Source organism: Aythya marila (assembly GCF_965140915.1).
Source record: "Aythya marila genome assembly, chromosome: 2".
Lineage (NCBI taxonomy): Eukaryota > Metazoa > Chordata > Aves > Anseriformes > Anatidae > Aythya > Aythya marila.
The window spans coordinates 118637057-118759838 of NC_139043.1; the positions used below are offsets into that span (position 1 = coordinate 118637057).

General features: G+C 38.9%; 1 protein-coding gene and 1 long non-coding RNA gene across 3 annotated transcripts; one reads left to right on the top strand and one right to left on the bottom strand.

Moving 5' to 3' along the window:
- Positions 1-52869: 52869 nt before the first annotated feature.
- Positions 52870-102429, bottom strand: CA8 (carbonic anhydrase 8). Of its 2 annotated transcripts, XR_014316809.1 has the most exons (10): positions 102018-102429; positions 101664-101855; positions 97568-97692; positions 77244-77339; positions 74747-74809; positions 73317-73365; positions 70414-70526; positions 65084-65256; positions 55058-55296; positions 52870-52908 (listed from the first exon to the last, which is right to left on the bottom strand). XR_014316809.1 is itself a non-coding variant. In XM_082752277.1 (9 exons), the coding sequence occupies exons 1-8, from the start codon at positions 102097-102099 to the stop codon at positions 65122-65124; spliced, it is 855 nt and encodes a 284-aa protein (XP_082608403.1). In that variant the 5' UTR covers positions 102100-102429; the 3' UTR covers positions 53961-55296; positions 65084-65121. The 2 variants fall into 2 exon arrangements, 1 of the variants encoding a protein (XP_082608403.1); XM_082752277.1 differs by lacking the exon at positions 52870-52908 and having other exon boundaries at positions 53961-55296.
- Positions 102430-111190: 8761 nt separating this feature from the next.
- LOC309874295 lies at positions 111191-119752 on the top strand. The gene is made up of 3 exons (XR_014316814.1): positions 111191-111248; positions 117579-118730; positions 119514-119752. It is a non-coding gene; the product is annotated as an uncharacterized lncRNA (long non-coding RNA).
- The last annotated feature ends 3030 nt before the right edge of the window (positions 119753-122782 follow it).

The window sequence follows — 122782 nt, forward strand, 5'->3', positions numbered from 1 at the left end:
CCCTGCTGTTTCCTAGGAGCTGAGCTCTCTCCTGCTGGAACAGGATGTAACAATGTGATAATCTTTTCGTAGGACTTCTTCACAGTCTTCTTTTCCATACTTTTTAAAATAAAGTTTCTTCCATCTTTTCCCACACCTTAAGTATTTAAAAAAAAAAAAAGTAGCTTACTGTAATTTTCACTTTACCATGCGTGTATTGTTTCCAACAGGCAACAGTGTGTTCTACATTGTAACTTTTATAGTTTCTAACTCTTTAATTTTCTATTATATTAATTACAATTATAATGTTTTGATTATAAATATTTATTACATACAGAGTAGTGCTGCTTCATTAGGAAGAGGAATGAATGAGGTTTCTTATAACTATCTACCTAGTTGTTAACACACTTTCATAGAAACTGTACTTAATTTTCAGCTGGGCAAATGAGTCACATGAGGAATTTGAGGGACATATATTGGGCATTTCTTCCTTCTGCAAGTTCCTCAAAGGTAAAGACGCCTTCCCTGTCATCACCATGGTAAGTATACCTCTAAGTGACAGAAATGTAGTGGAATTTAAAACCAGGTATATTGGTGTCTTGAGGCAGCTCCTCAAGACTTTTGATCATGTATGTTTAGACTTACTGGTAGTTAGGTGTTTAAGCATCAGGATGGATTTAGCCCTTAATCATCAAGGTAACATTTACCTGGAACAATGCACTGTCTTACAAGGATATTAACTCCAAAGAAAGTTTAGAACCAGAATCAAAACTGCACCCTTAATAATGCATTTATGTTGTATCTCCCCCAGGTTAAACTCTACAAATAGCAGTGTTAGTCTAGCAACTCTAGTAAGCTGTCCAACAAGATTCTATTTAGGATCTTACTTATTTTGATTGTGTGAAATTTGTGTGATACCAAAAAAGTATGACTGGTTCAGAATCAATTCTGAACTGCGGTCAAATGGACCTCTGGAAGAAGGATGTGGAAAGTGCCTTTAAGTAACATGAAGGAAAAAAAAAAAAAAAAAAAAAAAAGTTATTGCAATTTTATTGTTATAAATTGCAGATGTTTATTTTATGGGTTGCATTGTTGGAAATAATTAAGGGTGTTTAGATGTCTTCAAAATTCACATCCACACTAACTATGGAATTAAAGTAAATACATTTGAATACATAGCCCTGACTTATAAAAATTTGATGCCTATAAATGGAAGCTACCTCCACATCTTGTAAAGACCCCCCACAACTATATGCTAGGGGTCTTCCAGGAAGACATGGGCATAAATAGTGAAACTTTCCAGCACAGCCTTTCTTGCACCACATGGCCTTTCTCAGGGAATATTATATCTTGGTTTGTTGATGTTCTTCTATGTCATAATGAGCTCAGTGGTGTTTTTGCAAATTAGAAATTAGTGTATTTCTTCCTTTAATTCAGGAATATACGTTTCTGCAGCTTTGGTTCATTATTGAGTCTATGTTGCAAGGTTTTGCTAGTAGGGGTGCTGCAAGGCTGGCTTCTGTGAGCAGAGCCCAGCAGCTGCCCCATGTCAGATCAGAGCCAGCTCCAGCCCCTCCAAAAGGGACCTGGCACTATCCAGAGCCAAGCCAGTGAGAGATGGTGGTTGGGCCTCTGGGAAAGCAGATTGAAGAAAGGGGGAAACAACTGCTGGGCAACAGCAGCTGGAAGAGGGGAGTGAGAAAATGTGAAAGAAGCAGCCCTGCAGGCCCCAAGGTCAGTGCAGAAGGAGGACAGGAGGTGCTCCAGCCATGCAGCAGCAGTTCCCCTGCGGCCTGTGGAGAGGCCCATGGTGGAGCAGGCTGTCCCCCTGCAGCCCATGGGTCCCACATGGGGCAGATCTCCACGCTGCAGCCCGTGGAGGATCCCCCGCAGGAGCAAGTGGATGTGGCCTGGAGGAGGCTGCGGCCCGTGGAGAGCCCCCGCAGGAGCAGGTGGTCTGGGGGGAGCTGCCGCCCACCCGTGGGGAGCCTGTGCTGGAGCAGTTTGCTCCTGGGGGATGGACCCCGTGGTACAGAGCCATGTGGGTGCAGTTCTTGAAGAGCTGCTGCCTGTGGGCAGCCCCCACAGGCTCAGTTCAGGAAGGATGGCATCCCGTGGGAGGGACCCCATGTGGAGCAGGGGCAGGGAGGAACCGTGAGGAAGCAGGGGAGATGAAGCATCAGGGACTGACCACATGCCCCATTCCCCATTCCCCTGAGCTGCTTGCAGGGAGGAGGTGGAAGATGGCAAACTGGGGGGAAGGTGTTTTGAGTTTGCTTTGAGTTTCTCACTGTTATAGTCTACTTGTGATAGGCAATAAATTACAGTAACCTCCCTATGCTGAGTCTGTTTTTCCCATGATGATAACTGGTGGGAGATCTCCCTGTCCTTATCTCAACCCTTGAGCCCTTTCCATAGTATTTTCTATAGTATTTTCCAGTAGTATTATTTATAGTATTTATATTATAGTATTTCCATAGTATTTTCTTTCCCTTTTCCTTTGAGGAGGGGGAGTGAGAGAGCACTTGTGGAGTTCAGCTGCATAGCAAGGTAAAACCGCCACAGGTTCCATTGTCCAATATGTGATTTACATGGTCTATTTAACCACAAGTTTTCCAGGTAAAAACTAGATAAAGGTGGACTTCCTGTAAGTTTTAGTTATAATGCAGTTCTTTCCTATGTTCTCTAATTTTTCATATTCTGATAATAGTCTGAATCTAGTGCTAAAGAAATTAATAACTTGCACTGCTATGATGCTGCCTCTGAGGCTATCTTAGGACACTTCAGAATCAATATCAAATCAACCCACACAACTTAATTGTGATGGTGTGCTCCAACCCTCTCAACATCCCCTGTCTTCCTCTGCCACTTCCTGCTTTTGTTCTGTACGTTGATTTGCTCAAACAGTGGCCATTGTCTTGCTCAGACAGATAACAACCATGATATCGGCTCAACCTGGGTGCTGGAGAAACTGACAAGACAAACATCTTGCTCAGCAACTGAGGGCCAGTGGAGCATGCACCAAAAATACAGTATGACTATTAGTCCATCATCTTACCCCATAAATAGTGAGCAGGCCATGAGCCCCTGGAGCTCTTCTGCACAGCCCCTGGATGAACAACCGGCTCTCTCCTTGAGTCAGGCTTCCTCTCAAGGTCACACCTGCTGCAGAAGTCCCATACTCATCAAAAGAGATTCCTCAGCAGATCCTCAGTAAGTGATTAATAGCTTGCTAAACTCTGTGAGCTTCACTAAGATTATATCTTAGATTGATTGTGCATGTACAATCCTTAAACATAAACCAATGACCAAGTCTGGGACTAGGAGTGGATTTAGCTGCACCTAAGCTCCTTTCTTCTTCTATCTGAGGAGTTCAGAAAGCAAGAGAGTCCACTCTGAATCTTGGGACTCAGCTGGAGGGTCTCCCTGACACATCTAACTTACTTTGTCCTCTATGCAGTTAATAATCAAGTGTACCTTGCCATCTCAAATCTTGTTAAGTCATAGTCTTATTTACAGTTAAACTTTGTTAGATCAGTACATTATATCAATGGATATATTATTGCTTCTCTCTTATGAATGAAGTATATAATTTCATCCGTGACATTAACAGAAGTGAAATACTGCTTTTCTATGAGTTTGGAAGCTCAGAAGTGAAAAGAGAGGTAGGCACAGAGTTTAATCCTAATTTAGGTCTTACAAATACATAAAACAGGTTACTTAATCTTTTTTATGTACCTCAAAAGTAATGTTGAAATTGTTATGTAGAAAATAATCAAGTAACTTGTTGAAGAACCATGTCAGGACATGGAATAAATCCTAGTCCACCCAAGTGCTAGTTCTGTAACTTAAATTAGAGCACATATTTCCCTCAGATATAGGCCAGCAGGGAACACAAATAGAAGAGTATTTTGATGTTCAGAGTTATAGTTTTACTCGGATTTGAATTTCCAGTAAATGTATCAGGTCAAGAGATTTCACATCCAGCACTACATTTGACCTGTCTTTGATGGCGGCCAAAAGTGATGGTTGTAAAAGGACTTGCATGACAGAAATTCACAGTGCTATTCAAATTTCCCATGGACAAATATCTTTTTCACAGTTACAACAGGTGGTGTCGGTAGTTTTGACAGATGCATCAAAGATTTAATGATATGGAAGTTACACCATTGTGGTGTTCTGATGTGCTAGCTAATGAGAAATCTCTGTTGGAGCTTGAAACTAAGTGAGTCTTTAACAGGCAAAGCAACAAACAGAGAGCTTGAAAGAGAGAGTGAAAGAAACATGTCTACTCTCTTTTTTTGCTAATAAAAGCTCGGACTCACTAGCAAAACTGTTCTAATAAAATACTGTACAGGGGTGACACATCTCCACAGAAAGCTCTAAGAACTGAATCTCCTTACAGTTAATCTTTTCTCTAGAGTGGTAGCATGGCAACTTTTGGGTAGTCCTTGGATATTCTGTACTAGGGAAAAGCTTTGTCCATACATGTTTAACACCAGTTTAGATCATCTTCATGGAGCTGGTCTGTTACAAATTGCCTAATGATGTAACCCTGAAAATTAAGTTTTCTTAGACACATGAAAATGGAAAAACAAAAGCTTAGGGCACCAAAAACATTAGTGCTTTGTAAAAACATTTATATTTATCTTTATAAGCAAATTGGAACAAAATATTAATTTAGTAATTTTCAAAAATACTTAATATTTTACTTTTTTTTTTTTTGTGAAATTAGCTGCAGGATAGTATTAAATAAATTATATGGATTAATGATCAAGCTAGTAACAAGCTGAGTGTACAATCCTGAATTTCTTGTCTCTGTGTGTGTGTGTGAGTGTGTGTGTATTTGACTTATAAATTTTCTGTTTTGGAATAAAACCTGAAAAAGTAGTTCCCTGAAAAGAAGCTGAAACACTCCATCCCATAAACACAGAAATATGAACTGATTGCCTAAAGCCTCTGGTTTCTGTTCATTTCATGAATGAACTCTTACATGTAGGAGGTGCAAATACATCTGACTAAAATTATCTAAATAATTTCTCCAAAACTTACACTCATTATCAAACAAAATTTTAAAGACAAAACAAAAGTATCAAAGCTTAATATCCATGATGGCAAAGTTTGTTCTTTGTTTCAGATACTTTTTTCCTTATTTATTAAGTAGAAGTGTTTTATGGAAATATATATATATATATTCTCAACAGTTGGTAAACTTTTTATGCCTTCTTTGTGCCTGTAAAATACTACTACTTACAGTCCTCCATCCAGTCCATTGGCGCTTACCAGCATACAAGAACTGCGCCAAAGCAGAGCTCAGCATATGCGCTGGTGTATTAAACATTGATGCGGTATATCAGGCTGTTTGTAGCTTATTACATAGCCATTTACAGTCATTAGTAAGGATTTCTAGTGTGGACCTTTGTCCACAGTCATCTTGATCCCATATAACAACTCCTGTAGCAGACCTGACACTGGTACTGCAAGACATGAACGGTCTATGGTGACTGGCAAGTCAAGGGGTGTGATGGACTCACTAAAGTATGTACTTAGGAGTAGTCTCTGTTGCATACTGGATGGTAGTCTGTTTCATCTACAACATGCTCTGGGTCCTGGGCACTGCAGGATTGTCCTGAAGCATTGGGTAGTGAGCATTTAAAGGCTGAGTAGCCCAACTACAAAATTACAGATCTCTGAGATGACTATGGCAGAAGTTGACTTGCCAATTTTAAACTAATGTGTCACAGGTCTGTAAGCATTTGCACACTTACCAAAGGGTGAATTACCACCTAGTTCAAGAAGAGAGTGGATGGCTGGACATTGAGCTGCACTCATATATAGTTCATTGGCTACCAAGAACTTAGTCATAACCTTAATGGCTGTGTTAATTATCTCTCCTGCGCTACCTTGTCTTCTGCAACAAAAAGACCAAGTCATATATCCAGGTCACCTTATACTGTCTGTCATGAAAATAGATTAGATAGATAGATAGATAGATAGATAGATAAAGGCTAAGGACAGCCAAAACCAAATGCTGGACTTAAACAAAAATAAATAAATAAATAAATAGAAAACCAGAAGAAAAAGCTAACAAACCTTTGGAGATGTTTTGATTAAGAATATCAGAGCATTTTAAAGGTAGAGATTTTAAAGCTTAAGGCTTGATATTGAGGAAAGAAAATACATGTAGTTATAGGAAAGGGCAAAAGTTGAAAGAACATTTCAGCCCTGCTAGTTAAAACTGACCACAATTTTAGTGTAAAGTTAAGGTTAAAAAAATAAGCTAAATATTAGAAATCATTGGCACAGAGGCTGACTGACAAATCAATTTCATATAGCAGGCAACTTTATATTAAAAGCACTTCATACTGAGAATTAGATGATGAAGGAAGGATTCTGCATTGAAGATGTATTTGTCTAGCATTGAATTCTGTATCTTCAGGTGTACTGAGACTTCTTTGCAACTTTGCATCTGAGGCTTGGGCAAGAGTTATCCCTAGCAAGTTAATGTAAATTAAAAAGAAAAAAATATATATATATCTGTATTGTGATTATATTTCTGGTCATTTTACATGAATTTGGCTTTCCTGTTTAATTCAATAACAATAAAAATGCAAGATTTCCACTCTCTCACACAAATGTTGTCTTTTTCCCACAGGTCTGCCTGTGTCCTGACCTCAAGTTCCACTTTTGTGAAGAAAACATTGCAAATCTTTATTCTGGCTGGAGTTAACAGAATGTTTTTGCCACGATGACTCAACAGAAACTGCCTTATTCATACATATTTTATGCTTTGGATAGGAAGATAGCTCAAAAAAAGCAGCTCAGCTTCTATAAAAAGAGTTTGAGGACATAATTTTCCTGGTTTATGTCAATAGAATTTCAGTTGCATGCAACACAAATAACACCATGGTGAATCAGTCTTTTAGATAACTATCTAGATAGAACAGCTAGAAGCTCTTCAATTTTCAAAACTTTTTATTATCAGCAGACCTAAGACTGTAAGACAGAAGATTTGTATTGTTTCCAATGCCTTACACACACACAAATTAAAAAAGAGAGAGGAAAAAATAAAAAAATAGTAATAAAAAAGCTGCAAAACACAGATGCACTAGTGCACTGCCTTAACGTTTTGAATATGTGATTTGTTTCACGGTGATGTCTTCCACAGGCTTATATACTATATAAGCAAAGTAAGCAGCCAGTCAAAACAAATGACTAGCTCTCCAAGTAATGGGAATTATCTGTAAGAGGCAAAGTAGATATTTTTCCTCTTTTTTTTAGCTGAAGGATAGCCTAAGTTTTTAGGGTAAAAAATAATAGGCTATCTTTCATTCTAATCAGTAATTCTAAATAGTAATGGAACAGAAGAGGGTAAATAACATGTTTAGCTTTTTAAGTAGAAGTAACGTTCCCCTTTCTTTCAAGACATTAATTCCACTCTTTCATTTAAAAATATTTCATAGTAAAAATACTGATAATTATGCAAGCATTAGGAGTATTACTGTACACTGTAATAAAGAATTAATTAGTAAGGTAGGCATCTCTGCCTGCAGGCAGACACTGATAGGAATATGTGTCTGGCTCCCACCTATACCTTTCTGCAGGCACTAATAAGGTAAGAACTAGATTAAATGTTGAATGTTTTTCTCTTGTTTGTTTGCCTTTATGTGGCTCTCTTAGTTTCTTTATTGCATGGTAGTAAATGGGTGTATAAGTGGGATTTTCTTTTTATTTTCAAATGTTTTTACTTTTTGAGTGTCTTTCAGGCACAAGTGACTGAACAAAGCAAAGACTGAGGAACGGTGAACTAAAGAACACTGAGAATCTAAGGGGAATGAGGTTCTGTTTTCTTTCGAAATGCATAAGGAGCACTGAAATTCTGATATCTATCTCATTCTTAATAAAAATTGCAATAGTCACCAGAAATGGTATGTATATGGTAGAGCGATCATGTGAAGCCAAAAAGTGACAGCCTTCTTCCCTGGAGTGAATCAAGGATAACAACTAGAAATTATAACAAGTTTTTGATGCCAGTTGTGGAATTTCCAGACATCACCTGGAAAGAAAACCTGACACAGAAAAGCAGGCAAGAGGACAGAGGAAGGCAAGCATAGTCTAAGCCCTTGTTAAACTGAATTGGCTTGTAGAGGGTTGCAGTCTATCCATCAGCCAAACACTCAATCGTGAATTTGAATGAGGCAAAATTCTGTAGCCAAACATTTCACTGAAATGCCAAAAACAGCACTTCGCTGAAATGTATATGAAGAGATTTTTGTTTTTCTAGTTGCATTCCATCATTACAGTCCAGCTGTTCTGATGTATACAGGGTGTATTGCCACAGAGAAGTGGTTATAAGGTAACATTTTTGAGGCAGTCAGAAGAATGGTACCTCTATGAATTTTCAAATGTGAAATTTAAGATATAGCAGTTTTTGGCTAGCCTGGAAATGACAAGAAATAGAAATACTTTCATCAATCAGGTTTAAATGCATGTAAAAATTATTTATGATATGCTTACCAACAGATAAATTACCCAGTGGTGAAATGCAGAATTTGTTTAACAGGTAAACCTTGCCTTATCATCAGAGTCAAAATACATTTAGGACTGCATCTGGACCTTGAATTGGTTCAATCATGGAAAAAAAAAATGCTTTTGGAAAAGCAATCAGTTATCTGTTCTGTGACAGATAAAATATTGCCACAATATTCAAAATGATCTTGCATTAAGAAGCTTTTAATTGTAACACAGTGAAATAATTGCCATTAAACACAAGAGTTTATGTCACTATCTAAGCAATTCTACCAAAACTTGTAAAAACATGCATTTGGGAAACACAGGGTCAAAAAAAACCTCTCTGTCTGAATTCTCATTACAGCCCATTGCTCCCCCTTACTGCTATTAGCCTTTCATAATGTAAAACATTTCTTCATTTCCAACAGATAATACTTTCAGTCGAAAGGTAATTTTTGAAGTCTATTACTTGCATTCTTAGTGAAGAGTACAATGTAGCATTTTGTTCTAATATGCCATTGAAATTGTTTGAGTAGACACACCATGGAATCAAATACGAAATGTCAAAATGGTTTCCATTAACTATGCACATTTGCACTGCTTCAGTTAATGGGCATGTTTTTGTTCTTCTCCTTCATCTTTGCATCTATAAGATGAAATGATTCAGTTAATGTAACTGAAAAGTACATTGAAAAGGTAGAGCAAATTACAAAAGCATCAAACCACAATTCCACCCACGTACTTTATTTTATAATGAAGTTTAATAATGACTAAAATTGTCTTTAGATTTAAACATCAGTCATTTCTGCAATTGTGGTTAATGTGAAAATCTCACCCACAGTAATGTTTTAGGAAAACACGGTAGAAATTGTACATTATATTTTATTCTGAGATGTCATAATGAAATCTTAACTAGATATCATTGAAATATATAGTATGTTAAAAGTAATTTGCCACTACAGGCAGGACTGAAACAGGGACTATGTCCCCGTCAGCATGATAACAGGTAGGGAAAGTTCTTTTTATATTATAAAACCTCTATTGTGCTTCACTACCATTATGGTGAGAGAGTCTTTGATATTAGGTATCATATAAAATACTGTTATAATATCTAAATGACTTGTTTTGTACTGATAGTGCCATAAAACACAGAGTGTTTTATGAGAGTGAACATCAATGAGAATATTATTTTCTCTGAAGGACACAAAATGGATTCATCTTCATTTTGAACACAGAAGTCTCTTAAAGTAATAAGATATTTTTGAATGGTTGCCTTTCCTCCCCATGCCTTGCAAGGCTGTGATGTGCACCAAAGCATCTGCCATGAGTTGGCCATGCTGAGGAGCAAAATCCTTGCAGCAAGGAAGGTCACTAGTCTGCCTCAACTCCCAAGATGTGAGCAGAAGCAGAAATTGGCTTCATGATTCCATACGCTCCTGCTGCAAAGAGCAGAATGGGGAGGCGAATCACAGAATTTCTAGGTTGGAAGAGACCTCAAGACCATCGAGTCCAACCTCTGACCTAACAAATGTCCTCAAAGCTGTGTGCCTGCTTTAGAGGGGACTCAATGTTGTCCTGCTCTGCCTGAATGAATTTTTTGATGTTGAAATTCAATTTAGGTTAAAGTTGGATTAACTGCCATGGAAACTGTAGTTAAGCCATTCTTAAAAGAAAAAGGGGAAAAAAAAAAAAAAAAAAAGTCGTATATTCTGCATATTGAGGTTCCCTTAGTGTCTGAATGAATGAACTCTCCCCATAATTAAGGAAGCCCCAACGCTTCTTGGGGCTCACCTGCGCTGCCAGGTCCTGCGGCTCTCACATCTTGGTTTTCTCTCCAGGGCGACATTTTGAGGATGCTGCTGGCAGTGATCAGCAGATGACAGTACCATTTCAACCTCCACTTTCCCCCCACAGCTGCCGCAGATTAAAAAATTGGGTTGAGTTGTCCCATGGTGGAGCATGTGACAGAGGGCTTGAGAAGAGCATCCTGGTGTGTCCTGCTGTCCTCCTACCAGGAAAGTCTCAAAAGTGATGTTATGTGGCCTAGCTTGCAATACATAACTCAGGACTTTCAACAGCAGATGCCTTTTACACACAGGGAAGGCTCTTTCTTTAGAAAAGGAAAAAAAAATATATTTATTTTTTTTAAAAAGTTTGTATTTTTCTAGATATAAATTCAGATACAGTTAGTCTCACAGCTAAGCTAGAGAATAGTCATTTTTTTCCAAGGCTGAGCAATTGCTGCTTCCACTGAATTTGATGGGCAATGTGCTGCTAAATATCAGAAAGAGACTAAATAATTTATTCGAGCTTGATTTATTTACAGTATATATTACTCCTGCAGAACATAACTTTCTGTAGACCCCTGTACACCTGAATTGTGGATGACCTAAGGAACCACACGCTTGATTATCTTGCCAGCTGTCTGCTCAGACTCAGTCTCAAAGCTCTTCAGGTCCAAGCTTCTTATAATGAGCTTTTTCTCTTTTCCAGTAGTCTGTATGGTTAACTTCCTCAATAAATTACAATGTACATGGTTTAGATATCCATAAACACCAGGTGAGTCACACAGTGTCTGGGATGATGCTGAAGTATCCTCTGGGGCCACTTGGCAGCACAAAATATGTGCTCTCCTCTGCTAGATATGGGGCCACAACCTGCAGTTAGTTTGTAACCCCTTCCTTTCTGCTGCTGCTTCAGTGCAGTTGCGGAAGTCTGCAAGCAGAAATAACACTGAGGTTCTTTCTGTATGTGCCAAATTCACATCAGCTTTAAAATCCTCTGTTCATTCACTCACATGTCAGATTTAATGTCTAGGCTGTAAAAGCAAAGTAAAAAGACAAGCAATCAGATGGCTTGTAATCCTCTGTATATGATTACTACAATGCCATCACTATGCAGATACAAGATCACCTGCTGTCAGTGATACTGTGCCATAGCATGGTACTGTCAATACTGACATGGATGCTTCTATTTTGCAGGTTTGCGTCTACACACAATGATCAAAAAATGGCAGGGCTATAATTCCCCACAAAACATACAACACATGCTTCCTAAACATGATGGGCATAAGCTGCAAAGGTGGACAGACATTACCTAAACCACCTACAATACTCTAGCATGAGAATCCTGTTCTCACAGGTAATCCATTAAAATATCATTTTTCCCGCTGCACAGTGGAATGCGATGTGGCAGAAAGTTCCATGCTCTCTAGTTATCTGGATTTGTTCACCAAGCTGGCCTAGTTCTGATAACAGCTATACCTGCAAGGTTTTGTGTGTGCCCACAGGTACAGCAAATAAGACGCTACTAGTTACTGTTTTCACTGTATCCTGGAAAAATATGTTGCCACTGCAATCTATGGGTCACAGCTATTATACTCAGGTCATTGATTTTGTATACTACTCTAATGACTAAAAACACCCTATTCAGAGCTCAACACCACATGACGAAAACTGGCCTGGGTTGCTATCAGCTCCTCCTGCTCCCCAGGGAGTTCAGGTCTGTTAGGAGGGTATCAATCCATAAAATGAAAGGAAGCAATTTGCTTTTCTAAGAAGTCCAAAGGTCAGGATGAAAAGATCAAATGCAAAACCCTTGTCACTGGATGCAAACTACTGCTAGGTAGTGAGAGAAGAAACAGGGAATGAAGATAGGCCTCTTTTGGGGGGGTTGATAAATCAGGTGCCAGTTACGTAACTACAGGGCAGTCAAAGATTCAGATATGCCATAGTGTCTTCTACATTAAATAAATAAAAACAAAAAAAAAGGTCTCCTTTCTCACAGATATGTTTTGAGCAAAACCTAATGTATCAGATGTTACTAATAAGAGAGGCTCTGCCACTTGCCCATATCTAACTCAGTATCACAGCATAGCAGATACCAACTCATTAAATTGAGGGTAGCATTGATTGCCATTAATGCCCTTGGGTTGAACCATCTATTATTTACTTATTGAGCAGATCTATACAGAACAAGAAACTTGTCTTTGCCCCAAGGAGTTTGGTGTATGTTCTGATGGAAAAGCAAGTAGTAGATCTAGGTATTATTAAAACCTATTCCCTGCTACAACATGAAACAATTAAGAGCTGCATTCAGGTTATAGGTAAGGCTGGCTTACTTTTTCAATGTAGTGATGCTAGGAATAAGGCAGGGCTTTTTTGTTGTATTTGTTTGTTTGGGGAGGGGAGGGTTGTTTGTTTTTCCTGGTATTATTTTTGGAATTTTGCCTTCCTGTCTTCAAAATGGAATAAGATAAAGAGAGACACAAGAGTAATGGGATTTCCTTCTTTAATGATGGACAACAGCTGAATCTTAGACAGAGTTAAGCTGGTGCAAGCTTTCATTGAAATTGATTGATTTGTTTTAATGGATGAATAATAGTACTGCCAAATAGTGTAGAAAATGAGTATTTTAAGAGGGATATGAGAAAGGAAAAGGTAATATTTTCATGCATAAGGCTGAGAAGGAACCCCTTTATTAGTGATCATCATTATTAAAAACTCTCACACACACGAAAGAGGGAAGAATAGAAATGTGTAGATAGAGCTAAGTGTGAAGATGGAGACTAAGAAGCAGATTGACTGGTGGCTCAAGGACACAGCAGTAGAAAAGATATTTACACTTTCTGGAAAAATTGAATGGAAGCCAATGGGAAGACTTGAAGAGGAGAGGAGCTTTATGATGGAGGATGGATGAATCTGAAGAAAAAAAAAAAAAAAATCTTGTCTTTTATTAAATCTATTTGGTTAAGTAAGATTTTTGTGCCTCTAGGAGTTGTGCTATCAGACAGTCTGTGGAAAACCTCTGCAACCCACAGTCTTACAGAAAACCCACAGAGAATTTTTATTTTATTGAAGCTTTTCACCAATGTAAAATTTTGCAGTGGTTTGTAAATGTAAATACAGCTCAACGTAAGTAGCAAGGATCCCTTCTGTATCTAGAAGTACTTTGCAAAGGTGAGTATGAAGTTCTCATCTAGCACACCATGAATGCAAACACAATCCTCCCTTTGGAGCCCAGAGGGCCTTTCCACTTGTAGGTGCTTCTTAGGCTTCAAAGGCTGGACATGGAAATCAGTTACAGCACAGAATGGGATCTATTTTAAAGATATGTCAATCAATCCCATTTGCTATTTGGAGTCAGTACGTGGATTTTCACATTAATTCTTGGCTGTTAAAGTTAGTGCCAGGGTGAAGGTATTTGTTTTTCTAACAAAACATTCTATAAGCATGAAAAAGGACTTCAAAAGTGGAACAAAACTCCTGTTGTCAGAACGAAATCATAACTTCACTGAGAACATAGCTGAGGATGACAGACATCTGCTGGTACAAGGTACCTTTGTTACTCCTCTATATCAAATGCAAATCAAATTTGAAGAGTTGAAAGCCTTCAGACCATCCATTAAGCTATTTTTAAATGGAAATTAGATGACATCTGAACTAGTAATGGGTATATTCTGGGTTTTTTATCTGTTCCATTGACTAAAAATGAAAAAAAAAGTCAAAAAAAAAAAAAAAAAAAAAAACCTACAATTGAGGCATATGACTCTTCATTTTAATTTAGGTGGATAGGTGACATACCCAACACCTGTTGTCATCCAACATGCTAAGCAAACACCTTTTTCTACAGGGTTATGGTGCTGGGTATTGTCAAATTAAGAATAGTGAAAAACGTGGCAGTATGTGTAATGTGCCAAATGAATGTTAAAGATTAATCAGCCAGGAAATGGTGCTCCAGCCTTTTTCATGAAACCAAATTTCATTGCCAAAATATACCATTTGGAAGAACTGTAAATCTAGAGGATACTGATACTTTGTTTTTCTTTTTTTTTTTTTTTTTATTTTTTTCCCCAGCCTGGACTCTGAAACATGTATAATGTTCGCTACAGTGTGCCTTTGCCTCTCATGTTTGTGGAGCAATCCAGCTATTAGACTAGTTTTCTTAGTTTTCTTAGTGATTGGCAAGATTTTTTTTTTCTTAAGAGACTTAATATTGCCACTAATTATATGCTAGAGAAAGGTTCTTTCCAGGTGAGAAATACTACTGGAGATGTCACTGTCAAATGGCTGCAGCTGCATTCATATCCATTCCTGTGCAGTCTTAGTAGATGCTTAATGACAGAGAACAGAACAATCTACACAGAACACATCTACATCAACTTTTAAAGACCACAGAAGATACGTATACATATACACAGAGCAGTACAGATAACTCAGTTTGTAAGCCTCTGTTTAGAGATTTATGGATTATTTTTATACTGTAAATGACTATTGAAATAGTCAAGTTCCTTAGCCATCCAACTGACTGAATATAATCAAAAAGTGCAGAATAGAGAAAGCCTTGAAGTAAGGGGCAGGGGGAAGGGACACACAAAATAAATAAATAAAAAATCACCGATGTAGTGTATGTAGTCAGAAGGAAACACAAATGGGCATCCTTACAATACAGATTTTGTGAAATGGTGGAAACACTCCTATCATTTATGATTTCCTGGAGAATGGACACCTATTTATAAATGAATGGCTCTGTAATAACTTGGTGACACCTTCATAAATCTCACCAATGTAGAACAATGTGTGACACATCTGATGAGAAATGTGTTTACTCCTTTTGGATTAAAAATAGAAAAATACAATAGAACAAGTTCATTGGCAGGTTCAGGTGGCCACTTAGTATATAATAGAATCAGGAAATGAAAGTGCCCTGTGGCACAGAGAAAAATACCACTAGCACCCCTATCTAGAAGACACGAGTAAGTATGTTACTGCGGGTTGTGTGGTGGTTCATTGTTTGTTTTTTGTTCTTTTTTCATTTTCATCATGTAAATACCAGCAACTGTACCTCTTTACAATCAACTAAATATTTATTCAATTCTTCAGCTTGTTATTTCTTCATTAACAAGGTTTTTCCTGCTGCGCAGTGGAATATGTGAGTAACTTTGCAAATGTCAGAAGCACTCAATTTGGATCAACTGGGGGAAGTGATAACAAGACTTATAATCAAGTGGAAGTACAATAGTGGCACATTTCAAGCTGCGAAATAATAGATCAATTCAGAAGAGTTTCTCACGGGATAATACTTCCATTTGTTCTTATTCTGAGATTTGTTTTTACTCGCTATCTCAATGGGATGTTGTATTTTTATTTTAGCATTCTATTTGTAGGCAGTAATGTAAATTATATTAGACCACTAAATGTTGTTTTATAAAAGAAATGTTGTATATTTAATAAAGTTAAACCCAGTCTAATGAAAGGAAGGCTTAAAAAGCCTTGCAATAGGTTCTGAGGGTCTCACACTTCTTACATTCCCGTGTTCTAGTGGCATGGAGTTTTAACAGCCTAGTGAAAAGTATTGAGCATCCTGTTTGAAAGGAGCAATACTGATTTTTATCCTGACAGCAACGAAGGATCACACGACCAAGCTAAAAAGGGCTTTTATGAAAATTGGGCTTTTAAATTTGAAATGACACAATTTTTACATTACATATTTGAGAACTATAAAAGTGTTGCAATTGCATAATTTAGTAAGAAAATCTAGAATAGTTTCCTTTTGTCTGCTGAATCTCTGAATTTATATTGTCTGTGGCAACAATAAAATGTCATTAGATTAATTTCAATGATAGTACTTACTGTTCTCTCTAGATCTTTTACAGTGCAATGACAGGTTAATATTAAAGTCTGGTTCCATTATTTTTCAAGGAGATTAACTGTAGAATATTGTCTCAAAATTACAACTCAGAGGTCTTTCTCCATTTCCTGTGTGTTAATCAGTTTGTGGCTTCTGAGTCATTCTTTCATTTCCAAACTGAAATGAATTAGACGTGTTCTATTGTTCTTTCTCAATGGTAAAAAATGTATATCAAATTTATTAAACATGATGGTCTTTATCCAGCAGGGCATTTCACAGGACTCTGTAGGTTTCAGTGTGATTATTCATGTGATTGGGGACCATAAGATTGGGTCTCTCTTTGGCTGCTGTTTATTTTATCCATTTTGAACAATGAGATGTTCTAATATAATTTCTAGTTGAAAACCTTTCATGTTAGTTAACTCAACCCCTTCAGCTGTATCCCAGATGGATGACCAGCCTCCCTGAGAACCATCAAAGGGATGGGAACATGTTCCTTTGGGCATCAGTTTGGCACAGCAGGATCAGCTTCAGATTCTGAATACCCCTTTGAGAGGGAAGCTTTCCTTTCTCCCAGTTTGATGGGTAATTCAGACACCTAAGACTGATGAGGAGGGGAAAAAAAAATCTCATTATATCACTAGATGTATACCTTCAGCTAATGTAAATTGACATTGCTTCCTTGAAAGCATTGATGGTGTGTTAATTTAAACTACTGAAGATCTGGTCTTATAAGTTTCATTGTGCAACTGCATCTCCACCTAGCTGGGCTTTCGAGTCTTCATTTCCTTTTTAGAGTAACAAATACTCGTGGATGTCCTGTCACACAGGGATACCAAGATATAGGAAAATTGATTTACTTGTCTGGAACTGTGCCACCTAGGACAAAATATCTGTCTATCAACATCTTGACAGAGAAGTCGTAGACATCTAACTATGTTTAAATCTCTTCCCCATGCCATGCTGGAATTGAAACATTCCTAAAACAAATAGAGAGAGAAGCTAGATTTTCTAGCACACTCTAGTCTCAGTTGCCTGCTCCCTGAAATCATTCTTTCACTGTCAGGACTCCCTATCTGCACTGAGCTTCCCCTAGCTCTTCCCATGCCAGGGAAATCACTGAAACCAGTGATTTAGTAGGATTTGAAAAGGATCATGCATATATACAGACAGTAAGAATACTTTAAACTTAGTTAAACAGGATTTGTTTTAACTTAGAAAGGGATATAAACATCACAGTTTTTGAGATCAGCAAATTTGTATCTGTTGGTGTTGGGAAGAGGTGTTTTCCTGTGGACAGGGTCACTGTGCTGCTGCCATGTGGGGAGCTCTCTGCCTTCTGCTGGTGCTGGTACCTGCTGAAGACAATACCAGCAGCTCAGTGAGGACTTCATTCAGATTTTGCCTAAAAGGAGGACAGCTATATGGCAAACAGCACATCACATTAGATTTGGGCAGTAATCAGTGTTTTTTGGAAGATGAAAGATTCCTGAGACCAAATCTCTGTGCCCATTCTGCACAGCTAAAGCGTTTCACCGTACTAAAATTTCAAGGAAAATTGCACCTATCATTTTCTGACCTGAAAGTACTTCCTTCTGATTGTTTTCTTGAATACACCTACAGATTATTTTGTTAACATTAACCTTGATATATGATCTGCTACATGGATAGGGGATGGAGGTAATATTTCATGCTCTGAACATTTATCTTCTGGATGCTTGTGATACAAAATAGCTAGTGACCACATAAAACGTGGCTAGAGAAAGAAAGGATAAATTACAGTTGTTAATTTAATTTAAAGGGGAAAAAATATCTACCCCCAATACATAAAAATTCATGTTCACTGCCCCTCCATCAAGTTCATTACTAGTCTCCTACAGAGATAAGCCAATTTTTTCCAAGACTGTAGTCTGAAGGACAAAAAAACATGGATTTTTTACTAGGCTGCCTCAGGAATGTTAAAGGTGTTAAGAACTGAGGCTCCTTTAGAGCAACGTGAAATGAAAGCAGTAAAGGCAGCAAATGAACACTCACTGCATCATGGAGCTGAATAAATTTTGAAATCTTTCTGTCCTGATCTCTTCCTCTTGAAACTTTGGACTAGAGTCTTCAAGGATAGGAAGCCAATTTCTTGTTAAGAACTGTGAATTATAAGCAGACTATAACCAGACTTTGTGGTTTCTGCTCTGGGCTATCATATTATTTTATTGTTTAGTACCTGTTATTAAAAAAAAAAAAAAAAAAGAAAAAAAAAAAAAAAGATACAAATAATACTATTCAAACTATACCTGTTGAAACAGAGTATATATTCTTGCTGCACAAGAGACTACAAATGGAAGTATAGTCTACAAATATTAAAAATCCCCAGACAATATTATTCTCACCATTTTAGTATAATAGAAACTGAATTATTTTTTAAGATAAGTGGCCTGGATGTACAGCCTTGCTTTTATCATTTTTCCTGAATGGTGCAATGGCATGGTCACACTCTACTAAATATAGGCCTTATATGAAGGGGAAAACCAATCTTTCGGTTTTCACTGATCTGCAATAGCCCATCCACCATCAAGCTCTCTATTTCCTTTGAATGTGATGACATTATTATGCGGAAATCTAGCACTACTCTGGACTGGCTAAACCATAAAATGTGAATGTTTTTAAAATTGCCTTAGAATACGTTTATTTTCAATTTGTATAAAAATGTTACAGTAAAAGTGTGGGAAGGGTATATATCTATAAAAAATTTCTAACAATCAATGCCAATATAAACTTTGTGGTTTATATTACACACAGAGAAAATGTGTTTGAAAAAACAGGCTTTCTAAACAAGCCCTGGGTAGTTATGAAATGTCAGAAGTAAGGTTGTCATTGTGAGGTTATGTGCACATTTTTCTATTATTGTCTTTATACAATTACAAAATAATTCCTCACATACCATCTACCTCATTCAGTTTGCAAAATGGTCTTAACGATCATCTAATCCATATACTGTTTTTTCCTTATTGTTCAGCCTGCAACCTCAGGCCATACTTGTTGCTAAAATGTAGACTTAAAGACAGAAAAAAAAAAATGAATTATTCTTTTCACTCATCACTTTCACAACTGAGTGACACATAAATATTAACTATTTTCTTTTTCACAACATCTTTGTGAGATGAAGAGTAACATGAATATTATTTTATAGCCAGAGAACCTGAACACATACATGAAAACAAATATTTCCAGCAATTAGCAGGCAGAATTTGAGACACAGGAAGATCAGACTCCTCAGAGCATTTAACATCATATAAGAGTTGATACAATCTATTGACTTTCACAGAAATTACAAGTTCCCGGTATTTTTGTAAATTGAATCTCACGGTACTGCAGTAAAAATTAGTGGTGAGCTGTGAAAACTCCAATTTGTTGTGACTTTCTGTCATTTTCTGGCTATATGTCCTCTAACTTGGGAGCCTAAACCTGTCTGTAAGATCTGGATTTAAGTCTCTCTTTGAGAAAAGGGGTTGAGCATGCAAACAGGGTATGGAAACAGGGTATGGTATGGAAAGTTTGAAACCATGCTGTCATCTAACAACCATAAGTTGGTTGCGGTTATGACACTGATGCCATGCAGTTCAGAGGCAGGCAGAGGTTTGTGGACATCTGCCCACCTAAAGCACAAACATACCAGTCAAGCAACTGTGGGTAAGTGTTCTCCAGGATGTATTCAAAGGATTTTGTCTTATTTGATTCAGTTCTTGCAGTTCCCTGGGTCACTCCACATAACTGCATCTGGTGAAAATGAGTTGTTCTACTGGATCCACCTTTGTATACAGCTTTGTTACCTTCCTAAACTGTTTCTGAACTTGTACTGAAAATGGTAGAGAGATGAAAAGGGCATCACAGTATGTAATAGAGGTCACAATACTTCAACATAAGTTTTTTGTTTGTTTGTTTGTTTGTTTGTTTTGTTTGTTGTGTTTTTTGTTGTGTTTTTTGTTTGTTTGTTTGTTTGTTTTGTTTGTTGTGTTTCTTTTTTGTTGTTGTTGTTTTTTGTTTGTTTGTTTTAAGTTTTCACAGCAATCCTTTATTTTCTGGTTTCCTCATTTCTGAATGTTGAATATAAATGTTACCAGAAGAGGTGACACCAAAGGTAAGCCTAGCCTCATTGGGCAGTGTGTGCAAAGAGCAGTCCAACCTCCAGTAATCACTAACTTACTCCTTATTCCAGAGGTCACAGCCTGTCATGTGTATTGGCCACCAGCGGATCTGGCCTTCATGAATTTCTCTGATCCCTTTCTAAACTCATTTGGAAAAGTATACCTCTTGTGTAGGAAAAGTATACCTTTTGTGTCTTTCAGAGTCTACTCTGACAATATCATTTGGTGACATTACTTCTTATACTGCAAGAAGAGTCACTTTCTATTGACCTTTTCCACTCTACAAATTCTCTCATACTCTTTGTCAACTTTTTTTTTTTTCAAAAATCATATTTATTTATTTATCTATTTTACTTTGTTCTGTAGATGTATGAGAGACAACCCATGTCTCTACTCGTTTTTGTTATCTTTGTCTGAGTCCTTTGTAATTCTATTATATCTTTTTCTTTCATAATTACAAGGTCATAACAATAAGTTACATTTCTTAAATTTAGAATAATGAAATCTTGAAATATTAATAGATGATTAAAATGTACTGGGACATGATTATACATTCTGTAAGGCTCCTAATTATTTTCCCAATTATTCTTCAGATTCTGGTTGTATTTACAGACACTGCTGAACAGTTTGTAGTGGCTTCAAGATCTCTTCCTGAATGGTGGTTACTAACCTCAAGCCCATCATATGTTAATATGCATAAGTTATTTCTTTTCCTAGGCTTTACATTCCACTTTAAAACATTTAATTTCATCTACCTTTTTATCATCTACTTATAAGTTTGAGTTCCTTGACACCTTCTCACAATCAGCTTTAGATTATTGCAAATAACTATATCATTTTCAGATGTTCTCTCCTTATCATTTGATACCCATTTATGAATATGTTTAATGGCACATTTTTCATATGTAGAATATATTTGAGTTCCTTTCTTTCTGAAAATGAACTACCCACTCCTACCATCTGTTTCTTATCTGTAAACCAGTTCTTAAAGCACCATGGGACATTCTCTTGTATCCCATGACAGCTTAGTGTCTTTCAGAGAGTTTCCAATGAGACCTTCTCAAAAGTTTTTTTTGTTTGTTTGTTTGTTTTTTGAAAATATATGTGTGCTATATCACCTGAACCATATGCTCAGTGGTTTCTCTAAAGATTCCTAAATGATATGTGAGCCATGACTTTCTTATGTAAAGGCCACATTGGGTCTTCCCTAGTATACCATATTTTGCTGTATTATTACTCTGTATTTACAGAGCAGAATATTCCTAAAAATTTGCTCTTATATAAATATAATTTTTGGTTTGCAATTGCATGAGTTAATCTATAAAATATTATAAAATATTGGTGTCATTATTGCCACTTTCCATTCTTCACGTGACACAACTCATTTAAAAGACATTATTGTTCGCAGTTAAGAGTTCAGCAGTTACTTGTTTTGTTGCTTTAGAATTCCTGAGGGAAATATTACTGTGGGCTTATCCTCTGGAAATGAATAGCTCTGGGGTAGGAAGCTCTCAAGACTCTCCTGGAATGAATATAAAGAATTAATTTTGACTTTTTTTTTTTTTTTTCAGAGTAACATCACCTTAGTGTATGCTCCTTTTAAAACTTGATTGACTATTGGATCCACAGATTTTCTTGAAAGATTTTTATTCCCATTGGAATTTCTGTCTTGTGACAATAAATGACACCACTGGAGAAAAACTTCAGAGTTTTTAGCAGAAAACTGTTAGCAGCAACACAGTTCTTGCAGGCCAGCTATGGAGCCTTGTGCCACAGAGTTTGCCATTGCATTCTCGTACTTACCAGCAGCAGAATGCTAGCAAGATTCCACATACATATGCTCACACAACAGTGTGCATACTGGGCAAAAATTGTTTTTCCCATTCCTGTCTTCTTTGACCTTGACATTTAATTCCCTTGCCATCTCATTTGAACAATTTTGGTTGTCATTTTCCAATAATTTCAACCTGAAGCTAACAATCAGCATTTAAAATATCAAACCAAACCTGTTAGAAAATTTAGAAGTCACTGAAAATAGGGTCTTTATATGGAAACTGTGAAACTGGCATGGTAAGAAAAAATGTTACTAGGTCTGACTAAAATCTCTGCCATTAAAGAAACCCATCTCTAATTATGCTATTTCAGGAAGACTGGTAGAGGCACTGGATCTGTAGGACCACAGGATGTCAGTGGTGTCATGGGGTAGAGAGGCAGCCATCCCAAGCAGTTTCCAACATTAAGCTGAATCTAAGTTATTTCATCCGAATAAAAACATGTCAAAATTAAATATCTTTCTACCATCACTCCCCAGTCTTTTCCTGAAATAGTTACTCTATTACTAAGGGCTCATACAACTTCCTTTGAGGAACTCAGAGGAATAGGATACTAGATATATCCACATCTACTTCTCTCTTTCTCCCTGAACTTTAACTGGAAATCATTCCCAATTACTTATTCATTCCTAGCATTATGCTGTGTGCGATGAACCTTCAGTAGAGACCTCTGTGTAAGGATTGGTGCTTTCAGAGTCCTAACTTTCAGGGAGGTCTTCTGCAAAACCATGAAACTAATCTGAACCTTACACTTAGTTCAGGTTTCATTCTCTGACCTTGTGCTGCAGATCCTATGAATAGAACATTGTCCTCTCCGTGCAGTCTCAATAACTGGACATTTTCTGGGTCCATGGATTTGTACAATGAGATATCTACTCCAATCTGTGTGCATAATGCTCCAATGCCTTCCAGGAATGGCTGCAATATTGACGCCTTTCAATGTAGATCACATCATTCATAGAGCAGAGTTCAATAAAATGATACTGTAGTTAACAAGTTTTATAATACGAAGTTACTTTAAAACATGGAACTAATCAGGAAGCCTGCTTATGCATGTCACAGTTACATTGAATTGTCAATAAATAAACGAAGATTTGCTTCATCTATTGTCATGTATATCAAGTAAGTCATTAATCTACACTAATGAAGCTTAAGATATATGACAGGCAGTTTTTAAGGAGCTCTTTCTTAATGATATGTTTGCTTTTCATTATAACACCAAGAGAGCCCATTATCTAGAAAGCAGCACATTATAGCCAAAAAGCCTTGAATTCACTGCTTCTCTCTTTGTTCCTAGCTCACAATAAGTAGTGCTTACACTTACATTTTCATAGTGCTCTCCTGAATGAATAGTGTTACTCAGAAATGGATAAAAATATCCAGATAAACATTGCAACAGGAAAATAATGTGTCTGTTACTTGATCTTTAGTCAGCTGGTTAGCTAGTTAGGTACAGATTTTTGATCAGACCTGGAAGATAAAGATCAAGGCTAGATTCAAACAGATTCAAATGTATATCCATTTCAAATTTATATGAGTATTGATTCTACAAAGCTTTATGTGATTACTTACTGTTGACATAAGCATACTTTCTCTATGAGGCAGCACAAAATAAACCCATTAAAATATTTTAGAGGCAGCAAACGCAATCATATGTTTTCCTACAAATTTCCAAGAAGAATATTACTGGCTTCTCAGTATGAATTTCTGAATTTGATATTACAGAATATAAAAACAAAATGGCAATCTGCTTTTTCATTTCATTCTGAAAGTAGTCAGAAGTAATACAGGAAGACCAACTATTAACAGATCTGCTTCATCTCCTGTTGTACTAGGTGCTCTCCATGAGCCCTGAGTGCCATTTTGGATGCCCAGGAGAGGTAGCTGTGAAACCAGTGGGAAAAGAGACCTGTACATCATCTGGAGACCTGACCACATATTTTAGAGCATCTCAGATGGCATTAGACCCCTCAGCTTTGTCTTCTTATAGAGGGTATTTTGAGCAAGTTTGCTGATGACACCAAACTTGGAGGAGTTGTGGACTCAAATGAGGGCGTAAAGGCCTTACAGAGGGATCTGGACAGGTTGGAGAGCTGGGCGATCACCAACCGCATGAAGTTCAATAAGAGCAAGTGCCGGGTCCTGCACCTGGGACGGGGAAACCCTGGCTGCATGTACAGACTGGGCAATGAGACGCTGGAGAGCAGCCTAGAAGAGAGGGATCTGGGGGTCGTGGTAGACAGCAAGTTGAATATGAGCCAGCAGTGTGCCCTGGCAGCCAGGAGGGCCAATCGTGTCCTGGGGTGCATCAAGCACGGCATCGCTAGTAGGTCAAGGGAGGTGATTGTCCCGCTCTACTCTGCGCTGGTGCGGCCTCACCTCGAGTACTGTGTGCAGTTCTGGGCACCACAGTATAAAAAGGACATGAAACTGTTGGAAAGTGTCCAGAGGAGGGCTACGAAGATGGTGAAAGGCCTGGAGGGGAAGACGTACGAGGAACGGCTGAGGTCACTGGGCCTGTTCAGCCTGGAGAAGAGGAGGCTGAGGGGAGACCTCATCACAGTCTACAACTTCCTCGTAAGGGGGTGTCAAGAGGCAGGAGACCTTTTCTCCATTAACACTAGTGACAGGACCTGCGGGAACGGGGTTAAGCTGAGGCAGGGGAAATTTAGGCTGGACGTCAGGAGGGGGTTCTTCACAGAGAGGGTGGTTGCACACTGGAACAGGCTCCCCAGGGAAGTGGTCACTGCACCGAGCCTGTCTGAATTTAAGAAGAGATTGGACTGTGCACTTAGTCACATGGTCTGAACTTTTGGGTAGACCTGTGCGGTGTCAAGAGTTGGACTTGATGATCCTTAAGGGTCCCTTCCAACTCAGGATATTCTATGATTCTATGATTCTATGATTCTGAATCAAACATAGGATGCTTTCAACTTCCTTGTGTTTCAATGAAAATGTTTCCAAAGGTTGATGTCACAAGTTGATTTGAAGAGAGCAAAAGATATAGATGCCATGTTTCTCTTGGTGGTCTGCATCAGAAATTAATTACCTCACTATTAAAAATTATTGTCTTGTTTCTAATTTCATTTCAACTCTTTCAACTCCTAGCCATTATATTTTGCAGTGCTTTGCAAGAATAAAGACCATGACACTCTTTCTGTCCCCCTGAAAGTACTAAAATACTTGAGTATCTAGTAGTCAAACCACACAGGGATAAATTAATGACATTTTCCACAAAAGAAAATTGTCAAGTGTTGGAGAATGAAATATAACTTTACATTGATGTTACAACTCCCATTGATCCAGGTTGCACAAAGGTAGTGTGTTGGTGTGACCATTTGGGGAACATATACATGTCAGTGTATATATCCAGTGTATATATCCCATTTTGAGTTCATTCCTAGCCGTAACTTTTCATTCTGAATTTGAGTCTTGATTTTACAGTAAAAACGTGACAACTTCTGGAGTCACTGTTCCTGCTGAGCTCTGAAATAGCAATGCTTAGACGCTTAGTTGATGGTTGTTGACTTTGAAGAGGTCTGTACTCAGATGATAACAGAAAATTGAAATGTGAAATTCTTTGATGGAACCAGGTCATAAAAGAAAAGAAAAGAAAAGAAAAGAAAAGAAAAGAAAAGAAAAGAAAAGAAAAGAAAAGAAAAGAAAAGAAAAGAAAAGAAAAGAAAAGAAAAGAAAAGAAAAGAAAAGAAAAGAAAAGAAAAGAAAAGAAAAGAAAAGAAAAGAAAAGAAAGGAAAAGAAAAGAAAGGAAAAGAAAGGAAAGGAAAAGAAAAGAAAAGAAAAGAAAAGAAAAGAAAAGAAAAGAAAAGAAAAGAAAAGAAAAGAAAAGAAAAGAAAAGAAAAGAAAAGAAAAGAAAAGAAAAGAAAAGAAAAGAAAAGAAAAGAAAAGAAAAGAAAAGAAAAGAAAAGAAAAGAAAAAAAGGCCTTAAAGGAATTCTTTCCATGTCAGTGGAAACCAGTTAATTGCCATATGTAAACTGATCAGACCAAAAAGAGGTAGGGGTTAATTGGCCCATATAACTCAGATCAAAACTAAGTCTTAAGTGGGTGTCAAAATTTTGCATTTGTGAATGTGTTTAGGAGTTTGATGTTTTTCTGTATGTATAACAATGTAGTGATGTCTATGTTGCTATTCTTGCATGGTCAAAGCCAGGAAGGAAATAAGTTATATATTCACAGTCAAATTGCAGTACCCAAAGTAAAGTTTCAAACAGACCTGCACTTTTTTTAATATTTTTTTCTTTCCTTTTTTTTTTTTTTTTTTAATCAGAAGAGTTTTCTGATGAAACATGCAGTTTTTGCAAATGAATATGTTCCACAGGGAAATTTCAATTAGATTTTATGTCTTCCAATCCCAATGAGAATTGTTGCAGATTGCTTTGCCTAGATTGAAATATTTCATTAAATTGAGGAACCCAAAACATTTTTTTTTTTTAATTGGCCTTTAAGATTCCTTGGAACATTGCTTATCAGAGTTCTCTGAAACACTCTTCTTCCTAAGGACTGATATCTCCTAAATAACTAATTTTTCCATGTATCCAGCTGCCAGAGATGGGCAATATCCTTGTGACATAATGTTGAGCACATCATGCAAAATCCAGTCCCTATAGAAAACCTGGGGATTTCTGGCAAGCTTGAAATTTTGACCATTGATGACTTTTATGGGCTTAGGCCACTATGTGGCAAAGACTGAAGTATGTGGTTAACACCAGGTGTGGATGCATTTCATTAGATCCTGCTGCATATAGGTAACACTGATGCAGCAGAATGGGTCTGTATGTTGGGGCTTTAGTGTTTTGAGAAATAGCACTCTTTTAGCAACCTATTTCAGTCTAGCGTAAATATGATGGCAATCAAACACTGAGAATATCATAGTTTTTCAGGCCTGAAGCATGAATTTGAAAGAAGCTATCTTACACACTGAAAATATGTTATTATATGAATTAGATGAAATCCAAGGATCATTGTTCAGTACTTATTTTTCAAGAAATATCACTTTCCAGGTACTATGCCCACATAGTCAGTCACCATTGTCAGTAAACTTTCTGTTATAAAATCTCCCTGCCCTTCAAACTGTCCTCCAAAATACTTCATGCTATTCTTTATCTATTTTTGACCATAGAGAATTCTTTGCACTGGATTCTTAACTCCTGTGAACAAAAATAAAATTTTATTTATCAGAATTCTTTCACTAAGCAGAGCATCCAGTCTTCAGAACTGATGTAGGACTAATTCAAAGTAACTGAGATTTTCTTTTAGTATAAGCCATCTGAACACCACATCCTAACATAAAATGTTTCTGTGAATCACTATGGCCAATCTGTCTGAGGTTTGTTCTCATTCGTAAGTACTTTGCCACTGATGTAATGTATGCAGTCATCAAATTCCTTTATATGTAAAATATAGATCTTTGTCGTTGTTACATCGAGTATGAATGGATACCTAATAGATATTACAGAAAGTATGCTTTGGAAAGAAAATGTTTTTTCAGAGCTCTGCTATAACTTTGCAATATGAGATTTTTTTACTTTTCTTTATTCTCTGGGATTACAAAAGAATCTGTTCTGTTTACTACATAGCCATTTACATTCTGGCTTTGGATTTTCAAGAAGACGAAAAGTCTGTTTCCATTAGCACTAAAACCAAAGAGAGGCTTTCACCCTAGAAATGTCAGGCACCATTACTTTCTATAGAGTCTGAAAGCACTGCATCTGTTGATGTCAGACATGGGCAATATGTCTATCCGTAGAAGAGCAATGAGGCCTGTGAAAAGAATTTGTAAAAAGCCAGGCAAAATGGTTTTCATAGATGGCAAGTATTTTTCTGGTAAGAAAAATACCAAATTTCCCTTTCGTAAGGAAGAAATTACATGACTAAAAGAATCCATTTGAGCTGAGTTCTTTATTTTGGGAGAAGTAAAAATGAATGATTTGTATGGTTGAGGTGATGTTATTTCCAAAGTTTGGAACACACTTCGGAGGCAATAGATGAACACAATATTGGTTATGTGATATTCCATTTCAAGCAGCTCTTCAAAAGACCAATATTGGCTTGAACTAAATATTTTTGTTGTTGTTTTTGTATACTCCAAAATCCATTTTTGCAGAAAGATATTAAGCTTAAGAGATAGGTCTTAAGTTAAAAGTTTATTAGAAAGTACTAACTGAATAAAATACCAGAATTGGTACAGTAAATTTTATACTGTGTAAACAATTCTTATTCACATAACATACTTTCCATAGCTTGGATAGAAGCTCTACAAAAACATTCTATATGCATTATCAACCTGTATTCAACCAAAAATCTGTACATATATCCTTTTGTTCTATTTCATCTGGCCTGGATACTCAGGTAGATCTGTTACATAGTTCATTTTTTCACTCAGTAGCCAGATGCTTTTACATGCCCAAGTTTTTACAGTTTCTGTGTCCATAAAATAGAACAATTTGGATAAATCAGATTAAAAAAAAAAAAAAAAAAAAAAAAGTGTTCCAGTGACATATACTTTCAGGTCTATCCTGCTATTTAAACATAGTTTTTAAATATAGTCGATATCAACATAACATTTTCTTCTCTGTGGATTGAAAACATAAAAAAACTGCAGATGCACATGGGAAGGCTGTGATTTTTCACAGCTATTAATTGTTATTATAAGTTCCTTCTATTCAGCAAGCTAAACTGGCAGTGATTTTAGATATATACCCATATCTGTTGCAAGTACATCTGATGACTGTAATTGCCATCATGACCATGAGTCATATCAAAAAAGCATTTTTTCAAAGCAGTGAAATTCATTCTCTTCAACTGAATTATAGATACTTCATTTTAAATATAGGCTTTGCTTGGAAAATTCTTGTAACACAGCTCTGACCACCCACTCAACGGATATTATTAGTTTTCAGTTTAAAATAAACATAGTGAAGTGGAATTCAGAAATTAGCAAAATGAAAGGGTAATACTGAAGGACAAAGATGCCAATGAGAGTTCAAACAAAGACTTAACCTCATCTTTTTTTGCAGTCATTCAAGATAGTATGATATGGGACACAAGGCCACAGCCCTGTTGATTAGATTCTTGAGATGAAGAACTAAAATGCCATTGTTGAGGGTGGGAAGGACTGTCTGGATTGTGCCAGGAACATTCCTCAATTATCCCATAGGCCCTTAACATCTCTCTCTATGCTCTATTGAAGAGACAGAATCAGAATATGTAAATTGGACCCACTACCTGTATAGTAAAAGTTGCGTTTACTTCACAAGGCCCAAGGCCTGTGTTTCATTTGCAGTGTCTTAAACCACCAGTAGAAGCTCTTCAGGACCTTGGGTAAACATTGCTTAGAGTTATGGAACTTCTCAGTAGGGTCATTTAAAAAAAAAAAAGTCAAAAATTCACAAGTGCACTCTGTGTTGAATGTATTATGGTAATTGAAATGTCATCATAGTGTTGTCAGTGTGCATCTGTGTCTAACTGAAAATACATTTCATTGCAGTTTTCACCATAAACAGCATGTGAAAAGCCTTTCTTGGAGAGATGGGGGATGGGTTCTTCAGCTCTTGGTACTTTCTTTTTCTTTCTCTCTCCCTTTCTCTTTTTTTTTTTTTTTTTTTTTTTTTTTTTTTTTGGTGTGAGCTGCAGACCAGGAGCACCAGAAATGAGAAAGCAGAATTAAATGAATAAAATTAGCCATATACTTATGAATTTCAAGAAAATTTTGGTCTATTTAAATTGATTTTCCTCTCACTAATACTAGCATTGATCTGAGCAGGAAAAATTTATTAACAATTTTCCATTGTAAATCATTTTAAAAAGAGTTATGTACTTTAGTCCTGAATACCACATGCAATAATTCATAGCAGAGCAATCCATATGCTACACATCTCTGTTAATCTGTCAAGTGAAAATGTTAAACCAGGAGCAGATGAGAATAATAGATTTATTGTGACAACATATTTTGAATTCCTTCTTTGCCTTTCTCACCTAAAACTTCTACTTGTTTGATATTATCCTTAGGTAAATACTTATTCATGACTTTATGTCCTTCCTAGCGAGAATTCATTTTCTCTCAACAAGAGTCAGCAGAGACTGCCCAAATCACCAGTTCAATATTCATTATAGGTCATCTTTTAAGTAACCTAATATTTATAGCTGGCTCTAAAGAAACAGAAATTAAATGAGTGGATATTAAATATAAATATAAGTCTGCAGGGGAATAAATTGAAAGATACCATGAATATAGCTTTAAATGTTTGTTTTGAATTAGTTACAGAAAGCTGATGCACAACAATAAGAAATTTTTGGCTCACTCAGTCAAAATTACTTAACTTTTCAATTTGAATAAAATAATTACTCTTTAATCAATGGAATCATAAATATTAATGGTTTGGCATCAGTGGCTGTATCCAGAGCCAGAAGGGCACACATACAGGTGAGTATCAGTTCCCCAATCTTCTAACATGGGACCAAGTCAGAGCATGTCATGAGCACTCACAGTGTGTGTGCCTTTGTCTCCATCTTTGCTGACTTAGCTGAACTAAGGACACAGCCTAGGTTCACACACCTGCCCAGGAGCTGCAAACAGTACTGGTATCCCCCACTTGGCACAATGTGAATTTCTGAATTTCAGGCATGATAATAAGACATAGACAGTGTAATCAGATTTTATTTTATGCAGTCTATTTCTGGTTACAATACATTGGGGAAAACAAAACAAAACAAAAAACAAACAAATGCTATTATTTTATCATCAGACATCTTCCTCTTCTCATGTAAAGTTCATCTTGCTAAAGCTGATGTGAAACAAAAAACTCCTTGCAGCAGTTAGTCAGGAAGACTTCTCTTGACTATCAGAAACCAGTGCAGTCCTGTGCTCCTTTCTGTCATGTTGCCAATGCTTGGCTCATTCATTTCTGTTTAAAAAAAAAAAAAAAAAAAAAAAAAAAAAAAAAAGTAATAATAAATCATTATTTTTGCTTATTATTTTCAGGATATAAGAATATCCTAACTGAAGAGACAGACAGGGTCATCAGTCTTGGTCTTAATCAATTGCACTTAACTAAACAAAGAAATGCATCAGAAACTTGTTGACCGTTTTGATTAATAACTCAGCTTTTTACTAAACCACCCACTTATCGTGTGCTAATATGCCTGTTTAAGACCACTTGCAATTTCTGACTTTTAGACATACATACCTTAACTCTTCCACCCATCCAGAGGGTGAAACTACATTTTTGTAACGACCACTTGGTTCAGACAGTTATGACTGTGGGCTTTATTAAAGCAGAATAATGGTCTCATGCCCTTGTCTCCTGAGATAACTTTCCCCTCTGGTTTAATGGTGGAAGGCAATGAAGGAATAGTGTAGATGTAAAGTGTGCATCAGATCATCATGGGAGCTACCAAACAGCCAGATCATCAAACCCTTCACAGAAAGAAATAGAATTACTAGTATGATAAAGTATTAGAAGATGCTTTGTCTGGTAGAATAAAAATGAGCTTTTACAGGTTAAGAAGAAAGGTAGCTGATGAAAATACACACAAGAGAGTATTCATAAGCCTGTTGAGGAGTATAAATAAACAACAAACAAACAAACAAATAATAATAATATATATATATATATAAAGATTCATAAATAAATTGCAAATGGTTCTATGGAGGCCAAAATATGTAATTATACTGGAATATTGCTGTATTTCCATCCCATCATCTATTTCCTTGACATTTTTTTCAGATAGGTAAAAGATATTTTCTAACTCTTAGCACCAAACACATACTTAAAATTGACTGTTACTAGAGAGTGACATTTCTGGATAAAACATGACAACTGAATACTAGATTCCACACTTAAGCACTCAGAAAACAGAAAATTCTAAAATAAAGACTGCTAGTTAGGTAAAGGTCCTAATGCCTACAAATTACAATTAACCACTTAAGTACATATTTGATTTAAAAGGAATATTTTTATATATATGTATATATATATGTATGTACATATGCGTATGTATGACACATATGTCATACATATGTATAACATACATATGTATGACACACATGCACAATATAACCAAAATATCTGTTTTGCTATCCAACCAAAATTTCAGATTGCCGGTGAGTTTGGTGTATAGATCAACCATATTTTTATGAATACTACAACTTGGATATTTTCACAGATACTGCAGAAATATGAATCTTTGATGAGAATGTTATAATTTGTACTACTTTATTTATCCTCCACTTTTATGACATGCAGCTTTAAGGACTATAATGGTACGAAGCACGAGGTGCAAAATGGTTCAAAACTATTCTGGTGCAGCCAGGATTTTTACTTAGCATAAAAAATGTAATAGGGTCTACCAGGCAGTTTGTTTTTGTTTGTTTGGTTGGTTGGTTGTTGTTGTTTTTTCTCCATACGTTCTTTGGAAATTGTTATTGAGGAGATTAAAAAAATAATGTAATAGTTGTTAAAGTTACCGAAGAAAAAAGTTGGTGTCTCCATACTTCTGCAGAAAAGAGCATATAAACAACAACTGTAGAGTCAATACAGGTGAACTGCACACACACTTAAGCTTTATTTATGGTAAAGACTCAGGATTGCCAAGGTAGCTAGCCTATTCCAAAAAGTCAGATCTATCCTTGTTTCAACTCTCTCTGACATTCATAGCAAAAATGCAATTCAGCAGTTCTTCTGCATGAGGGATTCATGGAAGGACTGCTACTTTGGTAACTTAGCTATGGGATATATCCTCCAAGGGGGCTGCAAAGCAGTAGCTCTGGAAAAAGCAGTGAGCATTTCTGGAGGAGCCTACAGAAACATGAGGAGATAAACAAGGACAGTGTCACTGGTAGACAATTACTGATTATACAGATATCTAAACCAATGTTAAAACACATAGAAAATGGCAAGCGAAAGATTTCAGACTGTCTAATCCAGTTCAGAAGCAACACTGAAAACTTAAGAGTAGATGAAATTGAAACTTAAAGAGCAGATGAATAAGACATTGCTAATTGATATTTAGATTCTTAATTCAATGTGAAGCAGCAGTAAAGAAAGATGATGAGTTGCCATCTTGTTCTGAAAAGTGTTAGATGTTTACAAAACATTAATTAGCCCTCACTCTGAGAAGCTGTTTTTGGTGACAGTCTTCAGAGAAATAAGTAGATGAATTGAGAGAAAGGGGATACTAAAACCATAGCTCAGTTTCTTCTGTCTAAGTAGAATGGCAGGAGTCTTCAGAAGAAAATGTGGCATTAGGGAGGTATTTTTCCCACTAGATGTTACTACAAAATAAAACTTGATGAGCTGCTTCACTAAACTAGGGGACTACTATTTAAGTGAAAAGTGAGCATGTAAGAATATATAAACTTACTGTGTAACCTTACAGGTCTGGTAATTAACAAATCATCTGTTGTGACACCAGTAATTTTTAGTATTGCTATTAATTAAGATACAAGTGGAACTATATTTTGACATCTATTCACTTAAAGGATGGTTATTAATTAGTTTGTGCTTGGGAATGTTATGTTTTGTTTTGTTTTTTAGTTTCTTTGGAAGAAATTTTATTCAAACTTTTATACTTACTTTTTGCAATAAACTTTCCTGACAAAAAAAATCAACAAAGTGCACAAGTGTCTCCTTATTTTCTTTTTCACATTGATTGTAACATATATAAGAAGACAATAAATAGGTAAATAAATAGTCTTGTTACACACCTGAGCACAAATCGGTGACTGTGAAAGAATGACACATTGTCTAGAAATGATCTTGGCGGAAGTAACAAATCTGAAATCTTCTGTAAAGATTGTACAAATGACAGAGAGAAGCTTCAGTAAGTAAAAAACTTACCTTCTGCATTCAGGTTGGATCTGTTTTTCCTTCTGAAGAGGTCAACAAACATCCACTGCTTTCAGAGCCTGAGGGAAACTATTTCCTCTAGTGAAGAAGTAGAACCTTCTTTCCTCAAATGTGTGTACAAGCAGGCATCCAAACGTTTCAATAAGCCAAAGATTTGAGAAAACAGCTTCCTGGCATCCAAGTTACACACAGCCAAACTGTAGACAGTGATGCTCATCCTCACATGTCACTGCTATGAAGGCAGACTCATAAATAAGGTTGGTCTGTTCTCCCACATGCCTGGTGACAGGACGAGGGGGAATGAGCTTAAGTTGCGCCAGGGGAGTTTTAGGTTGGATCTTAGGAAGAACTTCTTTACCGAAAGGGTTGTGAGGCATTGGAACAGGCTGCCCAGGGAAGTGGTGGAGTCACCATCCGTGGAGGTCTTTAAAAGACGTTTAGATGTAGAGCTTAGGGATATGGTTTAGTGGGGACTGTTAGTGTTAGGTCGGAGGTTGGACTTGATGATCTTGAGGTCTCTTCCAACCTAGAAATTCTGTGATTCTGTGATAAATAAGGCTTTTAGTTGGTGCAGTGTAGCAGGCCAAAAATACCAGGCTGATATTCCTGATTCCAGCTTTTTTGCCTTATTTGTCACCTGACAAGTAGCAAAAACATCAAATGCAGGTCAGTGGACACAGCCTACACTGCGTCTCTTAGGTGTGGTGAGCGCTCTGGGCTCCTGCAGGGATCACCTGCAAGCACTCATGGTGTCCATCAAGGGTACAGAACCAGAGCCATCAGCTGCACAGACCCCTTGGCCATACAGGAACATGTACCAGTCTCTCAGGGAGTCACAAACAGAGGAATCAGTAGATTGCTGCCCAAAATGAAAGAGCAAGGTTGTCAGTAGAAGATAAACAGGTTGACAGATCTGACTAACACGTCATCAATCTTCCTTCTAATTTGGTACATTTCAATAACAGATTTCCTTTATATTTGCCTTTTTCTTTATCACAAAAAGAAATGCAGTTATATTTGTGTGCTCAGAAGAATGAGATCACCTAAGAGATCCCCTCCACCTCCTGCTTGGAGGAAGAGATCTGAATCAGCTCACAGGGTCTGGGGCTGTAATATCAGATAATGTAATGACAGAAGGCTTGATAAACATCTCTTAGCAAATACCTGGTCCTGTGGAGGAGGTGGACAGATGAACTCTAGGGGTTATTTTCAACACAGTTTTCTAAGATTTTGGGAAAGCTAGTGATAATATCCATTTCTTGGTAACAATGGATATCTGGTCTTTATAACAGCAGCGAACAGTGAAGATATTATCACCAGTGATGGATATTCCAACTGAAAATCCAATCTGCAGTCAGCCTATATCTCCCTAACTCTTCTTAGTGAACATTTTTATTTAATTTTAGCTATGCTTTATTTTAAAAAAACACAATTCACTCATGGTTAAGTAGCTCACATTCTAGGTTTGTAAATAGCTTATCTGGTAAATGGAGAAGAGATGCTGGCAGCAAGCACCCACTTTCAATATTTTGATTAGTTCTGCTTGGCTTGTATCATCAGTTGATTGAATGTAAGATTGTGCATGTTAAATAGAGTAATGTATTTATGGTGACTTGGCAATTATTTAACCACTGCATTGTACCCCAAACTCCATCTTTCCCAGATGAATAAAAAAAATCCATCATTATCCATCCAAAGTGAGAAAGGATTATTAGGACATACATGTACATATTAAGTCATAGAAAGAGGTAATAATACACTTTTAGTATGCTTTACACTGAATTTGAAAATGAACATCCTGCTGTGGAAAGAACTCCATATAGACAGCTTGTGCTGGTGTTCAGGAGGTGTCATTGTTCAAAATCTTTCATAGTCTGATGGATCTGTAGACATGCTGCGTCTCTGAGAATCAGGCCCAAATTACTGTGATATCAGTGGAGGAAAAGAGGATGCAAAGGGTGCAAAGCCACCCAGTAATTTACAAAATGCTGGATGGAGGGTGTTCAAGGGGTGGTCAGACTAATTCCTCAAGATTACATGGGGAAGGGAGGTCTTGTATGTCACCAAAACCAGAACATGACTTTTAGTAATACTTTGTGATGAAATAGTGCACACACATACACACACACACACACACACACACACACACACACAAAATAAAGGTAACCTAGATAATTATGTGATTCTGTGATTTTTATGATGTGTCTATCTCTGAAGTATCTTTACAACTTTTCTGAACTTGTTCATGTGTAAGGCCTCAGCTTGAGCCTTATAGGCATGCCAGTCTTATGAAAACAGATGCACAGGGACAGTGACACTGTGTTACTGGAGGCACCTAATTTGTTCCTGGGCTGCAGTGCTCAACTCTGAGTTTTCTGCTTGCTAAGTGAAGAGGGGAAGAAAACTTCTCCAAAAACAGATAAGGTGTAAGGGGACACAGTCATCTTAAATTTGATGAAAAAAAGTAAGGTTGTGTGTTTGGTCCAATCTGTCTCTTGATTTCCTTCAAGTTTGCTTGCATTCTCAGGCCATAATTAAAGCATTAGTTGAAGTAACTTGAGGCTTCATAAAGCAAATGGTCCTAATGCAGAAACTTTTCCGTGAGATGTGTTGACTGCTACTCAAAAGAACTGAACACTGAAAGGGCTATTCATTCACCATGTACTGTTAGATGTATCAGGTCCATCTTTCATTTGCCTATTGAGTGTATTAGGATTTCATAAAAACTGGGAGTTTATTAAATTAATTTGATTAGAATTGGCAATAAAAGTGTTAAATAAAACTTTCTTCACCCTCCTTTCTAACCAGTAAGTAAAAAAAAATATATATAAAAATAAAAATATCAGCAATACAAATATGTATCTGTAAATTTAATAATAATCTTTTAAAATACCATTCTTCAAAAAATCTTTGAAGCAGCTGCAGCAGACATTGCTACCCAGTAACTTTGTGTAGGTGGACTCCCAAACTATACACAGGCCTGTTGAGGACAGCAGACAGTATCTGTGCTTTGCAACTCTTCTTGTGTGTATTGGTCCGCAGGACTGGGGCTGCGTCTCACATCTTGGAGAAATGCAACTGTTCCTGGAAAAAAAAAATAAATGTATTTTTCCACTTTATCGCTATTGCTTTAAAACTTCAGAATCTGGCAGCAATATCAAATATATATATACATTTCACTTTTTGTCACAGTTCGTTTTAATGCTTTTCTGGTAATGTGGCAGCTATTTGCAAGAAACAGCTCAGTGCAGTTGGAAATATTTAATTTCCAGAAAGTAGAAGTTTGGGGCTCCTGTCGAGTCCTAAAGACTGAAGTTAATATATAGGCCCCAACCTTGCTTTCATGTATGTCATTGGCAAAATTCCCATTGACTTCAAGTAAAGCAGGATTGGCCCCATTTCAAAGAAAACGTATTATTAAGTTTAACATTTTAAACCCACAAACATAAGGAGTAGACTTAACATTATCGTGATTGAGCATTTTATTTTCAAATACATTTGACAGTGTGTTCAAACAAAGAAATGTGGCTTATCTTTTAAACTTTCATATTGCTGGGTTGAGCAAAATGGAAGCTGCTTTCAATTAAATAATGCAATGAAATGTATTGGGACAGAATTGCATTTGGCAGGAGAAAATACTGTATTTATCTCATTGTAATCCATTCATTGGTTTATGACTCCAGAGTCCTCAAGCAAATATCATAAATCCACATGATGTCTTTGCATGTTCTAGCAGATTTCTCATTTAGGATTCAGAGTTAGCTGAAAGATGTGTTAAAACTCATGTAACTGGGCAGCTTCCTGTCAACCACCCTTTCTGAGAAGCCTCAGAAGTGGCAGTGATTACAGTGAGGTTTTGGATGAAGTTGCATACTAGAAATTGGCTCCAGATATGTCCACTGCAGAGGAGAATACCATCTGAAGGAAGTATAACTGAAATCTCCTGCAGCAAGCCAGCCAAAATGCTTTGGGTGTTTCTGACATCACAGCTGTAAAAGAATGTCAGTTTTAGGGGCAGATGTATAAAACCCCTATACTAAAAGTGTTGCCAGGATGTAAGGCTATCCTAACCAGTGATGGATGCCACTGTTTACCTGGATGGAGTTTCTCATGCATTGCCCTATTTTACTCCATGGGGGTTTGCCTACCTCTTAGTTGCACAAGTGACAATACCTTGTTGTAGATACTCTGCTAATGAAAGTGCAAAAGAGATGTGCTCCAGGTGCTCCTGAGTACAGTGAGTTGTATTCTGGTTTGGGTGTAGGTACAGGGAGCAGGACAGAGGAGGGGACTGAAGGCTTCCTCAGCCCTGCTCAAAGGCTGCACTGGAGATTGTGCCGCTCTGGGTGCAGGAATCTGTCTCAGGCAGTTAATAGAGGAAACCTCCCACATCCACTTGTGTGATGAGACCTCTGTGAACAGGGTTCTGGGAGGACAGATGGTCAGGTTTGAACACACACACACACAAACAAAACAAAACAAAACAAAACTAGTATTTGAACAGTATTCTTCCTCCATGTCTTAGATGTTGATTGGACCTTGCTTGCTCAGTTGTGTATAAATATGTATGTGTTCTATGATGTGTTTGATTTCTTTTTGTATTATTCAAATAGAGGACATAGAGATGATTCAAAGGCAGTCAAGAGTAGGGTTGTTACATCCTAACTTCTCAGAGCTAAGAGATTTTCTAGAATGTCTCATGAGAAGCTTCTGATACCAGCTTTGAATTGCATGAGCTAAGGTAGGGCTAGTTCTCTCTAATGTTTTTATAAATTATCTGGATGCAGGACTTGAATGCATACTAAGTAACTATGTTTGCAAACCACACTAAATTAGGAGCCACTCCTGATTCCCTCAAGGGTGGGAGGTCTTGCAGAGAGATCTTGACAAACTGGAGGGCTGCTTCATGAAGTTTAGCAAGAGCAAGTGCCGGATTCTACACCTGAGATTGGGCAACGCCAGCTTTATGTACAGAAAGGGGGACAAGGGGCTGGAGAGCAGCCCCCCAGAAAAGGACCAGGGGGTTCTGGTCAATACCAAGTTTAACATGAGCCAGCAGTATGCCCTGGCAGCCAAAGGGGCCAACCATACCTTGGGGTGCATCAGGCACAGCATTGCTAGCCTGTCGAGGGAAGGGATTGTCCCACTCTGCTCTCTGGTGCGGCCTCACCTTGAGTACTGTGTGCAGTTTGGGGCACCACAGCATAAGAAAGGACATAAAACTATTGGAGAATGTCTAAAGGAGAGCTACAAAGATGGTGAAGGGTCCAGAGGGGAAGATGTATGAGGAGCAGGCTGAGGGGAGGCCTCATGGCAGCCTGCAGCTCCCTCATGAGGGGAGCTGAGGGGCAGGCACTGAGCTCTGCTTTCTGGGGACAGTGACAGGACCCGAGGGAACGGCATGGAGCTGGGACGGGGAGGGCCAGGCTGGGTGTTAGGGAAAGGCTCTGCACCCAGAGGGTGGTCGGGCACTGGGACAGGCTCCTCAGGGCAGTGGTCACAGCATCAAGCCTACTGGAGTTCAAGAAGAATTTGGACAACGCTCTCAGACACATGATCTGATTTTTGGGTGGAGCCAGGAGCTGGACTCTGTGATTAATGTCCCTTCCAACTTGGGATATTCTGTGTTTCCCGAGTATATGCAGGGACTTGAGCTGCCAAGGCCTCCAGATTCCCTCTGTCTGCTCTTGCAGTGGCAGGGGGTGAAACATGACTTCTCACTTTCAGGGAAAGTGATGAAGGTGCCTGGTGTGTTAAAGGTCTGCTAGGGCTCCAACAGTCATGGAGAAAACATAAAAAGCTGACCATGAGAAAACAAGAGTATGATAAAGTACTCAGATAGGATTTTATTTGCCATTTGAAAGAAGTAACAAAAATACTTTTATCATTGTCTGTTTAGTAAACAAATTTACTGCAACATTCAACCTTCCTAACACTTGCATACTGAGTTAAAAGTAACAGGATTAGGCCACTAATGATATTACCAGTAACTGGAAAAATGCATGCTTGTTTACAAAAATGAACCTTAGTATGCTGTCAGTTGAAAGAACCTGACTGTATTTACAATATGGAAGATGAATCTTTTCATCCACTGCTTTTTACTACAGCAATTACAGATGCTGTGAGCACTGTAATTGGGGGAAAATGATTCTGATAATTTTTATACTGACAAACCCATTCAAATAAATGATAACCGCAATTTCCCCTATATCCAGAATAACTCCTCTGCAGACTTCAACATAGACCAATGAGTATTTCATTAATCCATCTAATTTCATGTTTATCATAATACAGAGAGAACATGTACTGAGTAAACAGGTTGTTTCAGAAAGTTAATAACTCCTTCTAGATGAGACTTTGTGACTAAACAAACACTGAGACATAAACATGAGCTAACTAGTCACAGTCAGCTCTAGGAAGCAAGCACAACCACATAACTCAGTTTAGGCACAGAAGATAAAATGACTCAAAAGAGTCATTTTCATTTCAGTATGCTAAGACAAATAATTCATTTAAAAATACATTTTTAAATATTTGATCCTGTTCCACTGAAGGGAGTGGTTTGCCACTGAACAAGACACCGAATTGTCAGAGCCAGTCCATTGATGAAGTCTGAAAACAGAATTAATGCAGAACGCTTATTTCAGAGTATTTCACTGTATTATACACTTTAGAATGTATATTTTGAAATATACTTGTGGCTTCCTAGAAATATTCAGTTTCTGTAATAAGGAGAAAAATAGCTGTGAGAAAATCTGTTCCTTTTTTTTTTTTTCTGTAAAAAATGTATACTTTCTTGTTGATACAGGATGTAACCATTAAGTAGTCTTTGACATTTCTCTTTGAGAAGATTACAGATCCTTCTCTAAAACACCAATTTTAAATGCTGTCTTGTTATCTACAGTTGATGCTCTTACCATTCCTTTTTATAGCAACCATTTTTCAAATGCCTTTTGAGTCAGTCCTTCAGTCTAGTAACCATTGCCTCTTTAAACACTTTTTATTCTGCCCCATGACTAAACTGCTGACTATCCCAGATCTAAAAGATGAATTACTGCAACAAAAAAATATTCAGCCATCAAAATGGCTGCTGTCTTTGCAAGAGAATGCATTATATACTGGAAGTGGCCTAGCATAGATATTCCCAGTATTAATGATGTATTAACAAAATCAGAAATGCATTTACCATTTAATGTGTTAATGAGTCAAGAGCTAGTGGGATAAGCATATCAGAAAAAAACAGTGCATAACTTCCTTGTCTCTCTCTGTGTATTATCTTTTTTCATGAATTGTTGTTTACACTGAAATTTCCTGTGTCTCTACAGAAGTTATGCTACCTCTGCTGGTAAATCTGGCTGTTTGGATCTGTTTATATGTTGATCCAGCAAAAAATGTGCTTGGTACATCCTCTGCTGGCAACATTTGGAAACATCAGTTTGGTTTGTAGAGAACTGATTCTTTGTTTTCTACCTTGGTGTATCAGAGCTGCCTCTCTACCATTTAGGCACCTCTGACTTTGTTGGAGGGGCTCCCAGGAACCAGACAAGAGGGACAGGGTCGCCCCCACCATTTGGCTGCTGGGGCAGGGGACGCCAGCCCGGGGCTGTTTGCTATATGGCTTCAGAACAGCTGATGGCACTGTCACACCACGGCTCTGAGGCTTGCATGTTGCTGGGCTGTCCAGCTGTCTGAAATCGAGGAGTGCAACTCTCATCGTTTTTATGGAAAAGAAGTAAAGTTGCGTAAGTCTCTCTGCTGGTTCCTTTTACCTTTTTCTCTTGGGGAAACTGTTGTAGTGCTCTGTGAAGAGCTGTCACTCATGGAGGTGCAGTAGGCAAAACCCCACTCCAGAGTGGGAGTTAATGTAGACAAGAACATACTCCTGACTCTCCATATTTAATGCAAACAGGGCAATGTAAAGATTATTGAAGTCGTTTTCTGCTAGAATGTACAAGTTTGATTTAGCAGAAAGTGACAGCCTGGCTGTTTAGAAGCAGCAAGGTTAGATCCCTTCACCTCTCCCTGCTTTTCTGTGCACACCAGCCCAGTAGTGCTAGCAGCAGGGCTGGGAGCTGGAGAAGGACAATGTCAGTTACAGATTAATTATGTGTATGAGGAATGAAGAAAGAGCTATGAAATCAGTGTGAAATTATATTAATTTAAAATTGGCTAGAGCGGGATCATCTGAAGAGCATGTTGAAATTGTTCTTTTTCTAATCAGAAGGTTTCCTATTCTACCCAAAAAATAGTTTGCCTTTTTTTTTTTTTTTTCCCCTTCTTCATTCTCTAACTTTGGGAGATAGACAGGTAATGTACAAAATGTTCCACTGTATTACATTTCACTCTAATAGCAGAGGGAGATTAGTTACTACTTAATCAGATGCTGTCTTCCCAAGGCACGTTGATGAGGCCATGAAATTAAGCTGTGCAAATTTCTCAGTCCCAGAGCCTTGATTGTGCTGGGGATGAATTTGTCCTCCAGGGTGAGCTGCATGATGGAAGCAGGGAGGCAGGGAAAGAAGAGCATCAGAGATCAATGGGATGTTGGCTGAACCACCAGAGGTGCCCAATGCCTGGGGCTGGGGCTGCCCTGGTGCCCCTGACTGCCCAGTTCCTGGCTGGGCAGTGGGATGGGATGTGCTTCCAGGTCCTGCCCTGCTGTCCCAGGGAGCCACCAGTCTTCATGATGCAACTGTCATACTATGTCCACATGCAAGAGGACCCAAGAGGGACTGGGGGGATGACAGGAGGAGACAGTGAGCACATTTAGTCCAGAGGAAAGGCTTTCTAAGAAGACGGGGAAGGCTCACACATGAATCTCTCTAAAGCAGTTTGGACCAATATCCATCAGTCACCCTTACTTCAGTGCTGGTATAGGAACAGAGAGTGCAGTTCACCATCCCCATAACTTTATAGCAACAACAGGTAGAAGAAGCTCATGCATGGCAAGGGGAAACCTCTTCTGGAAACAAATGCTCCAGACAAGCCTGCTTGAAGGTATTCCCATTGGATTCTCCCAGGCAGAGAGAATAAATCATTATTTTGCCTAGCCTTTTATGACCTTCCTCAGTGATCCAGGAAGGATCAAACTTTTTCATTAAGTCCTTCCAGCTCAAGAGCTGAGTGCCATGGATTCAACAGTGAGACTTCAGACCTCCACGAGGCCTGTTACGTCTACTGGGGTGGCTCTGCCTTTTTCTCCCAAAATAGAGGTGATCTTACTGCAAGTACCATGAAGTCCATCCATTTCCAGCCATACGAACAATCCCTCTTTCAAAGGACTGACTACAAGGTTGGGCTGAACTGATGTAATTTCATCATATCTTGCTGTGAACAATCAACATGTACAGCCTGCAACCCTAATGTTACATTAGTATTTGAACATTGAAGTATTTGGACAAATATTTATTCAAATTGCATTATTAGGAAAGGCAATGTATGAGACATAGCTTCCTGGGTACTAGAATGGCTTACTATGGCTCTGGCAAGAGGAAAATATGTGCAAGTATAACATAAACCTGATAAGCAGAAAATAAATAGCTTCCAGGCCATCTCCTATTGCTCATAGAAGGTTTGCCTGAGGTGCTATGTAAGAAACAGGTCCTGAGCAGGACTAGTCTCAGAAGGTGACAATCAGTTTTGGAGAAAAGTGCTATGCTTTGGCCAAATCCAATCCACATACCATCAGATCAAGAGCTTTAAAAGTGGATAGAATGGGAAAAACATTTATCCCAAGAAGTGCACGAACATTTACATGACTTTCATGCATAATTAAACTCTGATTTGATCGCTTTGTTAAAAAATAAAAAATAAAAAGTAAAAATACATTTGTGACACCTGGCACATCCACAGAAAGAAAACTGTGTCCCTATCTAAAGCAGTCAACAACCTTTTTTGACTCTTCACCTAACATCCATCACCTGATTTCACAGACAGGGAAGATTTAAAACGGATCATAAAGTTCAGAGTTCAGCGTAACTTGTGCTTTTCTCTAGTAAGGCTTGAGAGGGTTTTCCACAGCTAGCTTCATTTTACAGTCTCTCATGTGAGCAGTGCTCTCTTACACTGCATCTCATAGAATCATTGAGACTTGAAAAGACCTTCAATATCATCAAGTACAAACATCAAATAACCTACCGAGTCTCAAAACTAAAGCATGTCTCTTAGTGCCACATCCACACATCTCTTAAAGCCCTCCAGGAATGGGGACTCCACCCCTTCCCTGGGCAGCCCTTTCCAATGCTTGGCCACCTTCTACATGAATAAATTCTTCCTGATGTCTAATCAAAACCTCCTCTGGTGCAACCTGAGACCATACCCCGGCACAACTTCAGATCTCCACACTGTACCTGACTGAGACTTCAGCCTGTACATGCTGAGCCTGCTAACTCCCTGCAAGAGTGGTCTACATCCCATGGCCAAATGCAGATCTCAGCTGGGAGGCAGCAGGCAATGGAGTAACCCAGTGTGGTAATCACTGGCCACAGCTGTCTCCTCTCCGCAACTGATGCCATACCTTGAGCTACAAACACCAGCCAAATACAGGATGCCTGCCTCTCCCTGATAAGACTAGTGCTTGTCTAAACTCCTCTTTCTATTCTGCTGGTGGCTATTTGGCTGCTGGCATCAAGGGCTACTGAGACGAGCCAAGCAGTGAGCTCTCTCTCTGCCTGGTCTCTGCTGGCAGAAGGAAACCACTGTGTTGGGCTATATAACCTCCAAAAAGAGGGAGCTCAGGGAGTGATGGGACTCAGGTTGAGGAGTCCTGTGTCTAACCTAAGAGGTTTCCTAGGGCCCAGAGTGAAAGAGTGACTCAAGGTGCAAATCCCAGACACTTGCAGCCTAAATGATGTGTTGATCAAACATAGTATTGCTGGATGCTTCGCTTATTTTATATCTCAGGTCCTTGGTATTCGAGATTGATGGGAGGTTGTTGAACACAATGTGGATCACTGAAGGAAACTCTACGGACCAGGTGGTTCACAACTAGAGGTGAAATTACCCAAAGGATTCTTTCTGGTCTTAACATCAGGAAGGTTATTACTTTGCTAAAACTGAGGTTATACTTAGACAAGATGGTAAACCTGTTTTAAGATGCTTATTACAAGATCAAAAGCCCCACGGCCATATGACACAAAACACTAAAACAACTTCAGTCTGTCAGTTCAAATTTGTTCCAAATATTTTGAATTCTTAGTACAACTTCAATCTGTCTTGACAGATCAGTTTTTAGCTCATCCTGCCCACTCTAATTTTGTGCTGAGTACACATCATCTGTTTATCCATAGTTGGGATAAAGTCTGGCATATATCCATACCCAGTACTCTGGCTAATTCATCAGAAATATGCCCATGTCTCACTCAGATCAGATTGGTAGCATGGCATGATCCAGGAGAAGAGAGATCTAATGCTGTTGAAGCAGAGCTTGCATGCACCCTGTTTTCAGAAACAGTATATGACAGGAAAAAAAAATCAAGGAAGAAAGCAAAAAGTATGGAATTCTCAAGAAAGCTGATGAGGAAAAAGTAATAATATTGGATTTAAAAGGAAAAAAGGAAAAAAAAAAAAGAAAGAAAAAAAAAAAAAAAAAAAAAAAAAAAGCATGTGAAACAGAAGAGAAACAGAAGATATGAAAACCATGCAAAAAATTGCATGCAATGCACATATGGCTACACATACTACTACAAGTAAAGCATTGAGAATACAGATTAAACATAATTCAAGACTAGGCATTAGGTCAATGAAAGCTTCTTCAACTGATGAAGGAATTACTGGATGAAGTTCTGTGGACTGTGCTATGAAGATAAGGCTAAGTAGACAGAGTTAACCTTTGTGATTTAATGTTGGTTGACTTGTTGGTTGTAAGTAATTGAAAATCACTTTGGTAAAATAGTCTGGATTTCACATATTTTTACTATAGCTCGGAATGTAAGGCTGTACAACTGGAACCAAACGGGATGAATGTACCAGTAAATGGGATGACTCTATATGGCGGAGAAGAAGAAATATCATTAAAATCTAATGAAAGGCAATTTAAGAGAGCAAGAACATTAAAAAAAAAAAAAAAAAAAAAAAGCCACACGATCACATTAATAGTAACTGAAGAACTCTTGAGAGCAGGTTTAGACTTGACAGATTTCTAACTCCTTTCCCTCTTTTTCCAAATGTCCTCCACTTACAGGTGTGACTGCTCCATTTTTAGGTGACATGGGTCTGCAACGGGATATAGATGTAGATGTCCATCACAGATAAACTGTCATCTGGAATTCTTTGGTGCAATGGAGACCATATTCTGATGGACTCATGCTTTCCAAGCTACAGCAGAGCAAGGTATCTGAACAAATTCAGTTTCCTCTCCCTCAGAGCACACTTGGTGCCTGCTCATCAAGAAGTGGACAGGGAACTTGGCTGATTTTAATGTGTAAATACATCATAACACTTTTTAATATTTTTTCTTGAAATAGTTTATTTTCAGTTACTTGATGTATTCTAAATAAATATATATATATATTCTGCTGCAACACTCTTGAATTATGTTACCTGTGAAGTCAGTGGGAAAATAATGATTTTATCAGCAACTTTCAAAACCAAGTCAGGTATGTAGTATCAATCTTGGTATGAGCTTTAAACATTTAGAAACATAACTTCTTGTCAGGTATAAACATAGACCAATTCTGGTGAAACATCTTTAGATTTGAGCTGCTTGCTTTTTTTCTAAAAGGTGCTAGGTTTAACTATAAAAATTATTTTTCTTGTAAAACTTCTAGAAGAAGTACATTCGATTATTTATTTTATTTATTTATTTTTATATGAGCTGTAGGCTGACTTTGAATGCTTCTTTTACCAAAACAAAAATCAAAAGCTATAGAATTGCCTCTCCTAAGAAAACACATATTGCTTATGCTCATGAAAAGAACACATATGAAAGTCAAAGAGGTCTATAAAACATCCTGAACCTGACACTGCATGCACATTTCCAAATTCATCTCTACATCTTGGGTATTTGTTTTGGCTGTTTGCTTACAAATGCCATTTATGCATAAATATTACCTTTCCCCACTCTGAACAGAGGAGGGGGATACATTTTCTTGCGTTACCTACAAGTGATTTAAGCAAACATTATGGAGTCTGACTTCCCAAGCTCTGTCATTAGTAGCAAGAATTTTACATTCCATGAGGTAACAGATTTCATATTTTAATGACTGAATGCTTTCTTACACAAAACAAAAAGAGAGAAGGAAAAGCAAGGTTTCCATCCCACCCTGCCCCAAAGCTCTTAAGCTTACTTTTGTGAAACTAAGTTTAGCCACTCTGTAGGCTTTTCTCTCAAGGCAACTAATTTGCTGAAAATAATTTCAGGATTTTTGCAAACGAAGGGGAGGTGTTACGGAGCAAAAGTGCAATGAAACACATAGTTCAGCATTCACATAAATGACAACAGGATTCTGCTGTAATTCAAAAAGAAGCAGCAACAGCAACCTGTCAGTTGCACTTTCACTTCTTTAAAAAAAAGAAAAGAAGATAAATATCCTCAGTGCTCTACCCCTCAGCTTCATGTAGGCTACAAAGACAGAACTTGACACTGACTTAAGGACAGTGGAAGAAAATTTCTGCACCTGATATCCACAGGACATCAAAAGGATCTTCCTTCTCTGCATTTACCAAATAAAATCAGTGTGAAATGAGCTTTAGAGTGCTTGTTAGCCTTTTAGTGATTAAAAACACAGTTAATTGTGATGGAACACTAACCACAATTACGATAATCAACTCTAAAATGAGAATGAATACTTAATATTAGATTCAATTTTGTTAATGAGAAATGGATTTAGGAACTGTTACTTGATTAACTAACCAAGAGCTGTAAAGAAACAAGGAAAGCCTGAACACAATACAGAGCTCAAATCCTTCTGAGAAATGATAAATATTATAAAATCAGGTAGCACACAAAAAGCAGCTGTGCTCTGCAGCTGCCTACTACTAAATGCATTTGGAAAAGAGACTACACCAGCAAGGGAAGGTATCAGACGAGGAGCAAGAGGAGGTTGTATCTTGGAGCATGGGCATAAAACCAACATGAACAAGTGGCAACAGGCTGTGGAGGGAGGAGACAGAGCTCAAATGTAAGCATTATAGGACACTGCAAATGACCCCTCAACATCCCACTGTACAGAGGCAAGGGTCCTGAAAGTTGCGAGGTGTTTTTTCCATCCACATCTTGTATCCTCAACACAGTAAGCCCCCAGGAAGGGGTAGAAGATCCTTGCGCCCTGGGGAAATCCTGTGAGAAATGTGTTCATATGTACTGGGTTTACATAACAAGGTTTTGGTAGCAGGGGGCAGTATGAGCATCCTCTGTGAGCAGAGGCCAGCAGCTGCCCCATTTCAGATCAGAGCCATTTCCAGCCCCTCCAAAAGGAACCCACTGCTGGCCAGAGCCGAGCCAGTGAGCGATGCTGGTTGGTCCTCTGGGAGAGCAGACTGAAGAAAAGAAGAAAAAAAATACTGCTGCTTAGCAAAAGCTGGGAGAGAGGTGTGAGAAATGAGAGAGAATCAGCTCTGCCACCCCCCAGGTCAATGCAGCAGTAGGGGAGGAGTTGCTTCAGGCAGGCAGCAGCAGTTTCCCTGTGACCTGTGGAGCGGCCCCTGGTGAAGCAGGCTGTCCCCCTGCAGCCCATGGGTCCCACATGGAGCAGATCTCCACGCTGCAGCCTGTGGAGGAGCCCCTGGTGGAGTAGGTGGAGGTGGCCTGGAGGAGGCTGCGACCCATGGAGAGCCCCCGCAGGAGCAGGCCCTGGGCCAGAGCTGCAGCCAATGTGTAGACTGGGGTTTCCTGATGTTCAGGAGTGGGACTCCCCAAAATATGTGTAGATAACCTTGAAGTAATAAATGGTTACGTTATTTTTAGTATTACGAAGACCCTGGGGATTCTGCCGGGGGGGGGCAGGGGGTGGGATGGTGAGCTTGCCCCATTCCCATGCTGGGTGTCATGCTTTCCACCATGGACCCTCATGTTAACACTGAGGTGGCACCCACCCTCACATAACTGCCAGAGCCAGACTTAACGCTGTCTCTGCTACAGGTTGCTGCTGCTCCTGGAGCCAAGCAACCTGCTTAACTGGAATTTGTGCCAACTCAGGTACATTAATTTTTATTTGATTTCCAGAGTTTATTTGTGAATTTTATCCTAGTAGATGTGATCTCAACAAATGGCTTAATCTACAGTTTCCTTTCAAATAGAAACGAGCCTCACTATATATATATATATTTTTTTTTATTATTATTATTTTTTCTTGTAGAGTATCTCTTTGCCTACAGATCTCTCCTTGAATAAGGGGCATAGGTAAAGGGAAAAAAAATGCCTGTCTGATACTAAGAGAGATATCCACAGATGCTGAATTATTTTCTTTGTCTGCCTTTTATGGTGGGAACCAAACTCTGCCTGAAGCTCTATAGTATGCAGACATCTAGTGGCTGTATAACATAGTGCAATTAAACATATTTACTGGACACCTGTAAAAATTTTGCAGTCACATCATCTGAAGGCCAGATACCATAACTTCTGTTGAAAACAAGTTATTTGGATCTACAAGTCCATTTGCCGTTCATTATGACCCTAATCACAGGTATTGACATGCTCTGGCCTTGTGTTTTTCTAGGATTTTGTACTAGGAGTGGTCAATACATACAATGCCAAGAAATCAGAAAGGTTCAAACTGCTGTGGTACATCTGCTAAAGTGCAGCCTACAATTTCACACTGAGAATCATGCACTTGATAATCATTACCAGCTTCCCTGCCAAGAGCACAAAGATCTCAGGGTTTGTTTTTGTTTGTTTTTGATTTCTCGTGAGTAAACATCTCCTTATCTCTGTGAATTACTGCATGTTTCTAAGCCATGAATAAATCTTTCTGCTACTTTTGGTTTGCATTTTTTCTTTTTACTCAATCACACATATATGATAATATAACTAAAAAGATCAAGTGTTTTTCTAATTATGACTCAAGATAATGACATTCAATTCCAGCTGACCTGTAGTGCATTAAAAAAAAAAAAAAAAAAAAAAAAAAAAAGGTATCTTCACAATATGAAGTAAAAAAAAAAAAATGTTTTCCAGAATTGCTTTATACCTGCTATTTAAAATACCACTGACATGGTGTATCATATACAGTTGTATATTTCACTGCTTTATCATAGCTTTCATCTGTTTCAAGCTCACCACTGTCAGATGTTTACATAGGGGGCACTTCAGAAAGCACTGTTTGTAGCGTATATTTATATTAAAGCCTAAGGGATGCAAGGAGTTTATGTCTATATAAGATCAAGATGTTTTCATCTCCATCTCAGACACTAACATTGTCTTAAATAATGTGCAGAAGAGTTGCTCACGTGCTTGAAACTCCAGCCTTCTCGAGTGCTTCACTTTTCAGAATAATGGAGCATGTGTATGTCTTTCTTGTCTTCCTGGGAGAACAAAAAGAAAACCACAGGGAATGTGGTGAACAGTTGGGGTTTGTGACAAGGACTGTGCTGTGTGCTGCCCAAGGAGGAGCAGCCACTTCCCTGGGGCTGGTGTGAGAGGGACAGAACAGCAGGCTCAGGGAACAAGGCTTCCTAGATGTGTTTTCTAACCACTGGTTTGGGGGCTGGCTGTGACTTCATCAGAATGGGCCATTTTCAACCCAGAATGGGCCACTTCCAACACAGTCGAGTTGAAATGGAATTAGAGAAGGAATATTTCCAGCCACATCTCTGCTAGAGGAAAGGACACTTACAGAAATTTCTCTATGCTGTCTTTGCTCTCTTCTATCTTTGCACTTTCTTTTCTTCTTTGTTGTTCAAGGCTTAAATAACTCATTGTGTACTTTATTGGGCAAATTCTTTTCAAGTTTACCTAATATTTCCCATTCTCAGAACCCATCTTCTGTTGTTTGCCTGATATTTGGGGAGGAGAAGGGTCTCTTTGAATCAAGATGGGGTCAGGCTCTGGGGAAGACAAGCAGAAATGAAAAGCTGATATTGCCTCTGTACACAGCATGGCAAGAACATTGGTGAGAAGGATGTAAAGGTACTGGACAGAAGGGCCACAAAAATGACCCAGCATTGAAAAACAAACCTTGCAGTTGAAGTCATCAGCTCAGCGAATTTATCAGGGAGAAAGCTGAAGAGGTAACCTAACTACTGAGTCAATGCTGAGCATTTAACTTTGCAGATAAAGTCATAATACATTCTTCTGGACAAGGACCACTTGTTACAGGGCAATATGAAGAGTCTCTCTCTCTAAACTAGCTGACTGCCCTGCTTCTTATGCCTGGTACTGCATGGATAGTAGCTCTGTGATCAAAGAAATGTCCCTCAGGTGATACAGGGGAGAAGGCATTTTCAAAGTGCATGTAAAGATAAGTTCATTAATACATATGAAGCATTAAAACAAATGCTATAAGAAAGGATGCCCCATGAGAAAATTAATGATTATTTCTTTAGAGCAAGTCTTGAACACCATCCAGTACAAAGGACCTGGGACTGAATAATGAATATTGGGGAAAATAGAAGGAAACAGGACTTAGATATTAGGCAAAGGGAAAAATAAGCAAATCATACAAACACCAACTGAATATGTACGGTGGCAGTGAATTGATGTCAGGTGCACAGTCTTCATACTGGAATTTCTTAGCTTTAAGTAGCAATTTTAAACTTCTTTTTAAACTGTTCTTGGTTTAAAAACAGTATTTCTATGTATAGCATTCTAAGGATATGAATACACACAGTGATGTGTGCTTATGATGACAGATATGGTTTCATAAATAAATGTGCATATAAACACTTCCAAACACATTCTGCGTGGTCCAATCTCAGGAGATGTGGTGAATGGTTCTCCAGCCACCTCGCATTGCAGCAGACAGTGCTGGTGTATGAAGGAAGAACACATTGCAAAGCTAGTTCAAAATTATTTTTACATGCCCAGGACCACAGCCCAGAGTGCAAAGCATTCTGAAAACGAGTCTGAACACAGGTGGAGATCTTTATGCCTCCGAGTTTTCCTTGGGAGCTCCAGAAAACTACAGGGAAACCCCAAGAGCACATCACCTGAAGTTGGAAATCAGCCACAGCAGACATCCTGCCCTAGCTCACCTGACTTCTCCCAAAAGTTGAATTTCTTCTTATTCCCTGTACTATCCTAAAATTGTCATGAAGGCTGCAAAGCCAGCCTTTGCTTCATGAGGCATATAGCTGCTTGTATAATGTCATAAATTTCAAGATCTACAAGTGTGTAACTGCTACCTGTGAATTTCTTCTGGCCTCAACACGTACAGGAAACCTCTAATTCACATTTGTAATAAGTCCTTAAAATTATATGGTGCATCATAGACATATATAATTATCTTTAAAAATACTTCCAATGCAGATAGCAATCTAATTCAGAAGAACTTTTGTGGCTACAGGCTTGAAGAGGAAATTATTAACCTTACACTACCCTTATAACACCTTTATCAATTCTTATGATTTCTTAAAAACATTAATACAAAGGCAGGCATGTGGAACTCTAATTGAAGAGTAGCAGAGCCTTGCCACACTCAATAAAACCTCTCATGGGTGCAGTGTAACCGGAGTAATACACAGAGAGCCTTTCTGCAAATTCCTCCCTGTGGATTCCTACTGAAACCAGAAAGACTAATTTAACTTTTCCCAGCACACCACGAATGTGGGTTGACCAATCTGTAATTAGAATGGGTGTGTTTGGGGAGTGAATTTGTTGTTATAATTAGATCTGGGTCTAAAGACAAAACACAGTACTAAGTATTTTTACTAGTGTTTTGTTTTGTGTTTTTTTTTCAAAGCCAAGCCTTCAAAAAAAATTTCACAAATGTTGAGACAAGTTTTCTAACCTCAGTTTCTCAGCAGTAGGATTTATACAGCTCAGACTTCACTGTCCAAGGCAATGCAGGAAAGAACTGCAAACACAGGAAGGGAGCACAGGAAAAGGAAGCAATGGACATCAATTTTTCAGTGGAGACATTACATCATTTGCTTTGCAATGTATCTGTATTTCAAAGCCAGAATAATATCAACCAGCTCCAAGATAAGGAACGTGTTTATTCAGAGAATAAACTACTTCAAATTTCATCAGAATGTCAATATTTGCTGTATTAATATTACAGTTTCCTTCAGTTAATACCCAGTAGTTATTAATATGTTTTGTACAAAGGGAGAAGATCTTATGAATGAGTTGTTCACAGAACCTGTGAATTGCCAGGTTCAGAATCTTTTGGACGGTTCTTTCATTACTGCATGCAAGGAGATAGCAAGAGGTCTTCAACTAGCAGAAACCCGTTGACTTCCACCTCCTAGGATTTTTATTTATTTTAATTTAATTTTATTTTAGAGCCAAGCCTGACAACTGCAATAAATTACTGGGCTACTGTCAAAAACCGCAGACAATCCAGCCAAGCTATTGCAGAGCAGACACTTTGTACAGCAGACCTTATGCAGACTCCTCCCTGTGCTGTGGCAAGATATAGACCCAGAGGAAGCCAGGCTCTGCTGTTGGGGTTGAGTTACAGCTGCAGCTGCTTGAGGAGTCATTGCTGAAGGAAGAGGAGCAGCAGCCAGTGAGTGAAGCTGCTCCTTTGACATTTTGAAGTGCTGGGACATTGCAGATGGAAAACCTATTTTTGGCCAGTACTGAAATCTCAAGCCCCTTGACTAGAGAATGTGCTTATATTTCATTAAATTTGGGCAGAAGGTAGAGGAACGTTCTTAAGCAAAACCCTAAGAAATGTGATTTTCCATAGGCCCAAGAAGCAATCTGCCAATTACAACTCTGCTAAGCTTCTTAAACAGATGACTTCACGATGGGCTGCTTGCTGCATATTTTATGTGCATTTATTGCAATACTTACTACAAGGGCAGCTGTGTCTCTCCAAAGGTTGCAAATGTTTCTCCAGTACACACAGTCACGAGAACATGAAGTAGTGAGCAGTATTCACTCCCTCTCACCCAGCTCAAGTGCAGTGTGTGAGTTTGTTGTACTTTTTTCTGTTGACCCTAACATACACACAAATGACTGAGAATTCATAATTCATTATTCAGCAGCAGCCCTCCCTATTGCCCTTGAAGAGGTGGATTAAGCACGCCTTGTGACACTGCATTTGCCACTGCATAGTGATGACTTTGTGATTGATGACTCACCAATCTGCTCTGAGGGAGTAAACTCTGCTTTGTGAACCTCTGTTTGCATCCCCATTGTGCCCTGCCTGCAGCTTGCCATCTGTGCTCAGGCGTTCTTCTACTCACATAAGCCTGCCCTCATCGTGCTAGCGAAACGGACCATGCTGATAGCCACGGCGATCAAAGCTACCTTCCACCACTTTCTTACCTCTGTCCTTCGGCTACCTGTTCTGCAGGAATCAGAAGCTATGAGCTTGATTAACCAGCTTAGGCTGAGTTTACCTCTTGAGCTCTGTCAGAGCTCTGTCTGTACCATGTGTGGCCCAGCGTGGTGACCCCCATGCTGTGCAGCAAGCTCAGGACATGCAGAGCAGGTCCCCAGACCACCATCCTCAGCAATGTGCAGAAACAAATGGAACTGTCATAACTCATGGGAGAACAAAGGCTGATAATTTTCTGCCCAAATTGAACATTTCTTTGTAAAATTCCATGACTCACCAAACAGAAAATAATCCAGACGATTCTGTTTTGTTACATCGGTTATTTTCCTTATTTCAAATTTGTTCTTTATTTGAATAAGGTTCCTAGTATTGCAAATGTCATTCAGCTTTATTCAGATAAACCATGTTAAGTGCATAGGTTTGGCAGAGAATTGTTCATTTCTGCCCCAAAATTAATTCAGAATTTGTATAACACTCTCTGTGAACAACCAATGTTTTTTTAACTTTACAGAATGCACCTCCCCTCTACAGAAAAGATGGTTACTGACAGCACAAGAAATGCTACAAAATAAAATTAAATGTAACATTCAAAACAATAATGAGCATTTCTACATATATTAACATTCATACCAAGCTTAAAATTAGTTCTATTTGGATCACAGACCACTATTGAATGCTATGGCAAAGAAACTATATAAGCAATGATAATTACCATTTTAAAATCGTTAACAGTGTGAATTGGAAGATTTAATGTGTTTTCTTCTTTTAATGTACTGCTCCATTCCCAGAATTTCACTGGACCATGTGGACAGACCAACTGTCACAGCTGTCTATCAAGGCTGAATTAGATGAAGACAAACAATACAGGCTTTGTGGTTCAACTCAAGCAGCAGCCTCAAAAGTTTCCATTTCTCATCCAAGGGCACTGTGGGAGCATTGTCTTCCCCCTCTCTGAAAAGAGAATGGAACAATTATGTTACTGAAATTCCTCCGCAGCGGGTCTGAAAGACTGTTTATGTCCAGCCAGGGAGACACGGAAAACTAAAAGCAGGGGTTTCATGACAGCAGGTGGGGACAGTTTCAGAGTATATACTTCATGGACATAATGGTCCTGATTTTTCTCTTTCAGGGTAAAGCCAGTGGTGGAAGATTTAATAGCAATGGAGGAAATGGCAATAAAAATGCAAAGTGAAATGCTGCAGTAAACTTGAAACAAAGCTTTACAATTGGCTTTCTGAATCAATCAGGTAATTGATTCTAATGTGGAGAGCACAGCTGTAAAGTAGAAAGGAAAACATACTATCACCCAGAATTTGTTACCATCTATGGGGACCTACCAAGTAAAGTGCTGAGTACACAGCCCTCATGGGAGTCAGATGGGCTCAAGAAATAGAAAGCAAACGTCCAATTTAACCCTCCTAATAGCAGTAATATTCTGACGTGTTAGCAGTAGAGATAAATTAAGACTTTGTTTCATGCAAACACATATTCATGTGCTGCAGCATAACCTTAGGAAATCAGCTACTCAGGTAGCCCCCATTCAGAAGTGGTAGGTATGAGAGCAACAAATCATTTCATTCCGTTGTACTAACAATCTCATTTTTCCTGAGGTTATTTTAGGGCTCAGTACACATGAAATCCACAAATGTTTGGATACAATCACCTGGGGCTACAACCGCTTGCAGGAACATTCAATACTTCTCTAGAGAGTTCCCACTCCTTTCCTTAAGGAGAAAGGGAGTGTAGAGGTCGTTAGTCTCCTATGGTACTGTCAAGGATTCGGTGCCTACACACAGGACAAACTGTGCAATGATGTCTGTATGCTCCGTAGTTACACAACACACCCCAAAATCATGCAGTTTGACAGCCAGATCATTTGATGGTCAACCTGAAGAACTTTCTGATGGCTGCTTTCTAAGGGAGTCTGTAAGCCCTTCTCAGAGCAGCTGGTTTTAGACATAGTTATATACTTCATGCAGTAGCACAGAGTATTCCCACTTCTTCCTGAGGCTTGGTATAAAAGTACAACACAGGAAAAAAATATGTATACTACTATAGCAAGTTATTTGCAGTCTCTGGAAAAACTCTTGGCATATTTTCCAGTGGGCTACTGATATGATGGTGCAGGGACCAACCCCCTTCCTGAAAAGAAAGGTTTCTCTTGTGGGGACAGAAGATGCTGGATCAAGGCATTCGACTGAAAAACCCAAGTAAGCTCATAAGTTCAATGAGCTCAGAAGAAACCAAAAACTTTTCAGCTTCCGTGTAGGCAAACTAATGCTTTGACAAAGTGATGTTTTCTCAATCTCAATTAGTGCTAAACTAATTAACAAAACTGTTTTATACACTGCACTGAGTAGTATATCTCTTCTTTCTTGGAGAATCCCTAGTGTGATGTAAGGGTGATTGAGTATCTAATTACTCCTTAATTGAATGCACACTTCGTACATTTTTCACTAGTTCAAGCTTAATGCTTTTGGTCCAAAAATCAAAGTCAGTGAAATTAAGTTGAACTGGGATTTGGGCAGCTATTGTATTAACGGATTACTTTTGGAAAGGAGCCTAATTATGAGCCAGCTTGAAGATTTCAGTTGTGGTTGTACAGAAATACTTTGTATTGTCTCACAAAAGACTAATTGTATATATTGGTGGTGGTGTTATTCATGTTTACCCATTATTCGCATTTAAGACTAATTTTTCTACCATGCTAAATTAATAGCACTGTTCTACAATACATATAGTCAAGTAACATACTGTTCAGGCTAATATTTTATGCATATATTAAGGTACTTGTTTCTCTTACTCTTCTGAAGAGTTTTTGGTAATGTAATAATTAAGCTAAAATTGTACCAATGTACTTGCATATTATAATAAAAAAAAATGCCTAGATGACCTGTTTGTTTATATTTATATTTCTGTCTCTTAAATCTCCTTTGCTTGGGTTGAGTCCTACATATAGGGTCCCGCTGCTTCTGGAGGAGTCCTTTACAGGTCAGATAACCATCTTCCAAGAAAAACTTTTTTAAGGATCAGTGCCATCAAGTGTAAATTTCTGAGAAATTAAATAGGATGGCCACAATCCTTTCCATCAGATACGGAGGAAGCAAGACACCCCACTACAGCCATCTTAGGCTTATAGTTAATCAATATGCAAGATCAAAACCATCTTTCTGCTACTTAAAATTAGTCAATCTCCTTTCTAGAGAACTTTTCTACCTCTTTTGTCTTAGCATATTCTTTACCATTACTGTTGCACACAGTGTCTCTCTTTATTATTATTTTTTTCTTGTATTGTAGAAGCATCTTGCCTCCTCAATACCAAGTTAAACTAAAAAGTTTGTTGAGTTAAAAAAGATTCAGAGTGTCCCACTACCTTATGAATCCTCATTTCTTGCAACTCTTCATAACTCTTTCCATGAAAAGGTCACAGTTTATAGAATGCACCATCTAGTTCTGTGGGCATTTAACAGTATCAAGCTAACTAAAGTGTACCTTTGTTTCTCTTGAGCTCTGAGTCTGCATAAAAAGGTATTAAAATTACAAAAAGCTCTGCTTTGTAGGATTGCTGCCACAAAATCTGGTCTTAGTCATAAAATACAGCTAACAAAAATCACTTCTGGTATTCTCTTCCTTGAATGAGAATTATCAGTTGCAGAAATATTGTCAGTAACCCAAATAACTGGATCACTTTTCTTTGATATTTATTTTCAAAACATTGTTGTCTGCTTAGCAAGAGTTTGTATGCATACTCATTGTTTTCATCCATATGAAAGAATTAGAATTACAATTTCCAATAAGAATAAAGATCTGTCAATCCCTGGATTCTCGGTTCCAATGGAGTAATAATTTTCTTGCTAAAACTCCCTGTGTTATTTCATTGAGGCAAAACAGAACATGCTGCCATTTCCTAACATGCTGTACAACCATGTAGAAGAAGGAATACATCTTGTGGGCTTTCTTCTCTGTTTCTGTAGCCAGATGCATGTACTTATATGTCCTTCTAATACCCTTAACATTTGAGAGCTGTTACATTACTATATATTACACATACTAATCTATAGTCTATATACTTTAAAAATCAGGTGTAGTTCAATTAGAGATGATTAAGCTTCAGACCATTTTGCCTCGACGCTGATCTGCAGCATTTTCCCCATAAGTGAATAAAACATGTCACAGTTCCACCTAGCTTTCATGCTGAAATTGCCAACAAACATGCTGTGAGAAAGTTTTTTTATGACAGGTGCTCCTCAGTAAGTTTTCAGTTTCCAAGCAGTAGTGTACAAACCATACACGAGTTATGGTAAGCAGCTGGGAATTGTACTTTTTTTTTTTTTTTTTCTTCATAAAAAGGCTGATGAAGGCAGTGCATTGGGGAACGTGTGGTGTTGAATGTGTGGTGTTGATAGAGAGGCACAGGCCAAGAAATTTGGGAGCTTTTGTCAACATGAAGTATCTTATCTGAAGCACATAGCAGGGGGTTGATTCCTATGCTACCCTATGATTTTGTTTAGCTTTAGATGGACCTTACAGGGTTAATCTGCACACCCCTTTTCCTTCTGTTGCAATGAAGTAGTGGGAAGCAACCTGAAAAGATTGCTTTCAGCCATTCCTGAAGCTCTCTGTCCCCTAAACTCTCCAAAGTTTTTGGCAGTATGCTTCCAGTAGCTCTTCAATTATGGTGTGTGGCTCACAAGCCAAAGGTATTTGGCTCTCTGTCCCATAGTCATTCAAACGTAAGCTCACTCTCAAGTACTCTGAAGTGGCAGCAGTGTGCTGGGCACCATACATAAGCTCTCAAAAACAGAAGAACAGTAGTTGGTTGTGTGGATAGCGTGATGCTGTGTGTCTCAAAGATTGAAACTTAACAATTAAACAGCTCTCTTTCAAGAGAAAAACTTGACCTCATGGAGACAAATAATGACTGATGAAAAATCACTTGATGAAAAGCAGCATAATTATTCACATTTCATCGTATCTAGGAAATCATTGTATTTCTAAAGAGCTAGTGTTGATAACCTCTGTTTTTTGTTTTTGTTTTATTTTTAATACCAGGAAAGAGAGAAGAATGGCCATAGTAGCATAATGATGCATGGCTGCTGAAAGCTCACTCCAGATCTGGATCAACACAACAGGAAACCATAAAACTCCTCAGTGTTGGAACTTTCTCAGAGTAATTTGTTTGTGAACTTTAGGAACCACAAAAGCTATTAGTAACTGAGAGCAATGACATAGTCATTGGTAATGTGAACCCCCTTTCAAATGTGAAGTTCACTGAGATCTACTTAGGCAAAGAAATACAGACTATAGCATCACTCCACTCAACCCTGTTTCTCAAAGGCAAGGCACTGCTTCACAGCTCACTCTGTAAATACTCTAAATATCCTTTCATATACTGTATTCTACTGCTACCATACAATGCACAATGCCACAAAGAGGGGAATGTACCACTACCTATTTAGTGATAGCTCATTCCCACCAGCACTGCTGATTCCTTGTTCAGTTTCATGTGGAAAGGGCAGCATAGTTTTGCTGCCACAAGAACAGCTCAGTAGCTTCAAAAGTGAGTAGTTTGCACTATGCACTCACAAAATGCACCAGATACGGTCACCATGTTGTCCTCCCTCCTTAGCTTATACTGTGAACCTAATGCTGTGCCAATTTCTGCTTGTTTGGTTGTACCTCACAACATCATCCAGACAGTCTCTGCGGTATGAGGCATGCAGTCTCTTTTATTCCTTCATGAAATCATGCAATCCCTGCAGTAACAAGCATGCAGCCACTGTTCCTCCCACCCTAAATTACCCCTTCCTGTTCTACAGGCCTAGCACAAACTTGGTGTTTTAATGACAACATTTATGTCTTTTTTCTCTACTATTCCTCCTCTCTTTCCTTTCAGAAAAGGATATAGGGGTCCTGCTAGACAAGAAGTTGAACATGAGCCAACAATGCACCCATGCAACAGCCTCCTGGGCTGCACTAGAAAGTACATTGCCAGCAGGTCAAGGGAGATGATCCTTCATGACTACTCCTCGTTGGTGAGATGTCTGGAGTGCTGGATTTAGTTCTGGGTTCCCCAGTTCAAGAGAAACATGGACATACTGGAAAGAGTCCAGCAACAGACCCCAAAAAAATAATTAAAAGAAATACAGAAAATCTCATGTAAGCTTCTCTTACTCTAAGGGCACTCAGACAAAGAAATAGCTTGCCCAAAGATGTTGTGGAGTCTTCAGCTTTAGAATTATTCAAAACCCAATTGGATATTACCCTGAACAACCCACTATAGTTGACACTGCTTTGAGCCAGAGATTGGACTAACACATATCCAGAGGCCCTTTCCAACCACAACTATTCTGTGATTCTACTGTTCTTCAATCTAAAATTAAATTCAATTTTTTTTACCTTCTATATCTGAAAGCAAATCTGCACTGAGCTTTCCATACAAACTCCCTGTCACCTGACTAGCTCTATCACTATTCTATTGGATATGACTAAAATAGGTTATAAACAAGGAAAAAAAAAAAAAAAGTTTTATTTCTATGGAAACGTGAAAACTTCAGCAATTGCAGAAAAGAAAGGATGTAAAGTTTGTTCTGTAAACAATATATTTCAAAAAATCCAATGAACAGATCCAAGAGGTTTGCTAACCCCAGGCTATAGGATAGAGATGCATTTTTAGTGGAAAAGCAGAGCCAAAAGAGGTCAACTAAGCAGCAAAAACCTATCCTAAAACCGAACAGGTTAAAAAGAGCAGTGGAGCTACAAAGTTCTACCTGCTGTGTCCTCCTTAATATCTCTATTTCATCTTAGACGAACTTTGCTCCAGAATTGGAGGCGGCTATTTTGAGATCTGTTCTCTCTTACAATAAAGGAACAGTTGAAAAAATAACAATATTTTCTTTACCTGAGATTACACAATATATGTTTGTATCATCTGTACCTTCAATTCAACAAGCTACTGCAAATTGCATCAAAGATCAACATATACCATTTGATCATAAGCCACAAAAGGCTCAATTCTGTCAAGGTTTCAATCAAGGCTGAAAAGCAGATGCTCAAAAGATTTATGAGCGTGGCATGCAGAAAGCCTGCATTCTGATTCAGTCAAAAGTAATTAGACCTTTTACACAACCTCTCCCTATGCCTGTGTATACACCACTTATAAAGGAACATTTGTCTCCTTTTCTTGACAGAGTGTTGTGGCCACAGGAAAATAATGTTTCTCAAGGTTCTTTGAGTGCTTGCACTACACTGGCTTGAAATGAAAGAGAAAATATTGAAAGCTCTACAGACAGGAGTTCCAGCAGTCTTGGCAGAGGAGCATCATGTCAGAAAAGAAGTGTTTGTAACTGTAATACTCAAGACATACCAGACCTGGAGAGCAGCCTAGAAGAGAGGGATCTGGGGGTCGTGGTAGACAGCAAGTTGAATATGAGCCAGCAGTGTGCCCTGGCAGCCAGGAGGGCCAACCGTGTCCTGGGGTGCATCAAGCACGGCATCGCTAGTAGGTCAAGGGAGGTGATTGTCCCGCTCTACTCTGCGCTGGTGCGGCCTCACCTCGAGTACTGTGTGCAGTTCTGGGCACCACAGTATAAAAAGGACATGAAACTGTTGGAAAGTGTCCAGAGGAGGGCTACGAAGATGGTGAAAGGCCTGGAGGGGAAGATGTACGAAGAACGGCTGAGGTCACTGGGCCTGTTCAGCCTGGAGAAGAGGAGGCTGAGGGGAGACCTCATCACAGTCTACAACTTCCTCGTAAGGGGGTGTCGAGAGGCAGGAGACCTTTTCTCCATTAACACCAGTGACAGGACCCGCGGGAACGGGGTTAAGCTGAGGCAGGGGAAATTTAGGCTTGACATCAGGAGGGGATTCTTCACAGAGAGGGTGGTTGCACACTGGAACAGGCTCCCCAGGGAAGTGGTCACTGCACCGAGCCTGTCTGAATTTAAGAAGAGATTGGACTGTGCACTTAGTCACATGGTCTGAACTTTTGGGTAGACCTGTGTGGTGTCAAGAGTTGGACTTGATGATCCTTAAGGGTCCCTTCCAACTCAGGATATTCTATGATTCTATGATTCTATGATTCTATGACCTTTAAAATAAAAGGTAGTGTCCTTTTTGAAAGCAAGCAATACTTTCTCTTGGAAGTAATCATTATGTAGATCCAACTCTGCAAACTATTACTTCCCCGTCCACTACTGGGTCTTCATAACCCATGTTAGAAGCCCCAGCTGAAGGACCGTTACTCATTCCTAGGAAGGAGGGGAGTTATCTTTTCTGAGGATGTCTGAGGTACGTGTGGGGAGCTACTGTTCCTCAACACCTCCCACCTGGAGAGAGCAGTCTGAGAAAACCACAACAAAATAGGTAAGACTGTTTATTTTCTTTTCTGAGGAGAAAGTGCAGAAGAGAGGCAATCAAGAGATTTTTCTGTGGGCTACACAATGCTCAGAGTCACAGTCCTTTCTCAGTGTTTAAGAGTCTATAATTAACACAACCCAACAGTGAACACTGGCATTTCACATTAAAAATTCCATCATTTGGGAATTAAAACTGCAGATTATTTTGTGAAGCATAGCCAAGATAAATCTTGTTATTTATAACAATTCATCAAAAGTATCGACAAATGTAATAAAATTTCAAACATGAAAGCAAAAGGAAAATTTTCACATTTCAGTTCCAGCATTGTAAAGGGAAGCTCTTTCATGCTTAAAATTCAAAGTCAGAGTGTCAAGTAATTTCACTGTTAGAGACCTGAATTACCTGCACTGGCCTGAGGGCATTATTCATTCTCTGGGAAAAATTGTACTTTAATATTGCTATGATTTTCCCACGTAATTTTAATGCAGAAGCCTGGATGAATTTGAATCATCTATTTCAAGATTAAAGTGACGACATTCTGTGACTGCAGAGAACTATGTAATTGAGAATTGGGCTTCAGGATGTGCCCAAATTTAAATATGGGAATGAGAAAGCAATATTAATAAAAGGACTAGTATTTTGCTTTCTTTACTTAACTTCTGGGATGCTAATATTAAATAGAGTTATAAAATACAAATAAACACATTAAAATATTTAGATGCATATGTTATATTGAATGCTTACACTATATCAAAAGAACATTAAAATTGTTGGCCACTGTCCCAGACCACTAAATAATTTGTCAAGTGCAGAGGGAAAGACAATCTTCCCACTAGTTTTTAACAGATCCGTTTTCGGAAGCACTTAATTATTAATCTCTTTTAGGTGCTATCTACTGCTTGATCATTTGTTAACTTTATATGAAGTTGGGTATGGGATCCAGAGCATATTCTGAAGTTTAACCCCACAACAGAGCCTGAAGTGAAACAGGCAGTTCCATCACTGACCTAGATAGTGCGTGAGTTTAATGTACAAATAAATGTCTGTACCCTACAGTGTGTATCAAAAACCTTTCAGCAGCATGCTTCCAGGTGAAACTCTGGAAGAATTGCTTCTATTATAAGCATATGGCTTTGAAGAAATGTGCAGATAGAAAAACTGATGCCTTTATATAATAGATTCTACCAGAGTACCCTATGGTTTTTATTATTTTTTTTTAAGTTTATTTTAGAGTAGGAGATGAACATTTCTATTATGCTAAAATGTAGCAGGACTTACTAAAGAAAGTAAGTGAACAGATTCATTCTTTTTAAAAATATTTTCTAGGTTAGCTTTCATACTATTGGTATCAAGATGGGACCACTGTATTACAAAAACAACCGTAAATGTCGGTGTCTGACTGATCAAGGTAACTAGCTGTCTTGATAGCAAATTTTCTTTAACTCTAAGAATCTCATTACCAGGGTTTTCATTATAGTAAAGCATTGATTACCTAAGTGTAATGAGCTTTAGGAGTAACAGTTGAGTACTAAGGGAATTTATGTTGTAATTGATAGAAGCTAAGGGAATACTACAGGGGCGGTTTTAATAACTCATGTGTGGATAATACAAGTTCACGTGTGTATTAGCTCTTCTGTACTGAATCCAAAGTCATCCTTGCTCTGAGAGCCAATGAAAGAAAAAAGCATCACTGAGGATAAGAAGCAGCAACTACTTTGGGGAATGATGTAACATGAAAAATCAGCCATGACTGAAGTTGTTTAACTATCTCCTCTTGTATCTGCACTGGTTTTGCCCAAGATTCATTGTTTGGTTGGGAAAGTACAGCATTCTAAAACAGGAAAAAGGGATTTAAAAAAAAAAAAAAAAAAAAAAAAAAAGGACCTCCAAAGGGCCTCCAGAACTAGTAACCAGTACTTTGTTTAACAGAACACTAGATCACAAGATTCACCAGTGACTGGTCTTAAAACAGGAAGAAATCAGTGTCCTTTAGACCTTTAGAAGTAGGCAAATCTATCACACAACCCTAGGCATAATGTGCTCTTGCTCATTGCAGTAGGAGAAACTTAAAGCTACAAGAAGTAACTGCGAACTAACTTTGCCTACAACTGCCTACTGAAGTCAATAGAAAGATTTTAATTCACTAAATCACATACTAGATTCCAGCCAGTAAAGAACCCAATTATTCCAATTATTGGCATTTCAGAAAGGAAAACCAATGTGTTATGCCACAGGATAAAATAAAACAGTAGTGTCAAACGTTATAGTTGTGAAAATATATCATAATATTAGCTGAAATTGACTCATTTTTTCCTTTGGCAATATCTCCCCTATGAAAATTATTTCAAAGTTTTGATATTTCTGCTAAGCTTTTACTTACCTAAATAAAAATTGATTTTTGCTGTTTTTCCTCTTCTGCTACTGAAATGCAGCCCTGATGACTCTGTCGCTAAGTGGCTGAGTTGGTCTGAAGTTATCTCCTAGGATTCCATCACAGCCCTCTAAAAGTTCTGCACCTTTAACATGTGTCCTCAGTCTACGAAATTCCTCTATCTGAAAGGCAGAAAAACAGACATGAAGAAGCTGAGATACATTCTTTGTTATGGGACTAATGATTGAAATCAACTTTTCCTGTCACTTCTGCAGCTTTGAAACCTGGAGCGCTCAGATACCATATGCTAACATCATTATATCTATATATCAGCACTGTCAAAATAGAGAAAAATAAGAACTTCTATGCATGTGGTTTAGCAAACATATCCTTTGTGCTTTCATAATTTCTTTTGGGATCCATCATCTTTTACCCACTGTAGATTACATCCCCATGAAATCAACCTCACAGTTGTGACATTAAAGTAATCATTATGGTCTTCCTCAAAGAAGTACAGGAATAGCTCAGTCAACAGGAAACTTTTGTATTTCTTCCAGTGATTTATTTATTGTGTGAAACTGTTGCTTCATTTAAATTAAAATTATTTGCTAAACCAGGAGAATTTTAAACAGGCTTTGAACTGTAGAGGAAGTCTGTGACATATTATACATAACAATATGTTATTTCTTGAAATCAAAAGGAAATATCACTTCAAAAGTTATGTAGGTATAGGTGCTAAATATATATATATAAATCAAATATAATCAAAAATCAATATAAAACTTTTCAAATGGTCCAAAATAATGTATTTTTGGTGGACTCTTTTTAGATTTCACCCTAACCTGATGTAGTGGACAGTGTCAGAGCTTCCATCTTCATCCCTCGTATAAGCATCAAGCTCTATGTGACATAAGGCTAAGAAAACCAATGCATCTCTCAGCAACATTATACCTTACTGTTCAACAGTGCTGTGTCTAGTCTTTTGCATATGTAATTAAAATTACTCCAAAAATTGTGTTTGTTTTTGCTTTGGCATTTTGTCAAGCTACCTTAGCTGGATACAGCAAATGTAGTTGAAGGCTCTGTATCAGCACCGACCCTGTCGTGTCTCACTATTAGCTCAGCTGGAACTTGAAACTGAAACTATACAGAAAGCAAAATGGACCCTGAAGTATTTAATCATTTTATCATCTAAGAGGTTGCAGAGAATGAATTTCTCCATGAAAAACACCCTATGAAGGGTTAAAGGGAGAATGCAAGTGTGATTCCAAAATTAAAGGAAATGAGGTACTAATCTAAGTAATGACATTTTTATTCTTATATTGCTTGCAGAGAATACTTTCTTTCTGCAATGGATGACAATCACCTTCATTGTTGTTTTCCACTCTAAAGCAGAAATGATACAGACTTATTTTGATTTATATTTTATATATTTTATATTTGATTTAGAGGCTAGTTTTGCTCTGCTGCTTTTTCCTCAAAAGCCAACGTGCTTAGAAATGAATGTTGCTCTGTTTCTTGCAGCTGAGATATAAAGCAATAGTTTAGACTGAAAAGATGAAAAACAGAAAGAACCATAGAAGGTCCTTGAAAATGTTTTCAGAAGCAGATTCCTATTTTGGAAGTTTTGTGTTTGTTTTTTGTGTTTTTGTTTGTTTGTTTGTTTTTGTGTTTGTTTGTTTGTTTGTTTTTGTTTTTGTTTGTTTGTTTGTTTGTGTTTTTTGTTTGTTTGTTTGTTTGTTTTAATGTTTATCAAAAGCAAACTGAAAACAAACCCACTACAGGCTTCAGAACTGAAAAAGTCTTCAGGAGTCAAATGCTGTTAAATCACTAAATTAGTATTGTACCATCTTTCACCATCACTAAACTGAATCAACTATGGGAAGTCTGAAATAATTGTAGTTTTGGAAGAGGCAGGGGCATTTTACAGGAATGTGTCTTTTGTTTGATCTTTTGAAAATGAAATACTTAAACACAGATGAAGGATAGGGAAGAGCAGACTCTGCAAACCTGGCATTTGTGAATTATCTACTACTACAACTACAAATGCTCTGCCCCAGTCCCTGTAGTGAAATCTTTCTCCAGGAGGTATTCTTCACAAAGCAGCTTCCAGTTTCCTCAGTCAGAAAAGACTGATTGGATCCCCACATCCATTCTTCAGGGAAGTCAGGAATTGCAGCCCCACTCTGGAGGGGTAATTGCTTCTGAGCCCACCAGTCTCCTTGCTCAATCTTTCATATCATGGTTCAGACCCCACTGTCAGAGACTTGGTGACATACTTGGTGGCATGCTTCAGTTTTGAGAAGTGGTTTTGTCAGAAAAGGACACTAGCTGTGCTGATGGTACTTTTCATATTAAATTTCCATGTGAAAAGAAAATATGTATGCCCTATTCATACTGCTTCATCTAATACGGAACCATTTACTATTTCCTCTTCACCATCTTATGCCAACGCCTCACGTGACAATGCTGTAAAGTACACCCTGTAGAGGATATAGATACTCTAGAGGCACACAGATAAACATTCTTGAATATTCACACATTTTTTAACAGGAATAACCATCTACACCCAGTAGTCCCTAAGTATGACTCTACTTTTCACGCTGAAATTCAGAAGCAAAGTGAAAGAGTGATTCCACAATGTTAACAATCAGGTTTCTACTGAGTGAAAATAAAGTTAGCTTATATTTTGGAGAACTTTGCAAGAATGTTTTTGCCACTTCCCAATAGTCAGATTCTGAACATTGCTTTATTCTGTTTTACTTAAATATTAGCTGAAGAGTAGAACGCACAAAACAAAGAATATCTGCAAGTTTTCTGTATGAACATTTATTTTACGTGAGAAACAGAAGTATTACCTTCTACTTGAGAATTTCACATGCCTTCATCACACCTTCCAAGAAAACAGACCTGTCTCTCAGTGAATAAAATACCATGAACTTCACAGATTGTTTTATTTCACAGACTACACAAATTTTGCACAACTCCCACTCCAGTTTCAAATGCTAGTTACTATTTCTGCCCTTTAGGACTCAACTTCGAATGAAGTAGACAAAAGAACTAGAGATCTCGCCATTCAATACAAAAACAGTTAACTCCAACAATGAGTACAGCAGAACAACAGCTCCTCACTTCACCATTGTGTAAAACTCCTATTCTGACTGGCTTAGACAACGTATTTGTTCTGGGCTTCAGTGAATAAAAAGCACATTATTCACAAATGTCCTATTAAAAGTATATATATATATAGTGGAGAGAAGAACAAGCAAGTTTTTTTCAATTTTCCTCCTGCTCTTTGCTGGCCTAATGGGAGAGATTTTTCTATTTTCTTGCATTGTATTCCAGCAGTGTACCTCATGGGTAAGGGGTCTTACAAAAGTAGTCAAAGCAGTTCTTTCTGTGCTGTATATTTTAATGTAAGATAAGTGAGGATGATAAAAACACAAAAGCAGGGCAAGAATGTGCAAAAAGAATACTTCAGGATGCGACTTTTCAGACAAGGTTTGATCTCCTTCCCACACAAGTCAGTAATAAAACTCCAGGAATCAGGTTTGCCAAATCTCTTCATGTATTGTGAATCATCTTGGCATGTCTACTCCAATCTCTCTCTGTTCCAGAGACACATCTTTGCTGCACACTATGTCAGTGGCAGGGTGGTCTTGTTACCTAAGCCCTTCCATGACTTGTGAGCCCTTCATCACTGCAATGCTCTTGTTGGACTGAGTTTATACCAACCAAGGTAATGCAACAGTAAAGACCATTTACCCTTCAGCCACAGCAGGTCATAGTAATGCATCCCTCTCTTTTCCCCAGACACTTTATGTAACAGAGGCTCTCTGTTAAAGAAAGGTAAGCAAGATGTGCTCAGTAATCAAAGCAAGAAGGCAGTACTGAATCACAGGTTGTTACACCACTGCGCAGTATTTCTTTTCTGAAGATTTATCCCCTTCATACCACATTCCAACATTTTGTTTTCTTGCGGTGAAAGAACATAAACATTAATTAAAGTTTCATTTTTCTGCATAATTCCTCCCTCATTCACCTCCCACATCATCTCCCAGAAAATGCATGGCTTGAACTATACCCTCCTCTGTCCACTGACTGGATTATAAAAGAATAAAGAATACAAAAGATGTAACTAACATGAACTAAAATGTTATACAATGTGTTGGTCTAATGGCTATGATTGTTACACCTTTGATTAAGTCCTCTTATTTATCCATATCATATCTGACCAATTAGCTGACACGTTACAAAATGCACTGTTTTTAAAAGTTATTCTGAATTTAATAGTGCCAACAGAGTTCTGTTTCCATTTACTCAGTAGTAAGCAGCCATAAGACTTATCCTTTCATAAATAAATAAATAACAGATTAGTGATTGATAAAATACATTTAATTGGCAGGTAACATACAATTAAGCTTATTGGGAACTATCACTTTTATCCTATGATTAGAACCAGAACCCACTCTTCAAGTGGGAAAAAAAAAATAAAAATTGCTGATTTAAAATGGTATGTTGTTAAAATATTCTGCTGGGGTTACTAGCAAAATTTTAGATTATTAAAGCTGAAATAATACAAATTTATCACCTTTATGCTTTTTTCCCTTCTGTTTGCACATCCTTCAGTGGAGAAAATTAGTGCATTCAGCTTCAAGGATTTTAGATAATTTCACTTAAATATACCCACATTTCTCCAGGTGGGTCTCATAGGCTGCAGGAGAATAATCATTGGAAGTTTTTGTTGTTTTATTGGGATTATTTGTTGACAAGCTTGAAATTTCTTATATAGAAATACTTATGTGACTGTTAGATATTACAAAAAATATACTTAAAAATACATATATGTGAAATCAACTTTAAACAGGTAGTTTCCACTTGACATTTATTATAAAATAGAACTAAAAAACAGCAAGGTAAGATAAATATAGTTGAACACAATATAGCTAGCTTGTACAATGTTAACATTTTTCATTCTCTGGGACACAGTACACAGTATCTCCCTGAGCTTTTTTGTTCCTTTAACATCAAAAAGCAATGATATTTGGAAGCTTACAATTACAAAGAACTGAATTTCTTTTGCCCGTTGACTTCTTTCTTTTTCTTTCACTTAAATACAGAATTATTTTAAATGCATATTATAAATGATAACGTTTTTCATCTCTGACCTTTGCGTTGCCTTCAGTGACTCAAAAGGCTTAACCTTTACTTGAAAAGCCATGTACTGATCTAATGGGATCTTCATGGAGAACAAATATAATGCCCTGATATATATATTTGCACGCTATAACCTTTAGCTCATAACCATATTCCAAGGTCACTTTAAGCACAGCTGTTACCTGCACTTGGGACACAGTCAAAGGGTAGCGAAATAATATCCAGGTGACACCTTCACTGCAGGGTGGAATGGTGAGGGAGCCCTCATATACCCAGTAGTCACGCAGGAGAGGATCTGAAATTAAAAGAAACATGGAATTTTAATGACACTAAGGAAAAGGATTGTGTCTTTTAATTATGACGACTTATGATAGCCATGGGCTTGCTCCTATGATGAAGTTAGTATGCAGTAAGGTAAGGTGTGAATTTATGACCTGCCAAGCACTGTCCAATGCTTTCTCATATGACTGCACATGAGCACACAGCTATTACATAACAGTAACTTCTCCCTGTAGATGAATGTTTTAAAGATGAAAATGCCACTTTATAGACATGGCAAATAACATGAGCACAACTCCTTAAACTAACAGAGCAAATAAACCATATCTTGGGAAAGAGCCTCCAGCTTTCCCAACTCCACATTCTCTACTGCAATAACTGTTGTTTGACCTGCTCTCCTTTGGGCCTAGCTCCATGTTTGAAAAACAAATGAAGGAATTGGATTTCTTCTCAACACTCTGGTCATGCAGAATTTCAAACCCACTATTGCATGGAGCTTGAAGTTCACTGCTGGATTAAAATATCAATCCCTTATCCCTAGAACAAGCAGAAAACATTAGAGTTAAGAGGCATCCCATTTTGAAGGTAGAGGGGATGTGTAAAATTGTAACTTAATTCTACATTTAGGGTATGTCTCAAAGATGAATTTACTTCACTTTTTAGAAAAACAAAAGCAGTGAAAACAGCCCAAACCAAACTTTTCAGTTCATAATTCTGGTGACATATTTTTTGAGATGCACTAGTGCCTGCTAGCTTTGGAAAGTGAGCTGGACTCCACAGGAAAAAAATCAATATTTATTTAAGAGATTACTCTGTTGTCTCTCATGAAAACATACAACAGTTTATCTCAGCAGAGTTTTAATTTTACATACAACATATTTTAATCGTTTCAGTTTTTATTGCCCAGACATTCCAGTCACACCGCACTTAACTGAAACTACACAAGGTTGTCCTTTGCTGCTATAGGCCATAATCATAAATGACTTCCTGACTCAGCTAAAGAAGTAGAATAAACTGCTTGGTTGTAAAAGAGGGGAAAAGAAACAAACCTAGAGAGCAATTGGAGACAAAGAGTAGTTAATTGTGACATGGAGACCCAGGGGAAGGTTGTGACTAGCTTGACAAGGACAGGATGGGGGGATGGGAACTGGAATAAACTTGCTTGGTTGACCTAACCTGTTACTGCCGTTTCACTACTAGCTAAGAGGAATGTCCTTAGAATTAAAACTTGCTAAAGAGGCCTGTGATTGTCAGTGAATGGATTTTGGTTTGCCGATATCATTTTCATTCTCAGTTATGGAATTACATAGCAAATCCATTGCAAGAAAGTTGCATTGTCAAGCACTCAAAGTTAAGAACTGCAAGAATTAATTCAGCCCATCCTGTGCATGCATTATGACACTGTCTCATTACATGATCACATATGAAATTTCTAGAGAAGCTTTCATCATTTTTTTGCAAAGATGGATGATTCTATCTTGAAAAGCAGCAGCTAATATTTGGCTTTCTCAGCATAATATATGGTCATAGGTCTTCTTTTTCCCATGCTATTCAACCCCTGCTTCCTAGAAAGACTAATTTTCTTGATTTTTCATTTCTAGTGCACTCATTTCTTCAGTGTCTGAGTGCTTCATGTATGTAAGTTTATCCTTTCAGCACCCCAGTGTGGTGAGAAAGGACAGACTACTCCCAATTTTTAAAGCTGGGGAACTGAGGCAAGTTTAAGATCAAATGCATCTATTCATTTGAAGTGTTTAATATGAGATGCTTAGAACCTGATTTCTCAGAGTAGTTAACTTTCTAGCACTTAATGCAGTCAGAGCACTGCTCCCATTCACTTCAGTTGCAGGTGTAAGCACTCAGCACTTCTGCAAATCAGACCCCATGATCTCAAGTCGGCCACCTAGAAAATGAGGAACACATAATTAGAGATCACTTATGAAAATTTTGGCTTATGTGACTTGATCAGCATCAGGAACTGTGAGGCAGGGGTCCTGTAAAAATAAATTCTGGTAAAATATGTATTATCATGCATGTATATGAATGGACACAGGCAGCCAGCCTTAATTCCTGCAATTCCTAAATGCTGAGCACTTGACTTTGCAACATAAACCACATTATTTTTATATAATTAAAAGTTTAATATAGACCACGGTTATTTGGAAAATTAGTTTAAATATCTTGCTACTATGGCATGAAATTTAGCTCAAAAGATTCCTTGCAGAAATATTTGTTTTGTAGAAATGCATTTTTTTGAAGTCACTTTTTTTCAAGACAAGGTGGAGTGTTTTTTCTTATTGTTACCCTTGGCTATATGAATTGGAATTTGCCTCCCACTGACACTACCCCCCCCGTATCCTATACAACTGCCATTGCATTAAGGCATTGTCTTTTGTTGCTTACAAAACACTAACTTGATAATGGGCAACCTTACATTTTCTGAAGTTATAACAAGCCTCTCTTTAAGGAAATCATCTTCATATTTCATGCAGAAGTAGAGAAAGGATTACACATCACTCTCCCTCTAGGAGGGATAACAAATCATCAAGAAATCTAGCCACAATGTTGCCAGCAGGGCACTGTCTAGAATATCACATTCCACTCGCATGACAGAAGTGTGAATTTATCCCAAGTTCAAAAGGGACTTCTTCCCTACTCCTATTAGCACCATTAGGTGGAAAATGCATTATCACCTGATGGGATTCACTCTCAGGTTTGCAGTTAGACTGTTCTTTAGATTGAGATTGTTTCAGCCTCTGCAATTAGCTAGTAATCCACCCATACAGAAATAAATAAAGGCACCTACCTGGCAATAAAGAGTTGGGATTAAAACAGGGTATAGTTTTGGACTTTCCCTGAAAAAATGAATACAAATCAATCTCATCTCTAGTTTCTTATTAAAATGATGATGAATGGTAATGCAAAACACTGTGTGTTTGCTAACGTTAAACCTTGAATTCCTGTGCAAAGCAATCTCATTAACATTCCCCATTTAATCATCACTGTGTTTGTCCTTGCAAGTACACAAACAGTTGTGGATTTCATTGTTTGTTTGTTTGTTTTAATACATGTTTTACTTCTAAGATTATCTCAGCAATTAGTTAACTTTCTGCCTCTAGTACTTGTGCTCCCTCCAGGCCCCAGCCTTAAAATTCTTTCTCTACATGAATTCAGGGTTCCATACAAAATGAGTTGAAAAAAAAAAAAAACAAGGGAGAAAGTGAGCTTTTCCTTGACTGATCTAGAAAACACTAAATTCTGGATTCACCTATTTAAGGCAAGAAAATTTTATGTGTGCAGAAAGTCAGTTTGATGCTGGCCCTGCAAAAGCCACTAGTAGAAAAAAATGCTCATAATGATGAAGCTTCCCACCACCTTCATCTATTTGGCTGTCTTCAGTAATGAAACTGCACAGTTCTGTACACTAATGTTTTCAAAGTCACCTTCATAAACAATGAGTCTGTAATATTAAACATCATGACTGAAGCTTACCATATATTATTTGCCTAAGAAAAGATTTTAAATTCTCATAACAGCTTCTCATTTTTCTATATTTCAGCACCCACTGAAGTGAATGGCTAGTCTCTCCAGAACAATATAGAACTTTTCATTAATATATCTCAAATTGCTTTAAAATCAAGGTAAGTATGATTATTCCCATTTTGCAGAGAGAGATGGAAGTAGCTTGCCCAAGATAGTATAAGATAGTGTTAGATAGCATCCTGGAGAGCACTCAGATCTCCTCAATCTAGATATGTCTTTAATCTGTTCTTCAGCATCCCAACACATAATCCACCTGACAAGGTAGCACTGTGTTTTTGCTGATTTCCCACTGCAACTTAATACAGGTGTTTATCTATTTTTTCCTCTATGAATTAAAACCAGAAAAGTTTGGAGATGCTGTTACTAGTGTTCACTAAGCATGTTGCAGTGCTTACAGTCACACTGACTCCATAATCACTAGAAAGGCAGTACTTGAAATCAGTTGCTAGTGTAGGAGATCAAACATTCTGGACATCAGACAAAGGAGGTTAACTACACAGATTGTACATTATCTGAAAATACTGTAAAATACTGAGCTTTTGATACAGGCCACTGAACTATGGCTTTCACATGTGGTTTTACTACAAATAAGTCTGAAAACATTCTCTTGGCCTCGGGGTTTCATATCCATCCTTCACTCACTTACTTCATCTCTGGCCTGTGAAGGAAACATTTCTTCAGCTGATGCCTTACCTTGTACTGGATGTCCTGAAGAATTTCCGTTACAGCCTTTAGGCCTACATGTTCTTTTCCTATCTGAAATACAACAGCAAAGATGAATTTCAGTGTTTTGCTATTTCTGAAATTGTGAAACACAGAAGTCAAACAGAACAGTAAGTTCTGTACTTGTTTTTACTTAAGCTACCCAACCTTGTATTAACCAAATACACTGATACATGACAACTCCAAACAATGAAATTACTATAAAGGCATCAGCCAAAATTTAACAAGGTCTGAATAACTTTAAAGCAGAGACAAAAACTGACAGAGCAAGAAAAAGAGTCACAGTTAAGATTGGTAAATTTTGACTAGGCCTGTTTTGCAGCATATACTGCATGTAAATTCAAAATCATGCAGCTCTATGACATATAAATGCCAAGGATACAGTTTGTCCTTACCAGTTTTTGTCAGAAAAGTACACAGAAAGGAACAGAGTGAACAAACACGACAGACACTTTTTGAATTTGTTCCCACAGTGCTGCAAATCTGGCTCAACATGTCTCTAAGGCTCAGGGGAGTTTTTTTCCTGCCTGCAGAGTGCAGAATGGCAGAGCCCCTCCCTCATGGCATCCCTGGGATTTTGCAGGCAAAAGCATGGCTCTCTGCAGCACTGTCTTTACAGAATGTTTTTTAAAACTTTCAAAAGAAACCAGTTTCCATGAACACTGTTCACTCTGCACACTGATTTCATCTGCTTCTGATCTAAATCACCCACCTAAAGACCCTAGCTTTTACTTTCTATGTAGCATTGGCAAAGTAGAAAGACTGAGCATGGCCTTCCACTTGATTTCTTTGCCAACATGTGCATATATGACATGAAGAATTAAGTGCGAATGAGAGAGAGCAGAACAGCTGGATGCTGAAAAAATTGTTGGCCTTTGGATTTTTATTTTTTTTAAATAAAATGGAAAAGTAGATACTAGAAGAAAATAATTAAACATCAACAAAAGGTAGGTTTTATTTCTAGTAATTTAAAAGGGTTTTCTTTTGTTTCAGAATGGGATTTTATTTTAAAACCTTCGAAGTGTGTAGAAGATATCAAAATCACTTCAAAAATGTAGGTTCTAAATTGCACCAAGGTCTGTCACTTAAGATGGTGAAAATATTCTCATTAACCTTTAAATGATGCATTTGAGAACTGTGGTACAAAAGTCTTATATTTCCATGCCATCAGTGGGAAATGGTCACTGAATTTCCTCTCCTCATTCCTTTAATAAACAGCATAACTACTCTTCTTCCTTAGTCAATTTTAATTATATGAAGCCTTTCCTGGCTGATGAAAATGCACTTTGGAATGCTTCAGACTACGGAGACAGAGAGAGACCAGAAAGGGAAAATGTATCATTTAAGTTTCATATTTGTTTAAGAACTTATATATAACTTTCTAACTAACTCAAAGGTTACCTCTGCTAGAATTAAAGGTGAGTTACATAAGCAATTATGACACAGCCCTCCAGGATACAAAACTGAGGGAATGAAAACCGCCTAGCTTCCATTTTTAGTAGTTCTATCTCCGTGTTGGAGCTGTAACCAATGTACCTTTAAATTCAAACAGAGGTAAAGCTCAAAGGCATTCATAAACTTGTTATGAAATACGACATATTAATATCACTGTGGAAGAAAAACCATTTGATCCAGGCATGAATTCTAAGTTTTTTCCTATAAACCTATTTAAACAAAACAGTTTGCCACTTTTCATGAGGAGGATGAGCAACTGGTGCTCGAGGAGTAAAACTGATGGTCTTCTTTATACGATGCAGTCCTTGAAAAACCTTCAGCAGCAATTAGATTATAGGCCTAGCTTCCCAGCTTGCATTATGCCTTCTCCCAGCAAGCTTTAAGCCTCCATGTCATAGGCTTCTCTGAAGATCTGCAGAAAGACTCAGTACAGTCGCGGTCTGATGTCTCTGAGGAAGTAATGGGATCCTGTCTCACAATTCTGCTGTGTGTAAAAACACACTTGCACCTGTGTTTAAAAAAGCACAATTCTGCTACTGGGTTTTGGGTCAGTGGGTTCTTAGCCTTCTTTTTTTTTTTCCCTCTTTCCTCCTCTCCTCTATTTCCCCAATCCCTGCACTGCAGGCCAGGAAAGGAGAAGAACATATCAGAGACAGTGAAGCACCTCCACCTCCTGACAGTCCTCATTCTGTCTTCACAGGCATGGTGAGTGGATGTCTACTTACAGCCAGGCGCAGAGAGAAAAGATGGTTTGACTACATATCACTCCTTCTTGAACTAATATACATTAAATATGGTATTTAAACAAGAGGTACTTATCAGCATGTGCACAGGAGGCATGACAGAGACATGTCTTTCAAGTAGAATACCAGCAGAATAAAATAAATTTTCATAAAATAAAACACATTGTTTTATTTTACGAAATCATTAAAAATGAAAGAAAATGTAAAGGAACTATTTTTCCTCACACAAATGACAGTGCATGGTAAAGACTGCAGCACAGAAAACCTACCTGTACAAACAAAGCAATAATAGCTATGCCGTGCTTCTTCCCCACTGCCTCATCGATGCTGCTGTACAGTGTGGAGTTCCAGTGCATTAGATGAAGCTAAAACAAAGCAGTGGAAATAGACCAATAGAAAAAAAAAAAATATGTTTTGTAATTGAAATTAAAACAAACAGACAAAAACACCAGAAATTAACTTCAGTTAACAAAGCCTCCACGTTTGAGTGCATGTATGCATGTGCATGTCTGTGGTTATGCACATCTATCTAAATAGATTCCCATTATAAACATCAGGAATCCCAAGGAAAAAAAAAAGAAAAAAAAAAAAATGTCAGCTGCAGAAAAAGCAATCTATAGCCAGTTACCAAATATCTGCTACAAAGGTGTGAATAACCACGCTAATGATGAGTTACATACTCCCTCACTTTGAACACTGAAGTAACACCAGCTAATACAACCTGCCAGCATTGCTCCTCATCCTGCCAGCTCTCTCCCGAGGTATGATTATGGACACAGGCTGTCCAGACATACATTGGACTGGACGACTGTATTATCTTAATGTCACTTGTCTCACATGTCACCTTCCAAGATGAGTCACTCAAATCTCAGCAGTAAGAGCAGGTGAAGTGATTTCAGGAAAGGTTAAACAGAGAGAAAGCTGAGCAGAGAAGAATGGCTGGAGGATCAGCTTTGGGGCAGCAGTGAAAGGGATGCTAAAGAGCAAAATGAGAGCCCTCAACTGCCTTCCACAGGGGAGCAGGCCCTATAGGATTTGATCCATGAACAAGTCAGGCAGCAGATACTGGATGGAAAACATCAAGTCTGTCCTGGTGAAGTGTCACAGCTGTCCATCTTGATTTGAGAAAAGCCCTGGAAAAAGAAGGGAAGGGAAAGGAAGGGGAGGCAAGGTGAGGAGAGGCGAGGTGAGGCGAGGCAAGGCAGGGGACACCACCATCTGCTGAGATGTAATATACATTTCAAACATGAGTTTCTCCACCACTGATGTAATCTAAATTACAGATTACTAAAATGTAATCTCTGTGGCTGAGTCTGATAACATTGCAGAGCTTCAACACAGTGATGCTTTCAAGTTTACTTGAAAATCTGCCAACAACTTTTGTACATTCCAAATAGATAAAACAGCTAAAAAAAAAAAAAAAATCCTACAAACTCTTAAATTTAATTTCTTTTGTAAAATCAAGTGATTGAAATTTTGCTCAGATACGTCTAAAGTTAAAATATCACTTCCTTAACTTGTTTCCACCTTCAGACAAATTGGTCTGTAAAACAGATAACATTTTCTGGTTTTGTGCTTCAATTTGTCCCAGTAACAAGCCCTATGAAATGCTTCTGACAAGCAGGAGTTTACGAAGCGACCTCAGCACTTGAGAAAATCCACTCCACTCCCCTTATTTCATCTCTGAGGATAATTTTAGGTGCTGCTCCTGATGACTGAGATTTTATAAGCCTTTGTCAATGTAAAATTTTAAATGAACATGCTGTAAATCAAATTACATTTCAAGTTATCATTGCAAATAATTCTGGTCATGTTGATCACAGGCATTTGCTGTACTAAAAAAAAAAAAAAAAAAAAAAAAAAAAAAAAAAAACTTTAAAGAATTCATTCACACATGAAAACAGGGAAAACAGGGATAAATGTACTAGACCACTGCTATAAAACTTATAGATTTAAAAATGTTCCCTGTTAGAACTATTCCATCTCATCATTTCCCATGAATGTACTTGGTGTCATGTACTTTAGCAGACATAAAAAGCTGGTCTATACATCCGATTTACCTTTGGCCTTTAAAAGAATAAAAACAAAGGATCAGCTACTGACAGTCCATTCCCTGACACTCCCTTTAGGAAACAGACCACCACCCTGAGTCCAGAGCTTGGAGCCTGCATTAGGTATCCACTAGAGGGGGCTCAGGGAGTCCCACGATGCTAACCAAAACCCTGACCTGCAGAAGGAAAGGGGAGCCGGCTGCAGGCAGGTAGGAGCGCACAGGCTCAGGAAAAAGGTTGCAGTGACTGCAGTCCCGACGGCGATGTCCTTGGTGCTGCGGAGAACAATGCCACATGGCACGGCCATTCGTTTTGTTTGAAATGTCACAGCAAGCTTTTCCTTCGGCGGCTGGAACAATAGCGCTGAGGGTGATAGCCAAATGGAACAAGCCCATTACTTCAGCTGTGTCAACAGGCGGGGCTTGGCTAAGGCTGCCACGACATTCAGCAGCTCTGGAGGTGAAGTCTGTAATCTGATGTTTCTCCGTGTTCTGACAACAGCGGGTTTTTTTGTTTTGTTTTGTTTTGTGAGGATTTGAAAGGAAAACACTTAGCCTCAGAGAGGGAAAAATGAGAAAGCACTGCAGACCATACGAGCAATGACCCCAGGGTATCTAGCAAGAGGTTGCGGTTCTGTCTTAGGCAGCAACCTCTTCAGGGCAGAGACTGTTTCCTATGCTAATGTTATATATTGGCCAGGAAAATGATATCCAAACCTTTGTGTAAAATATTAAGACATCTAGAATTCGTCTGTGAGGCAGCATAAACAGCCTGCCAGGAGGATGTGCTGTAAAATACACAGAGCTGCTGCGTGAAAGGGGGAGAACGGTGCCAAACACCCCACAGATGGAACTGCTTTCCAAAGCACATACCCACTGGCCAGCACCTCTTTCCACATCTCCCAGCGACATGGGAAGAGTAAGTTAAATATTAGCTACCCATTTCAAGCATATCTCTAGGCCTTGCTATTTACTCGGGGAAAGAAGATTCTCTGCATACTCTTAGAGCTTCCTTCCTTTCCACCAACTTAATGGAGGTCAGGATGGTCTATGACAAAAAGAAGATAACACAAAGACAAAAGATGTTTTCGCATAATATTGATGTACCCTTGACAAGGTTCAGGTTTAGGAATCAACATTACTAAAGGTACTGAAATGGACACTCATCACCTTCTGGCCCAAAGGTTCCTGTAATGTGGAGGTTCCACTCAAGAAGGTGAAATATTAAATGCTCGATATTTAAATAAATATTTGACTCCATGGAACAAGAATCAATATTTTGTACCATGTTTCTGTAGCCCAATGTAGAGCAAACTTCTGGTCTGTGTTAAAAATGCAACTGTGTTATTGCCTTTGAGGTAGTGATTATTACAGTAAATTAGTCATCTATTTTTTACACAGTAGGTTGTAAACTTGTTGCCATAAACACTTGTGGAGCCATATTGTACCAGCAGGTTCATACATGGGTTAGACAAGTTACAGCCAAGACTTCTAAAAACAGATACTAAAGAGAACAGCTAGAGATGTAGCCTCTAGCACTCCTAGCCCAACCACCATGGATGACTGAGGAGTACAACACAAAAAGAGGTCAGGCTCATGCGCTCTCCTCAGGCAGCGTCTCTTATTGCCACTGCTAGAGACAGAATACGGGATGGATCATTTGTTTGACCCAGCAGGGTTTCCATTAGGTTCCCATCTTCAGAATCTAGGTGATATCTAGAACTTCATGACAAATGACAGAAAAGGTTCTGTCATTAGGGATTTACAGGCTGAAATTAGGTAGGTGATCTAATGAAAGATAATAATACTATAACATCTCCCAACAACAGGTCACAAGGGCTCACATCTTTTCTCCTCTGATAAGTACCTTGCATGCACATTTAAATAAATAGATGTCAACATTTGTCTAAATACTTGGAAGCCAAGTCAAATGAATTCTTCTGCAGAAGAGGAAAAATGTAGCTCATATGGGGTCTGGATAAGTGAACGAACAAAGGATTCAGAAAGGGAAATATTACCAAGGAATCAGTAAGACCTAAGTGTGCTTAGCAAAGTGTTCCTTTCAAATTGTGGTTTATCCTATGCATTCATGAGGTTTTCTGAACTCTTCAGCCTTCTGTTCACTTTTTTTTTTTTTTTAATTTGCCATTAGATGAAAATCTCAGATAACAGAAAAAAATGGCTAAAAATGTATGAACATTACAAAAATTTGAACTCTAAAAGGGACAGTCCACAGCCAGCATGGCCTGTAACTCCTGTTATTAATGGAAATCAGATGTGCACATGGGAAATACCTCAGTGCTTTTACAAGTCTTGAAACTACCAGTGTAACACCTGTGTACACTGACAACTTCACAGCTGTGCACATGTATCTTACCAGTAGCTAACAGCCAGGCAGACTTACTAGATCAATGGTCTGTACTTTGGTAACCTTCAGTTTTACATTGATTTGAGAAGGCCATATTGATTTGGGACATTGGTTTGAGAGTGCATACTCACAAGGGGTGCCAGCCTCTGATGAAAACACAACCATAAGTTTTTTTAAATTGGCAGCTCACTTTAGTGTGGTTCATTCCGAGTGCGCACAAGCTGCAGCAGGAAAGATGCTGTTCAAGTTGTTAGCTAATGTGTTGATGCTCAGCAGTTATGATGTTTCTGTACAACCAGAATGAGTCATCTATGCTGCTGATTGTCAGGGCTGGCTTGGAGTGCCAGACAGTGCATATTTTTACAGAAATATTATAAGATTGTGAGAAACTCTTTAGCATAATAATAATAATAATAGGAAGGAAGGAAAAAAAGTACTTTGGAGCCTTTTAACCTTCCAGCTGTATATCAAAGAATTGTAGTGGCGACTTAGTCAGAATAGGATGAACTGAAAACTCACAAAGGCAAATGATAAACTACTGATAAAGTTGATTTATTCTGTCAACAAATGGAGAGACTGTCCTTCATGGGAAGAATTAAGAAATTATTCCAGGCAGCAGAGTGAACCCCACAGAATGGTTATTCTGTATGGAACGAATCCTGAGAATCCTCTCAATTTTTACCCATTCTTCACTCAACTAAAAGATTTTTGATCCTAGTCCTGATGTCCTTGCTCAAGAAAAACATACGCTGACATTAACTAGGGGCCTGTCTCAAATCAAGACTGCTTCAAAAATTAATAAGGACCTGAGATTCTGGCTTTAAAATCAATAAACAAATGAAAACCCTACCCTTTAATTGGTTCCTTTCTGTACCACATAAACGTCTTTTATACCTAGCTGAAAAGAAAAGGCCTGAGATGGTAGAGTTTTACACAGCATCAGTCACTAGGATGACAGATTCTGGCAAGAATTAGGGTCACTCTGTATGACCTAGCATTAGTTCTGGAAGCTAGTTTCTCTCAATAAAAAAGGTGTTACAAGAACATGTACATTCTTCCTCCATCTATGGTATTGGCTGCTCTGCAGATCTTTGCAGGGTGCTACACTCACTGGGAACAAAAATGATCTTCTAAGCTCTGTTGCTGGTCTTACTCTATTTCTAATTAAGAAACTTAAAACCATAGAATCACAAGATAATTTAGACAGGAAGGGGCCTCTGAAGGCCAGCTGATGCAACCCTCCTTTCCCCATGCAAAGCAGCTCCAACTTCAAAGTCATCCACTAATTCAAAGTTGGATCAGATTGCCTGTCCAAGCTTTGCATATCTCCAGGGATGGAGATCCCCCAGCCTCCCTGGGTAGCCTGCTCTATACTTCATCTCCCTCATGATGAAGAACTTTTTCTCCGTACTTAATCAGCATCTCTCTTGTTGCAACCTAACCCCTCTTGCCCTTTCACACTTCTCAGAAGAGCCTGGCCCATCTTCTCTCTGGTCAGGAAGCCAGGCATGAAGTGCCCACAACTGCCAGAACAATGACTCTTGATTAACTCTCAAATGATGACTCTTTCTCAGACCCTGTCAGTGAACATCACCTAGTAAATGTCTAAGTTTCACCTAAGTTTACTTTCACCTGAGCTTACTTAACTCTTGCAATGTCAGAAAGTCACTATTGTGACTATCCCCCACTGCAACATGCTAGTGGGTCTCTGTTATACAAGTGGCAGACCAGGGCTATGTGAGACAAGCTAGTGCATTATAGGAAAACACTTTCTGAAATACACCACAGCTAATCTTTCGTTATGACATATCTGATTAACAGTCGAGGAAGAAGAAGGACCCTGTGCTCAAATGTTTCTGCTCTCTTATTTAATCTTAATGCTACAAATTTGCTATAAATCTGCAAAATGTCTTGCTACCATAAGAAGTAGTTCATATAATATTGCTGCTTTCTTTATGAATACTTCTTGCTAAACTCCTGGAGCCCCAATTTGTTACTGGGACCCCTTTTAAACACTGTTCAATGTGGAATGTTTTTATCGACTAAGCTAGGCAGTTTGGACAGAAATAACAAACCCACAGTTCCTTGGAATCAAGGTACAGGTGCCGATACCAAAGTCCTCAATGGCATCAGAAGCAGGTCATGCAGCAGACTTACACCTGATAAAACCACTGGCAGCTGGGGCAGCAGGAGGCAAGATGAAACATCTACATAACCTGGGTGTAGGTCCTGCCTCAGCAACCACAGCCAATTTTGTAAGGAGCTGTGACATGGGGAATCACTCTGTTCAAGAGGCTCCTGTTTGTGCTCTATACACAAGAGAAGACCATCATTTTTAAATAATCCTGCTTCAGATCTGCATGTTAAACTATTAAAACATCAAACTATGACACTATCATCACTAGGCTTACTTGAATGCATGCTGCTTTTGCAATCACCCACTGTACTTTTTTTCTAATCCATATACTCTTGCTCTTCACTAAGGAGCTAGGTATTCCAAAAGATTCTCTCTGCAGTGCATGCTGCATCAAGAGTAAATGAGTCTGTTGGAAAGCTTTTTTCTCTGGTCAGAACTAGGTTACGCAGGTATTTCTGGTTAGCTGTGCAACTAGCAACTACAAGCTCCCAAAAAGTCTGCTTAGTCCAGTAATACTACAGGCCAAGAATTTATCTCAAGGTTAGAGATATATTATTGCTCTCCTATCTTCTTGATCCTTATTTCAATTCATAGGGGGTGTTCTTTAAAAGACCAACAGGTGAGTAGTGCATCACCACGTTTTAAGTAGAGTTGCATCTAAAACATGTTAGTCTGGAAACATAATAGTATCTCTTTTTGTCATATTTCTGTCACTGCTGAGAAAGACAGTGGCATTGAAACATTGTTTTGAATCCACGTATATGCCACCTCAGTGATTACCTCTTAAGGTAAATTAAAGCAGCTTTAGAGCTCATAGAATCATAGACTATCCCTAGTTGGAAGGGACCCATAAAGATCACAAAATCATAGAATGGTTTGGGTTGGAAATGACCTTAAAGATGCTGTGGGCATCTTTAAAGATGCCATAGGCAGGGACACCTTCCACCAGACCAGGTTCCCCAAAGCCCCATCCAACCTGGCCTTGAACACCTCCAGGGATGGGGCATCCACAGCTTCTCTGGGCAACCTGTGCCAGTGCCTCACCACCCTCTGAGTGAAGAATTTCTTCCTAACATCTAACCTAAATCTACCCTCTTTTAGTTTAAAGCCTCTTTGTTCTATATCATTGAGCCCAACTCCTGGCTCCACACAGAACTACCTGAAAATCAAACCGTATGTCTGAGAGCATTGTCCAAACAGGCTGACAGGCTCAGTGCTCTGACCACTGCCCCGGGGAGCCTGTCCCAATGCCCGACCACCCTCTGGTGCAGCACCTTTCCCTAACCCCCAGCCTGACCCTTCCCTGTCCCAGCTCCATGCCGTTCCCTCGGGTCCTGTCGCTGTCCCCAGAGAGCAGAGCTCAGCGCCTGCCCCTCCACTTCCCTCATGAGGGAGCTGCAGGCTGCCGTGAGGTTTCCCCTCAGCCTGTTCTGCTCTGGGCTGAACAAACCAAGGGACCTCAGCTGCTCCTCATACATCTTCCCCTCTAGACCTTTCACCATCTTCATAGCTCTCCTTAAGACATTCTCCAATAGTTTTATGTCCTTTCTTATGCTGTGGTGCCCCAAACTGCACACAGTCCTTGAGGTGAGGCCTCACCAGTGCAGAGCAGAGCAGGACAACCCCTTCCCTTGACCAGCTAGCAGTGCTGTGCAGTTGGCCCTTTGAGCTGCCAGGGCACACTGCTGGCTCATGTTCAACTTGACATTGACCAGAACCCCTCAGGTCCCTTTCTGCAGGGCTGCTCTCCAGCCTCTCATCCCCCAGTCTGCACATATAGCTGGGGTGGCCCCATCTCAGGCGCAGAATCTGGAACTTTCTCCTGTTAAATTTCATGCAGTTAGTAAGAAAGCAGCTGCTCTGATATCTACTGTAGAGCTTAACAATCATTCTCCTGGACTCACCCAGGTTTATTAAAGATCAGTACACTCCCGCTCCACTCACAACATGCCATAAAAACTGAGGAGGGAACAGTACAAATGGGAAACTCTGGATTCCTAGCCAGGGCCAATATAAAGTCCTTTCCCTGGTCTGAGAAGGATGAAATGAAGCTGAGGATTTCAGCTAGTAATAATGGATAGCAACACAGCCTAGACATACTTTGATTATGCATATTTAAAAAAAAAATGCATAAACTATATCACATAAAGAAAAAATGTGGAAAAACTGTGCCTTTCTATTATACATGTGCATAAGAATTTATGAGTTGATACTTGACTTGGCACTGAATTGTTTCAGGAAGCAATTGACTAAGCTGCTGGCAGTGACCATAACACACAGTAATTAAGTTCCAAATCCTCACAAGGGGACCGAACCAAGGATATGACCAGGGCACACAGCTTCAAGAAAAGTGATTAAAAAAAGTAGAAAGTTAGTTATTAACAGCCTGAAGGAGAGGTTTCGGAAATTAAAGTTAATGGAAATGATACAGAAGCTGTTTGAAAATATCAGAAAAAGTGGGAGTACATTTATATACTCTGTACCACAAAAAAAGACGCAAAACCCCATGAAATATAAAGCCTGCATGGTTAAACATTACAGTTCAGTCGAGGTAAATACATTCCTTTAAAAAAGCAAATGCAAGTAAAAACAAATGACTGTATTATGAACTCTGGGCAAAAGCAAGAAGAAGAGGAGAAAGAGAAAGTAGACAAGGGAGCTAGGATATTAATCAGTGAACTTGGTTTATGCTTGTAGACTTGAATTTTTCAAGGCTTCTGTCATGGATAGGTGCCAAAATGCCACTGAATTTCAGTAGGAATTAAATCATCTTTATCATTTCATACATAGATTATTGTCATAACAAAGACATAAAGGGAACTCTGTGCCTATCTTTGAAAGCAATGCTGAGGTCAGTGCTAAGGAAGAAAGACAGGCTGGAAGCAGTGCCAAGAAACACAGATGACAACACTGTTAAGTAAAAACCCTCCTGAATAATATAATGTAGGAGAAGGAAAAGCTAAACTTCTGTTCAACTTCTGCTTGTTATAATTTATTGAAAATCTAAAAACTTAGGTCTAGTCTGTGACTTAACTGTAAGGTTCTGGGTATGTACAGAACAAGATAACATTCCCTGAACAAAGAAGTCTGCAATCTAAAATCAGACAAATTAGGTGGAAGCAACAAATTGGCGTAGAGTAGAGTACAAGGTATGCTGGAGACTGTGTTTAGACAACCCTGCAGTCACAGTGTGAGATACAAAGTGTCTCAGGCCAAAAGCAAAATTCATGGCTAAAACATTCAGTATTCTGCTCGGCTGGGACATAAGCTAGTCCAGAAGAACCCTTGCTGACTGTGCTCTTCTCTCCATGGACATTTTTGAAAGAGGATTGAACCGTAATGTCACTGTAAAAAAAAATATTTTAGTTAGATTGTATAAGGAAGGGTTGCAAAGACCTTCCAAAATCTGTTCTCTTTCCAAAAAGCCAGCCCAGCAACAATTACCTAGACAACAAAAATAGATTGCAAAAGTTGTCCAGGCAATTGTGCAGCATACCTTCAGGCATGCCACTGGAAAGACAAAGCATAATGGGACTGTAGGATTGTTTACAGCATCTCAGGAAATACCCTAGCAGTCACTGTGGCAAATCCCTTGTGCTAAAGAAGTATCTACCACATTAGTGAACCATACTGAAAAAGAACAATAAAAACATTGCAACATCTAACATTAACCAGGCTTCTGTGTTCCCTTTGAAGAGTCTGATAACATGCAGTAGCCTCATTTCATGTGAGGAAAACAATTGCTGGACAACTGAAACAACAAAATTAACAGCAGGAAGTACACGTGTATATGGAGAGATTCAAAAGACCACAGCTATGAAAAATACTCTAAAAAGAAAAGTAATGGCAACAACAACAACAACAACAAAAATCCACCTGAGTGCTCTTCTTTCTGTTCTGTCAAAAGAAGCTAAAAGGCTAAGGGAAAAAAACATTTAACCTTATTAAAAAGGCAAAAAATGGGTCAAATCTTGTGTCCCTCTTCAAACTAAGGATGTGCCAACTTGTCACAGAAAGGCTTCATTTCCAAGGTTAAGAAAAAGGAAGCAGCACAAGGAAGACACAAATCCCCAGAAAGTTTTGCAAACCTCACCTAGGCCCCTTTTGTCTAGGCCTTGAACAGAAGGCAAAGTATCTCCTCAACAGCTCACAGAGGCTACTGAAATGTGGCATTAGCTTGTCTGGTTTTTAGGAAAATCATTGGCAAAGCATCAAAGGGTATAGGGGAAACTGAGGGTACTATAATTTGTATTTACTTTTTCTTCCTGCTTGAAAGCACAAGCACTGCTTATTTCTATTGGCATGCAGAGGAAATTAAAAGAAAACAGGAATTAATCAAAAATGAACATTTTTCCAACCTCAGAAAAAATTATACAGGCTAAGAAAAGGAATGAAAAAGGCAGAACACCCTTCTATATTGCTGACTTTCAGTATGAACCCAACCAGTACATTAATGAAAAGCTACATAGTCCTCACAGACAGATTCATGGGTCAAGTTCTTCACTGTGCCAAGTTTCTGCTCGGTGTGTGAAGCAAGGAGCACCACAGAAGGTCATTGTTCCCTGACACCACATCTGGCCCCAGCAAACACGTAGGCTGAGGTGCCCCAGCTCTGCCCTTACCTGTGCTTACAGGAGCAAATACACATTCAAGCCTTTCTTCTTCCTTCCCCTGAAGGCCAGGAAGGAAAAAACGAGGATTTTAGCACAAGACCCTCCATCCTGCTGTTAGACTGGATTGCTGCCAACCTGCATGGGTGTACATGTGCGTCTGCATGTGCTTTTACATCTCCATAGCTGGAAAGTGTGAAGCTTGGTAGAAGGGAACTGGACCTTGATGTTGGTTGATGATATTACAGGCAAGCAATGCCAACAACACAGAAAACACAAAGTGGTGGAGGTTAAGTGGTTAATTCTGGAAGTGTTATTTATATGACTAGGCATTTAATATAGGCATGCCCAATTCCACAAAGTGTTGGCTGCAATCTGTTGTCCTGGATTTAAAACCAGACTGTTTGTATGTGGAAGGATTTAAATCACTGATTTAATTTTCAACAATAGATTCTCTAATGAAGGCAGAATAAATTAAAAAATAATACTCTTTCCCTCCTATTTATTAAGTTTTATTAATAACTGATTTGAATCCTGTGGTTCTGCATGTTTCAAAGCTAAAGGTCTCTCTAAAAAGATGAGAATCTGTGGCTGCATATTATCATTTCAAATTATAAGCCTGGCTGTTTTCCAGTGAGCAGTTGCTCATCCATACTACACTCCTCTTGGAAACTGAGTCATTTGTGTGTTTTTTTTTCCATAGCATCAGCTATGCTTTTATTACAATAATAACCCTTGTAATGCATATCCAAGTTTTCTCCTGAACTGTACATTTGCACATTGCATAATGGTATTATACTTCTCTTCAGTCCCCTAGCTGCACTGACTCCCAAAATGTTGTCGAGCTTTAATTGTGCCTCACTCCAGTTCCTTACATGGCTTAGTGCTGCCACCTTAGATGGTAGGAATAAGCAGTGAGGCTGTCTCATTGGCAACAGTGTGGTCCACATAGCAAGGCATCAGATAGCCCTGTGGTTTAATTGCTGACCGGGGATTTACAACCTAAATTAGCTATTTTGGTACTGTAGTGTCTCAAAGTCTCTCTAGAATTTGATGATCTAGGAATTATGAGTCAGTTCTCCGTCAGTCCTGAAAAAGACATGCGTGACCAAGGCCAAATAATTTAATCCCTCTGAACTTGTTTTGTACCAGTTCATTGGCAAGAGCGGAACTTGCCTCCCTCACGCTGATGTTTCAAGTATTACATTATTTGTGCTTGTGAAGCACTCAGGCATGACAGTAAATACTTGTGGAAGCCTTCAAAGGTCTTCAGCTCTTAGATGAGCTTCAAGTTTTATCCATTACCTCTTGAGAGCCATATGTGTACCATTAACACACATAACAACAAAAAAAAGGGGGGGAAGTTGGGGGGGGGCGGACTAAGCTCATGTCAGAAAGCTATTGTCTCTCTCACAGAGTATTTACTCATACTGGGGCCAACCTAGGAACCGGTCCTGACATCAGCATGCAGCATGGAAATGGGGGAAATGAGGAATCTCCTTTCCCAGCTTCTTCCACAAGTGACAGATCTTAGACAGAAAAACAGTTAGGCACAGGAGTTAGGGCAAAGTGCCAAGGCACCAAGAAATTGAGGCAAGACATAAAGCAGAGTGTCAGCAATGATCATGGTAGAAACTTTAAAATTACGTAGAACCAAATCAAAACAAGTCAAGGGCAGACATCCAAGGAAACCAGCAGAGAAAAGACGTGTGTGCTGAAACCTGGGCTTAAATCCTTTTCAGAAGTCCCACCTTCTAAGTGACTACACAAGCTCTTCTCCCACAGCAGAGTGAAAACATCAGTAACTATCTTTTAATGTTGGGAATGGGGTTTCCAGTAAAGGATGTCACAGCAGCAGTCTTTATATGAGTAGAAGCACTGTGACCAAGACAGTTCTGTGAGAAAGTAAAATAATGAGAAGGCAAAGCAGTATTTCAGCTCAAGGAGTGGAAAAGTTTCACATATTTTAACAAAGTCTCAGAGGATGTACTGCCTCCACCCCAGACAGGGATTGCTGAGAGCTATTTTGCCTTCAAAGCTCCTTGCCTCCCTTAGCGAGGATGCAGTACCACCAAGCTTGATTCACTTCTCACTTTCTTCTCATTCTCATTTCCTTCACTAAATTCCATCTGCCTGCAACATGTCTCCCTAGAAGAGTTCTTCCTATTTTGCTCAGTCATTTGTAGTTTGGACCATTTAGTTCTTGAAATTCTCCATCCTGGTACAAGTTAGAAATCACAGACTATTGCACCTGCCCCTTCAAAAGTTTTAGATGTGTGTGAGCAGTGAAGCCACAACACACAACTGACTGCAAGTAAGACAACTCCTAAAAGAGAAACGAAAGAATAAAGCTTCATTATAGACTGTTAATGCCACTCTTCTTTGACCCGATGTCTGGCAGCTTATATGTCTTTCACAACCAATTAATAAATTGCAGATTTCACACAGAAGGAAAAATGACATTTACTACATCTGATCTTCCTGATCATTAAGATCTTCCACAGAGCTTAACTGAGCGTTTCTCGGATGCTAGCCAAGCTAAAAGCATTTGTGGCAGCACATCAGTCCATTTTTGCACCTGCTATTTCCATGAATTCACAATTCGAAGTGCATAGATGTATTCCCTGGTAAATTCCAACTACATGTGACTGAGCAAAACAAGGGCCAACCCAAGCTCATATTGACAAATTACCTAGAAACAAAGTATACTTCAGAGACTGCATGTGCCTATTTGGGTCAAATTAACCCTCAACCATAATAAAAATATAATACTGGAAGAGCCTAGCAACTAGCAATCTCAAGAGTCATAAGATGCCCATGTGTGCTTTTACAACGATAGTAATCTTGTTTTTATCTTCTTGTCAGTTTTCATTTAGCATACGGGGAGGGAACAGAGACCTCCCAGCTTTGTACCACTATAAAAAAAGCAAACAATAGTCACATCAACTAGGGTACCACGGAGTGTATGGGATATACAAAAGCACAAAAAATACTTAAGCACCTGCACGTATGGGGCTAGGGTCACACAATACAATTCAGTGACAGCCCTGGAATTGGTCCTAGGACCAATTTTGCCCATGGAGTGCTGTGTAATGCTAAGTATTATTATTATGCTTCTAAAAAGCACCTGCATAATGGGCAAAAAAATCTGTTTCTCTGTAAATCAGTGCAGATTTGAAAATCAAAATTGAATACATCTGCTTATATTTGATATCTGTGTGATTTTCCTGTGGTTTTCCACAATTTTGTCCTCAAAAAAATAAATAACATTCAATGGGCATGTCTAATTTGAACTATAATTAATCTGTTATTCATAACCTGTCAGGGATATAGCTCTACAGATCCCTACAACTTCCTGAGGAGAGGAAGCCCAGGGAGGTGATGGTCTCTTCTCTCTAGTAGGCAATCACAGGATACACAGGAACAGCACAAAGATGTGCAGGGGAAGGTTCACACAGGGCCTTACAGACTATTTCTTTACCATGAAGGTTGTCACACACTGAAACAAGCATCCTAGCGAGGTGCTTCATGCCTCTCGGTGTTCAAGAGACATTTGGAGAACACCCTCAATAACATGCTTTAGCTTTTGGGTAGCCCTGACGTGGTCAGGCAGCTGGACTTGGTGATGTTGGAAGGTCCATCCCAACTGAACTGAACTGCACTGAACTGTTCTATCACCAGAATAGTTTTGTTAGTTTTTAGTCATATATTGCCACATTTCACAAAGCCTTTGCAAGATTGCTGCTTTTATTTTTTTCTTTAAACAATAAAATATTATGTCTTACATAACGTTGTTTGGCACAGTTATAGGCATCACATTCACTGTCATTAACTATAACATGAAAGTCATCATTTTCTTATAAGAAGCACATGGCTCACAGTATTCATCTGCAATAATTTCAAAATTTAGATTTTTTTCCAAGCTATTGAGTAACAAGCTAATTTTCCACTAGAAAACTTGGAAAATTTCTAAGCAGAGTTCCAAACCTCAGCATGAAGCTACGTAAACCACTCTGAAATTTGTTCTTTTGTCCTCATCATGACTGCCTAAGCAGGATATTCTTCATTCATAGGTCTTGTGCTGCTCAGGGAAGGGGATTTATTCCTTGGTTTAAAACATTTTGTTTTAGGGTTTATGACTAGGATCATAGTCCCACTACAACTATCAGCAAAAGTTCACAGGTTTCAAGACTGAGCTCACATATTAGAAAATGCTGACATTATGGATTAAATCCTGCTTGTCATTCAAGCCTACCCAATCCCACTGCAGTTTGTAAGTTTTCATGTAAAGAGGGAAAGAAAGAGATGCATATGCTTCCTATTACAATTACAAATATAGTTCTATCCTTTTAACCAAAATAATTTGCTACTCAAGCTAATACGTAATTGAATAAAACAGATGTCAAGATTAAATAAATTTGCAAAAAATATCTAAGGTTGGCAAAGAATAAACTTCCATGTTGAAAGCACACCACTTCCTCTCAAGAAATGCCAGGAAGGAGATGCATGATGTGCATGCATTTGATTTCTGAACTTTGACACAGAGAAATCTTCATGCCAAAGACTGTAGAGACTTGAGAGTAAAGAAGTGTAATGACAGCAGTCTAAGCCCTAAAACTGTAACTCTGATGAGATCCACAGGCAGGCACCATTTCACATGAACAAAGGAAAACTTTATGGCTTACATCGGACAGAGGGTATGCTATGGTTTTGAATTATATATAACCACATTGCAGCAGGTATTTCAGTAACTCTGAAAGAGACTACAGAATGAATTAGTCTGCTCTTCATTACACAACAGAAAGGAGCATCTTTTTTCCTGTACAAAACTGATTCTGGTCCTTCAGGCAACTGAATTTTCTTCCATTCTACTCAAAAACTGTAAGACAGACAATAATACAGTTTTTAATCTTCCTGCAGATCTTGGAAACATTTTTTAAATGATTTTCTGCCAATCCTCTTCCACTGAGAGCTTTCACATGGCTCACAGCTAATATAATCCTACATTTTAAAGGGGATGGATTATAGAGAATTATGTTCCTTGTCATATACAAGCACTGAAAGGAGCCTTTTTATTTTCTCAGTTCAAGATCTATTTCAGAGCAGCAGCCTGAAAACAACTGTTTCCTTATGTTCAGATTATGCTTTTGGTCACGCCACCACTTGAATAAATAAGAGAAGGAGACACCTTGAAGGCATATTTTTCCTTGTTTCCCTTCACTTCAGAAGCCATAAAAACTTTTTTTTTTTTTCATAATTTTTTTTTTCGTTGATGTCATCTGATGGTTCTCTTTCTCCTGCTGTCCTTTCTGTCTTTTTTGGACTGTAAATTGATTAGACCCAGCACTACAGTATGCTATGTCTATAAACAGATCAGATACAGTGGGACTCCATTTTTAGGTGCCCCTATACTAACCTTGTTAATAAGGACGTATGCATTGATGGCTAGGATGAGTAGTAATTTGCTATTCTTGTCTCTCTTTGCCTCCCTTCTGTACAGCAAAGGTAAGGAAGGGAGTCAGAGCTTCATTAGTTCATTTGTTCCTCCTCCTTCTCTAATCCATACTCTTGGCCTGAAGGAAATAAAGACATGGAATACTTCCTCTCTTTTTTATACCTAAATAATGTTCAGGTAACTCATATGAAGGTACAAGCGTGGGTTTTACTGCTTCATGGAAATGTGTACTGCAAAGCACGATTTAACCTTTGGTACCTTGTTCCATTTGCTAGCAAGAAACAGTCTCTCAATGTTAAGACCATTATTAAAAACTTAACCGGTGGCCAAAGGGCAAATAACACTGTTTATGTGCAGTAAAAGTACTTGGTGAGAGTAATTTCTGGAGAAGGTTGCACAATGTCTCCTTCCAATTTTTGTCCAAAGGGTTAAGAACAGCCTTTGTGTTCTTGTTTTCATGAAACAAAGAGAGGAGTATTGTATTGATACATAGAGCACTCTGCTCCTCCTTTGTTTAAAAAAGATGTGTTACAGTGTTTCCTTTTGACAACTATTTATTTTTTTGTCCTGCTTTCCTCACTGATCGCAAACACAGATGTTTCAGTGAAAATGATAACACTTGTGTATTATCGTCAACATTCTGATTTCTTCAGTCAAGAAAGGTGAAAAACATATATTTGCTGAACTTCAGACAATAATAACATCATTTGTATAACTCAGCTTCCAAGTCACATAAACAACATTTTTCTACAGTGTGAATTATTTCAAGAAGCTGTTTGAGAGGTTACATAAGTTTAGTAGTCAAACCTATTTCACCAGGAACCTGTATATCCTAACCATGTCCAGAGGTCCCAGCTGTCTGGTAAGAAATGATAGGTTGTTGCACTAAGAGACACAGGGTATTACCTAACTAATATAGGATATTGCTTAATTTCCATAAAAGCTGTTGTGGTATCAAAGGTGAAGACACTAAGGAAGTAACTGTAGAGTTTTCTTCCAAACTTTGAAAAATAATACTTTTTTAACAGCATCCTTTACAAAGATCATTACATTGATAATCTGAAGCTGTTCCACAACTATCCAGTCCAATAAATAATAAAGTAATAAAATAATAAAATAAAGCTTTCAGTCTTCAGCTCTAAAAACAAGACAGCTGCTCCAGTCAATAAATAGTCCTAGATAGTTATCTCAAATAGATAGATATCTTTAAACTAAAAGTTGCTACACTGATTTCTGCCCCGGTTTTATAATAGTGTAATGGAGTATATAATCTGGACCTAGTTTCTTGTGTTAATGTGCTCACTTAAACCAAGCACGTAGGTTTTCATATTACTGCTCATCTACTTGGCTTGTCTTCCTCCCACAAAGGGAGGATGGTTTAAAATACTTATCATTTGCTTTGTAAATTCATTTCTAGTCTGTTAGGAAAAATGTCCTGCTAGATTTGTTCCACTGGCAAAAGATCCAAACTTACATGCTTGGTGCTCAATATATTTATAGCCATGCATTTGTTCACAAACAACTTATTATAAAACCTATAAATCAAGCTTATTTTGCATTTAGAATATGAAGAATAAACTCCCTTTGAGTGTTTGTATATATCCAAAATAAGCACCTATCACCATCTATGTTCAGTAACTAACAAGCCCAGTGAAAATCAAGTCCAATATGTGTTCAGAATATGCTGACTTCCAACATCCGCATAAACTAATGCTAATATTAAAAATTAATAAATAGATTTCCTGGTTTCCTGACAAAAACAATTGTTCTCCACAAAAGCAACTAGGTGGGGCAACCCTTAAAACATAAAGAGAAGATAACTCATTTTGGAGTCTCAGATACGCTACTTCATTAGGGGTCATAAACACCTGTTTTACTATTGCTCAAGTCTAGTATTTGATTTGGACAATTTCAGCTGGATTTAATACAGCAGCTCTTCATGGACAAAGCAAAAGGAACTGCAACTCATCTGTCAACGAGACCACTCTGTGCTTTTTTACAACATGGGACAGAAGACGATGAACTTGCTCAAACAATATACCTGTGTGTGCCACTGGAGATGATGGTAGCAGCTATTTTCTGCCAGAAGAATTAATATGCATAAGGATGTTTGCAAAGTTAAACATTCATACTGCATTTAAAGTGTATTATGAGTCCATTTTTTCTACTACAAACTTCTTGGTTTTTTAATTCTTTCTTGGGGATCAGAGCCTAGCTGAAAGTTGTTTAGATGCAAGAGACAGGATAACACCAGCTTGCTCATCTCTAGATGATGTTCTTCAATACTGCCAGAATTCTGTTTGTGCAGCTGCCATGCTGCTTTCTGAGTAGATGAAGAATGAAACCCCTTTATGACTGATTAAGTTTGTTAGTTTGCATCTCTGGGTCAAGTGTACTTTCCTTGGGATTGAGATGCTGCATTTTCTGCAGATATTATTGATCTGTTCCTATATACCACCAAGACTGTTCGCTATCCTTTATAGAGAAGGAGACAGAAGGCTTGTCCAAGTACAGTTTTTGACATAATTCATAGCAGCATTTCTTGACCACCACATGCTGAATCAGTCCTGAGGAACAGCACAGGGCAGGGCTGTTTCATAATGAGCAAGATACTTCCTACTTCATGGAAACACTGCAGTAGCCCAGAGGTCTTGCCCATACAAACTTTATTGTATATATTATGCCAGGTAACCAGGATGCAGAGGTGAGTTCTCTGCTTTCCTTTTGGTTGATGAGCCTTTGCTGTTTGATTAACTCTCCTGAATTGCTGGAATCTGCCTGAAGTCAAACTGCAAAGCCTGTATGAGTGACTTTATATCTGGGCTTTTGTGACAGACCAGTGCAAAATAGCAAACATCAGAGACCAAAATCTGACCCACGACTCTTAAAGAAAGCATCTGAACAACCCTAAAAATTACATTGGTGGCATAAGCCCACATGGTTTTTACACTTAGGTCTGCCTTAGATACTCTAATACTTTTTATAACCTTTTCGATAAAGCAATTCTATTCCAACAGTCTGGCACTCACAAATAACACTGCAATAAATTTCCTAACACTGAACAACACAGGAAAAAAAAAAAAAAAAAAAAAAAAAGAAATATTGTTTCAGGCTCCTGTGGGATTACAATAGATATATAATGTACAAATAACTCAGAGAACTCCGAAAAAAATCATTCTTTAAAACTGACACAGTGTACAGCAAATGAAATAAAAGATGCAAAGCTGAAGTCACCAAGCATCAGGGTTGGTATCTGTTAAAGCTGGTGTTGTAACCCGTGGTCTAAGGGATACTCCAAGATATTCCTTGGAAGTGTAAGTAATGGGACAGTCGAAAGTGAAGCAGTCTGATGGATGGCTGCTGGAGGGCAGAAGGTATTGGCACCAGCAGTTGGGTTGCCTAGGAACCCAAACTGACACCCTGTGAACAGCTGAATTTTTTCAGACCACTTTGCTTGCATTTCAAAAGTTTGTGATTGAGATATTACAGAGCATGCCTAAGACTATCACATAACCTTCAGCTTTCAGGTAAGTAAAGCTAGTTTGTTAACAAATTACTATATGCTTCCTCCAAATGTTCCTAAATTGTTACTGTTTGCTATGGAAACATTTCCAGTGGCCATCTATAGCTATTAGTCTCCATTTATAGCTATTAGTCAAGGTGACACAGGAAGTGTTGAAACAGCAGATCTTGTTAGAACACTAATATTATTAAGACAGAAGTTAATTATTCTGCAAGTTAACTTTATGACCAATTAATCACACAATGGAATAAGTGCTGAAGGCATTCTATCCCAGATGCATATGCTAGTTTACCTGCACTACTGCACACCTCAGGAAGACAGCTTTTTGAAATATAAAGCAATAAAATGCTGAGCTAGAAGAAAATCTCTTTTGAACTATCACAAATTCAGGCTGTGAATGTAAATCTTCTGCATTTAAGGAGGGTTAACACAATGCAGGATCACTCTTACCTCCATGGGAAAGGCTTTAAAATTAACTGTGTGCTCAGAACCACGCTGGTTTTCTCTCCCCCAGTGAAATCGAACATCGTGTAGTTCAAACTCATGTCCTCGAGGTAACGGCCCACCTATTAACACTGGGAAAGAACACAAATGGTAACAAACTTGGCTTTCCAAGCAGACAATCCACTGAATATATTCTCCAAATACAATGGGGAGATGGCTGCAGGCTTCTTTATTATCAACTGTGTGAGAGAGAAAAGTAAAGTTGACAGACATGGCATCATGAGTGATAGTGGTGGTAGGGGGATGGTTGGACCAGATGACCTTGGATTTCTTTTCCAACCTTAATAATTCTAGGATCTTTACTTTTGAACTTCTGTGCAGGCACAGAATGAGAATCCAGGCAGCTACAAACAACAGTGAAAACACTATCAGCTGCTGTCTCAGTTTTATGAGGCAGAACAGCTGGTTCATAACACTAAATAAAAATATTATACCTTTATCAGAAGAGCGAATATGGTTATTGCTGTTATCGAGACAGCAGGTATGTACTCTAAACAGATGGTGGGGGTTCTGAATTGAACTGGTCACTACCTCCAACTAGTCCAAATGCTTAATTTTCATCACCTATATTTGCTGTGTCACAGAAACTGATAGAAAACTTTTGATTGCCAATATCTTCCAAGATGAAGGAGTTAAGACATATACCACCTGTCAGGCTTATGAGATACAGAATGCCCCCATATCCAAATATAATCAAACTTAGACACAGGAGCTTATTTACTTTAAAACAGCTCGTAGGCAGCCATGACTTTTTTCCTAAGGCAGTTTTTTAAAACATTCAGAATTCTTAAAAACGTCTATCCATAATTGCAGCTCAAAGCAATCACTTTATATAACACCTTGATTCTTTTGCATTAATAGAGTGCTTCACCATAAGAATAAGTAGTATAAGCAAGCGATTTTGCTTGGACCTTTTTAACATCCAATCTACTTTTAAATTAACCAGTGGAAACCCTTTGCCCAGGGATTTGTGAATCTGCTTTGGCCCAAATATCTACACATGTTGTAAGTAACTTTCTGCTGAAATCATTGAGTACCGGTTTCTACACAGGGCTGAATTTTACTTAACGATGTTCACAGTCTTTCTCACTCTAGCTTACAGTTCATTGACTGTGAATCCTTTACAATCTCTGACAACTGGTAGTGATTATTTAATTGCATAACATACATCTTTAGGGAAGGACTTTTCCATAACATAAAGTTATTTTGATGCACAAACTAAGTAGCCTTAGTTATATTAAAGCAATTTAGCAATTGTGTCATATTGCAACCGTACAAACACAAAAACAAAAATACAGAACTATAAAAAAAAAAAAAAAAATGATCAGTTACGGTTTTCATAATCAGTTGCACTGGATAAAAAAAAAAAAAAAAAAAGTAAAATATTCTGATTAATGTTCCTTTAATGATTCTTCATAATCATTACTAATTCAACTAATCTAATAGTCATTAGCATTTCTAAAATGAAATGTCCTTAATGTAGTCATGGATCCAAATTTGCTTCTTAAACTTCCTTTATCCATATTGAACCCATACCTGTATCTATAGGGAAAATCTACAAAACTGGTGAACATTTGAGAAAACAACCAATTAAAGTATTTAGGGAAACCTGGAAGAATAAAAGAACTTGAAACTTAATTAGGTCTACTTTTTGGAAAAGCAGAGCATTTCTCTGTTCTAAAACATTGTTCCTAGATAAAGTGTAACTAGAAAAAAAATGTTCTCTATATGATGCAGTTTTGTATCTGCAGGAGCTTCAAAGAGTTTATTTTTTAACCTAATTTATACATTGATCCCATGATAAATGAATTTCAATGCATGAAGCATGTTTATCTTCCTTTGCATTTCATCAAATTTTGATCCTTGTCAATAGATGCAACATGTTTAATTTTGCTTTTCATCAACTTTTGACCCTTACTAGAAAACAACTCCGAAACCACCATCTGCTACACAACCCACCGAGAGAAGTCTCTCTGTTAGTAGGATATCCTCCACAGCACTTTTCAATATACAGTTCCATTATACAGTTGGTCATGCTTCTTCCACCTAATGTATAACATATGTATGATGATCAAATTGGAAGCAGCCTGTAAAAATGTTTACAATTAAGTAATAAGAAAGACTGGGGAATTCCAGATGGACTGTGTCCTGAATTAAAGGATAAAATCAATCTCCAGGAGTGACAAATTGACTTTTAATATGTACTTAATCAGTTTATTTTTCTTCCACAAATAAGTTTTTCTTTGACTGTCAACATAACAGTAGATGTGACTCTCTTCCACATTAATTGGACAAAGTTTCAAAAGCACTTAGTATTCAACAGTTCCCATTAAAATTATCTGGCTAAATGGACTTGTCATCAGAGATCCCTTGTGAGGAAGAGAAGCTGCAGGAGTTTCCGCAATCCCTGAAAATTGGCCAAAGTAGTAGGTCAAACAGAGCTTATTAACTCTTTTTCTCATCGTAGAGATAGCAAATGCTGTCCTCTCCCTCCCAAAAGCGGAAGAATTATTCCCAGCTTAGAAATGGAAAACTATGTAATATGAAATCTAAATAGAAGATGAAAGTAAACCAAGATCTCCTAAATCCCAATCCCATACCTCAGTCATAAACTTTTACTCTGTTTCACATTACTGCTTATACTTCAATGCTCATCTGCCTGGCATCACACTGCATTCAAGTTTTAAAAGCAGTATTTTTCTTTTCCTAAATCTCTAATGGTTTTGCACATGCACATAAGTATGTTTGTCCCATCTTAATAATCATTGTCACCAAGTTACAACCTACCCTTGGGAAAGGTAGGTTTTAATGAGTTGCATTTTGGCACACAAGTGGTGAGATGTGATTTGTGGTCACTCTTGTCCACTCTGCAGGAGAATCAATAACGTTCCTGATCTTGCAGGGAGAACCATGCTCCCTGAGAAAAGAGCTCTGCTACTGATGAAGGCAGTAAAACTGTCTGGAAGTACAAAACTTCTGTTCTATTGGCAATTTGCAAAAATCTGTGGAAACAAATGTTCTGTTTTGCAATAAGACATGGAACTTATCATGAAAGGGAAATTATAAAGGAAAATAACATTATTAAATAAAACAAACCCTTGTGTTTAAAAAAAGAAAATAGTGTAAAACTGAACTGATTCCCTCACTCCCTGCACAGCTGCAGCTTACGGGACTATTGGGATCTCAGAAGGAAACAAAAGTTGGACTGTCTCATGGTTTGACAATCTTCAGCTGTTTAAATGCCCCCAAAAGACTGTTGCTAGCTAAGATTCGTTAGACTAACTTGGATACTCTTCAAAACACATGGTAAGCACTACCACAGTGTTGGGAAGCACAAAGGATTTTCTTCTGCCAACTTTCTTGACAGTTGTCTCCTTTGTACAGAATAGTTTATCCACACAAAAGGTCTGAACGAGATACCACAATTTCACTAAACTTCAACGTGGCTTCTAGTGCTTTTCTTTTTATTGGCTTCTAGTTCTTGTTTGTTGAATGAACCCAAAAAAAAAAAAAAAAACACTTTAAGAAATGATTGCTACCTGCAATGCTACCTGCTCTTTATCAGTATTGTAAGTATGTGTAACTGGAACATCTTTCTTAAGTTGTCCAGTTGTGCAGTTAGCATTGGCAGCCTACTCGAATGCACAGAAAAACTTTACCTTAACTTACATGGTCTTTGGACCACAGATGAATTTTGCCAGCTGTACAAAGCAGTTTGAGCATCACACCGTCTGTGCAGCAGCCTGCACTGCTTCTGACAACAGCCAGCTGTTAATGCCACTGAAACAGATGACACCACCACCGCAGGGAACCCCAAACTAGCTCTGAAGAAATCCCAATGACCATCCATTCATTTTGGCATCAAAACCTGCAGCTCCTGCTGCAAAGCCAGCTCCTGCTCCCATTTAAGTCAGAAGCAGCATGGCAGCTGGGGCTGGCAGCAGCTCCCTCCTATGCTCCTGGACACACTTTTAAGGCAATATATGAGCTTTTAGCGCTTGCGGAAGGCCACTGGAAAAGTGTACGCGGTGTCTCGCTATACCTGACTTGGACTTGAGGGCGATCTGAATGGAGTGCCCGTCGTTGATCACCTCGCAGTCGCGACAGACGACGTAGTTGGGCGACAGGCGCACGTCGAGGAGCGAGGGGTCGTACTTGGCTTCCCTGGAGTTGAGGTTGATGGGCGACTGGTACTCGCCGTTCGCCTCGGGGAAGAGCAGCCCCCACTCCACCCCTGCAGCGCCGGGAGAAGCCGTTATGTCGCGACCGGAGCCACCGCGCGGCGCGGCTCCCCCGGACGGGCGGACAGACAGACGGACAGACAGACAGACAGACAGCGGAGCCCCCCCCCGGCCACCCAAACTTTGTCCCCTCCGCAGCCCGCCCGGCCCCTCACCTTCCTCGTAGCCCCACTCGGGAGCCTCCTCCCGGCGCGGGCAGGGCTCGGCGCCCCCGAGCAGGCTCCTGTCAGCGGCCATGGGCGGCCCCGGCTCCTCCCGGAGGGGCACGGCGGGGGCTGCGCGAGGGGCGAGGCCGCCTCACGGCGCTGCGACAGCGGCGGGGACAGGGGCAGGGGCTGGGGCTGGGGCTGGGGGCGGAGGAACGGTGGCAGCCGGCGGAGCGGGGCGCGGGCAGCCAGCGCTGCCTCATGCCGCGGGGGGAGCCGAGCGAGTACGACCGCCCCGCGGCGGCCCGCCCCCGGCGGAGGGTGTGAAGGCGGCCCCCGGGGGACGCTGCTCGCTCCGGCTTCCCCCTGCCCTGCCCCGGCTTCTCCCTGCCTCGGTTTCCCGCAGCAATGCCCCGGCTTCTCCCAGCCCCGGGGCTGTACCCCCGCCTGTGGCAAGGGCAGCCGGGGAGAGCGCTTTCGGCAGGGGAAGGGCAAAGTCCTGCTGCGCCTGCAGGGGGACGGCCCCGGGGGCTGGGGGCTGCTGGAGGAAAGGATCTGGGGGTGCTGGGGGGCGCCGAGCTGGCAGGGAGTCAGCGGAGTAGAAGGGAAGCCTGGGTGTACTGGAGAGAGTCCAGCGAAGGGACACCAGGTCGATGAAAGGACTGGAGTACCTCTCCTGTGAGGAGAGGATGAGAGAGCTGGGACTGCTCAGGCTGGAGGAGAGAAAGCTTGGAGGGGGATCTCAGAATTATCTAGGTTGGAAGAGACCTCCAAGATCAACTAATCCAAACTCTGACCTATCACTAACAAGTCCTCCACTAAACCATATCACTAAGCTCAACATCTAAACATCTTTTAAAGACCTCCAGGGATGGTGACTGAACCACTTCCCTGGGAAAAAAAAAAAATACACTTTCTTCTGATCATCGTTGATCACTGTTGCTTTGAAATCACCAATGTCTACAAACACCTGAAGGAAGGGTGCAAAGAGGATGAAGCCAGGCTCTGTTCAGTGATGCCCAGTGCCAGGACAAGAGGCCATGGGCACAAACTAGCACTCAGGAGCTGCCATACAAGCATCAGGAAGCACTTCCGTGCTGTGCTGCAACTAAGCACAGGTTGCCCAGAGAGGCTGAGGAGTCTTCCTCCTTGGAGATATTCAAAAGCCACCTGGGCATGGTCCTGGGCATGGTCCTGGGCAACCTGTTCTGGGTGGCCCTGCTTGAGCAGGGGTTGGACCAGATGGCCTCCAGAGGTTCCTTCCCACCCCAAACATTTTGTGATGCTGTGGTTCCTCTTCTTGCATTGCTGTGCCCCTCCTGGGAGGGGATGGAAGCACTTGTTGAGGTTAAGAGAGACACTGAAAAAGCAAGAGAGCCCAGCTCTGTCTTATACATTCTGAAGGAGGGTTGAGGCCTCCATGCTCTACAGGGACTCCTTCATTTAGACCACATCCAGGAGTGTGGCTTGAACCCCTCCTGCAGAGTATACAGTGTACTAGGGTATGAGAGGGTGCCCCAACTTAAGGGTATCAGAAGAGTCTCCCATATCCTTTGCCAACAGCCATGCATGGACCTGGAGAACATTTGTTTTGTCAAGGGAAAAAAGGTTGGAAGGGACCTCTGTAGTCAGGCACTACTGTATGGCAGTGACCCAAAAACTTTGTCAGTGTTGTCACTTTGTATCAGTGACAGGAAGGGGAAAGAAACAGCACTGACAGTCGCAGTCCCTGAAAGGCAACAGAAATAAAGTTGCTACAATGGTAACATCCAGACTACAGTACTAGTAGGTACCATAGCATCCAGACCTCCTTGAGAAGATAATACCCTGATCCTGCACTGTTGATCCACAGGCTTTTATCTAGGTGTGGACCTCAGTGTTCCCCAGCTCAGCAGTAGCATTTACGATTCCTGTGCAGGCTGACATGAGAGCAGAAATCATCACCAGTGTTAAATTGAGATGGAAGGAGAGGAAGAAGTAAGCTAGAAATTCATTAATGAAGCAAGAGAGTACTGGTTCATGAGCTGTGTGCAAGGTGAAAAGAAAACAGGACAAAGAAAAAGTAGAATATATTGGGTTTTCTTTTGCTGTTTTTTGTTTGTTTGTTTGTTTTAAGATCAGAATGGAAATACAAGTTTCTTTCTGCAGGATCATTAGTTACTTGTTATTCTTCACTACTGATGGTTGAAAGGAATATATTCTACCCCAACAAAATACAATGGTGGTGCAGCAACTCATGGTAAAAAATAAAAAATAAAAGCAAATAAATGTTTTTTCTCTTGTAGTGAATACCTAACATCAGTACAAACAGAACATATAGGTTTTCTAGCATGAATTTTAATCACATGATAATATTATGTTGCATATGCATATATCAAAATTAGCTTTATTGTTTGATAAATTTTATCCCATAATTGCTTCTTAAACACACATTAATTATTCCTATTAACATCAGTCCCTTTGCATCGTTGATTCTGGTCCATCTGACTGGAAATTCTTTTTCCTCTTCAAGCAAAGTCTCTCATTTTGAAGAAAAAACAGGCTTAGGAGGCTGGGTTCGTTCCATTGCTCCTTGAGGCACAGTGCTTCATTCATGCCCTGTATTAAGTCCTTTCCTGCAGTAGCTTTCCTGTGGGACGTCTGTTCTAGAATTTAACACTCAAGAGTGGCACCATAATCAGGCCTGTGATTTCCTGTTTTATAATAAATACTTTTCATGGATTTACAGAGTTTTCATGGCTTCCATTCATAACTGAAGTTAAGAACTAAGCTACTTATATTCTTTGCCCTTCCTTTTAAACTGTCCATTTTTTCCATATCTTTCTGCAAAATTAGGCATAGCAGGTAAAGCCTTACCAAAGAGTTGGTATGTATGTATGTTGTTCTCTGTGCAAATATCATTTCTTCCTTAGCTACTGTCCAGCATAGGATGATCTAATCAGCAGGTTAGATTCTTCTGAAGATTCTTTTGACTTGGTAAAGTGTGTGAGTAACAAGGGAGTTCAAGGTAATGTCTCTAAAATGAAATGGAGCATGGGACAGAGATCTCACATTTAGCTCCAACCAGGATCTATCTGAACAATCTCTGCACAAACCAACTAATTTGCTTATGGACTTAGCTTCAAGTAAAGGGACTGAATCACAGAATCAGATGAAGATAGTGGCATGATCTAGGTCTTTCTCTAGATCAGTGAGATTTGGAGTCCTTTAGGCACTCTTGAAATCGTTGCACTCTTTGTTAGTCCATTTTTGTATGTATGTATAGTATATTTATGATGCCCCAGGCACTGCCTTTTGCCAAATGTTGATGTACCAAGCAATCATCTAGATAAACTCACCTTGTAGTGTTATGTTACCTGATGTACTTGTCCCAAGGCATCCACTTCCACTTAAAGATCTTCCCTCTTTAATTAAGTGCAATCTGCATGGCAAGCATACGGTTTACATCAGCAGCCTGTTCCATACATCTATTAAACTGACCTTAAATTGATCTTTAGAAACTTTATTATCACTAGGCATCTAAAATTCAAGTTTGTGCATAAGATCCCAGTAGTTGACTTTACTATAAAAACATGATAAATACATGATACAAATAAATACAGTATTTGTTCTGTAAAAATGCATTGCTCATGGTGTTATTCATCAGACTAATGTTTGCTAAATTGGCTTAGCATACTGTAAAATATATAGGCATAATTATGGCCCTCAAGCTAATACCAAACTGATGGGTAAAGAGCAGGAAAAGCACGGTCAAAATGGACTTCATGAGTGACACAGCAACTCAGCAGCAGAAGCAGGAGTAGGGCGCATCTCCCTGCATCCCAGGTCATCTGCTGATCCTGTGGAGCATGCTGACTTCTTGCTTAACTGTAATTAATCATCTGACCCTTTGATGGTAATGGGGGTAGGAGAGGGGATCTAAAGCAGAGGGATCCAAGGTTTTACAGTTTCTCTTTGAACTCATAGGACAGTGGTGGCTGAGTCTCTGACATTCCCTTTTGTAAAATGACACTTTGAAACGTTCCAAATTTGTATCCATAAACCATCATTAATGACGAGTAATGTTTTTTAAAGAAGTTAAATTTCAACAACTTTGAAAACTTACTGCTTGCCACTTGCCAACAGGGGGGAGTTCAATGCACATAACTGTGCAGGTTATTATCTGAAATCTGTAGGAAAACATAAAAAGAGAATTTCATACATGTTATTTTGAACTGTACAGTCCTACCTGAAGGATTCTCTGCAGGCCACAGAGCCGACAGTTGTTTCTGTGATTGGGGGTTAAGTAATTCAGATTGTAAGAGTCACTTTTTAGTCACTTTTTTTTCTTTATTACCTTGCTGCCTGTGAAGAGTATTAGAGGGACTTAGTATTATAATAGAATTGCTCTATGGGACATTAGAGTATTACATTTGGGGTAATTTAGAGTAGAGTTTACATTTCTCTAAGAGTTTAGAGTTTACATTTCTCTAAGCCATCTCTCAATTCTTGCCAATGTATCCTGAAAGAAAAGATAATATCCATACAGAAACACAGGCAACTAAAAGACCAGGAGCGTCTAGCTTTTTCAGTAAATAAGGCTTTCTATTTTGCTTCCTGTGCTTGACTATGAGGTTGGCCAAAAATCTTCACTCACATGATACTGTTTCTGCCTTTATTCTTGCCAGGTTACTCTCTCAAATAAGTTTGCCTCTTTTCCATACATAGAACTGTAAGCAGAAAGTTCCTGCATTTGTCCAGTAAAGTACAAGATTCCATAACATAAAATTTAAAAATGCTTTGCATATTTTGAAAGGAGCTGCAAGGAAGAATATTTCAGCTTTCTGGGAATAAAACTATTTGCCTATCTTTTTTCTATCTTTTTTTTTTTTTTTTTTTTTTTTTTTTCCTGTGTTACAGAAAAGAAAAGGATGGCCAGGCGGTATAAATAGTCCAAGATGACAAGGTAAAGAGAGACCATTTTCAATAAAGAGCCCATTTAGAGCAAAGAGAAACAATTTACAGTGAAAGACTCCATGTGTTTGCAAGTCAGGTTTACATTGGCAAATGCTGTTCTGCAAACATTGCAAAATATAGCAGCTACACTCCAACTTCCCTTTAAATCCACACCAAATGTGGTTTCAGTGGCCATGTACATTTTGTGGTCTGTAAGCATAAATTCGTGCTTCTTGACTTTACCAGCTAATAGGATAGCAGGCTGGTCCTGCACATATTTCCCACATTTAACTTTACAGTATACATGGCTTCTTTGGAATTAAAATATCAACAAATTGAGCTGAAAGTGTGTACACAAATACACACAGGTATAAAATCCCTAAGTACAAAATTGCATCTGTAGGAGTAAACAAGAGGTGAAAGGAATACGTGAAGAAGCTCATATATCTAAACTAATGGGCATAATTGGCATATATTGTCCCAGTATTCAAATGTGTAAAACAAGGCTATTGTGGCTGCCAATGAGAGAACACATACACATCTTGAAGGCAATAAATCTACGATAGGATAGTCTCCAGTTCCTTAAGGAAAATCCAAGGAATAAGAATGCACTTCTAAGGACTTAAAAATACCTCAGTTAAAGGGAATGGAAGAAATAACAAGAAATACAGTGCGATTAAGGTGCCTACTAAATAATAATAATAATAATAATAATAGAGAATAACCTAGTGTAGTCTCTTGGAAGTTTTCATTTCCCTATCAGAATCTAACTCTGGAAAAAAATGTAAAGAATTTGGAGAAGATAACAGGAATTGCTGGTGAAGTAAAACAAGTACAAAAATAAAGTCTAGTCCTTCAGACAATAGAAGAGTAGAAGGGAAGTGAGATTTTTTTCCCCTGGTAGGCTGAGGAAAGGAGAGATAAAGGATGAAATAGGATATCTCTGAAACACAGTAAAAGAAATCATAATTAAAGGCCCTGACATGGCAAAACTCCTATGTAAATAATTCTTTATTTCTTTAGGAAGGAAGCAGAACTAAAGATATACCCAGGAGAAATTCAAGGAAGACGATTGAATGCTCACGGCGAAAATCTGCAATAAGAAGATGCTGAATATTTATTTACCTAACTAGTAGTCATTTCAGATCTTTAACATTATATGAGATTCCTAAAGGATTATCATCTAATGCCCATTGAAATGGAGTGGTGCTTTGTCAGTGAAACTGGTAGATGTTAAATGTGCTACCTGCAAATTAAATGTTTGAAAAAGAAGCACTGAATATGAATCAGGGAAAGATGCAATACTGTTCTACTCTTAAAAATAAAAGGAGAAAATGAGCTAAATAATGAGCCTGAGCAGTTTTTTCACTGGAGGAGCAGAGGCAGATGTTGGCTTAAAAGTGTTGGCTTTTCATCTGGGAAGCACATGAACACATGGAAGCACTGAACAGGATCAAGTGGCAGGAGAATAACAACGTTATTTGATTCTGTAAAATGATAGCAAAAGGAGAGTCAGTTCTTCATTCATTCTACTGGCTTTTGCTTATCAATGTGTAAACATCTGTAACTGGCAAAGTGCTCATGCGCCCAGTTCTGGTAAAGCTATGAAATCATACATTGGGAGTGTAATCTGCCTTCCTATATCACGGGCTATTGCATTTCACAATTACTCGTGTACCATGTTAATTATTTGGTTATAAATAAATAATAACTAGTGTTTTGCTAAAGCACATTTTCCAGAAATGCACGACCTCAAGACCTCAAGAAATAAAGAATTCATTACTTTCCTTTGACAGTTTGTTCCAGCAGTTAGTCCCTTTCACTGTTAACTCATGGGTACCCAGTTCTAATTTGAATTTATCTGGCTTTAACATCCAGCCACTGGTTCATGTTATGCTCGTTTGCCTTGATAAAGAGCCTTTATTGCTTTGTGTTTTCTCCATGATGTACACACCCACTTGGTCACCTCTTTGTGGTCTAAACAAGAGGAGCTCATTAACACTTACTGGAAGAATAAGACCAAGATATCTTTTTCTAAGCTTTTTTTTTTTTTTTTTTTTTTTTTTTTTTTTTTTCTGCACATTTTCCTGTTTTCTGCATTAAGAATACAGACACCAGAATCCTCCTGTGTAGCTCTTGTTTTTACCTCAGTGTTCTCATTCATTTCTTTTTTATGTGCACAGTGACCAGTCACATTAATCTTTTTTTTTTTTTTTTTTTTTTTTCCTTTTGAATCAGACATTGGAGCTCTTGTTCTGCCTCTGTTTAGTATAAACATTAAGTCCTCTTTTCAAGTCTGTGTATTCAGAAGCCAGTCTACAGAATGTGAACACAGCTTGTGTTATCATTTTACATTTAGTTAACATAAAACACCATTCATTTCAATCAGTACTGGTGTTCATTTATTTTTAATCAAAATCTTGTACAGTACCAAACCTTATGCCTCATAAAAATCTGTAATCTCATTATATCATCATATATGTTCATTTGACAAAATGTGCTTTCTGCAAAGCTATTGTCGCTAGCATTAATTATATTGCTCTTCATCAAATTTCTGTGGCTGCAGTCCCATATCTATATTTTCAGTATTTCTCCTGAAATTGTTGTCAGATAACCAGACAGTAACTACCAAGATTATCTCATTTCTTTGTTTTTTTTTTTTTTTTGTCTTTAATGTTTGCATGAAGTTGAAATTCTTTGTCTTGCAACTTTCTCCTGCATTTGTTAAAAATCAACGGAAAAGATGAAAGATCTGTTCAGACAGTTCTAGCAGAACTCTAGGATGCAAGTACATAAATTTAAATCAGATTTTAAAATTCCAAGTTTTATGATATTGTACCACCTATTAATAAACTGCAAATTTTTTTCCCACACATGATGTAAGCAGACCAGACTCCTCTCCAGATAACGTCCACAATTTCGACTCCATATCAATATTTGTTTAATCCTTTTTCCACACATTATAGTATTTGTTTCTAATTATTTTTTCATTTCAGGGTCATATTTTTTTAATTTCAACACTAGATTCACTGCACTAGATTTTCAGTACAACAGGTCCAACAGCTCCTTTCTTTTCTGTTGCAGAGTTGAGATACTTTGCCATGCTTTATAGCAATTAAAGAGCTCCCCATTTTCTTTCAGTTTTGTCTGCCCTTTTCCTCTTGTCATGTCACTTGTAATCTTAGCAATGGAAAACAAGCTATATGATTTCAAAGGAAAAATAACAGGAAGCAAAAAGATATGGAAAGCACTTTACAGTTCCGAAGTCCAGTGGTCAACTGCAGATAATAATTCTGAAGGAGCAAGTATTTAAAAGGAGACCAGGCAGCAAAAGATGGATGATGGCATGAGACAAGGTAATGTTGCCGGAAATCCCCTTTAGCCCACATCCTTGGTTCATCAGTTCAAAACAGTTCAGCTGGAACCTAGGGGCAGGATACATTTCCATTCAGTTTTAGCTCCTATTGTTCATTAATCATGTTTCAATGCAGATAGTTTAGGAGAAGCAACTGATTTTGCTCTGTTTTGTTTTAAATTAAAATGGTTGGGGTGGAAACATCAGGTATTCTGTACACTGATTTCTTGAAGTAGTATTCTTTCAGGGTGATAATATGATAAAGGGGTTTATCTTATTGTCCCAAATCACATGGAAAGGAAAGGAAAGGAAAGGAAAGGAAAGGAAAGGAAAGGAAAGGAAAGGAAAGGAAAGGAAAGGAAAGGAAAGGAAAGGAAAGGAAAGGAAAGGAAAGGAAAGGAAAGGAAAGGAAAGGAAAGGAAAGGAAAGGAAAGGAAAGGAAAGGAAAGGAAACATCTCAAACAGAAAAGTTCACATTCAGAATTATAAAGATACTGCTAGTTTCCAAACCAGTGAAAAACTCCTATCAAATCAATTCTCCTCACAGACTAAATATAATAAATCATCAGTTTTATATATATATAAAAAAAAAAAAAGAGAGGCATCAGAGAATGCTTCTTCACTAAAGAATTTGTTAGAAGCTTTTTTGATATTTTCTTCTAAGATTTCATTTTTCAGTCTCCACCCTCCTGTTTAAGAATCCGAAAACAGGCATTTTCTGCTTTACACTGAAACACAGGACTCTTAAATATCTCCTCAGCTGCTTCCTAATATTTTTTTCCACAGGAAGGGAGTTAGTTCACAGAACAGTGTGCTTTGTTATATCTGCATCAGCAAAGCAAATAAGCTCGCCTCTCTTCATCTGGAAAAGGGGCAGAGGAAGAGCACCAGGAGACAAGGCAGTAGTTAAGGATCATTGTGAAGGTTTCAGGGAACAAGATGACAGTCCGGTAAGCAGAAAAAGTCCTCTATTATTTATGTTCCTGTTGTGCTTTGTGCTTGACAAGTTGCTTGACTGTGTGTAAGCACTATCTCTGGAATAGGTCGGTTTTGGCTTCTAGATGTGGAACAATATTTCCTATAGAGACCTGAAATTCTCTTAGATTTTATTATTATTCTTGCTTGGCACTTAGCATCTCATTTTGGCACTGAAAGACTTTATCTTGGGTATGTTAACATGCACTTGAGCAGCCGACATTCCCTTTGCACAGAAGGGATGGCCCATCCCTGACACACTTGGGCTGGTGTCATACTAGAGAAGTCAGTGGGGCTTTTTGCTGAAAAACTGATGCTCTTTGAGGTTTGTCTACCCATCCACCTTGATTAAATGACAGTTTGATCAAGAGGGACCTTATTGTACAAGATGGCATGCTCCTCATGATCGGTCTGAGTCTCCATGCATTTTTGGCTTTGGCAGCTCCCACCTCGGAGTTCAGAGACACAGAAGATACTCCCCAGGTTGAAAGATGTCATTTAGAGTTTCTTGGGACTCTTCCTGGACTGTTCTGCATTAGCAATAAATAGAATGCCTGTAACAGTAAAACCGATGGCACCAGATCAAAGCATCTGTAAAGCTTCTTCTGTCAGCTTCCCATGAGTGCTTTCTCCTCTACACTCACACTTCTTTTAGCGGCTTTGTTCAGGGCTGAGCTTTTGGCATAGTCATTGACACACAGCTTTGTCAAGTTGCAAATTATCAACTGAAAGTGTTGCAATACAAAATTAAAAGCTTGTTTATCACAGAGCCTCTTTGCTAGCGTATGGTGTTGAAGCAAGTTGTTCTGTGACAGGAGTGCTGGTGCTTTTTCGCTGTGCCAAGCAATGCCGTGCATCAAGCCCAGGAAGCTGCAGGAATTTACAAGAATAACTTCTTTCATAGTTAAGATCCCAGAAACTTACAAAATCCCCGCAGCACAGTGTTTAAATGAGGTACTGCAAGAGTGCCAAATAAAAGTGGGTATACTCCGCTAATGAGGGCATGTTGTGCCAGCACTTCACAAAGAATAGTGTGTTTCCACCCACATCAAACCAGCTTTACTGATAGATGTGGAAAGAGAGGGCAGAGAGGCATTGACACAGTTTATTCCTCTGTACTCACCTTTGTATGGTGTCTTGTAGAGACCGGGGATCGTATTCTGTCTAATCTTGTCCTTATTGAAAAATGGAAATGTTTCATGTGAGAATTAGATTGCCCTAGGGAGAAAACATCACAGTCAAATTCTATCCACAGAACCAAATATATCAAGATCTCAGATTACATTGCTGTTCACTTTAACAGAAGTAATATTATTGACAGGAAGATTGTGACCTTCATTAGGTTCAGGAGCTAAAAAACTGTTTGTCATGAATGATTATATTTTAGATCTACTACTTCAAGGTATTTCTATTCAGATTCATACAGTGCTGCAGTCTATGGAGACCATCCATTTTGGGGTTTCCTGCTTATGAGATAGGAAATTTTAAACCTCTAATAGTATTCTATTAATGCAGGCATTTTTTCTATTATTAGTCTTAAATATATATATATATATATAAGTACTTTATCTGGTTATTTAATATATTATTCCTTATATCTCTGTGTTTGAATTACATACCCATAGAACCAACATCCATCAGAGTTGATGAGAATGCAACAGTGCATGCTGTAACGTATGAAGAACTGTCTCTCACACTCTCATTAGCAGCAATGTTCCTAGAAATAGTAAGCGCTTTTCTAAAGATACATACAACGCATCTCCATATGACTTATTCGCTTCCTGGTTTTCTTCAAAAGGAGCCTAAAGAGGCACTATGTACCTGATTTTTCTTGATACTAACATCAGTTTCTACAAGAGAAAGGAGGCCATAAATGTTAAGTTGAAGGGACTTATTTTATTTACAATTGTAAAGATTCTTGGCTTGAAAAATCAGTTAAGTTCCAGTGCCTTTCATCTTCCATGCTAAGTGGAGAGACAAAGAAATCATTCATAGACACAGCACATGTGACATTGGGCAGTCTAATGGCATTAGAACAGTTCAGTGGAGCATTAATGAATTTACCGTGATGACAGCACAAGAGTGCTAGGGTCTAATCTGCTCTGTGCTAAGTGGTTTTCATAAGTAACCTTAAATAAAAATAACCAGTCAGAACTCTAACTTAAACCTTTTTTCTTTTTAACAAAACTTAATATACATTTTTTCTTTTGAAATCAGTAGTCAACTTCTTTCTTACTGTGTCCCTGATGTTTCCTCAGCCCATGTCATATCTAAGACTTCTCTCACCGAGTTCAGATGATATTTTAGTTATTCTGACCATATATTTCAAAAACATTTTTTTCCAGTAATCTACTGTTTATGCCATTAGCCTCAGTGGCTGCTTAGAACTAAGATCTCCCCCAAAAAGCCTTGCACAGGAAAAATATGTGGTATGATCTTGTCCATAATGCCATATTTTCATTCCAACTTTGTATTCACACGTCTTTTTCTTCACTATTATACCTCCTTTCTGTCATATATCTGTGCCTACTCACATATTTGGGTGAGGTGTGCATATAAGGTGTTAAAACAGATAGCAGCAAAGTTCATGAGACAAGGGCAAGATATGACTACTGGCTGTTTACACAAGATCTTATCCTACCTCACTGACATCTAAAAGGTTATTGCCATCGACTTACATGGGCATGGTGTCCATTTCCAGAATCCAAGAAAAGAACATGTTGGGCTTGAGGACAGAAATATGTGTAGAAGCTTCTCTTCACGTTCCACCAAAATGCTGATCATACATTAGTGTCCACAACACTATCTCCAAATTAGTAATTTCATTGTAGATGTTCTCTCATAAGGAGAACTGTGAACTCTGTACTTGAAGCAAAGCAAAGTACTTCCAGTATTTCTTAAATGTCTCTCTTTGAGATATCCCATGACATTTCTCTGAAAAAATAGGTGTTCATCCAGATGCTATAAATATAAATACTCTAAATCGCATACTCCCTTCCGAGAAAATCAAGTAATGAAACTATATTGGAAACAGGCAAGGCACATAATGGAGAGAAAAAGAGTCTGTGAGTTTTCTGAGGTCTGCCAAATTTCACTGCAGCTGGATTTCAGTTACTGAGATGAAGACATGCTGGAGTGGAAAAGATGACAGTCAGAAGTGGAGATACACTGCAGTCTGTGGTATTCTTATAGCATGGGTAGACACAATCAAGCTAAACTTGCTTTGGTTTACTCCAGTACTAATACCAGAGAAACCAAGCACTATGGGGTGCAGTGCAGCCTAGCTAAGTGCATAAATACCCAGGGATCTGGGAAGATTGGAACAGCACAGCTTTGTGATCGGTACCCAAGTCAGCAAGATCAAAGGTAACTGTCAGAGCAACAAGAGTTTGCTGGTATATCAGTAAGATCTATAATTGCACTTCAAGTGTGCTGTAGCAGCCTTCTTACTCAAAGAAAATGTGGCTCTAAGGACATTGTCACCAGAGAGGAACCACAGAAGCAAAGCAGAACAGAAGTGCATCCAGAGTTTTATGTACTCCCTGGACTGCTCATCAATTGATTTCAGTGGGACTTCTCTTGTCAGCAGAGCTTGCTGGGAGGAGAAGACAAATCTGTCATTTTTCTATCAGAAATGCTTTGAGAATCAGATTTACAATGAAAAAAGATAATATAGGATTGATTGCCTTTATTAGCCTCATTTCCTCATTTCAGTAATATTATTAGCTATAAATCACAGAAGGACAGTTTCATATGGAATTACATTCTTATTAATATCACAACATCCTCATCCCCTCACCACTCATCTGATTCATTCATCGTGTGCTGGAAATCCCAATAAAATTATCCAACTGGAGACTAATAGCATGGCTGTATCTTTCACTCTTCCATACCTTCTGTTAACTTGTTTTTATCTTACTCTTTTTTTTTTTTTATGTTCTTTTGTTGTCAAAGTGTATTGCAGAGCACAGAATGTTTTTCTGCTCCTCGCCATGTCTCATACATTAAAAATGCATTAAGAAAGATATCAGCTACCTCATTTTGCTTTAAAATGTTGTCTTTCCCTCATAGCCAGTGAAAATAAGCCTCATGAATTCATTAATCCTAAAACAGAGTAGGTAGTGGTTCTTCATTTAATAAAAATGAAGTCCAAAATTTACTATTAAAAGTATGATGTAAATAAATAAATAAATACTTTTCTCTGTATGCTTGATGTTCAAAATAATTAATTGATGATAATCATCAACACAATAATAGAAAGCTGAAGAAAAAAATGAAATGACCTTGTTTAATTCAAACCTGGGAAGAAAATTAGTTTTCCTGAACAACCAAAAACTGCTTTCAGAAGCAGTTTTATCTCAGTGGAACTGGTGCAAATACCATGCTGTTACATATTCCTTCTGTTCAGTACCTAAAAAGGCTGGGGGAGATAATTTTTTTCACACATATTCCCAGCCCTGCTCTATTCCCTTTGAGCTTTGCAGGATCAGCACAAAAGGTCTAGAAAGTAGGCTGGAGAAATCAGCTGCAGGTTCTCCTTGAAAGAAGGGCTCCTGAGCTGCCTCAGTGCCAACAGAGCCAGCTGTCCAGCACCAGCAGCCCTCTCCTCCTCACCAGTGATCTGGATGGACCAAGGTCATCATCCTCCCTGTGCTCCTTGCCTGGGGACAGCCCAGCCCCTAAGGACTGTGGCTAGTGAGGAGAGGCAAAGCATACACCATCTGCCCCAGCATCAGGTGAGAAAAGGTCCCTGCTGTCTTTCTGTTTGGATGTCAGGATTCTGTGTGCACTTACAACCAGAAGGCTTATATGGGAATTCTTTCTCATAGAACCTATTAACAGCAGAGAAGTGTGATTATGTCTGTTCCTATTATATGGACCTTTATTCAGACACAGAACATTTTAGAAATTAAATCAGCAAATATTTCACAGAATGGTTGAGACTGGAAAGGACCTCTGGAAGCCAGCTGTTCCAACCTTCTCCTCATGCAGGGTTCACCCAGAGAAGGCTGTCCAGGACCATGCCCAGGTAACTTCTGAAGATCTCCAAGGAGAACACTCCACAGCCTCTCTGGGTAACCTCTGTCCCCCACACAGCGCAGAAGTGCTGCCTGATGTTCAGAGGGAGCATCCTGTGTGCCAGTTTGTGCCCATGGCCTCTTGTCCTGGCACTGGGCACTGCTGAACAGAGCCTGGCTCCATCCTCTTTGCACTTCCCTTCAGGTGTTTATTGGGGAGTTCCCCAACAAGGCCCCTCTTCTCCAGACACAGTAGTCCCAGCTCTCTCAGTCTCTCCTCACAGGAGAGGTGCTCCAGTCCCTTCATTGACTTGGTGACCCTTTGCTGAACTCTCTCCAGTATGTCCATGTTTCTCTTGTACTGGGAAGCTGTGAAGTGGACACTGCACTCCAGGTACGGCCTCCTCAGCACCAAGGGGAAGAGATCACCATTCTTGCTCTGCATTCTGCCTATTGCAGCCCAGGAAGCTGATGGCCTTCTCTGTTTCATGGCTGTGTTTCTGGCTCATGTTCAACTTTCTGGCCATTAGGACCCCCAGGTCCTTTTTGTTAAAGCTGCTTTCCAGCTGGTTGACCCCACAGCCTATAGTGGTGCCTGGAGGTGTCCTTCTTCAGGGTTAGGACTTTGTACTTCCCCTCACTGAACCTCATGAGGTTCCTGTCAGCCCATTTCTCCAGCCTGTCACAGTCACTCTGGATTACAGCACAAACTTTTGGTGTAGTAGTCACTTCTCCCCATTTTGTATTACCTGCAAACCTGCTGAGGGTGCACTCTGTCCCACTGTCCAGGTAACTAATGAATATTATGAATACTGTGTCATCCCCAGTATCCACCCTGGTGCACACCTACAATGAGTGGCCTCCAGATGGACTTTGTGTTGCTGATAAGAATCCTTTCAGTCCAGCAATTCAGCTAGTTTTTGGCTCAGGTCACAGTCCTCTTACATAGTCTATACTTAATGAATTTGCCAGTGAGGGTGTTAAGGCAGACAATGTCAAAAACCTTGGTAACCACTATACAAACAACATCCACTGCTTTCTCCTCATGCACCAGGCTAGTTCTTTTGTCATAGAAGGCTACCAACTCAGGGAATGATCGGAATGATTTTCCCAACTTCCATGACCTTTCAAGGATTATTGAGAGTGGCTTCATGGTAACATCAGCCAGCTCACTCAGTAGTCGCGGTTGAATCCCATCAGGTTATAGCCTGGTGTGTCTAAGTTTTTTAAGTCTTCCCTAACCTGATCCCCATCAGGATCAACAATGCTAATTCTTTCTCATTCCAGGTGTTCCTGTGGGTCTTAGAGGCCTGGGATTCCTGAAGTTTGGTCATACCAGCAAATACCAAAGAGAAATGGGCATTGAGTACACTGGCCTTGCCCTTGTTCTCTGCCACAAGGTCCCTTGCCCCATTAATTCAGGCCAACATTTTCACTAGCCTCCCTTCTGAAGCTGCCATACCTGGATAAACTTCTCTTGTTGCCCTTCACAGACGTCTCCAGATTCAAATCCAGGTGGGCTTTGATTTTCTTAGTCTGACCACTGCACGACTGGGCAGTGTCTCTAATTCCTCCCATACCATGTGACTGTACCTCCACTTCCTCAATATTTCTTTTTTACCTTTGAGTTTTGTCAGTAGCGTGCATGTCATCCATGCAGGCCTCCTGTAGTCCTACATACAAGGACGGTACACTCGAATTTGAAGGAGGTAATCCTTGAAAATCAGCCAGCTCTCCTGGACTCCTCCTCTCTACGATATGGTCTCCAATGAGATTGTTCTGAGCAGGTCCCTGAATAGGCCAGCAGTTGCTCTCCTAATGTCCAGGGCTGTTAATCTGCTATGCGCCTTCTCTCAGCATCCTGAGCTCCACCAGTCACAGTGACCAGGGCTGCCCCTGACATTCACATCCAGTGAATCCAGTTATTTATTTGTAGAAATATGGTCCTGCACAGTCTCCACATTTCATCTCCTCATCAATCACTCATGTCAGGAAACTGTCATCATTGCCCTGCAGAAACCAGCATTGCTGTTCCCTGCTGTGTTGCCCCCTCCAGGAGATATCAGCATTGCTAAAGGCTCCCAAGAGGACCAGGGCCAGTGAAGAAGGGATTTCTTCGGTTTGTCTGGAAAAGGCCTGATGCTCTGCTGCTTCTTTCTTATCAGGAAGTCTGGAACAGACACCCACTCAATGTTACTCGTGGTCTGCCAGCCAGTCCAGTCCCACCAGCTCTCAGCTGGCTCATGGCAGAGCTCCTTGCATTCCTGATTCTTTCTCAAATACAGGGCAACTGCCTTTCCTCATCCTCCCATCCTGTCCTCCCCAAAGAGCCTGTACCTGGCCACTGAAGCACCCCAGTCATGGGAGAGTGATTTGCCCATTACTTGGAGACTTGGAGACTACTAAAAATCCAGGCTCCATCTACTGAAGAATTCAAAGGTGAGTGTTTTCCTTTTTTTTTTTTTTTTTTTTTTTTTCCATTTCTCTTTCAAACTGAACAGGCAACAAACACAAAATCCATTTCTTACCACAGCAAAGTTCATGTGTCACGGTCAGATATGTCCTATGCTGCTGTTAGTTTTGCAACAAAGAAATGTTTCTATCAGATGGTTCTTATCAACGAAATTAAACAGAAATGATAAATGGCTTGCTAATATTTTTCTGTGAGCCAGTTTTAAAATGGGTCACATTGTTCTTCTCTTTACTAGCAACCTAGAATAGAAGTTATTATATCAACAGTGGTTTTCACATAATAGAACATTATCTGAAATTGAGTTTAGGTAATGTTTTTCCTTGAAAATTAAGGCTATAGTAGTATAGTTATTGAAAATTATCATAGTTTACTTTTTATTTTTCTATTTAAAAGCAATATTCTTGATAGTAAGAATTGCAGTTAGAGTTCTTTCTAAAGAAAATGATCCCTTGGTACAGACAATAAGGAAAATGAATGCTGATATTGACAGCATAGCATTATAGAGGCTTCTTTTCCCTTCATGGGCCAAATTGTCTGCTAGCATATTTGATGTAATTCCAGAGCCTTCAGTAGGACTGCACCAATTTACATTATGGAGAACACAGGACATATTTTTTGAATTAAAATTGGACAAAGTTGTAAAAATAATGATGGAATTTTAGTAAAGCCTGGCCAGCATTTTCTTCCACAAATCTTATATTTGTGAGTCTATTTCTGAAAATCAAACTGAGATTGATTTCTCCCTGGAGTCTCCTGCAGATGTGCAGCTGCAGCTCTTCAACAGCAAGGAAAATCTGATCTACCCATGGCCACCAGAAGAGCCAGGCAGCCCACCCAAGGTATGCGGGGCCATCCAGGAGCCACTGGTACCTCAGAGGGAACTTAATGCTCAGGAAAATTGGAAATTCAGTTGTGTACAGGGTGAAAGTTGTTTGGCCCAGCTTGGATTCATGCATCATCCCGGTGCTGGTGAAGACTGCTCAGGCAATGCTGCAGGCAGCTGCAGAGGATTCCTCTGAGAACAGATTTCCTCAGTCTCTTGTAACCAGGCTCTGCTCCCATTCTGCTCTCTGCTCAGGATGAAAGAGCATCTCAGGGCTCCACTTCGGTGGCCTGCATTAACAGAGGGCTAGGATGGTCAAAATCATTTGCAATACTTAAAAACACAGTAAGAGAAAATAAAGAGGTCTTCCCACCACCTGCTGAACAGAAACTAAGTGCAGGAGAGAACAGACTTGAGTGACTTGAGTACAAGGTCCAATATACGCCTTGCGCAGTGCATTGAACTCTTTGGGGATTTCTTCAGAGAGGTGAACTTGCACAGAGATCAATGAAAGCCTGCACATTCAATCTGTTTCCTATTTTATAAAAAAAAAAAAAAAAAAAAAAAAAAAAAAGAGTCTCTCCAGTGTGCAAGTCAGAACTGTCTGAAAGTCACAGGGAGATGAAGTGCTAAAAGGCTAAGAATCTCATGCTTCTTTTTCTTTTTATATACTCTTTATTCCCACAGATCCTATGGGAAACATAGGACTTCAGCACAGGGACAGCAGGAAAGATTCAGGGCTGTTAAATTAGTAGCTTGTTTAAATCCCAAGGTAAACTAGTTGTGCTAAATTAATCTGTGAAGCCTCACGTGAAATCTAGAGCCCCTGAGCAGTGCAGATATTTTGAGATGATCTAATTGTGGTTGGAGAAAAGAGAGAGCATGGGCACAAGCAATGCTGTGCTCTGTGCTACAGTGGGCTCAGCACACAGCTCAGTGCAAAAATTTTGACATGGGAAACATGACCAGAGCACTGAGGAGCAAAGATATCCAGGCATTTCTAGAAATTATTTTCTGGACTATCCATAGATTAGAAATGCTTGCTAGGAAACCGAGGAAGATGTGCACAATAAACATGGAAGCTCCCAGAAGTAGTGGAGGGATGCGAAAGAACTGGGAAGGCTGCAATTAATAGCTCGTGTCGCACAGCAGCTGTGCCTCATGGATTTTTTTTTATTTTTAAAAAGGGAATCCGAAGAACCCCAGCTACTTTTTTTTTTTTAATTTTTCTTTTTAATGAAGCTCAGGCAGGGTCAGTTCACCATTGTGCCTCTCACCAGAATAACACAGAGGGTGCAGGTACTGCTATTTGGCACAGCATTGGGAAGCAGGGGAGCTGCCCTTGCCAATCACAGGATAAAGTTGGGCCTCAATGAGCAGGAGCATCACTGGGGTAACTGCTTCAGACAATGCTGCCTTGTGAGTCCAAAGCTCGAGCGTGACGTGGGGTGGAAGCACTGTGTCCTCATGCCCCACTAGCCTTATGCCAGCACTATGAGTGAATATAATGTGAATTCCGATGGTGTGGTCAATTTAATGACTATAGACAAGCAAGCAAGGAATAGAGGAGACTTCTAATGTGCTGCTGGCAAATGTGGAAATTGCAGTATGTTAGTATATCCATCCTCATCGGGTGGATGGCATTGATGTACTGGGATGGACTATCTTACGCAATTTCTAAGATTATACTTCTGTTTTTGTCTCTCTGTATGAAAGAAGGAAAACATTTTTAAACACCATGCTAATGACAGCAAATAAAATGAATACTCATTTTGCAATTTGTGACTCCTTCAAGATGTAATCAATCATTGTCCCACTGCCACAGGTCAACCTCTGCCATAGAAAACTCCAGATAATCTTCAGCTGCGTTTCCTCAATAATTAACAGGATGGACAAGGATAAGATAACAATACGCAATCTATTATTTTCCCAAAGCAGCTGACAGAAGGAAATGGATACCAAATGAATTAACTCATTAGAACAGGACAGCACATTTGGAAATTCAAAACAGACTGCCTGGAATGATTTAAGTCTAGCATGAGGTTAGTGCCCACCCCTTGCTGAGGCATGTTAGTGTTGTGATCTAGCATTTCAGAAAGGTTGGTGGGTGTATATCCTGGGGTTGTGTGTTAGGAGGTGCCTGGACTTAATTAATTGCATGGCTAAAATACCACCTGTAGTGGCCACAGTTTGCATATTAATTACAAGGGCTACGTTCACACATGTGGACACACTCACAAACACCACACACTGATGTACCTAACACTTCATAATACCAACAAAAGTAGCTATTACCTCCTGGTTGAGAGGAATTAGTAACAGTGGAAGGCATGTCATACGCTGCAAATGCATTCTGTCTTCAAAAAGCTGCATCTGTATCCAATGTAAAAACTTGGCAGTCATCTGTAGGGAGCAAGGTTTCTCTCATGCCTGACTTATAACCAACAGAGAATTTCACAGAAATTGGGTTTCACCATTTTGTCAGCCATGAGCTTTCAGCAAAGCCTATTTCCTTCTGATAAACTTCCACCTGTCTCTCCTTCAAAGTTACAGGAGTGTATTTTTTTGGAAAATTGTGGATCTTTATACAGCACACCAGATTCCATTACAGCACTGCTGAAGTAATATAGACATTTCTAGCTGTCATTAAAAGGGTATACTTAAGAGTTTTAGCTCCTTTTTATCCTTCATGGGGTAATAAGCCATAATTGAGGGACTCGGGGACTGAATTAGAGAACCACTCACCACCACCATGTGTAGCACAACACATACTATTTAAAGAGACAAGTGGCAGCCAACACAGTTGGGGTATTTCTTCACATATACACAGCAAGGGCATAATAGCAATTTTCATTAAAAAATAGTCTTAGTAACTCAAGTCCTTCTTAAGTCACTGTATTTGTCAATGGTTCTAACTTGATTAATGTGATCAAATAATGGGGACAAGGGTCCTGCTGACTGGTACCTGAGGAACCCCCCCCCACACGCCTACAACCAGCAGCTCTAAAAAGCTCGTTGGCATTCCCTCTGCTGCAGGAATCACTTGGCACAGGGGTCATCCCCAGACATAAGCAATTCAAACAGCACAAGTTAACACGTGCCTGTCTGAGAAGGAAAATAAGGAAGGAGGAAGGCTTAATTCATCTTCTGCACTGCCAATAATTTTTAGGGCATAGCAGGGATTGGGAAGCGTGC

Excerpts from the sequence above, each read along its gene's own strand:
- CA8 (XM_082752277.1), bottom strand. The coding sequence starts at position 102,099 with ATGGCCGCTGACAGGAGCCTGCTCGGGGGCGCCGAGCCCTGCCCGCGC. Across the intron at positions 77,340-97,567 it reads TTAAAGCCTTTCCCATGGAG|CTTCATCTAATGCACTGGAA; the intron begins GTAAGAGTGATC and ends GCTTTGTTTTAG. Across the intron at positions 74,810-77,243 it reads TTATTGCTTTGTTTGTACAG|ATAGGAAAAGAACATGTAGG; the intron begins GTAGGTTTTCTG and ends GTTGTATTTCAG.